Source organism: Lontra canadensis, unplaced genomic scaffold, assembly GCF_010015895.1.
Source record: "Lontra canadensis isolate GAN:19392208 unplaced genomic scaffold, GSC_riverotter_1.0 scaffold100, whole genome shotgun sequence".
Classification (NCBI taxonomy): Eukaryota; Metazoa; Chordata; class Mammalia; order Carnivora; family Mustelidae; genus Lontra; species Lontra canadensis.
In genome coordinates, this window is record NW_022631094.1 from 1,118,774 (window position 1) to 1,262,952 (window position 144,179).

Genomic DNA, 144,179 nt, shown 5'->3' on the forward strand with positions numbered 1-144,179 from the left:
AGACCGACTTGGATAGGCATATTTATTCATTAATAGCATAGAGGTAAATTTTCTTAAGGTAGGCAGAGAAAATGAGAAAAACTTTTCCAAAAGAACAGCAGTAGCCATTTCCAGTATGGTGGTTTGGGACAGATCTCTTCTGTTTTGTTGTTGTTGTTGTTGTTTTTACAGACAGAGATCACAAACAGGCAGAGAGAGTGAGAGAGAGAGGGGAAGCAGGCTTCCTGCTGAGAAGAGAGCCTGATATGGGGCTTGATCCCAGGACCCTGGGACCATGACCTGAGCCTAAGGCAGAGGCTTTAACCCACTGAGCCACCCAGGTGCCCCTGTTTTGTTGTTTTTTTTTGAAGTAGGCTCCACGCCTAGCATGGAGCCTAATGCAGGACTTGAATTCACAATAGTGAAATCCAGACCCGAGTTGATATCAAGATGAAATGCTAGGGGCGCCTGGGTGGCTCAGTGGGTTAAAGCCTCTGCCTTAGGTCATGATCCCAGGGTCCTGGTAGCGAGCCCCGAATCGGACTCTCCGCTCAGCGGGGAGCCTGCTTCCATTCTTCCTCTCTGCCTGCTTGTGGTCTCTGTCTGTCAAATAAATGGATAAAATCTTAAAAAAAAAAAAAAAAGAAAGAAAGAAAGAAAAAAATCATTAAAAAAAAAAGAACGAAATTAAAAAAAAAAAAAAAAACGAAATGCTTAACTGACTGAGCCACCCAGGTGCCTCCCTCCTACTCATTAATCAGTGGTATAGAATAGCAGCATATCTTTCTCTTTCACTACCCTTTAAATGATTGACCTATTAGCAATGTTTTGGAAAAAAAAATCTAAGTACAGTAAACATCAACACTCAATTTGTGAAGGCGATTTGCCTGCTACTAATAACTGTAAAGCGAACCAGTGAATAGAGGCAAATGGGCAAAAGCTGAATGCAAATGAATCTAGATCCAGCTCATGTATTTGAGGTTGGCAGCAGCTCATTTTGCGGGCATCTGTATCAGGTGAGGCGCCACATGTCAAGCAAGAATCAAGACCAGTTTTGCACCCTTGTTCCTTTGGCTCCCTACCAGTCAAAACCAACCAGTATGAACACCCAGTGAGATCATGTTAGCAGATTCAAGCACTGTTTTGATAAAAATCGGAGTCCAGATACAGAGGAGATACACAATTTAAGAGCAGTTAAGTTGTGTGGATAAACGAACACCCATTTTAAAAAAGTTGACTTGGTTTTGCATTTGGAAGAAACGACAAGACCAGCCAATTTTTTAGACAAGTGATTACATTCAGTAACTCAGATCATTCCATTTTAATTTTTTTTAAAAATTTGCTTGCTAGGACAGGGTACTTTCTAAGATAGGTTGAGAAGAACCTCTGTTCTTCACTCTGGGTTGTTTTTATGTCGAACACCCAAAAAGTGCTTCTGGAAATTCCCCCAAGGGACTTTCGTAGTCTTTCTAGGGCACTCTTAAATCTAGACCCATTCCTAACCAACTTTTACTTTTCCCACCAGCCATTCTCTTTTTAGCTTCTCCGGTTTCCAACTTCCTAAATCTTCAACCTCTCCTCTCAAATTAGTCCAATCAAACTTTCCCTTCTTAGACCTCTTCCTTACGTTCGCTCCAGGAAACTCCCCTGAGAATCACGTGGCCAAATTTGTCCTTAATAGCGCTCCGTAATTCTCCTAGTGTTCCACCGCCCTTCCTTACCTCCTGTTAGCTCCGCCCCCCCCCCCCCTCCCCCCCCCCCCCCCCCCCCCGGCCATGTGCCTGCGCCTGCGCATCTACAATTCAGGCGCTTTCCCTTTCCTGGCGACCAATCCACTTCCTGCCTCCGGTCCTTGGACCACTCCTCCCCTCCGCTGGGGACCTCACTTGATATGCTGGTTGTGGCTGCCCTGTTCATTGCCTGTCTGAAAAACTGGCTCCTCTTCTCCGGTGGACAATTTCAATAAGTCTCTATCTGTATCGCACCTGTCTGAGCCTTTGCTCGCGATCCGCCACTTCGGGGTTAAACTAAGGGCATCGATATGCCGGGGGCAGGGAGACCCGGACAGTTTTCGATCAGGCAAGCGCCCGAACAGCTTCTTTCTTTCCTCCTCCCTCCGCCCCGCCCCCACTCGCAGCCCGGCCGCGCTGGTGAGTGGCGGGCGGGAGGGCCGGCGGGCGGAGGGAGGAGGGGGAGCTGAGGGAAGGCGGGCCCTCGGCTGCGAGATAGGTGGGGGGAGGGGAGGGGAGAGCCCGAGCGCTGGAGTTGGTGCTGGGAAACCCGGGGCTAATGTTGACAACAGGCTCGAGGTGAGTCCCGGGGAACCTCCTTCCCCTCCGCTCCAACGATCGGGAGGAAGCGGGGCCGGGGGGCACCGGCCTGGACTCCTACTCCCTGAGGGACCCAAGAGGCGACTCCGCACCCCAGCGCTCCGGGGGCGGCGAGCAGTAGACGGACCGCAGCTCCGGCGTCGTCCTCCTCAGACCCCTCTCCCGGAGACTCCCATCAACGCGGGCGCCCCCGGCCCGGGGCAGACATGAGGGGCAGTCGAGGGGGTGTCTGCCCCACATGCCCGGGCTGGGCCTCGGGGCTAAAGGCGGGCAGCCTGCTGTGGCGGGGTGAAGGTGTTTGGGGGTGTGGAGTAGAGCGAGGGGAGGTTGGGGAAAGCTCTTCGGGAGCCGGGAGGGAAGCGAGGGCGAGGAAGTGGGGAGGGCGCGTTGAGTGGGAGGATGTGGAGTAGGGAGACCAGCCGGAGAGTCTCGGTCTCGGGTGGTGAGGGAGTGTGGGGTGAGAAGTTAGGGTTGGGGCGAGGATGGTCAACGAAGGTGACCGTAGGTACTCGTAAGAAGGAGAGTTGTGGCGGGGAAGCGTGTGTGGTATGGGAATGTGCAGCAGGAGCAGGGGTTTGTGGGAGATACGTGTGGAGGGGAAGGGGTTTTGGTGTTTGGGAAGGGTGGGCATGGGTTATTTGGTTTACTTCTTTTTAGTCCCATAGGCTGAGGGTTCTTTGCTTTGCCTTCGCCTTCATCCCAAAGCTCCTAGTATTTACTCTCATTGGTACTTTTGAACTGAGGAGATCATCACAAGGTATTTGGTTGTCAGGTTGACCAGACAGAGCCAGCTTACGAGTTTGGGGTACACACTGAGCCGGGCCATAAGCTCTCCTGCTCTTTTAGGACTTGTATGTGGTAATGCATCAGACCAAAGTAAAACGATCACTCACCCTTATCGTTTATTGTAGTTTTTAGGTGTTAATAAAAATTGTACAACTCATCAAGAAAACCAGTGTTGAATTCTGGTGAAATTTATAAAAACTTTGAACGAGTCCTTGATATTAAGGACTTTTTTTTATTTTTATTTTTATTTTTTATTTTTTTTTATTATTATTTTTATTTGACAGAGAGAGATCACAAGTAGGCAGAGAGGCAGGCAGAGAGAGTGAGAGGGAAGCAGGCTCCTTGCTGAGCAGAGAGCCCGATACGGGACTCGATCTCAGGACCCTGAGATCATGACCTGAGCCGAAGGCAGCGGCCTAACCCACTGAGCCACCCAGGCGCCCCGATACTAAGGACTTTTTATAAAGCCAGACACTGGGAGATAAAGCCCTTGTGCAGTTAGAGCTTAGGACATTTTGAATAACACAGAATTAAAAGGTGAAACAGCATTGTCTTTCTCTGGACTATTTTCAGAGCAGTCTGATTGTGATTTCATACATGGTCCATATGGTACTTTGCTAGAGGACTATCTCTAAAAGGGAAACACCCTTACTCTGCACTCTGTCCCCTGGTACATACACTCCCTGGGTACCTGTTTTGCTAATAAAGTAGTTTCTACTTTCTTTTGGACATTCAGAGTATGTTTAGAAAACCAAATAAAATATACAGCCCAAAGGCCAGGGCACTACTTGGGGAGCTAGGAAGGTGGTTTTAAAACATGGCTTCCTTTTAAGGACTGGCTGTAATTGAGTTGAGTAATTTGTAAGAACTAAAAAAGATCACTAATATTGATCTTGATTATTTTGAGATGAAATATATTTATAATTTAAGTTTTTACTTGAAAAACATTTTGAAATAGTTCAGTTAAAATATTTGGGTATTTATTAAAGCATGGATTGTCAAAATAATTTAAAGAAATATTAGCATTTCACTAAACACAGTTTAATTGACAGTACAAATGCATACGGATCTAAATTAGGTTGTTGGTATATTTTGTTTGGCTTTTAAAATCTTGAGTCAGGTTATATAGTGGAGAAGAGCACTGGACAGTGAGCCTTGACCCAGCCATTAAACTAGTGTAATCGGGCAGGTCACGCCTCTGCTGCCATGTCAATGTAAAAATTGAGAATTGGAGTAAAGTCTGGTGGTTCTAATTCTAAAAAAAAAAAAAATCTCATCTTCCAATGAACTTTTCAGTGTTCTGTGTGGAAGAATAAACATTGAATGCCTTCTTGATACTACCTTCCATGTTAGTAGATTAAGAATTCTGTAGGAGAGGTAGAAGTACCTCCATTTTATCAATGAATAGACTCAGAAGTAAAGTTTCCCAGTTCCTATAGCTAGCAGGTTGCAGAGTTGGGATGCAGACTTTAAAAGTCTGACTTCAAAGCCTATACTGTTTTCACATGTTGCATTGCTGGTGTTTACATGGGTCTTTACATTTCTGTCACATTTTTTGTTCACTGAAATTTAGTTCAAAGTGTATTTTGGGTATGGATATGCTTTTAATACAAGGATGAAGTAATTCAAAGACGTTATCAGTATGAAGATTTAAGGGTCTTACTGAGAATCTGTTTTTTTATGTTCTAGAGCAGGATCAATTCATGAGTGCCTGCTACAGTTTGATATAGTAGGCACTTAAACATTTATTTATTTTTTTTTTTTAAAGATTTTGTATTTACTTGACAGAGAAATCACAAGTAGGCAGAAAGGCAGGCGGGGGGGTGGGGAAGCAGGCTCCGGAAATCATGACCTGAGCTGAAGGCAGAGGCTTAACCCATTGAGCCACCCAGGCGCCCCTAAACATTTATTGAATGAATAAATACTGTAGAGAGTCACAAAAGTTTAGGAGACTCTGTAAAGCTAATACATGATCCTTTATGAATTTGTTAGATTCCAAGTGAATTTAATGTTTTTATAGAACTTAATATCTAAATTATCGTCATAAATGAAACATTACTTGTAAATTTTTAGGCCATTCTTTTTATTTCCTGTAGTTCTTGTATCATTGAAGTATCGCTTGTTGATAAACTTCACTTCAGAAAATACCAACTCTGTATATAAAGAGTATTATTTTTTTGCGCATGACAAATATCCCTAAGTAAGATTGTATTGTTAACATTAGGAATTATCTTCTCCTGTATGTTTTAGCTAGGGTCTAACAAAAGTTAAAAGTGTTGTAAAAACTGCTTAGCCATTATCAGGGACTTTTTCAATTCAGATGCATAATTCTATGATTTGTCAATATCTGTGATCAAGTCTTCCACCTCACAGTTTGGTACTCGCAAGGTTCTTAATAACTTTAGCTGAGAGTATGGGTTCCAATTCCAGCTCTGTCAGCAGCTGTGGAGGCCTTGGTCAAGTTACTTGGTCAAGTCTCAGTTAACTCATTTATAAAATAGGGAAAATAATACCCACCTCATAAAGATTTTAGTATTAAATGAGATAATGTATGTAAGATGTTTACTGTGTGGTCAGTGAGTGGTAGCTATGAGTATTTTCTTTAAAGTTTGCTTGGTTTAGGGCATGGTTTTTTCACACTAAAGGTGGTTATTTGAAGCTGCTACTCTTCCCAGATGATACAAATGTTAAGACTGCCTTGCCACGCAAGTAAGTAATTATGCTGTTTGGTGTTTTAGTGATTGCTTCAACAGGATTAAGAGCTTTTTTTCTTGAGTTCCACCACTGAGGTTAACTGAAGCCTTTGGGCGTCATTGTTAAAATAAATGCACAGAAGGTAGAATGTAGGGGCGCCTGGGTGGCTCAGTCAGTTAAGTGTCTGCCTTCAGCTCAGGTCATGATCTTAGAGTCCTGGGATCAGGCCCCACAAGAGCTCCCTGCTTCTCCCTCTCCTCCCCACTCATTCCCTCTCTCTCTCTTAAATAAGTAAATAAAATCTTAAAAAGAAAATAAATGCATAGAACGTGGACCTGCAGGAGAGTCAGAGTAAAGGAGAAAAAGGGAAGGGAAGAGGTGGTCAAGAGAAAATAGAGTGTTGCTTGTGCCTCCAAAAATTACTTAAAGGGCTTCTATTGGCCTGGGTTTTTTTCTGTGATAACATCCTATTGGACTGCTGAAATAAATGTATTGTGTTTATAAAATATTTATTATTGCAAATGTTTTGTTTGCTAACCTAGTTTTTATTGCTATAACTTAAAATCTGTGTTTGAAAATGATTAAGAATACTGTGTATATTTTTAGCTCTTAATAAAATTAGGAACTTCAAATAGTTTAATTCTGTATTAAATAGAAAGTATTTTGATTTTCTCATATACAATTTTCAGATGATGTAGGACTTAAAACATGAAGCACTGTCCATAAAAGAAATTACATTAGAACACTAGTTCTAAGTAGAGAAATTTTTTAGGAAAGAAAAATGCTGAATTTTGCTAAGAATTACAGTTTTTTGTCTCCCAGTTTATTTCCATTTAACTGTATAGAGCCTGTACTATCGACCAGTGTTATCCAGTAGAACTTTCTGTGATAATTAAAATGTTGTGTTTCTGCACTGTCTGATGTGGTAGCTGCTAGTCATGTGAAATTGAGCGCTTGAAATATGGGTAGTGACTGAAGAACAAATTCAAACTCTTGATTAATTTTCATGTTAGTAGCCATGTGTGGCTAGTGCACTGCTTTTCAGCTGGTGGTGATTTTGTCCCCAGGCAACATTTGGCAATGTCTGGAGTAGTTTTTGGTTGTCAGAAGTGGGTAGATGACTGCTGGCACCTCCTTAGTAGAGAAGGCAGGGATGCTGCAAACATATAGTGCACAAAATAGTGTCAGTATCCTCCCTTCCCCCACCAAAACTCCCAAAGAATTAGCTTGCCTGAAATGGTAGTAGTGCCAAGCCTGAGAAATCCCGAGCTGGTGGCTACTGTATTGGCAGATGTAGATAGGATATACAGATTTTGTAAACATCATTATGTTTATTTATAGATTAATTTTGACTAGTGCTAATGAAAAGATTAAAAGTCTAGTATAATTTGAGATAGTTGATGGTTTCTGTATTCAAAAGTTTGATAAGGTTAGAATGATAACGTGAAATCTGTCTTCTGTCGTCTATTTTGTTAGTTCATTTATAGGAGGCAAGAGCTTATGTTCCAACTTAAAAACTTCTATTCCATGTTGTGTGAAATATGTCACCAGCATCTCCTAATGGATGTGAAATGTTGGGATTAAAACGGATTGAAAATATTCTCAGATACATACTGAAGTATTTAATTGAATGTTATGTTTTGTAGTTGCTAATGGTTGAATTTGGGCAGTGAGTATATGGAGGTTGCTTATATTGTGCTCTATACTTTTGTTTGTGTTTAATTTTTTCTTAATAAAAAGCAAAAAAATGGGGTACCTGGGCAGCTCAGTGGGTTGAGCCTCTGCCTTCGGCTCAGGTCATGATCTCAGGGTCCTGGGATCGAGCCCCACATTGGGCTCTCTGCTCGGTGGGGAGCCTGGTTTCCCCCATCTCTCTCTGCCTACTTGTGATCTCTGTTGGTCAAAGAAATAAATAAAATCTTTTAAAAAGTAAAAAAATACTTAGATGAGGTGTAACTAATAATGATGGAATGTGGAGTGTGACCAAGAAATTATTTTATCACAGAAATAGTGTTCATTTTGCATGCATTTATTTAATCTTTCACAACAATTTCATTAATATGTTCTGTTTAGAAAACTGTCACATTACTAAAAGTCACTGCATCTACAATAGCACAAAGAATACTGACATTCTTTTACTCTTACAGATTGTTCTGGGTAACATAATGCCAGCTGAGCGTAAAAAGCCAGCAAGTATGGAAGAAAAAGAAACTTTACTAAACAACAAGGAAAAAGACTGCAGTGAAAGGCGGCCAGTGAGTAGCAGGGAGAAACCAAAAGATGAGATCAAGCTTACTGCCAAGAAGGAGGTTATTAAGGTCCCTGAAGATAAAAAGAAGAAACTGGAAGAAGATAAGAGAAAAAAAGAAGACAAGGACCGAAAGAAAAAAGAAGAAGAAAAGGTGAAGGCAGAGGAAGAATTAAAGAAAAAAGAGGAAGAAGAAAAAAAGAAACATGAAGAGGAAGAGAAAAAGAAGCAAGAAGAGCAGGCAAAACGTCAGCAAGAAGAAGAAGCTGCCCAGTTGAAGTAAGAGCAGTTATTTTATTGATATGAAGGAATGGGAAGATTGAAATAGTAGGAAAGCAGTGATTATTTGGATCAGACTTCTGGGTGCACTTCAACGAGAGTATCTTCGGTTACTTGATCTGTTATTTTCAGTGACTAGAGGCATGCTTATGATGCTTTAATAATTTGTATTTTTTTTTTTAAAGATTTTATTTATTTATTTGACAGACAGAGATCACAAGCAGGCAGAGAGGCAGGCAGAGGGAGAGGGGAAAGCAGGCTCCCCGCTGAGCAGAGAGCCCCATGCGGGGCTCAGTCCCACAACCCTGAGATCATGACCTGAGCTGAAGGCAGAGGCTTAATCCACTGAGCCACCCAGGTGCCCCTAATTATTTGTATTAAATAATAGGAATTTTAACATATTTTTTGAGGTGTGGAGTAATCTGGATTGTTTCTGACTTTTTTAAAAGCTTTTTTTTCTGGTTTCTGTCTTATGTTGAAAATCTTCAGTTCTTAATGGGTCTTATTTGCTGAATTCTTAATATGTACCAGGCACTACAAAATATATCAGCACATATCCTAAAGGCAGCCATAATGATCCTCGTTTGAAAGATTAATAAAATGAAGTTTGAGGAGGTTACAGTAAACAGTGGAGTTGCTGGGTTTTTTGAACCTAGGTGACTTTAAAAACTTGTCCCTAAAAAGAATGCCATAATGCTTCCCATTTTTATTTTCATCTAAATCTGTTTTTAGGGATGCCTAACTTAGTTGGTTAAGTGTCTGCCTTTGGCACAGGTCATGGTCCCAGGGTCCTGGGATGGAGCCCCACGTCTGGCTCCCTGCTCAGCAGGGTGTCTGCTTCTCCCTCTGCTTCTCCTCCTGTTCATGCTTGTTGTGCTCATGCACGTGTGTGCTCTTGCTCTCACTCTCTCTCCCTGAAATAAAATCTTTAAAAAAAAATAAAATATATTTTTAACCTTGTAAATCTATATAGGTAGCATAATGACCTGGTGAAAAGCAGTAGTTCTCAGGAAGACTACTAGGATGTAGCATGAGTGACAACTGTTGAGTAGCATGGGCTGTCCCCTTTGTGTGTGTGTGTGTGTGCGTGCGCACAAGTAGGAATTTTCATGGATCTGTGTGTGTGTGTGTGTGCGCAAATAGGAATTTTCATGGATCTCTAGAACAGCTCAACCACCTATTCTCCTACCAAAGTTCTTTAGCCCTTCTATTTTTAGTGAGGTACTGGAGCCTTATGTGTGGAAGGCAGTAGTAGAGGCCAGTTTGGGAATATTCAGAGCCATGATTCTTGAGAGTCTCTTGCTTATAATTTACTTAAAACAAAAACAAAAAAACTTAAAAGGAGCTGTGGACCCATACAGAATGAGGTGGGCACAAAATGAGATTGATGTAAATGTGAGTGTTAACACTGGATTTTAAGGCTCATGAAAAAAAGAATGTAATGTATTTCACTGCTTATTTTATTTTAATTACATGTTAAAATTAAACTATTTTTAATTTATGCTAAAAATGTATTCAAATTAATTATAAAATATTCAGAAGGATATTCATATTCACTGTGACTTTTGCTCTTCCCTCTACGCTAGTATAGAAAGAGCAAAAAAAAAAAAAAAACAAAAAAAAACCCACACACAAAAAAACCCCCAAAAACCCCACAAACGAAAAAAAACAAACCACCAGACTCCCAACTTCTTATTGGGAAAAATCCAGATATGCAAAAAACAGAGTAGAATAACGAACCAGTCCTCCCAACCCCTTCAACCGTCTATCTACCCGGCATCAACAATTATCCCCTTCTTTCTTAGAGTACTTTAAAGCATTATTTTTTCAGTGGTAAATATTTCATTTATGTATCTTAAAGTATTTCTATTGCAGATGAAAATGGACTTACTTAAGGCATATACATGATGAGTTATTCTTTCTTAAAGTGTGCTCTCACTGTTAATCCTTTATTTTGTGTGTAGCTGGGAGACTCCGAGAGATACTCACATGTCCTGTGTTCCCAGTGATGGATGCAACTTCTTGTTAACTTACTGTGGCTTTTAGTTGAAAAGTCATAGAAGGGTAGCTCAGGGATGGTTATCTCTGAAAGGTACAAATCTGTTTTTTAGAAATTTATATTTTAAAGTTACATACTTTGGTATCGCAGTAGCCTCAAAGTCAGATTGTCTGTACCTTCCTGCTCCTGCTCAAGTTATTTTACTACTTTTGCGATTTAAACATGTTCCAGTTTAAAATTTTTTTTTTCAGGATAAACTGTTAGCCTTTTTTAAAATTAAAGGAGTTGTATCTTATAATTATCTTCTGGTTCCTTTTCAGATTTTCTTAATTACACTTGAAATTTAAGACCCAAACTGCGAAAGGTACTTTATTAGAGGTTTAGTTTAGCCTGGAAAATATGGAAAAGTGGTACTTAACATATCAAAACATTTTTAATGCATTTTTTAATAAACATTGTTCTTTAAAATATTCTTAGTGGACATTTTTCTTTTCCCCTATATTCCCAGTGCTTTTATCTGTTTTAGGTCTTATATCTTTCCCAGGCATATTATTTTGTATTTTTCATTTAGTGCTTTGTGTGTTTAATCCATTAATTTTTGTAGCTTTATTGAGGTAGAATTGACAAAAGTATTTTATCCATTTAGTTTGCCAGTTGACAGAATGATGTTGCTCTAGTTATTCAGAATCATCCTATACTGGGTTCTTACCATCCTAAATCATTAATAAAATGTCTTTAGAAGTTGGAAAAGGGATGCCTGGCTGGCTCAGCTGGTATAGCGCGCAGCTTTTGATCTCAGGATTGTGAGTTTGAACCCCATCTGGATGCAGAGATTATTTAAAAACATAATCTTAAAGTCAGGGTACCTGGGTGGCTCAGTCGGTTAAGTGTGTGACTCTTGTTCAGGTCTTGATTTCAGGGTTGTGAGTTGAAAAAAAAAATCGGAAAAAAGGTAGGAAAAGGGCTTTTTGTGTGTTTCGTTTCTTTAGGATGCTGATCCTTATACGATTATGTTTTCATTGTCTTTCACTCTTATGACATTTGTCAGTGATTTTTCAAAATATACAAGGTATTTTATTTACGTGTTTGTTTTTTATGTAGAGAGAAAGAGGAATCCCTTCAGCTTCATCAGGAAGCCTGGGAACGACATCAGTTAAGGAAGGACCTTCGTAGCAAAAACCAAAATGCTCCAGACAACCGACCAGAGGAAAATTTCTTCAGCCGACTAGACTCAAGTTTGAAGAAAAATACTGCTTTTGTCAAGAAACTAAAAACTATTACGGAACAACAGAGAGACTCCTTGTCCCACGATTTTAATGGCCTAAATTTAAGCAAATACATTGCAGAAGCTGTAGCTTCTATTGTGGAAGCAAAGCTAAAAATATCTGATGTGAACTGTGCTGTGCACTTGTGCTCTCTCTTTCACCAGCGTTATGCCGACTTCGCTCCATCACTTCTTCAGGTTTGGAAAAAACATTTTGAAGCGAGGAAAGAGGAGAAAACACCTAACATTACCAAGTTAAGAACTGATTTGCGTTTCATTGCCGAATTGACAATAGTTGGGATTTTCACGGATAAGGAAGGTCTTTCCTTAATCTATGAACAGCTAAAAAATATTATTAATGCTGATCGGGAATCCCATACTCATGTTTCTGTGGTGATTAGTTTTTGTCGACATTGTGGAGATGATATAGCTGGACTTGTGCCGCGGAAAGTGAAGAGTGCTGCAGAGAAGTTTAGTTTGAGTTTTCCTCCTAGTGAGATAATTAGTCCAGAGAAACAACAACCTTTCCAGAATCTTTTAAAAGAATACTTTACATCTTTGACCAAACACCTGAAAAGGGACCACAGGGAGCTTCAGAATACTGAGAGACAAAACAGGTGATTTTCAAATATTTCTCAGAATTGAGAATTTATTTTGGAGCTCATACTTAAAAATTTCCAAAGTCTTCATTCATGCCACTGAAAGAACTTGTGGAAAGGGCTCATTGCAGGTGATTTCTTAACATTTCCAGGAGAATTTCAAAGTCCCAGTCTAAGTACTCATGTTTCAATGGGAGTCTGTGATAGATTTTATTTATAAATTTGAAAGAAACCTGGCAAGTACATGGTGATTTTTACTTTGTGGATGTATTTTCTTCCTGTGACTTAAAAAAAACTCCTTGATGTTGAGGGATAAATTTTCTTTTTCTGTCGCTTTAACTTAACCTGCTGTTATTTTTGTGTGTTTTGTTGTGCCCTCTCTATAATAGTTTTGCTTTCATTGTTTTGTATCCTTCTTATTGATGTCACTGTTGATACTACTACTTCTTAGAAAATGAGTCATTAGAGCAGAAATGAGAAAAAGTACAAGTTAGATGTGAAAAAAAATTTCTTAAATGCTACTATGTAAAGTGCATTTATAGGAGTCTTTCTCCTGGGAACATCCATTTAAAGTTTCAGGGAATAATGTGGAATAATGTATGTGCCTGTGGTAATTAGTGAAGATACCTGATTGAGCAGCCACCTTTGACTGCTGTGTAGCCTCTGTACCTGGAAGGTATCAACAAGTTAGAAGCTGGGAGGCGTCAGCAAGTGAGAAGCTGATGTAGATGGTGGGCAGTAGATCAGTTTTTATGGAGGGTGGATTTGGAGGAGGGCTGAGGAGTACAGAAAGGAGACAATAGCAGTAACATTTGGCTGAGTACTTTGCACCTATTTAAAGTGCATGGTTAAGAGTCTGAAATTGCTGTTTTTCAAGAAGTAGTATGGGAGGGTACACTTTATTTCTGTAAACCTGCAGTTGGGAAGGACGTGCTGGTTTATTCAGAAGGTGATTGACTTAACTAGAAGCGAAGACTGTAGCAGTACAGTTAGGTCTGTGTCAAGATAGGTCCACAGACTGTATGACTAAACCGTGATGGTTGAGGGTCACTCAGGATGGGAGAGTTTAAGATGGCAATGGTGTTCCTCAGGGTTTCTTTAAAAAAAAAAAAAAAGAAAAAAAAAGATCTTTGTTTTGTGCTTTTGAATAGTGAGGTCTGTTTTAAACTTCGAATAGGCAACTTCAGGGTGTATTTATGTAGTCAGTAATGAGTTTAAAAAGAAAATGGTGGCCCTCTAATTCTCACATATTTAAGGTATCTTAATTACAGCTGACACATATTTAAGGTATCTTAATTACAGCTGAAAATGTTTTGTCATTTTCTTAGTCCTTTTTTTTCCCCCCATATGTTCTACCTAATACCTCATGGCTGATTTTATAGTATGCTTTGATTACTTTTTATTGGCTACTTTAGGGATTTTGTGTGTGTGTTTACTTCTGATTGGCCTCAAGGGAGCTTAGAGGGTAGAGTCTACAATGATTTAATCCAATCACCTTACCAGTGCAGGAGTCCATTTTATAGATTATCTGACAGATAAAGTATTCTTTCTTTGAAAGTGCCATTCCAGTGTTGGCACACCTGCTTACTGGGAATTCAAGCGGCAATTTAACTTCCCATAAAATGGTTCCCTTTGATTTAACTTCTGGTAAATCTGGATTTTGATTTCTGGTACAATGAAATAAAGCTGCTTAAAATGGGGGTTCATGAACTGTTTACCTATTTGCAATGAATTAAGTATAGGAACAGACAAAGCATTAAGACATCTTTATAACAGTTTTCCATAGTTCTTACATTGTTACTGTAGTTTATAAAAGCATCTGTAGTGATGAGAAAAACTAATTCCTTTACCATAGGTAGTTTGAGAAACACTGATGTGGGACATGTCTCCTCTTTCATACCCATGATAATAGCTCAAATATTTGCAGACTGCTAGGATGTTTCCCTTTCATTTTCTCAAGGCTAAACACCTCTTGTTCCTTCAGCTTGTTGCATGATTTCTACACGCCGATCCTTAGGACGTTCATTTTGGATGCATTTTTTTCCTGCTGTAACCTCAGATTCCATTGCTTTTTATAGCTGCCTTGTCATTCTTTTGACTGTGAACTTGTATATACCTGAAGATTAATTTCTCAAATGAACCGCTGCCAGACCAGTTCTTCACCTTGAACTAGTGGAAATCATCTCTTAAACCTGAATGCATTTACCTCTTTCAACTTTATTTAGATGTTTTTGGCATATTACTTTATCCTAATGATAATTTTGAATATTGATTATGTTATTATCTGCTGTATATATTATTATGTACTTACATGCTGGTCCCATTCACCTTTCATAAGCAGATCTGTTCTTTTATATTATTCAAGTCGTCATGAAAATTTTGAATGGGATGTAGTGTTAAGAGCATGATTTTGTGGCCTTTACCTAGAAATTTTTACTCATTTAAAGAGAACTGTTAACGGGTGGTTATTAGAGGAGGTTATTTACCTAGTATAAATTGACCTAGCATTGTAGCAGTCATTTTATCATGGGATACTGTCTACTTAGATATAATAATTTGGGAGATGGGAAAATTTTTTTTTTTAAGATTTTATTTATTTGACAGAGAGAGAGTGAGAGTACAAGCCAGGAGACAGAGGAAGAGGGAGAAGCAGGTCCTCTGCTGAGCAGGGAGCCCAGTGTGGGGTTTGATCCCGGGACCCTGGCAAAATGACCTGAGCTGAAGGCAGCTGCTTAACTGACTAAGCCATTCAGGCACCCAGGGAGATGGGAAAATCTTAATCACAGTATAGAAAATAATTGGCATATGGCTTAATAAATAACTCATGCCTTAGGATGGCTTTAAATTGAGCAGCCTCTGTAATGTAGATTTGAATACCCGACTGACCAAGAGAACATGAGGAATGGATTAGTGGAGTCCCTTGGCCTAGTATTAGTACATCACAGTGTACTGTTAAAATGACCAGTTTCCCAAGGTTTCCCCTTCCTGGTCATTACCCAGTAGGTGTTTTGAGATTATTCTACATCATGGGAACAATTGTGGACAATAGTCTACCCAGTAAGGTTTCTTTTAGGCATGGTAATGCTGGAAATCTCAGTGCTGAGCTAGCGGATATTTAAGACTCATGCAGTTAAATTACTTGAAGCCTTTATTCAATATCTTAATAATGACAGTTAAAAAAATGCTTTCTGTTTTCAGTCTGTGAGACCTAAATGCTTTGGGTCATTTTAATTAACTTGGGAGATGGCACTGTTCATAGAGGTTGTGAAGTCTTTGTCTATACTCATTAAAGTCTATACTTAAGAATTCTTTAAGCCAAATTAAAAAAATAGAATAATAAAATCTCTGGTATTTTCTAAGAGACACTAATGAGTGAATGAAGACAGTGACTGGATAAGACCTGTTGAGCCTTAGCTGTTCTTTTCTCGTGTTATGTGGGCTGATACTACAGGTATTAGATCGCTAGTTCTGTTTCAAAGCCCCTATAAGCAAGTAATACAGCTGACCTTAGGATTTGGTGAATTCTAATAAATTTGACCTTGTTAGCTTTTTGTACCTCAAAGAACTTTTAAAATACATTTTGATTAAGTGATTGATCCTGGGGAGTATAATTAATACTTACACATTTGAAAATATCTGGTAACATCTGCCAGTTTAGAGTTAATAGCTTTAACTTGGTAGGTTTTGCTTTTTATAATATTCAGTGCTCTTTTTACTTAAAATGCTTTGTGCTATGAGATATTATCCTCATGGAGGTAATATGACCTACTATTTTTTGGCATTTAATAAAAATTGAAGAAATTATTTAATTTTATTAGATATAATTTAATATGTAACTGTTTCTTGCAGAAGTGAAATCATGAATTCATATATTAAGTCAGTTCTTGCTTGAATAATTTTGAAATGTCTTAATTCCTTTCTTTCTCCCTAACTGGTGGGAATGGTGGCAAAAGTTTCTTTTTTCAGTAGTGGTGAATAGGACCTTCATGATTACATGTTCAGACAGTGCGAAGTGATTTGATTGAAAGTATAGGAGAAAGATAAGTAGAATGTAGGCTTTCCCTGTTGTTAATAAAATCGGAGATTTATTTCATTTATTGCAAATTCATGCAGTATTACTTTGCCAGTGTTAAAACTTAAAAGCACATTAATGTAAAATTAAGTAGTGTTGCTTTTACCTTCCTCTTTCCTTCCAGGTAAGTTGTACCTTGCCTTTATAGGTGGAATGTTTGATAAATTGTATAGCATTTAAGCACTATTAAGATGTTCTTTCACTGTACTTAAGGCTCAACGAGGCTTTAACAATTTTGTAAGTACTCTAAAATTGTTACATCTTTCCTGAAATTCTCTCTCATTCAATGGCTTTGACAGTTATTTAATAAATACTTGATTGAGTAGTTATGCTTATTATGCTATAGTGTCTTTTCATACAGGATTTTAAGACACCCATAACCAAATTTTTTTTTTTTAATTTTATTTATTTATTTGTCAGAGAGCAGGCACAAGCAGGTGGAGTAGCAGGCAGAGGAAGAGGGAAAAGCGGGCTCCCTGCTGAGCAAGGAGTCTGACACAGGGCTCAATCCCAGGACCCCGAAGGCAGTTGCTTAACCAGCTGAGCCACCTAGGCACCCCATAACCAAATTATAAAATGAAACCAAAAGAAAATTTCATTGGCTTGAAAATTTGACTAATTGCTAAAGGAGACAAGTGAAACCTAGTTGTTTTTCATAGTCTGCTTTATGATTATTTTTTTCAAGATTTTGGCCATTTGTTCTGTGTTATTTTGAATGACTGTATTAGCTCAAAGCTAAAATGGATTTTCTGTGTTCTTGCCAAGATTTCTTTTCTTTTTTAATTTGGCTAATACAGATCAAATAATATTTGGCATTGAAGATCTTACCTTTTTCACAGTGGGCTGTGGCATTTTTTTCTCATTAAAATACTGTTGTGCATTGATAAAGTGCATCATGTGTTTGATTTTAATTGACCTTCATAGTACCCTTGAAAGAAATACTTCTGTTTTGAAGGTGATCAGATCTAGGGATTAAAGAGCTGCCCATTGTGATTTATATAGCAAGTGACAGATACAGTTCTTTCATACCTCTTCATACTGTACTTTTCACAATTTCCATATTACTCATCTTCATCTCCATTTAGTACTTGTACTTGATTTTAAAGTGTCTGGTAAACATAGTAGCCTCTCAGTACTTACCAAGTGAGATCCAAACAGAAGAACCCGAAGGAATATAAAATAAACACCCCAGTATGAGAAGGCTTGCCGTTGATATATGCATTTGAGAGACATTCTGATTTCAGTATAGGGTACCAAGTGGGTAATTTTAATTTGGGAGGCAGTATAGTCTAATAGTTGTAAGCATGGACTCTGGAGCCAGTTTCCTTGGGTTCAAATCTTAGATCTGTTATTTACTCAGTTCTGTAATTCTTGGCAAGTTATCTCACATCTCTGTGCTTCAGTTTTCTCTTTGTGAAATGGAATAATAGCAGTCTGCCTCTGAGATAAATGTGAGTGATGCAGTGAATTCACGTGTAAAAGCACTTTTAATAACAGTATCTGGCTCATTGTAAGTATAAATGTGAGTTTATTATTTGTAATATATTGCCTGCTTAATCCTTCAGAAAGACTTGATGAGAATTTCTCTTGTGCCTTTTGATGATTTTGAAAATGTGTATTTTTAAAACAATGCAAAACAACAGTAAACAGTATATAAAATAAAAGAGCAAGAGTGTCAAGCAATAAGAAAGATTTATAAAAGGAAAACAAAACAAAAATATGTCTTTTTTTTTTTTTTTTTTTTTTAATATTTTATTTATTTATTTGAGAGAGACACAGTGAGAGAGAGCATGAGCGAGGAGAAGGTCAGAGAGAGAAGCAGACTCCCCGCGGAGCCGGGAGCCCGATGCGGGACTCGATCCCGGGACTCCGGGGTCATGACCTGAGCCGAAGGCAGTCGTCCAACCAACTGAGCCACCCAGGCGTCCCAAAAATATGTCTTTTAATAGAATTTTTTTGAGGCATTTATGACTTTTCTTATGAGATAGAATGTTCCATTCAAGAATGGACTATTTGATATTTTCTGTCAGCTTTACAGTGTTGAATTAGTAATATAAAAAACACTAGAAATCAAAGATTGATGTACCTTAGGATTGCTTCCAGATAGTGATAACTCATCATCGGGTGAAGGAGGTCTACTATCTTGTATTTTTATTATAATGAATAAGATTTGGAATTAATTTTATTTTCATTGTTTTTTATATCTTTAAAATGCTCCCAGTAACTCCCTATTTTATAGTGATGTCATGAGAGAGAATGTACTCACTTGCAATACATTTAACAGATAATGATTCAGTGAACTCTAATTATAGCACGGATTGGCAAACTCTGGCCCACAGGCCAGATAGACCCACCACTATTTTTTAAAACAGCTGGTGAGCTAAGAATAAGAATGGTTTTAACTTTTTTGGTTGGTTAGAAAAAAAAAAAAGAGGAATATTTTGTGAAATACTAAAATTATATGAGTTCAAATTTCAGTGTCCATAGATAAAGTTTTATTGGAACATAGTCATGCTCATTTGTTTATGTATTATCTATGGCTGCTTTTGTGCCGTATCAGCAGAGTTGAGTAGCTGCAACAAAGAATGTGTGGTCTGTAAAGCCTAAAATACTTATATCTGGACACTTTGCAGAAATAGTTTGCTAACCTCTGATTTATGACCATCTCAAAAAGAATGCCTTCTATTCAACTTTCTGAATATATGTCCTTCTGAAGAGATTGTAATTAAAATGATATGTGATAAATCATATATTCAGCTTGATTTTGCATAGTGATATAGTCCCATGGAATTCTCATAAGAAAATTTGGTGAGATTTATATAAGAGAGTAGGTACTTTGATCAAATGTGCTGCATAATGTTTAGTTCCCTCATATAGGTCTTCTAAAAAAGTTAATCAAACTGAAAATCTTTTCCAGGGGATTTCATAAACATAAAAAACTGCCATGTATGGTACAGTCATTAAAAAATGTTTCATTTTAATTTGATGGGCACTTCTAAATGACTCTAGGGATTTTGAATGTTCAGGTACCTATGATGCATTTATTTCTCTGCTTGAAATTTATAGTCTTACGAGGTGTTGTGTGTTTAGTCTGATGCTTAGTAAATATATTAAATAAATGGTCAAGGAAAATATGTAGGACTAGGTAAATTTTGTGTATGACAGAACTCTTCCAATGCCATTTCATTGATATCTTGTGCTGCTTGCTAAGCTTTTAGTGTAAGATATGATTAGAAAATACATCTACCAAAACCTAAGCTTTTGTCCTGAGGACTGTTCTCGCTAGGTTTGACCTAAGCACATGTAAGTTAAGCAGTTAGGTAAAATAGTACTGTTAAAAAATTTGATCATGGGATTGAGCTTTGGGGGAGTGTGGGAGTTACCTCTGGAGCTTCAGAATTTCTAATTTGTTTTAGGGTGATTGGAAAGGAACTGGAATATGTACAGAGGGAACTATCGTAGAATTAAATCACTCACTGTTAATTGATCGAATGCGAAGTCACAGGCAGATGTTTGAAAATGAGATTGATATTGGAGAAAGTATCAGTCTTTTACGTTGTGATAAAATAGTCATCACTTTATTACTCCTTATATATTATAAATGCTTGGTGAATGTATAACCTAAAACTGCACGTATGTTCTTCAGATTAACTAGAATGTCAGAACTTGTTAGAGAAAGTTCCAGGTTCTTTTATTTTGAGGTGTTTTCCAATTTCAAGTACTGAAATAATTTTGCATCTTAATTGTCAGTAGATGTTTTGAAATCTCTCAGGACTGTTACTATCACTCTGAACATAATCTTACAGTTAATCTTACAGTAAATCTTACAGAATAAACTTAAGTTTTTATTGACTAACATTTTTTCTAATAGTACACTGCAGAACATTTTAGAATAGCCAACTTTTGAGTATTAAACAATTTACTTAATTTTAGTGTCTTTTTTATCTTCAAAAATGATACAACTTCTAATTAAAAGTTTTTTTTTTTTTTAAGATTTTATTTATTTATTTGACAGAGATCACAAGTAGGCAGAGAGGCAGGCAGAGAGAGGAGGAAGCAGGCTCCCTGCAGAGCAGAGAGGCCGATGCGGGGCTCGATCCCAGGACCCTGGGACCATGACCTGAGCCGCGGGCAGAGGCTTTAACCCACTGAGCCACCCAGGCGCTCCTAATTAAAAGTTCTAACAAGCTTCCTCATTCAGAGTAATAGTCATTGCTTTCATGAGTTCAGCATTTTTGAATGTTTTGGGTTTAGAATTCATTCATAAAACTTACTGAAAGAATTTTTTCCTGTAAAATTAGTTTGGAAATCAGTGGTTAAAGAGAGAAACTCTATTCTTGTTCGTTGAATGATACTAATGTACTTTTAAATAGTAAGAAAATGAGTGAAAATTCTTCATTTTGGATTCCTAATAGGCTGGATTTGAAAACAGAAGATTGGATTTAATGAATAGTATCCTATGCATTGATCTACCCTGTGCTTATAATGGGAGCTGATATTCCTAACTTAGAAAATGTTGGCTGGAATGTTACAGCATTTAAACAAAAGTTTATGTGGGTAGAAATCGGGTAAGATAGGAAAATTTGGAAATTGTTCTAGGTAAGCTGGGATGAGTAAATTTAGGCATGGTTTTTCACTTTATTTTCTGTAACTCTTAATAAGATAACATCACCAAAAAACACCTCATTTTCTTCCTTGTTCATAAGAAAACTCAAATGACAAGTAATAAAAAACTTTTGTATATTTTGAAAATGACTTTATTTATATTTATAATTGGCTTTTTGAAACATTGTATTTTCAGTAAGGTTTTACATTTCACATGTTATTATGTATGTACTTAGTCATAAATAGATGCAGGTATAGACATCTCAGCTATCTGTTTATATAGTAAGATTTTTATTTCACTGTTCATTTTGAAAATTTTCAGTAGTTCTATATTTCTGATTATGGGTGGCTTATTAGTGATTTGTTTGTAGAGTGGAAGACTAGTTGTAATCTCTGTTCCTGAGATGGCCTGGCCTGGCTTAAGTGTGTTGCTCCATTAATATTCATTAAATGGATAAATAACCAGTACTTGTACAGTAAACTGAGAATTGGCTGTTTGGGAGATGTGGGCTTTTTCAAAAAATCTTGATTCAAATCATTGTAAAAAAATTTAAGGATACTGATTTTATAACCTGTTGTTTTGAATAGTAACTTTTTTAGGTATGTTAAGTATTTTTGGTTAACTATCTGAAGGGAATATTTTTAACAAAATACTTCTAAAATAATTTTTAATTAGTGGCATTGTCAAATTTTACATTTCTGCAGGCATAGTTAATCACAATCGCCTTTGAAGAATTAATGTTGAAATTTAATTGCTTAGATGAATTTGATTATGCCAGTTTTAATTTTCAGATACATCTTGAAAATGTTAATAAAAATAAATTGAAGAAAATGTGCAAAAAGCTTATGTGATAAAATAAAATTTTATGGAACATTCCCAGTGTAACAATACATGATCGCATGTATTTTGATGAGATTATCAGATTATTTCATCATTTGTTTATAGGCGTATTCTCCATTCTAAAGGGGAGCTAAGTGAAGATAGACATAAACAGTATGAGGAATTTGCTATGTCATATCAGAAGCTGCTGGCAAATTCTCAATCCTTAGCAGACCTCTTGGATGAAAATATGCCAGATCTTCCTCAAGATAAACCAACACCAGAAGGTAAGATAGCCCTAAAAACATTGTGATTTTTCAGTAAGCACTATCACTTGTCTTTACTTTGTCAGGTGTATAGTATTGAAAATTTAAGTTTTAAACATGCCTTTAAAATGTTTTAAATGAAGAAGTACAGTGTTAAGACCTAATAAGGACTTTGAAAAGCTGCTATTTGAAACACTCCTATGAATGGAAAAGGCTTTGCACTCAGAGAACAATAATTAACTCATGATTTTATGATGCAGTCCTTTGGGTTCTTTTATATTAGGTATCTTTGAATTATATCCAACAGGGGCCTCTTTTTTTTTTTTTTTTAAGATTTTATAATAAATAAAAAAAAGAGCAAGCACATTTCAGGGGGTAGGGAGGGAAAGAGCGGGAGGGAGAGGGAGAGGGAAAGAATCTAAGAATCTCAAGCAGACTCTGCTGAGCGTGGAGCAGGTCACTGCACTAGATCCCACAACCCTGAGATCATGACCTGAGCAAAAACCAAGAGTTGGACACTTAACCAGCTGAGCCACCCAGGTGCCTCCAACAGGGGCCTGTCTTAAACCATAGTTGGGGTTATAAAAGGATTCACTTTATTTTTCATAAGGTGGAATGGATTTTTGGGATTCTAATATTTTTTATATTTATTTTTAATCTATTTGTTTTGAATGATACAGTATCTTAAATTGTTATTTAGAATTAAAAGTTACCTTACAGTTTTGTGAGATAAATTATCATTTTGTGAGATGAGTTTTCCATACTATTTCAAAGATGTTTTAAAGTTCCATTTTGATTGTCCTTAGGTTGGTAGGGCTCTTAATACATTAATCTGTCACATCAGCTACTTTATATAATAATTATATTTACATTAGTAGGTGTGTTAATGTGTTACTAATCCTCAAGCTATCTGGCAATCCTGTTCACTTAAGAATTTTAAGAGTAAAGTATTTGTAAGATAGCCTTCTATAATACCAAAAGATATTTTGTATTTTACATCTCAATAAGAAACACATAGTGTATAGTGTGAATGTATTTATTTTATTGAATTTATATATAATCATGTGTATAATGCCTACTAATTTTTATATCCTTTCATCAGTGAACCTCAAAATTTTTGGTTTTTTAAAAGAAGTTCCACTGTGGGCGCCTGGATGGCTCAGTGGGTTAAAGCCTCTGCCTTCGGCTCAGGTCATGATCCCAGGGTCCTGGGATCGAGTCCCGAATCGGGCTCTCTGCTCAGCAGGGAGCCTGCTTCTGTCTCTCTCTGCCTGCCTCTCTGCCTACTTGTGATCTCTATCGGTCAAATAAATAAATAAAATCTTAAAAAAAAGTTCCACTGTATAATTTGTGCTTGTTTTAATCTGGCAGGCTTCTTGGAACTTTTCAGTATATTTATTGCATTTTAGAACCAAAATCTTTGATATTGTTTGGCATTGATTTGGTATTGATTTATTTCTACTGAAATTTAAGGTAGTTTTCTTTCAATGTTAAATGACTTGAGAAGTATTTTTAGGCATTTTCCAGAGGTAACAGGCCAACACAAAATTCTGTCCTCATTTTAAAAGATATTTTAACCAGGTATAGAATTTTAGGGTGACATTTTTTTCTTTGAATACTTTTTTATTATTTATTTATTTATTTTTTTACATATTGTGTATTTTTCCTCTGGCTGCTTTAAAATTTCTTAATTATGATGTGGCTAGGTGTGGTTTTCTTTATTGGATTTCCTGAATCTTTGAGTTTATAATTTTCATCAAATTCGGAGAATCCTGACCCTTTTTTCTTCAAATATATTTTCTGTTACTCCTCCACCTGCTACAGAGATGTAATTATAACTATGTTACGTGGTTTGAAGTTGTCCTTTTTATTCTCTAATACTTTTTTCTCTGTGTTTTGTATTGGATAGTTTCTATTGCTGTGTCTTCAAATTCACTAGTCTTTTATTTTACAGTGTCTGATATACTATTAATCTTTTTAAAAAAGATTTATTTAAGAGGGAGAGAAAGCACAAATGGAAGGGGCAGAGGGGGAGAGGGAGAGAGAATCTCAAGCAGACTCTGTGCTGATCTTGTGCTTGATCTCACAATGCTGAGATCATTACCCAAGCTGAAACCAAGAGTCTGATGATCAACTGTGCCAACTGTGCCACCCAGGTGCTCCATATTATTAATATCAGAGATGTAATTTTTATTTCTAGAAGCTTGTTATATTTTCCATGGTTTCAAACATGCTTAGTCTATCTCCTAGTTTATTGAGTATATGAAATATAGTTAGAATATTTGTTTTAATGTCCTTATCTACTAATTTTATCATATATATCATTTCTGTGTTGGTTTTTAATTAAGTGATTTATCTTCTCTACAGCTCTTGTATTTTTCCTACATTTTGCCTTTTCATCATATTTAAATTGGATAACTGCTGGATAGTTTTGTAGTCATAGAAATATCATTGACCTTCATTCTGGGGCACAGTTAAGCTACTTTGAAACAGTTTTACCCTTTTCAGGTTGGCTTTGTTAGTTGGGATCAGAGCAGCCTTTAGTCTAGGGCTAATTTTCCCTATTACAGAAGCAATATCCTTCTGTACTCTATTTGATTTCCCATGAAGCTTCTATGAAGATTCATAGTAGTTATTTTCCCAATCTCAACAAGTTCCCTCAGACATAGGGGCTGATCAGTATTCTGCTGAACATTCAGGAGGAGACCTCTACTGATCTTTAAGGTCTGTCTCTGTGCTTTTCTTCTCTGCGGCACTCTGTCCTGCAGTATCTGGCCACATGGGCTAGAGTCTGGCCACACTCTCAGCTTCTGTTGTTTTCATCTCACAGAGACTTCTGGGGTCTGCTTTACTTCTCCCTTACTTGGCTATAGCCTGGAAAATCTTATCAGGCAATAAGCTATAGGAGTTAATTGTAGGGCTCAGGTTTTTTGTTTCTTCTCTCTAGGAATCACTTTCCTGTGCTATCTTATATCCTGTTCAAAAGCTTATGTATGTATTGTCTGGTTGGTTTTTTTTAGTTGTTTTAGAACACTGGTACCTCATCTTGGTCTGAAGAGGCCTGAACTTTTAAGTGATCAGAATAAGGTTCCTGCCCTTCTGAAATGAGATTGTATTATATATACTGTTCTGCAACTACTCTCTTTTTTACATTTTATTTTTATTTTTTAAGTTTTTTAAAAATTCCAGTCAGTTAACATATCGTGTAATATTAGTTTCAGGTGTACAGTATAGTGATTCAATACTTCCATAGGGTATATGTATTTTAAGTTTAAATATATAAAGTTAAATATTCTTCCAGAGAAATTTACATGCTACTAGCTATATGAGGAGTTTTTCCTTACGTTCTTACTGTATTGTAGTTCTTGACTTTTATCTTCTGAGTGAGGTTGAACATCTTTTCTTTAAGTTCATTGGCTGTTTTATATATATGTTTGTTTCTCTGTGACATACTTGTTGACATACTTTGAATCCTTTACCCCTGCCTTTTCTTTTTCATCAAATATTTATCTATTTTTAATTAAAGTATAAAAGCACTTTGCATATTTAAGAAATTATTCTTTGTCATATGCATTGCAAACAGTTTCCTGTGATTATCTACTGCTTTTCGACTTCTTAGCATTTTTTTGCTTCTCAGAATTTGATTTTTTCGTAATTTATAATTACTGTGCAAATGCATTTTTCATATATGTAAAATATTCATGGATATTACAGAGTAGAAAGTGAAAGTCTCCTGTCTTATGCATTGTTTTCCAAGCTATCAATGGTTAACAGTTTAATATGCTTCTATCCAGACTTTTTAGTACAAAATACATATGTAAAATACATAATCAGATTTTGATACATAGCTTTCTTGTTAATTTATATAGTATGTTATTTTGTATTAACTTTTCTATTTCAATAACATATTTTTGAGAAATTACTGAATTCAGATAAATATGCTTCATTCTTTTAGTGTCTCATTAATATTACAGAGTGTATAAATGCATTTTGTCAGCCCTTATTGGTAGATATTTAGATTCTGTTCAGTTTTGCTCTGTTACAAACAGTGCTACAGTGAATATCCTTGTAAATCTTATTCACATTTTCTTTTATTTCTTTGGTATAGATTCCTGGAGGGAATCTTACAGGATCAAAGATTATACTTATCTTAAATATTGATAGATACTGGGGCGCCTGGCTGGTTCAGCGCCTGCCTTTAGCTCAGGTCATGATTCCAGAGTCCGGTATTGAGCCCCATGTGAGCCCCGTGTTGGGCTCTGCACAGAGGGGAGCCTGATTCTCCATCTCCCTCTGCTGCTCACCTGCTTGTGCTCTTTATCTGTCAAATAAGTAAATAAAATGTTAAAAATAAAATAAAATAAATATTGAAAGATACTGACAGATGACATCTCCTTAATGCTGTGTTAATTTATACTCTAGATAAGAGAGTGCTTATTTCCCTGTGGTCTTGTCAACATTTGCTTATATCAGTCTTTTAAACATAATCTAATGTGTCGCAGTGATAAATGTTAGTTTTATTTAACGTTATCCTTTTTAGTATTGAGGTTAAGGTTCTTTTCATACGGTCTTTTACTTAACCTGTTCAGGGGCTTTATCCATTTTCTATTGGGATTTTGGTCTTTGGTTGTAGGCCTCTTTATGTTATGAATATTAATTTCTTTGTATGAATATTGCCAGTATTGTCTTCTAGTTTGTCTTCACTTTTGCTTATATTTTTCATTGCACAAAAGTTATAAATTTATCAGTCTTTTATACTATATGGGTTTGGTGCTCTGTGTTTAAATATATGTGCTGTAAGGCATATAAGGAGTGTGCTAGGGAGCCAGTGTTGTGTTGATTTTTGCACTTGGTCTTGTTTTTGCTATGAAATGAATCATTTTCTTACGTTTTTTTTTTTTTTTTAAAGATTTTATGTATTTATTTGAGAGAGAGAGAGAAAGAGCATGAGAAGGGGGAGGGTCTGAGGGAGAAGCAGACTCCCTGCTAAGCAGGGAGTCTGATGTGGGACTCGATCCTGGGACTCCAGGACCATGACCTGAGCTGAAGGTAGTTGCTTAACCAGCTGAGCCCAGGCGTTCCTCTTATGGTTATTTTTAATCTATACGATCATTCTCCTACTTATAGGTCTAGTTAGGAGAGAAGCACAGTGAGAATAGATAAATTCACGAGTGATCTCATGATCATGAAGTTGGATATTAATTTTATTCTTCTGATTTTAAGAAATTATAGTTGTATGTAAAAAGTAGACTCTGTGTGTATGTGTGTGTGTGCATGTACATGTGCAAATATTTACGTGGTTTTCTACCATCTACTGAAATATTTTATTTTTTCTTCTTTCCTTCTGTTCTTTTTCAGTTATTTATCACTTGACACTTTATAGCAACCTGCCTTATACCACAGATTATACCAAAGAATCATACCAAAGCTTAATTAGAAGCTTATGGCTTACTTCTGGGGCACCTGACTGGCACAATTGGCAGAGCATTGACTCTTTTTTTTTTTTTTTTTTTGAGAGGGCGTGCGCGTGCGCACACACATGAGTGGGGTGAGGGCAGAGGCAGAGGGAGAAGCAGACTCCCCACTGAGCAGGGGAGCCTGACACAGGGCTCAATCTCAGGAACCTGAGCTCAAGGCATATACTTAACCCCCAGAGCCACCCAGGCACCCCAGAGAGCATGTGACTCTTGATCTCAGTGTTGTGACTTTGAGCCCCACATTGGGTACAGGGATTGCTTAGAAAAAAATCTTAAATATTTTTTGGTTTACTTAGGAAGATAATAATTGTGATATAAGTGGTACAGAGGGTTTGGAGTCATAAAAAAAAATGCTTTATGGGAGATGTGAATATTTTAGGAATGGCCAGGCTTATGTATTTCTTATATAAGAGAAAAAGCATCTTTCACATATGTTGTCCTCTAGTCTGTCCTGATTTGATATTAAAGATGATTACATGAACAGTCCAGAGTATTTGTTGATTGAAGAAGCTTCTATTAATTGAAACACTCCGGATTCATCAGTTGTAAAATTGAAAATATCTTGTTACATGGTTTTGCATACTATACCTGAAATGGTTTTAATTTCCTCTGGCTTATTTTATTGTAGAGCATGGGCCTGGAATTGATATTTTTACACCTGGTAAGCCTGGAGAATATGACTTGGAAGGTGGTATATGGGAAGATGAAGATGCTCGGAATTTTTATGAGAACCTCATTGATTTGAAAGCTTTTGTTCCAGCCATCTTGTTTAAAGATAATGAGAAAAGTTGTCAGAATAAAGATTCCAACAAAGATGATTCCAAAGGTAAATTCTAGAGGATACATTTTTACATTAAGTGCTGTAAAAATTAATTTTAAATTAATATTTGTAAAAGTATTTTTTTAGTTACTAGTTTTGCAGTATGAACATTGAGTTGTTAGATTAAATAAATGACAGAATAACATGGAATGGAGCATGAAAGGGTGATAGAGGACATAATTTCAACAGTACCAAAACATTTATGTTAATGTGAAATAATTTGAAAATGTTTGTTTATAATGTAATGAGTTCATGTGAGATCTTGGTAAGAGCTGAAATTCTCCCAGTTGGAGAATTTTCCCAGTTAGGAGAAGTGTCAGTTCCATGGTGCTCTTTACCTATAAGACTCTTTCTAGGCCAGATAACCCTAGCTCTTTGTGAAGGAGAGTTAATTTAGAGAAATCACAAGCTTTGAGATCATTAACATGGTGGAAGGTCCTGAATACCAGTCACACCATGTTTTCTAAAGGGAATTCTGCCAAATTAGAGATGGAGGGGAGATGGGAGGGAATGGTGGCAGGGATTTGTAGAGATAGCAGATAATTTTTTTTAAATGTACTTTTGTAATCCGATATATTTATTAGGGAACTCGTGTAAAAAAAATAGCTAGTAATTTTTATTTAATAATCACTTCATGCCAAACATCATCTTAGTACTTTATAAGTAAAACATTGTTTAATTCTCTTAATAATCCTGTGAAGTGCAGCTACTGTTATTGTCCCTGTTTTCAGATGAGGAAACTGGCACGAAAGGGTTGAGTAACTACCCAGGTTTAAGTAACTTAACACAGCTAGTGAGAGGTGGATCTGAAATTTCAGCCTTGTTAATGAATGACTTGGGCCCTAAATTCCTGTGTTAACACTGCTTTTTGAGTTATGTTAAGATTAGTAATTTACGTGCCTTACACTAGAAACTAGAAAGTAATATTCTTTGCTTTTGATGCAGGTATTATAACACATACTTCTAAAACAGTCCATCATTCCTATACCCATGAAATAGTTTCTCTACATTCCTCCCTTCCTCTAACCCCTGGCAAATACCAATTTGCATTCTGTGTCTGTGGATTTATTTTTAGTGTGTCATATAATTGGAGTCACAAAAGTATGATCTCTTGTCTTTTTCTTAGCATCATGTTTTGGAGGTATATTCACATTGTACTTTTGTCAGTACTCCATTCCTATTTATGGTTGAACTATATTTCATTATGTGTGTGTATCACATCAGTTGACTTTGAGCTTTTTATTTTTTTAGTTGAAGTATAGTTGACATGTTATATTAGTTTCAGGTGCACAACATTGTGATTAGACAGTTCTGTATGTTGTATGGTACTCACCACTGTAAGTGTAGTTATCATCTGTCACCATACAAAGCTATTATAATAACTACAGAATGGGAGAAGATACTTGCAAATGCTATCTCTGATAAGGGGTTAATATCCAAAATATATAAAGAACTCCTACAACTCAACACCAAAAAGCCACATAATTTGATTAAAACATGGGCAGAGGATCTGAATATACTTTTTTTGAAGAAGACATATAGATGGCCAATAGACCATGAAAAGATGCTCAACACCACTACTCACCAAGGAAATACAAATCAAAACCACAGTGAGATATCACCTCCCACCAGTCCGAATCACTAGTATCAAAAAGACAAAAAATCAGAGGTGTTGGTGAGAATGTGGAGAAAAAGGGATCTTCATTATTATTGGTGGGAATATAAATTGGTACTACAGATAGAAAACAGTATGGAATTTCCTCAAAAAATTAAAAGTAGAAATATCATACAATCCACTAATTCCACTATTGGGTATTTGGGAGAACAAAAACAGTAATTTGAAAGGATATATGCACCCCTATGTTTATTGTAGCACCATTTACAGTAGTCAGAATGTAGAAGCAAAATAAGTGCCTGTTGATAGATGTGAATGGATAAGAGGATATGGCATATATATAAAATGAAATGTTGGTCATAAGAAAGAATAAAACCTTGGGCGCCTGGTGACTCGGGCAGTTAAGTGTTTGCCTTCCTCTTAGGTCTGCATCTAGACTCCCTGCTCCGCAGGAGGGTCTGCTTCTCCCTTTGCCCCTGCCTGCCCCACTCCTCTGCCCTCCCCAACTTGTGTTTTCTCGCTCACTCTAAAATAAATAAAATCTTTAAAAAAAAATAGAATAAGATCTTATTATTTGCAATAACTTGGATGTTGTTGGATCGACCTAGAGAATATTATTAGGCTAAGTAAAAGAAGTCTGACAAAGACAAATACCATATGATTTCACTTATATGTGGAATCTGAAAAACAAATGAAAAGAAAAAGAAAAAAAAACCAGAAACATATTTATTAATACACCCAACAAACTGGCAGTTGCCAGAGGGGAGGGATGCAGACGGACGGATGAAATAGGTGAAGGGGATTAAGAAATACAAACTTCTATGTTTAACTTTTAGAACTCAAACTGTTTACAGTGGCTGGACCATGTTAACATTCCTACATTTCTCTACATCCTTACCAACACTTGTTGTTTTATGATTTTCTTTTTCCTACAGCCGTCCTAGTGGGTGTAAAGGTGGTATTGTAGTTTTGATTATGTTTTCCTAATGACTAGTGATGTTGCATATGTTTTCATGTGGTTGGTGACCATTTGCATATCTCTTTTTAAGTCCTTTGTCTATTTTTTAACTAAGTCATCTTATTGTTGTAAGAATTTTTAAAATATTCTGGATATTAGACCCTTATCGGATTTGCAGATATTTTTCCCACTCAAAGATTGTCTTTTTACTTTCTTGATAATGTCCTTTGACACACAAACTTTTTTTTTTTAATATTAGACTTCATTTTTTAGAGCTAAAGCTTTAGGTTCACAGCAAAATTAAGCTGAAAGTATACAGTTCCTGTATCCCCCGTCCCTCCACACACACACAGCATTCCCCACTGTCAATATCCCGACCACAGTGGTGCATGTGTTACAGGTAACATGTGTAGTAACATATCACCCAAACACCTAAAGTTTTTAACTGAAAGCTTTTTTTTAAAGGATCAGTTTTGTTTTCCTTTTTCATATATAACATATATTTAAAATGGGGGATAGGATGGTGCTGCATACTAATTGAAAGAAGAGTAATAAAACAATTTCATTTTATGACATTCTTATTTAGAATCTAAGTTCTAAAGCATACTGAATGTGAAATGAAAAACAGGCTATTTTTTAAAATTTTATTTTTATTTAAATTTAGTTAACATAGAATGTATTAATGGTTTCAGAGGTAGAGGTCAGCAATGCATCAGTCTTACATAATACCCAGTGCTCAGTACATTACATATCCTCCTTAATGTCCATCCCCCAGTTACCCCACCCTCCACCCCACTCCCTTCCAGCAACCCTTAGTGTTTCCTATGCTTAAGAGTCTCTTGGGGTTTGTCTCCCGCTCTGATTTCATCTTTTTTTTTTTCTTCTCTTCCCCTATGATCCCGTTTTGTTTCTTAAATTCCACAGTCAGTGAGATTATATGATAGTTGTCTCTCTCTGACTTATTTCGCTTAGCCTAACACCCTCTAGTTCCATCCATGTTGTTGCAAATGGCAAGATCTTTTTATTTTTTGATGGCTGAGTAGTATTCCAAAAATTAGGCTATTTTTGTGTAAACGATAGTTGAGGTCATCCTATGGTAAGAATGCCATAGGATGGTGGTACCATAAAAATATGTGGAACTATATTGTGGTACCATAAAAATACAAAAACCTCTTGGTTTAATCTCAAAGATGTTCTTACCTTAAGATAAATTTTACTTTATATTTTATGGAAAGTAGTGTTGAAATATTTGAAATGTTTCAGGAAGTATAAGGAAAAATATATAAAATGCTAATTTTAGATACCTACTGCTCAGTTTTGTCAGTTAAAGTTTCTCAGAAGGCATTTCCTCATATAGGTACAACTGAAGCCCTGAGGAGTAGTTTCTAAAACATTGTTACCTCAGTATTTCTTTCTGCCATGGTAGGTTTTTCATAGCGTCATTCAAGTTTGACTTACTTGAAGGGTTCTAATATTTGTTTTTCTTTGAGGTAGTGGGATTAGGGTATCAACCTCTCTTGTGAGATAATGTACTGAGGGACATGGACGAGACAAATATGAGCAAGTCTGCAGACTTACAGTCACATTAGTGGGGAGCAGCCTGGGCCTCAAAGAATTAGAATATGAAGGAAAGTAGGAGTGGGGCCATAGGAAAAGTACAAGAACTGTGGCAGTTGAGACAGTGGGGCTGGGGGAACCTGGGTGGCTCAGTCAGTTAAGCTTCTGACTCTTGATTTCAGGTCATGATCTCAGGGTTGTGAGATTGAGCCCTGAGCATGCAGCTCCTTGCTCATAGTGGAGTCAGTTTGGGATTCTCTGTTTTTCTCCCTTGTCTCCTCCCCCCCACCCCCCATACACCATGCACTCTCTCAAATCTTTAAAAAACAAAAACAAACAAAAAAACGCGTGGGGTCAGTAACCATGGTTGGAGATCAGATAAAACTCTGTGGCAGAAATGGACCTTTGTGACAGACCTTTTGAAGCTTAACTTGAATTTTGACAAGAGATACTGGGGTGGACCTTCCAAGTAGAGAGAATGGCATGAAAAAAAAAAAAAGACACAGAAGCTGGAAATTATTTAGTATATTTGGAGAGGAAATAAGGATCAAATAATTCATTCTGCCTTTTTAGAAGGTATAATAAATTTGGAGGGTAGTGAGAAATTCATTTGAACTATCTCACTACAGTCCATGAGTATCATTTATTTGAAGTTTAAGTAACATAGATGCATAGATGTGATTGATACACAGCTTTTTGTTACTGTTTTGTTACTTTCTGTTAAAAGGTTACTCTGTCAGTGGTATAAGATAAATTAGAAATATGGTGTGGACCAGCAAGTCTCTGTTTTAGTAATATAAGAGATCAATCCTGTGAACAGTATTATGAAAGGAGAAGGGGGGATATGGTCTTATGTACAGAAATATACCCAAGAATGAATAGATCAAAATTGGTAACTGACCAAGCAGTTGAACTTATTAAAAGAAAGAAAATGCAATTTTATTTGGTAGAGGTATTCTGTGGATAAAAAATTATAGAACAGTTTCTACTAGTAACTGGTTTGAACTTAAGGCATCTCTCTTTACCTTTCATTCTTACAAGTATGATAGAAATTAATCTTCCCAAACTGCACCAGCCCTGAAATTACCTCAAACCACTAACTTAAATACCTGTGTCCTTATACCTTACCTTCTCAGGTACCCTCACTGCCCCTCTTCTGCCTCTTTTGAGACATCTGGTCCCTTGTTTGGCTTCCTCAGTTTTTAAAAATTTTTAAATTTGTATTTATTTTTTATTTTTTTTGGCCTTCCAGTAGTTTCCACCTGCCTTCACTTACCTTCTTTTCTAGATTGCATGCTGCTAGACATCTTTAATATTTCTCTTACACATTCTTTCTCCTTCTGTCTTTCATTCATACATGCCTGTCAAGTTCAGCCCTGGATGAACTCAGTCATCCACCATATATTGATTTCTGTATCCAAACTGTTGAGTTCTCTTAGAGATGATCATTTAGATAGCTTGATAACTTGATAAATTCATGGTCACCAATCTCAACTGGGTTCTCAACACTGCATGGAAACTTGACCAAATCTCTGTCCTTAGTTCCCTCTCCCACACTCTGTAACACATTTTCATTCTCTCTCTAGTTTTCATTCTGCTTCCCTCCTTAGCAAAAGATGATGTGCAATATCGTACTTCATAGAGAAGATGGAGGCCTTCAGATATAATTCCCTCAACAGTGTACCCCTTCTAATTTATAAATCTGCCTGTCTTAGGGCTTATACAATGTTTCTTCCCTGGGTGATAAGGTAAAATTCTGCAACTTCTGTATAAGGCCAGGTCATCTTCTTGCTCTGAATCTTGTTTCCTCCTTTGTCCTGAACCCTGTTGCAGTCCATTATCCCTTTTTATCTCTTTGATATCAAATTCTCTGTCTCTCTTTCCCTCTCTCTACTGGATCCTTAATCTCAGTATTCAAACATATTCTCATCTTTAAAAAACAAAACAGATCAAAGCAAATTGTGAATACTCTGAAACCTCCTGGGCCTCCATCCTTTGTCGGCTGCTGTCCTGTCTCTTTTATATGTAGTCCTTTTGAAACACGCAGATTGTTCACTGTCTTACTTCCTCATTAGTCTACTTCAGTCTGGCCCAGCCTCACCTCTACGCTGAAACTGTTTTTTGCCAAAATGACCAGTCAAGTTCATGTTGCTGTATCTCATGGGCAGGTTCCAGTCTCTGTCTTATTTGATCTCTCAAACCATTCACACAGTTTACTATTTCCTTTGTGGAGCATTTCCATTCCATGGCTTCTGTGGCACTAACCCTTCTTGTCTTCTCTACTTATCTTCAGTTTCCACTTTCATTGGACCTTTTAAATGTCAGTGTTTTTCAGGGTCCGATAGAAGAGGAAGGGGCAGTCACTATAGTAATCAAGTCTGCTTATTTCAACCTTTTATATGTATCTGAGATTGGTTTTGTTCTTACTGCTTCTATTCTAATCTAAGGAACTATTGTCTTTTAACCTGGGCCACTGTGTGATTCTTCCTCCCTGGCTGCCCTGGATTTGCTCTTGCTGCCTTCTGTACATTCTAAAAATTAATTTTACTCTCCTGTCTTTTAATGGCTTTACATTTATTTGGAAGATAATGTAAACTTGTTAACCTTGTCTCTTGGACCCTGCACAGTTTGGTGTAGGTCTTCCTCTCCAATATCAGATACCACATTACCCTTACTTTTTTCGCCTTTTTAGCATCTGCAGCAGGATAGTCCTCTTGCTTCATGGCCTTCCCTCGTCATGTTTTCTGCTTTTAATCCTCTCTTTACCATATTCCTCTGACTCACTTGTGTATATTAATTTAATTTCCTTGGATAAATTATACATTTCTTGAGAGCAAGAGTCACATTTATGCTTTTTGTGAATGTTCAGTTTAGCATAGTTTTGAATACATAGCTGGTAGTAAATGTTGGTTTTTTTGATAGCCAGACATCAGAGAATACTGGGAAATGAGTATATGCTCCATATGGGCAGGGGTTTTTATCTCATGCAAAGTGGTATCCTTGTCGTTTAGAACAGTAGGTAGCATGTAAGAATTTAAGTGTTAGTTGAATGGAAGGGTAAATGAATGAGAAAACTGTATCCAATAGAGGTAGCAGAACCAATCCATATTAGAGTTTTGATTCTTCCAAATAGGGGATGGGATCATGTATCAGTAAAACATTTCTGCTTTTACTGCAGAAATTATGAGATTAGAGACTCTAAGAGAAGATGAGGCTGAGAAATAGAATTTCAGTGGACACTCTAATTCTACTACTCTTTAAAGCATAAAGTCTTGAACTCAGGCTTTTTTGTTTTTTTCATTTATGAAAATTTTCAAACACAAAAGTAAGGCTAATCCATTGAACATCATGGCAATATTGTTGAAATTGAGTTTACTTCCGCTTTCATTTTTATCCTTTCTGTTGAGCCTCATTACCAACTCCTGGCCATTTTCCTTGGTTTTGTTGCATTTTTTAATTTCCTCTAACCCCTGACATCTGAATTATAAGGATGTTTCCCCAATTGGTCTTTTTGCATCTGGTCTTTCTGATTAATCTTGTGTATTGTTGCTAAGTCAGTTTTCACGTCACCTCACATTTAAATGTTAGCTCCTGCTCATGACCCAACAAAGCTCATACTGTGTAAAAGAGAAAGTCTGAACTTGTCATCATGGAGTTTGAGATCCACCTTAATCTGAGTCCACTTTATCTAATCAACTTTATTTTCCTCTCTTTACCACAGATCCTCATGCCATGTATGTCTCCATCCATCCATCCATCCATCTACCCACCCACCCATTCCTTTGGTTAATAGATGGCTTATAGAATCAAAGAAGTTATGGTCTTTGTTCTCAATGAGTATACTATATTTATAAAATCTGAGAATATTAAATATATACTTAAGTTTATTGCCAGGTATATATGTAGATTCTAAGACAAATGATGCAGGTTTTGTGAATTCTTATCTATTTTTGTGACAGGATTTCAATATGACTTTTAATTCAGAGATAACTGAATCTTTGTTTTCAAATAGAGACAAAAGAACCTAAAGATAATAAGGAAGTATCAAATCCTGATGATTTGGAACTTGAGTTGGAGAATCTAGAAATTAATGATGACACCTTGGAGTTAGAGGGTGGAGATGAAGCTGAGGATCTCACAAAGAAACTTCTTGATGAGCAAGGTGAGTGTTATTTTGCTAACAATTTAATTCTTGATTAATTTTTATACACAGAGCTCCTGCTTTACTCTTTAGTTCTCTATTTTCCTGTTCTTTCCAGGCCATCCCTTTTTTGGAATTTGATTTGGAATAGAAACATAACATGTTCCATGTAATGTGAATACACGCTTTAATGATCATCCAAATTCTCAATATCTTAATAGATATTTCTTCTGCATCTTTACTTGCTAGTTTGTCCTGAATTTATTTTAATTTATGGTATGATCTTTACAGTCTTTTTTTTTTTTTTTTTTCTTTAAGATTTTATTTATTTACTTTGACAGGGATCACAAGTAGGCAGAGAGGCAGGCAGAGAGAGAGAGAAGCAGGCTCCCCGCTGAGCAGAGAGCCCGATGCGGGACTCGATCCCAGGACCCTGAGATCATGACCTGAGCTGAAGGCAGAGGCTTAACCCACTGAGCCACCCAGGCGCCCCTGATCTTTACAGTCTTAACATAAAAGTATTTGAAAGTTATTCTAAAATGGTTGAGAGATAAAAAGACAACTAGTAGATCAGTTTGTTATAATTTTATTTGTTTTTATAATTGAGTAATATTTTATATTTAGTAAAGAAAGTTATATTGTTAATTATTCCCTAAATACTTCCTATTAGGTTTTTTTTTTTTTTTAAGATTTTATTTATTTATTTGACAGAGAGAGATCACAAGTAGACAGAGAGGCAGGCAGAGAGAGAGAGAGAGAGAGGGAAGCAGGCCCCCTGCTGAGCAGAGAGCCCGATGCGGGACTCGATCCCAAGACCCTGAGATCATGACCTGAGCCGAAGGCAGCGGCTTAACCCACTGAGCCACCCAGGCGCCCCCTATTAGGTTTTTTTAATTAGGACTTTTTATTGAAGTACAGTTAACATACAGTATGTTATATTAGGGACAGGTGTACAATATGATTGATGATTCAGTGATTCTGTACATTATCGGTGCTCATCATGATGTCTACTCCTGATCCCCTTTATCTATTTTATCTGCCTGCTCACCTGCCTCCCCCCTGGCAACCACCAATTCTCTGTATTTGAGAGTCTTTTATGTTTGTCTCTTTTTTCTTTGTTCGCTTGTTTTGTTTCTTAAATTCCACATATGAGTGAAATCCTATGTTATTTGTTTTTCTCTGACTTATTTCACTTAGCATTATACTCTTTAGGTCCATCCATGTGTTGCAAATGGCAATATCTCATTCTTTTTATGGCTATTAGTAATATTTCATATATATATATATACCACATCTTTATCCATTTATTAGCTGGGATTTTTTTGTTAGAAGGATACCTTTTGTCGTTATTGCTTACTTCTCTATTGTCTTCATTGTTTCCTACTGCAGATTTTTTTTTTTTTTTTTAAGATTTTATTTATTTATTTGTCAGAGAGGTAGAGTACAGGCAGGCAGAATGGCAGGCAGAGGCAGAGGGAGAAGCAGACTCCCTGCGGAGCAAGGTGCCTGATGTGGGACTCGATCCCAGGGCGCTGGGATCATGACCTGAACCAAAGGCAGCCGGTTAACCGACAGAGCCACCCAGCCATCCCTACTGCAGATTTTCTTTTCTCCATGTCATGAAGGGAGGGTGGGCATGGTTGGAGGCTGCCCTAGGCCCAGGTCCTATCAGCTGTTAACATCAAAGGACAAGAGAGTCTCTGTCAGTGTCTGTACATAAGTATCATGGAAGGATTTGACTAGTGGTTGCCTGAGGCTAAGAGGAAGGCAATATGCTGTGCTGTGTCTGTGCCCTTCCCTATCAGAATCCCATGGGTTGCCTTCAAAGGCAAGCAAGTGATGGGAGGGCTGTTATTACTTGAGGACATGGGGGTTGGATGCTCAGCAGATAAAAATAACAAATTTACTATAAAACTACATGCAATTTATGTTTGAGTTTTTATGTCTAATGCAAAAGTTTGCCTTTTCATATTTGATACCTGAAAGCCTATAGTGTCTTCAGGTTCTGATTCTAGATAATACCCAAATATTAGGGTAATAGCTTCCATTTTTCATAAAAATGTTTTCATAAAAAGGCTTCCATTTTTTCATAAAAACTCCAGATTATCTATTTGCCAAATAACTTAAAATTGAATGTTTCTATTCTTGTCTGTATTGTCTCTTTGTATTTTTTTTAACCTATTTAAAAAATAATTTTATATTAGAACAAGAGGATGAAGAAGCCAGCACTGGATCTCATCTCAAGCTCATAGTAGATGCTTTCCTCCAGCAGTTGCCCAACTGTGTCAACCGAGATCTGATAGACAAGGTATAATTGTCATGGTTTACCTTTATGCAAGCACATAGACCTTGTGGGATAGCTCTAATTAGGAACGCCTGTGGGTTTTGGACAGTTTTAGCCATAGAATGAATTATGTCTTCAAGTGGACTCTTGGGAATCCAAGATAAACAGAAAATTGGAGCCAATTTGTAGATGTTATCTTTTAGTATGAAACTGTGTCTAGAATTGGCTTGATGCTTCTCCCCTTCATATAGGGGAGTTTGAAAAATAGGGTTTTAGACCCAAAATTCTTAACGTATGCTTTGTCAGTTCCTGGAGTCTTCTGAGGCGCTTTCATGAGGTCTGTAAAGTTAAAACTCTTTTTATACCAAAACTAGGGTCCCCCCCCACTAGCCTTGCCTTTTCATTGTTTTTGACATTTGAAAAAGCAACTGGCAATTTAGCATGAGTGGGTGAAAACTGCTAGTAGCCTTTGTATTCTTTGCTGCCATGATTTGCAATTAAAAAGAGAGTGCTACTTTCACTTAAGACTCTCCTTGATGACTGTAAAAATTTATGATTTTATTTCATTCAATCTTTGAATGCACATCCTTTTAATCTGAAAAAATGGGACTTTCATATAAGGCACTTCTGCTTTCTCAAGGTTGTTTTGGGAAAATCCAGTTGTGTGATTGAGTTTCGAGCTGAACTAGTTGCTTTTTTCATAGAATACCATTTTTACTTGAAAGAAGTGATGGACAAACTGTTTACCCAGACTTGGGTATTTAGCAGACAGTTTTCCAACATGAACAAGGTGATCCTGTCACTTCAAGGACAGCAACGAAGTATTTATTACCAATGAAGGAATTAGTTTTTTCAACAAAAGTTAGAATTTTGGGAAACTTAGGTCTACCACGACAAGCTTGATACCTTCCCAGTTGTTTTCTGAAGAGATTAATTGATGAGACTTTCCTGATGAGATTGGCAATGATATTAAATAATGTAATTTTAAATATATAAAATTATGTCTGTGGAAGATCTGCATCACTCAGTGAACCATTGTTCTAAGTGACCACGAGACAGTGTTCACAGAATCTTGCTTGGATGTTAAAGATTCACTCAAAAGTGCAAGTTAGACCAGTGGATTTTAATATAGCATGAAAAATTGATTTATATGGTTTTGGTTCCACATTGCAACTAACTGTTAGGAAACTACCATTTGTCAAGTTTTGGGGTAGTATCAGAGAATATCTACAATTAGTGGAAAGCATACTAAAGTACACATCCCTTTTCTAGCTATGTATATATGTGAAGTTGGATTTTCTTTATTTACTTCATCCTAAAAAACAAAAAAACACATCATGACAGACTGAATGTATAAGTAGATACAAAAATATAGCTGTTATCTAAAAAAGTACCATTTTTGGCACTAAATTTTTTTCATCTTGAAAAGTCTATAGTTATTTCCAAAAACAAGTAACAACTAATAGATTTATTGGTATTTTTGAGTGAAATGATATTTTAAAAGTCTCTCAATTTTAATTTCTAATACAGTAAATGATGATAAATGTAACCCATGTAAACAAAGTTCTTTCAGGTAAAGGGCTTTTAAGACCCAAAGTTTGAAAACTTGCTTTAAGCCTTTTTTTTTTTTTTTTTTGGTCAAAGTATAATATAATATAATCCTTTTTTCCCCATAATGCTCTGACAGTCTCCTGTGGAGAACTACAGAAGTTATTTTTCAGCTTTGAACTCGTTTAGTCCTCCTTCAAATAATTTAGATGTATTTCACTAACTATTCATGTAATCAAGTAGGCTTGAACTGTTTCAAATTGGCTTCTTGGAGTGATTAGGTCATTGTACAGTTTTCAAAAACTTATTAGCAAGTTTGAAATATGAGTGAATATTTCCTCTGCCAAATTTTCATGTATTTATTCATGTGACATAAACAGAGGATGATAGAGAGATACCTTGACACTCCTGCCTCATCCCCATACCCCATGTTGAGTTGTATCATGAAACTTGAAGGTGAGAAGGAACTCATCAGTTTTGTATATAGTAGCATTATTGTAATGAGTCTGCATTGGAAGTTATCCTCTAGTGCCCTGCTCAGTATTAAGAGTTATTGCCAGTAATGACTGTATAGTAAATTCTGAGTTAGCCCTCTGAGGGTCACGTGGGCCACTCCTCCCTATTGGACCCCAGTTTGTTCTTCTGGGGATTGTTCCTCTGGGGAGTTAGCGTCCTCATGAAAGGAATTTCCTCCATATACACTCGCAGATGTCCAAGTGGCTTAAAGAGAAAAGTACTTGGGAAACAGAAAAATCCAAGAATTCTTTGAATTCAGTAATTATGTAACACTATAGAAACCAGAGTGAAGATTTCTTTTAGGTAACTTCTGTGAGTTAAATCATTCGTGGTGATATTTGTTTATTATTTTTTATAAATGTTTATTTCTACATACATTTGATGATCATAAGAATTTATTTTTACTTAATAAAATAAGAAATGATTATTGAACTTTCATTGACCCAAAATGTTTTGAAACGTTTTCAGAATACTGCTTATTGAGTTGCCAATCAGCAGTTGTTCCTCAGACAGGTAGATGCCGCCAGAGAGACTCTTTGCTACCATTTCTCCCAAAAGGACAGGACTGGTTAAATCTAAGAATAATATACATAGGAAACTTTTCTCTTTTTAATTTTCTGAAATTTAATAATTCTAACAACTTTCTACTCATCTTGTCTTTTATTTATTCTATATACTTAGAGTAGTAGAACCCCTACTGTGTGTTAGGCATTGGAATGCTTTAAGGACTCCTCATCTGTGGAGAGTTTTGAATATTATAGTTTTTTTTTCCCACCTAACTGGCCTTTGATTACTGTGCTAGGTGAAGTGATTATTGCTTTTTCTGTCTTTCTAAAATTTATTTAGATAGAATATGCAAAGTATTTATGTATTTTAAAGGACAGAGTTCTAAAGTAATCACTGAAATATATTTTATTTTTCATGTTTTCTAATTTGTAGTGAAACTTAAGCCATTATTGGCCTTTTAAAATGTTTCTTAATATTTTCAAAAATGTTGATTTGAGAGTTTGTGTATGTATGTCTGTATGCGAACTTTTCCAGTGTTAACCTGTTTTATTTTCTGAGTACATGACTTTGGGGTTTCTATTTATTAGGTCCAGAATTTTTCAATGTTGCAAATGGGTGAATTGATTATAGGAAATTTATTGTATTTTCTCCTTTCTCTTTAATTTGCTATGAGAAGTTACTTTAGTTACTTTAATTTTCTATGAGAAGCTTTAATGTTATAAAATGTAAGCTTTAATAACATTGATTATACTCTTTACAAGTAGAAGAAAATTCTAAATTGATTTTTCTGTCTTGACTAATGTTGATGTACAGTTTTGATCTTGGCGAATACTTGGAATGTGTGTTAATGTCCCAGGTTTGAATCTAATCAGTGTTAGTTGTGCCATTCCCTCAAAAGATTTAACCAAATGGGAGATATTTCAGTGCGTTCTGTCAATAGTGGAAGAGTAGAAGTCCTTAGTAGATCTGGAACCTGTGGATCCTTTATGTGCATCTGATAATCAAGAAACTAAGGATTGGGATTATTGATAAAATAATCATTATATTACATGTGAACCTATGGAAGGACAATATTTGAAATCCTCAGAAGTATATTTAAAGGTAGTTTATTCCTTTTAGAAGTGTACCTTCCTTATTTTTCTTAAACCAAATATACTGAAAATCTTTAACATTTTAAAATATATACGCCTATGTTTTAAAAATACCAATTACTCATATTTTTGCTTTCCACTGGCTTCCTAGAACACAAGCCTCTCTCAGCTTTTCTTTTATGCTTAATTGTCAGACATAGTGATGAAATACTGAACGCTTCTTTGTTCTTGATGTATGGAATGGTAGATTGCTGCACTAGATAACAGGTGTGGGTATTTATTGCAATCCTGTGATGTTTTTTCTTTAAGTTGTCGAATGTGACTGTTGACACTAAACTAAAACTTTTTAGTCAATGCTTAGGCACTTATTTTTACATGTTCCTGAGAATAATATATACCTTTCTCTCATTTCTAGTTTATCTCATTTCTAGATTATCCTGATTAGTGGCAATAATTTTCTTGGTTTCTGGTAACTTTTCTTGCTACTTTCTAATTCTGTCAGAATATTTTTCCAGTATTAATGTTGATTTACTTGACTTCAGTAAGCTCAGAGGCATTAATTGCCATTTCATATAAATATTTGCCAAACAATTTGTGGCAGGTCTTCAGTCCACTCAATTGGGTTTCTGTTTGTAACACTAGGTTGCAACTAAAAAGTTCATGAGACATGTATTTTGAGATCTAAAAAGAGAGAAGACTTTAAACTTCAGTGATCTTTTAGTTTGGCATATGCTTACAATGCTAGTGTTCTAAAACTTTTGAAATGTTTAGGAACAAGTGGAAGTCCTTTGTAGCATGCATGGTTTCTGCTTTCATTAGCTAAATTGAAAAAAAAAATTTTTTTTTTTTTTAAGAAAAAATGTTTGCTTTTTCTCTTTTAGGCAGCAATGGATTTTTGCATGAACATGAATACAAAAGCGAATAGGAAGAAGTTGGTACGGGCACTCTTTATAGTTCCCAGACAAAGGTAGGTACTAAAAACTAAAAAGTAATTTGTTAGTGTTTTTACGCTGTAGTGATGATTGTAAGATAAATGTTTTTACTCAGCTATCTCTTTAAAAACATCTCTTGTCAACAGACATTATTATTTTTAGCATATTTTCTGGAACTTTTTTCTCATTGATTTCTGTTCTTTTGTTCATTAGTTTTAGTGGAAATACTTCTTCTGATGCTAATCTGTTATTTGAAGAGCAAATGTTTGAGAATAATAACAACCTAAGAGTAGTAATAATCATTTCTAGAAGCAGTTGTTTTCATTTTTGCCTCTGAGAAGAAAAAAATAACAAAAGGTATATAAGTTTTTTGCAGAGTTTTTATTTTGTATAAGGATCAGACTAATTTAGTGTTTCTAATTTTTGCAGTTGTATTTAAATGAAAAGTTCCATGTTTTTGTAATTATGATAGTTTAGAATCGCAAGTTATATTCGTGATTATGTTGCTAGTAATTTAAGCAGCATATTAGTTGCATAATGCTTTTAGAGAATAATAGTGCTGTAAATTACACTAACTTAATGATCCTGAAATATGGAGGACCACTCAGTCTATTGACCTTACGAACCTGGAGGAGATATTTTTCTGTTTATTCAACAGTGAGTAATTAATTTTGTTCACTGTTATGATGATTACATACCACATAGCTAATGTAGATACTTCCCCAGAAAGTAAGGGTTCTGAGGGATTTCACTAAAGGTTTCTTAAGCAAAGTTTTCATTAGGTCCATTTGTTGGTGGAGGCCCATAATCTGATGATACAAGGTTTCTCAGTGAAACCAAATCGCTACTTCTTTTTCTTTCATACGGGTTTTTGCCTCCTGCCAGCATCATTAGTATGAGCATTTGATTTTTCATCTTAGTGGGATAAGAGAGATGGAATGTATTAATAATTAAGCATTCTCTAGTTGAGAAAGTCATGTACGTGAATATTTTTATAATATACATTTGATTTCATCAAATCTAAGGTGCCATCAGTTATGAAGTGCACCATTATGTAAAACTAAGAAAAAATATTGCCATTATTGTTAAGCCCTTAATTGTGAGACACATCCCACTTTCATGTATTTGTAAGTGGGAAAAAAAGTATGCCTCTCATTGATGAAAGTTCAGATACTTTTTCCTCAGTATCTTGGACTGATTTTTTTCAAGTGGTTCTCTTATACAGTGGAAATTTATTTTCAGATTTTTTTCAACTCTATTTGAATGAAGAAATATGTGTTAACAATTATTTGAACTTAATATAACACAGAATAATCCAAAGTTAGCAAAATAAAAGTCTTTGTTTACAAAAGAAATCATGCAGTGATGTTTAAATAGTTTGCTTACAAAAGAGCATCCTGTCTCCCTCCATCCCTACTCTGTCCTGTTCCACCACACCTTTCCCCTCCTCTGGCGGCCCACCCCCCCAAGAAGGCCCTCAAAAACTGCATATTATTATTTGGTCTTTGCTGGTTGTATCCTTTATAACTCAGTTTATCTGCTTAGCTCATCAAATAGCTGCAAATTAGATGTACTTGGAATCTGCTAGAAATGTAGACTTAAAGGTGGTAGTAAGTGACAATTTATGGTTTGAGAGGAGAGGGAAAAAGTAAAGAGACAAGTGTATAGTACGCTAGAGCCATGAGGAAGAGACCTATATGTAGTCTTATATACCTGAAATGTATAAATTCAGTCCTTTAGGTTTTTTTTTAATAATATACCTGAGTGATCAGAAAAGATTATGTTCTAAAATTTATTTATTAACTAATTCATTAAGAGTCTGCTGTATTCTGTGCTAGGCTAGTGTTAGAGATACAGTGGTAAACAGGACAGATTAGGCTCTTGTATTCACAAAGCTTACACTTTAGAAAAGAAGAAAGACAAAGACTTCTAAGTGCAGTTACCAAGAAGAATCAAAACAGCATGCTTTGAAGTATATAGCAAGTGGAACTGATTGATTTAGTCTGGGGAGTCTGAGAAGGCTGCCTGGAACAAGGGTCATTTAATGTGAGTCTTGAGAAAGGAATTAGCTAGGCAGGGATGGCTGGGGAAGGGGAGTGTAGAGAGAGCATTCTCGTGGAGGCAGCTGAGTATGTGAAAGAGCTTAGAGACGGGAAAAGTGTTGCAAGAAATGCTTTCTTGTTTCCCTGGATGTTGTCCTCTAGACTAAATAAGCTGTAGGGAGGAGGCCATGTTTACTTTTTTATCTCCAGCACTCAGCGTAATATTGGACAGGTAGAAGGTGATAAAATTACATACCATGGTATTTAATGCCTTATCTAATCTAGCCCCCTTTCAGCTTTACACGGGAATTCTATCCACTCTTCTCTTGCAAAATCCTGATTTCTTCAATACCCTTCCCACTCTCTGCTTCCACGCCTCTCTCTTCTAATCTGTCTGGGATAATCTTTATTTTTCCACTGAAAATTTCTGGCTCACCCTTTAAATCTTAGCCCAAGAGCTATCTTTGAACAGCCATCTTCATTGCCATTATGTACATATAGATGCTGTTACAGCACTTTTAACATAACGTCTTTGTATGAAGAATCAGGTGCATTTCCCAATATTGCTTTGCCACCTGTATCCTTACCAAACTGTGTAAAATACAGGCTCTTTAAAAGGGAGTTCTTCCCCAGTGTCCATAACCCATTGGCGAGGGTATGTGCTATGGTGAGTGCTGTGAATTGTGTAAGACTGATGATTCCACAGATCTGTACTCCTGAAGCAAATAATACATTATATGTTAATAAAAAAATAATAAAAAATAAAAGGGTAAGATGTGGAAGGAAAGAAAAGGGAGTTTTGGGGAGTTCTTGCAGCACCTGGCTGGCTCAGTGGTAGAGCATGCAGCCCTTGATCTTGGATTGTAAGTTTGAGCCCCACATTAGGTGTTGAGATTACTTAAAAAATAAAAAAGAGAGTTTTGGATCTTTTTATTTTTTATATTTTCAACATGTATAGTTCTGGTAAGTGCTTGAAAATATTCGATGAATTAATGTTGGTCGTATGCAAATCTAAAATTTCATTTTAAAAAATAAGTGAGGCATTTTTAGGCTCAAAACCCAGAAGTGTCAAACACTGAAAAGTATCCTTTCCATCCTTGTCTCCTTATACCCAGTTTCCACTTTTCCATTTGGAAACCCCTGTCTTGATTCTTATATATCCTTCTAAGTTTCTTTTTCATGTACAAGAAAATGTAATTATAAATTCTTGTATTTCTTGTTTTTTATACAAGGGCAACTTACTGTACCTGTCATTCTGAACATTACTGTTTTCATTAATAATATATCTTGGAGAGCTTTCATATCCATATATAAAGATTTCCCTTGTTCTTTTAAAGCTGCAGTGTTTCTAATTATGGATGTACTATATTTAACCATTTTGGACATTCCAGTCTGCCATTACAGACAACGCTGTGTTTGTACTTCCCTTTTCTTTTTTATCCTATTAAGCATGTCAGCTAGAGGTTTATCCATTTCTGTTTTTCCTACCAAAAAACCAGCTTCCAAATTATAATTTTTTCCACTATTTTACTATTTTTTTTACTCACTATTTTTGGCTTTTGATCTTTACCAATTCCTCCTCTCTTGCTTTCCTTCATTCATTTTGTTACTTTTTTGGCATTTAACATATTGTCTTGAGAATGGTCTTAGCTGTATATTGTAGTTCTGACAAGAGGTGATTTCTATTTTTGTTTTTTAGAAATTCTCCAATTGTAGTTTTAAGTTTCATTTTGTTCCCTAAGGAGGTATCTGAGAGAGGTTTGAAACTTCCAGATAGTGGGACTTTTTTTGTTCTGTTTTCTTGTCTGACTTGGTTAATAATTCATATTTTTACTACATTATGAATAAAAAATACAGCCTAGACTTTTTGGATTTTTTTGAAATTTTCTTTATGGCCTATTATATAGTCAGTCTTTGTGAATATTCCACAAGCATTTTTTTTTTTAAGATTTATTTATTTTTTAAGATTTATTTATTTATTTTAGAGGGAGAGCATGTGGGGGTGCGGTGGGGCAGGACAGAGGGGGAGAATCTTCAAGCAGACTCCGTACTGAGCTATGAACCCAATGCTGGGCTCCATCTCATGACCCATGAGATCATGACCTGAGCCAAAACCAAGAGTTGGACACTTAATTGACTAAGCCACCCAGGTGGGGGACGCCCCTCCCCCCCAAGCATTTTTTTTTAAAAGGTTACGTACTCTGTTTTTATGGTACAGAGTTAGCTGTATTGATCAGGGAAGTTTACAGTATTAAATTAACTTTTATTAAGTTTCTCCATTTTCTTGACTTTTTTTTCTCTACCCAGGGGTTCTGGACTAAGGTGAATTAAGACTGCTGTTGATGTGTGGTGTTTTCCTAATAACTGCTATGATTTCAGCTTTTTGAATGTTACTGTTGTTATTTCGTATGAAGATAAAACTTACACCTCACTGTGGATTGAACCTTTTATCACTATAAAGTGTCATTCTTTGTCTTAATGCTTTTTCGGCCTGATACTACCTTATCTGGTATTAATTTCTTTTTCTCATACGCTTTTGACCTTCTATACTGACCTTCTATATTCAGTATTTCAGAATCACTTTATTTTAGTTAAGTCTCATATATTCTGGAATTGAATTTTACTTTGAGATCTTTTCTGAAAAATATGTTTCTTATCATTAAGTTAGGCTATTTACATTTTTTTTTTTTTTATTAGATCATGAGCTGGAAGTGGAGGTGGGGGGGGGGGAACAAAGGGAGAAGGGAGAGGGATAAGCAGATCCCTGGCTGAGCAGGGAGCCTGACGTGGGGCTCGATCCAGGACCCTGGGATCATGACCTGAGCTGAAGGCAGATGCTCAATGCTTAATGACTGAGCCACCTGGGCACTTACTTTTGATAAGATAGATATGATTGGTCCAAGTTCTGTTATATTATTTGTCTTTTTGGTTTTATTTTTAAAAAGTCTTTCATTATGTAATCTGTATTGTTGTATTTGCCTTACATATGTGGGTATTTGTATTTTCTGATTTGAGGAAAGTTTGCATTTTTATTTTAGTAGTTCCCTTCATAATTGTTGGTTTACTTCATGGTCATTTATTTAGATAATCTTTGTTTTTCCTGCCACAAGTGATGATGAAATTAGCTTGTGTTCTCTTCCTTCCTTCTCCCTCTCCTTACCCACCTGGTGTTGGTCTGTAATGTTACCTTCCTTGACATTTTCCTTTTTCAGTGTTAAGTGTGCTCAGACTTGTGTCATTTGGTTTGTCAGCTTTAGTGTTAATTCTCTTGCAGCGCTACAGGCAGGCAGGCAGCAAACTTACCAGACTTCCCCTTTTCTCTTCTCTTGCGTCCACCCTCCCCGTTTTGTCTCCATGTTGATAACGCATCCTAATTTGTCACTCTAACCCCCTCATTTGTTTTGTCTTAGTTCTACAGTTTAAAATACTCCATGCTCCCGGCCAGCCCTGTTTCTCTGGTTTTCTTAGTTATCTCTTGGTTTGCTGAAGTTCATCTTCTAATAATTTTCTCAAGAAGAGTTCTTGGGAAAAAATACCCCTTGAGCTCTTGTACATTCAGTGATGTGTCTGTGGATTTCTTTCTTGAAGGACAGCTTAGCTAGTTGTAGGATTCATGGCTCATACTTTATCCCTTAAATACCTTATCGGTGTTACCCCAGTGTCATCAGACATTTGGTGTTACTGTGGAGAAGCTGTGGCCAGCCTGCCTTTTTCTTTTTCTCCTGTGTGATTGATTTGGTCATTCATATGGCTGCCCGGAACTCTTTCTCTAGTAAATCCAGTGGAGATCCAGGATGGAGATTCCTCAGCATTGTTGATCATTCTCCGCGCCCTTTCAGTGTTCATATTGAATACTTCAGGGAAGTTTTCCCAATTTTCGTCTTCAAGTATAAATAGATAATTGTTCTGTTCTCTTGTTTTGGTTTTCTTTTTTAGGTACTCCTAAAATCTCCTTTGCTTATTTCCTGCTACCGTATTCTCACTAATCACTTTTTTCAGTGTCTTCTTTTAATCTTCTGCGTCTTAGTGTTCTCAAAGTATGTTCTCCCCTGTGCTCCCTTCCTCATTTCTTGTTTTGGGTTCATTTCGTATTTTTATTATTTTTAAAAGATTTTATTTATTTATTTGATAGAGAGATCACAAGTAGGCAGAGAGGCAGAGAGAGGGAGAAGCAGGCTCCCCACCAAGCAGAGAGCCCGATGCGGAGCTTGATCCCAGGACTCTGAGATCATGACCTGAGCAGAAGGCAGAGGCTCAACCCACTGAACCACCCAGGTGCCCCTCATTTCATATATGTATTTTTTTTTAAAGATTTTATTTATTTGTTTAACAGAGAGAGACACAATGAGAGAGGGAACACAAGCAGGGGGAGTGAGAAAGGGAGAAGCAGGCTTCCTGCTGAGCAGGGAGTCTGATGTGGGGCTCGATCCCAGGACTCTGGGATCATGACCTGAGCTGAAGGCAGATGCACAATGACTGAGGCACCCAGGTGCCCTCTCATTTCATATTTTTAAAATCACAGCAAAACGATCAGAATTTTAATATATTTTGTGGCAATATTTTTTCTGGTAAATTTTGATATGTTTTAAGGAATTTTTCCTTTTCTTCTTCTTCTTTCTTTATTTTTATTTTTGTAAATGCCCAGTGTGGGGCTTGAACTCATGGCCCTGAGACCAAGAATGATCTGAGCCAGCCAGGCACCCCTCTGTATTTTTTAAATAAATTGTGGCTGATAATATTAATAAATAGATTTTGAAAATTTTCCCTGTTTGGATTAGCTCTCTGTTCACTTTTCACTTGTGGCTTATGCTGTAATTTACCTTGCATCAAATCTGGATTGATTTTGGTAGCTCCATTCAAACCTTATGCAACATTGGCGTTTACTCTGAAAAATGAAGTTTACAGACTTCATCTTATATCGTTGCCATTACTTCCAGGATTGTCGTGGCATGAAGGACAGTGTGTGACCTCAGCTCATTCCTGGGTACCTTGGACAAAAAGTTAACGCATTGTTTTCACTCAGCCCAGAGCCTAAGATGACAACAATGACATTTGGAAAATATAGGGAAGCACGTGGAGCACTCGGGTAGCGCTGTTGCCGTTGCTTCAGATACCCTCATAGGGATTTGTTTGAGGCCATTAAATTTTTATTTCTTTAGTACGTTTTCTCACTGAAAACGATAAAAGAGATATTAAGTATGGTTTGGCTGATAGAGGGCAGTCTGTTCAGCAGTGGCGTTTACAAGTAGCATTGATTGTTAACTCTTTACTGGCATTTCCATATTTCATACACATTTCAGATGAGCTGAGTTTTAGAGAAATCTCCAATTTATGTAAAACAGATGTCTCATCTGTCTACTTTTCTAGTGTAAATAGTACTCTCTAGTCTCCTCTAATGATTTCAGTGTTTAGCTAAAACTTGTTTATGTTCCTGAGTGACTTGGAAAGGCAAGGATTCTGTTTATACATCTTTAAAATGGTCTTTACACATCTTTAAAATGTCTCGGACAAGGTTGATGCTTCCTGGTTGACTGCATATTTTTATTGATTGGGATAGCCTTTAATTTTGAAGGGCTTTTGTTGTTGTCCTTAACCCCGAGGCTTCTTTCTACCTTACCTGCGCTCTTTGGGGTTGTCCTGAGGAATATAGCTTGGTCCCTAAGGAGGCCAGAGTAAAAATAATAGTCAAGTGCCATTAAGTCTTCTCTCATTCCATTTTTCGTTCTCTTTTGTTTCCTTATTTCTTCTCTTCCCTTCTCTCATAGGCTCACAAACCCGTCTCCATCTTTTATTTATTTTATTCATTCTGTCTTGAATAAAAGAGATGACTGATCGCCTTTAGGGAGAGTGGGAGGAAGAGGGAACAAAGCAAGTTGGGTCTAGAGTGAGCATGCTAGAATGTTCTCTCGGGTAACCAGTTATTAGTGTATTAGGAGTAGCAGTTATTTGAGCCCTCTGGACTTGGGGACAAACTGGGACACTTTGGGAGAGAGGGCCAAGGAGATTATTTACACGTTTTAGCTCTTGCTCTTATCTGCCCCCACTGTCTGCTGTGTCCACATAGACTCTGTGGGACCCCTTTGATAAGGTGCATCTTTCTTTTTGGGTGGCATTTTCTCTCCCCCACCCTCCCCAAAGGACATGATTCCTTTTGAGCATCTGTGTGGCCAAGATTTTTTACTATGGCCAGGATTCCTTCCTTCATCCAGCCCATCCTGCCTGAGCTGACCAAATAATGTGCTACCAAAATCAGAATAAACTATTTGTTGTTTGAGTGCCTATGGCTGTGAGGTCCCAAAGGTTTTATATATACAGTGGACTCTTGAACAACATGGGGGTTAGGGGCACCAACCTTCTGCACATAAATTAATGTATAACTCTTGACTCCCCCAGAACTTAACTAAGGGCCTACTGTTGACCAGAAGCCTTACTGCTAACATAAACAGTTGATAAACATGTATTTTGTGTGTTACATGTGTTATATACTATATTCTTACAATTAAGTAAGGTAGAGGGAGAAAAAAGGTTATTAAGAAAATCATAAGGGAGGGGCACCTGGGTGGTTCAGTGGGTTAAAGCCTCTGCCTTTGGCTCAGGTCATGATCCCAGGGTCTTGGGATGGAGCATCCGGCTCTCCGCTCAGCAGGGAGCCTGCTTCCTCCTACCCGCCTCTCTCTGCCTGCCTCTCTGCCTACTTGTGATCTCTCTTTCTCTCTTTCTCAAATAAATTAAAAAAAAAAATCACAAGGGAGAGAAAAATAACATTTACAGTGTTGTACTGTATTTATTGGGGAAAAAATATCCATATTTAAGTGGATGTGCACAGTTCAGTCTTGTGTTCAGGGGTCAACTGTATACAGGTTCCCCCACCATCCAAAAGTAGAATGTTCCTTTGAAATCTTTCTTAAGTTGAAATCGTGTAAAGCAGTAATTACCATAAATTTATGTGCAAGTCTTTGAATGTACCCAGACCCTTCCCACCACCAAGAAGAAACCTCTCTTAGACTTTTCTGATAACTTGGGGCACATCTTAGTAACAGAATCCAGAAATAAATCTAGCTAAGGCATGGATGCTCACAGACACAGTTGAAAGCTCTGGCGATTTGATGTCAGTCTGTGGACTGTAGTTCTTGGGGATGGAGCCACTCTGGCTGCTCCCGGTGTGCATCGTCTCTGCAGCTGCCTCGCTGCAAAACTAGCGCTGAACCTGATACTTGCTTTTCACCTTTTTTGTGCAAGTGAAAAATCCTCTCTGGATTTCTTCCAGCTAGCAAAACCAGTATAGCTGTAGGTCTTAAGCAAAAGCAGAGTGGTATAACGTGAACTTTTGAAAGGCAAGGGATCCCTATATGTTTGTAGAGCTACTGTCTGGTAGAGAATTTGGCTGTCTTACATAATCTGTATATTTTAGTTTAGGAAGCACTAAACTAGATAACTCTTAAGGTTCTTTATGGATCTTTTCTTAAAAAAAACTTTATTGAGCTGTAATTCACATACTGTACAATTCACACCTTTGAAGTGATAACGTTCAGTGTTCTAAATATCTCTCTCTCTGATCAAATTTTAAAACATTTTTATCTTGCCCAAAGAAACCTTCTATTAGTAGTCAATCCCATACTTTCTCTGTCCACCTTTTCTCCTGCCCTAAGAAACCACCAGCCTTGGGGTGCCTGGGTGGCTCAGTGGGTTAAGCCTCTGCCTTTGGCTCACGTCATGATCCCAGGATCCTGGGATCGAGCCCCACATCGGGCTTTCTGCTCAGCAGGGAGCCTGTTTCCCCCTCTCTCTCTGCCTGCCTCTCTGCCTACTTGTGATCTCTGTCTGTCAAATAAATAAATAAAATCTTAAAAAAAAGAAAAACCACCAGCCTATGTTTAATTGCTATGGGTTTGTCTATTCTGAGTGTTTCATATAAATAAAATACAACATATGCCCTTTGTACCTAACTTCTTTTATTTAGTATTTTCAAAACTCGTCCATGTTATAGCATGTATTAGAATTTCTTCCTTTTTAAGTCCGAATAATATTCCACGCAACATTTTGTTACTCATTTATCAGATGAGGGACAGTAGGATTGTTTCCACTTTTTAGCTACTAGGAGTAATGTTGACATGACTGCTTGTGTACAGGTTTTTGTGTGGGTATTGTTTTCATTTCTCTCGGTGTATGCCTAGGAGTGAAATTGCTGTGTCCTGTGGTAACTTTTTAACATTTTCAGTAATTGCCAGACTTTTTCACAGTGGCTGCACTATTTTACATTCCCATGAGCCATGCATGAGGGCTCCAATTTCTCAGTATCCTCAAAACACTTGTTATTGTCCCTTTTTTGTTTATAGCCATCCTAGTCTGAAGTGGTATCTTTCTGTGATTTTGATTTACATTTTCCTAATGGTTGATGGTTTTAAGCATGTTTTCATGTGCTTATTGGCATCTGTATGTCTTCTTTGGAGAAATGTCTGTTTAAATCCTTTACCCCCTTTTTAAAATATGTTATTTATTACTGAGTTGTAGGAGTTCTTTATGTGTTCTTTGTATGTGTGTCTTATCAAATATAATTTGCAAGTATCTTCTCCCATTTTGTGAGTTGTCTTTTCACTTTCTTGGTGTCATTTGTAGCATAAAAGTTTTAAAATTTAATGTCCATCTGTATAATTTTTTTAAACCTGTACAGTTTTTAAAGGTCCAGTCTGAAACAGTGTTTTTACTGTTAGTGTGTTTTTCCTTCATTAAATAAATAGTTGGTCAAAAAAAATCTTAGAAGCCTGGCATTTTATCTCAGCCTATTGATGGGCTCCATAGAAATGAAATATACTAGAAATTCCCTTTGATGTTTTATATCATTTTATAGTTAATTTGTAATTTAACTTTAACACTTATAATTGAAATTTTGTACTAAGTATTCACATCTTAGGTATGCCTATGTATCCACCACCTAGATCAAGTTAGAGATTGGGCTTAGTATCTCAGAAAGGCCCTCTCCCCTAAACTGACTTTGAGTGTAAAGTACCTAGAAATGGCTTACTTGTTCATTGTTCTGGTACAGTCGAACCCAGTATTGGTTTTAATGACTTTGAATTTGTATGAATTTCCAAGTTTTTACAGATGGATGATCAGAATCTCTTTAGATTTAGATTAATATAAACTTCAGACAATGAAGTGTTTCCCCTGATTCTTTCAACAGCTTTTCCTTTGTCTTTGAAGCGTGTTAGCATGTTAACCACTTGATGGCGCTGTTGCACTGGGAGCGGAACATTGTGAAAAAGTCTCTAGGGCGTTTGGTTGTTGATTTCAGAGTAACGGACTCCAACCTTTTGTTACCTTTCATATATTTTGAATCATCTGCTTCATTGTTTCAATGAAGAAAATCCTTTGTATTCTTTTGAGTGGTGGCAGTATTCTTTCACATTCCTCCTTTTTCTAGGCATTTTTGAACAAGGTAAAATTAATACCTTCCAACACTTAAATTCTTTACATTTTAAAGAGAAAAAAAAAAGCTGGACATTTCTTTTAGAAAGCTGGTTGATTATGACATAAAAACCTTTAAGAATTTCTTTTCTTTCCCCTCAGTAACAAAATGTGTTTCTGCATTCCTTATTACTTGTAGTTAATGACTGGATGTTTACTAACTTGATGATCATTAACTGCTAGTAAGATACTTAAATGTGTGATTTAAGAGACCTTAAAATGTAAGCAAGGTTTTATTGTTTAAGAAAAAAACGTTCTTTTTCAAATGCTTCACTCATTAACTGTTGGTAAAAATAATCCTCACTCTGAAGACAAAAATTGTTTTCAGAGGGAGGATCTAAGTTTATTTTCTAGTTGACTTGCAGAAAAGTCTAAAAATACATATCTAGCTTAAATTTTAATATAAATTTTACTCTTTAGTTTCATTAAAATATTTTATTTTGTGGTTAATACCTTTAATGTGGTTGGCATAGCATTTAGCACTCCATTCCCTTGCAGCCTTGCATGCGTAGAGGGGTGGAACAGACAGAAAAGCATACTTAAGCTGGATTAACATTGAAAAAATACATAATTTATTACCTTATTTACAACATAAGGGGTTTTATTTTGCGAAGTAACGGATGAACAGTCAAGAAATTGAAGATTTAAATAGGGCAGGGTGGCATTTACTTTCAGCCATCCTTTTAATTGTGACAAGTATCATATATTTATGATAAGAATATTTATTTATTTATTTATGTGTCTTATTTATTTATTTATTTATTTGACACACAGAGAGAGAGAGGGAACACAAGCAGGGGGGAGAGGGAGAAGCAGGCCTCCTGCTGAGCAGGGAGCCTGATGTGGGACTCCATCCCAGGACCTGGGATTGTGACCTGAGCTGAAGGCAGACATTTAATAACTGAGCCACCCAGGAGCTCCAAAAGAGGAATTTTAGAAAAGTGTTAGTTTGGGAAGTACTTGGTGAGCTTTATATGAGTAGAGGATTCTGAGAAAATAGAATATCTAACTTCACTTTCATGTGGCCAGAACAAAACCCAGGATTTCTAACTATCTGGAAGGGCATAAAATAGTTAAGATATTCCAGGGAATCCTTAAACTATTTTTTAAAATCGCTTTGGAAGCTGAAAGCACTTACCTATTTGTTAGTTCACTGATGAGAACCTGAATGGATAGCACAGACTGGTTTCTTCTAGAAAGGTTAACTATCTCTACCTTTCTTTTGGGACTAGGAAAAAGCTTTGATACAGATTGGGTTGATTTTGTAGAAGAAGAAAATAATGAAATAAAGTATAAGTGACTTGTCCAGGAAAAGAAGAAAAAGGAAATGATACAGTTAGGTTAAAATTTTTGTGCTAAGTGGATATAATCTTAAATTGTATTGAAAAATACATTGAGAAAGACAACCAAAATTAAAATTAATTTTAAAAACTCAAGAGCTATTTCTTAAAATCCAAATAGGGAAGCATTTAGAAAATTTAAACAAAAAGAACATTTAAAAGTTTAAGAAATGAGCCCAATGATATGCTAGAAATATTTTTAAAAGCACTTGAAAGAATCACAGCGAAACTGAATTTTTGGGGGGAAAATATATATTTCCAAATTATTTCAAGATAAAGTAGACCAGTGAAGTTATCAGTTAATTTCATCTTAAATAGAGTAAGACTGGATAGTTTTTTTAGTTCTTTCAGTCTTTTATGGAAAAGTGATTTTTCTGCTGTGTTGTTTGTTCTAGAGCATAGAAAAGCAAACTTGCCATTTCCTACCATGAATAAGCAGAATGTAACAAAGAGCAAGGAAGTTTGAAGGATTGGCCAGTCTCACTTTTGAATGTCCATATAAAAATTCCAAGTAAAAAACTAGCAAATCATATTTAATAGTATAATAAATTAAAATCCAGCAGGATCAGAGGATTAATCTTAGGATTAAAAAGATATTTTAAATAGGAAACCTATATATAAAATAAGAAAATATATGATTATCCTATTAAGTACATAAAATATTTGATAAGCTAGCTTTGATAAAATGCAAAACTTGATGAAGTTTAATATTATTTTTATAAAAATCAGATGATCCTTCCTCAGAGTGGTGAAGAGTATTTTTGACTAAAAGCTAACAGTAAACCTGGGGGAGCCTGGGTGGCTCAGTTGGTTAAGTGTCCAACTCTTGGTCTCAGCTCATTTCTCAATCTCAGAAGTTTTAAGTTCGAGCCCTGCATTGATCTCTGCACTGGGCATGGAGTCTGCTTAAAAAAAGAAAATAATTAATAAATAAACCTAATTGTGAGATACCAGTAACATTTATTTATCTAACAAATGTTTACTGAGCACCCACTGTGTTGTTGGCACTGTGTTGAGTACTAGTTAACTGTTTCCCTGGAGTTTACTTATGTTCTGGTGGGGAAGGGTGACAAGATAATAAACATAACAAGTAAGTAGATTATATAATATGTTAGAAAGTGAAAATGTTATTTTAAAAAAATAGTGCTGGGTAGAGGATTGGGGGCATGGGGCCCGGTGGATTTGTGGTTTCGGGGGAGTATTTGGAAGAAGTCTCATTGAGGAGGTGAATTATTAGCCAGATAAGATTTGGCCTTTGTTAGGGTGTAAGTGTAGATATTTGGAGAAAGAGAAAAGCATCTTCCACCTGAAAAAAGAGCCAGTGTGGAGGTTCCGAGGTGAGCTTCCCAGCCATGGGAGGGTTAGCCAGGGCAGCTGAGACTAGAGGTTATAGAAGTACTGTTTGAGAGAGTTAGAACCTGAGTCTCCTCACTCGGAGCACATTCCTCTTTGTTGTCTTCTGACCTCAGCTCTTGTATTCATTTAATGTATTCTTCATTTTTCTGATTAGAAATTGTGGCAATTGTGGGTGGGTAGAACCTAGGCATAGGTATAAGTAGTTTACTTGTATTTGGCGATTGGTTATGAACTGAAACAAAAAAGTATTTGTTGCTCAAGCGGGTTTGAAAAACAAGTGAAAAACCAGATAATATATTCTAACTAAAATGTATTACAATTATATTAAAATACAATATTCCAACCAAAGTTTAAAAATTTATAAAGTAAATTTGCTATTAGTGTGAATCCATCTGTTATGCAAGAAAGTTGAAGGTTCATTTGTCCTAGGCTTGCTTTTTACGCTAATAGACATGAAGAAAATTGCTATTTATTTATGAGAATATATCATGGGAACACTTCATTTTTTATAATATCAAGGAGTAATGTGCCCCACATGTGCGTATTTTCTGTATGACAGGAGCTTAACCTTCAGTTGATAAAACTTCTTATATAATTCAAAGAAACATTTAAAGTAACATTTAACATTAAATATTTTGCATTAGACCTTTATATAATGGATTGAACTTCTCATTGTTTCAGTAAAGAAAGGTGTGATGCCTTTAACAAAATTTACTGAGTCACTAATACAAAGCTACTGTTTTCCTGACTTCTCTCAGCATCTGTTCCCTTATTTCTGAAATGGTAGTTAAAATATCCACCTTATGGGATGGTTATTAGTATCAACAAGTTCAATGAAGTATATTATTAGGTGCCTAGGATAGAGCCTGGCACGTAAGAACGAACTAAATGATAATTTTTATTTATTTATTTTTTAAATTTTTTTTTTTTAAGATTTTATTTATTTATTTGACAGAGAGAGATCACAAGTAGATGGAGAGGCAGGCAGAGAGAGAGAGAGAGAGGGAAACAGGCTCCCCGCTGAGCAGAGAGCCCGATGCGGGACTCGATCCCAGGACCCTGAGATCATGACCTGAGCCGAAGGCAGCGGCTTAACCCACTGAGCCACCCAGGCTCCCCTAAATGATAATTTTTAAAAGAAATTATAATGGTCAAACAGGAATGCAAAGGTTTTTAGGCTCTTAGGTATGAATTTGAGCACTTCTCTCCACCTTTCAGATTAACCTCCGTTCTTTCTTTCTTTGCTGTGTTTCTTCTTCCAACTGAGCCTTAATCTGTCCATGCTTTGAGTTTTCCAGATCTAATCCTAAGCCTTGCATGGTGTGCATACTTTTTCCTCTGATAATGAAACTGTTTTCATCACTATTCTGTAGTGATGTATTCAGGGATAAATGTAGGATTTTTGTGTTTCTGTTCTCCATGGCTGTGGGCTGCTTAGTTTTTTGAGCTTTTGTGTTGAATTTTATTATTTTTAACTTCCTTTCTCACTGTTAGCTCCCTATGACTTGATGTGGTCACCGCAGCTGCTTTTGTTAATTCCTCACTGCTGCTAATCTGCAGCGTCTGCTGAGTATTGCATCATTTGGTAATCGAATTCTATAAAATAATGGCTGTGGCAGGAATGGAAAGTAATTTTAGCTTGTGTATTCATTCTGATTAGTAGTGGCTGCCTGGAGTGCTGGGTTAAGCAGGACTCTGGGGCTGCGTTCAGGTTTGATGAGAAAGTGCTCTAATAATGAAAGGGGGTGGCAACATGAATAACCACATATTTGCCAGTTATTGTCTAAAGTAAGAGAGGATAGGCACCGTGGGTGAATCTGAGTAGCTTCTGGAATGAATAAGATGCAGAAGTTAGTGTGTGGGTTTTGGATAATATTTGGATTTCTAAGATGCCATCTTGGTTATTGGTTACCCTTTCACTTTAGACATTAAAGTTTATAAATAACTTACCTGTGGATAAAAGAAGGAAATAGTTTAAAAGGATTCTGTTTTGCACTATTTAAGTTACCATTAGGTTTGTTTACTTAGTAATTATGTGATCAAAACTTCAGGCCATGTCAAAACTTGATGTTTTCTGCACTTGGTATTTCATATATTATCAAAATTATACAATTTTGTTGTGAAATTGCATATGTGCAGTAAATGCACTGAATAGCAAATGCCAGATTATTAGTAAGCTTTCACAAAGCAGGTTGAATTTCCATATGCTTCATCATGATGGCAATAAATAGGCACGTCTGTACGATTACTAGTTTTTATCATTTAATGTGTGAATATATCTGAGAAAGTTTAAATTTTAAGATTAATTACTTCTGGTATGTCTTTCCTTTTACATATATCACATATAACTTTTGCAGGTTGGATTTGCTACCATTTTATGCAAGATTGGTTGCTACATTGCATCCCTGCATGTCTGATGTAGCAGAGGATCTTTGTTCCATGCTGAGGGGGGATTTCAGATTTCATGTATGTATTTAAGCATTTATTTTGTTATATATGTATACACACATATTTATATACTTATAAGTTGAGTGAGGATTCTTTAAGAATATAATTTTGTACTGGTAAGCATATTTCTGAAATTTGATAGTGGTTAAGAATTCAGAATTAATGGGCTTCTGAGATTTTAAAATGTAATTTTCTCAACAAAGCTTGAAATTGATAAGTAGTATATTCCAGTTTGGAGATGAGCTGTTGCTGCTACCTTGTTTCCTACAGGTACTGCACTTTTTTGCTTTTGTAAATTAAAAACCATTCTCTAAGGTCAAGAGAGCCAGCAGATCTCATTGGTGTTCCCAGAAGAAACATAGGATTGGCTGTGCAAGTCAGGGCACAGTGCCTGGAGGATGCCCGTTGGGGTTTTGGGAGTCCAAATGTCTGGGGTACACGAGGTTGTATAATTTATCTGAGCAGAGAATGGTGTGATAGCCCATGTTTTTATTGATTCTTGCCTTAACAATCTTTATCTTGTATAGCGGTAAGTTCTTAAAGAGTACCCTGGTAAGTACCAGGGACCATTTCCAGACAGCTTCTCTCCCTTTCTGGTTCTAGGAGTCTTAAATTGCCTGTTAGCTGTTCTCCAAATCCATACTACCCATCACCTTATAAGGGGATATAAATAAAACCTTGAAAGGAGTAAAATGGTTCCTTAAACATGACTGAAAGTGAATATTGTAGACTGAAAACGCATGAAATTCAAGTGGTTATATTAGCCAATGGGAAAAAATTGACAAACTTAGCTTTATAGCAAGTTGCTTGTGATGCACATAAATGTTTGCTGTGCCCAGTATGCACTTTATTGCACTCATTATACAGAAATTGGTATTGCCGAGTGCTCAGAGAACAGAAGTAATTCCTGAGAACAGGGATCTCACAACCTAGTTGTGAAGAAAAGGCATAAATACAAAAATGAGAGTGAAATAAACATTTAAACCCTGGATATATTCGATATTATAAGAAATTGCATGTTTAATTGCCAAACGAATTGTTCAGGAGTAAGAACCTTGAGTTCACAGAAGGAAAAAGTCTTCAGTGAAGAGTGGGATGACTTCTAAAGGCCTCTTGCCATAGGAGTTAGTTTATATGAGATTTGTGGTTAAGATTTTTCTGGGGCAGTGTGTTCTGGATTTTCATACGTAGTATTAAGCAAGGACCGGTTTCTGTGTTTTAAAGGCTGTTTGGAAACACTTGAGATCAAGAGAGTTAAATGATTTTGTTTTGTTCTCTTTTAAGAATTCCCAAAGTTTTAATAGGGTAATGTGCACTTTGAACCTCCTGGAAGGGGTCAAAGAACACACTTTGATAAATGCTGCCAGTTCAGGGATTGATGCATCAAGAATTATGATATTCTTTTTGATTTATTTAATCCCATTATGCAAAACAAGAAACTTTTCCTGGCAGACAGTATGACTCTATTATATGAGTCACACATATACCCCTCAACCAAATCCAAAAACAACATACATGCTGGACCAAGCATAATTAATGCTTTTGGTGAGAAATTTAAGATTAAGAATATTCTATTCATGTATCTTTCACTTCCCACCGAAATTGATAATTGAAATTGATAATTGGGGTGAGAGTTGCGGGACTTGAAAGTTTCGTTCCTGATGTAATGCTTTGTTACAACTCAGAGACTTAGCAGAATTCTAGGAGAATACTGTGGGAACCACTGTAGGGGAGAGAAGAGTAACTTGAAGTCACTTGATCAAATAATTTGATCACTTCTGCCTCCTCCAGGATCTATCTTTTCTAACCCTGACATCTGCAGACTTTGCCAGGAACTTGCTTTTTGTCTCTATATGTGCCTAAAGTTTCCCATCCTTAAGTGAAACTAAAATAATAGCAACAAGAAAATGTCTTCAACCTCACCCCCCACTGTCTTTCATTTGCTTTTTGTTTGAGTTGTTTTAGAGTATACTTGTCTCTTCTGCTTCTGACACTTACCCTTTGTTTCGTCATAACACCCTGGCAGAGACCACCAGCATCCTCTTAATTACGTTAAGTTAGTTGATGTCCCTACAGATTCTAAACTGCTGGACTGTTATTTTTTTCCGCCCTTCTGTCTGCCCCACTTGCTAGCATTGTTAACTCTGGTTGAGTTATTAAGTGGGGATAATACTGGTATCTTTTCAGATGGGATTGTTCTTACGTATTACACAAGATAATGGATATAAAGTTCATCACGTAGTGCTCAGACATAGATATTATTACAATAATAATGATCCCTTCTCTCCCACCACACTCTCCTGCTTCTTACTTGACTGCTTTTCTCAATATCTTTTATCAAGAATAAAAATCTTCTCCTTTTTTCCAGCTGAGTCTGTATTTTTCCATTCCCCAGACCTCCTTCTTCACCCTCCTTTTTGACAGAACACATTTTACCTGGGCTTTAGTTGACTTTTATTTCTCAGCAAACTCAAATACATGTCTCTTGCCTGAACCTCTCTCTTGGTGCTTAGAAAGTTCTCATGTAGTTCTAGGTAAATATGTTTATAAAATAAACTCATGAATTCTCAAAAAAAATCTTTAGCCTTCACTTCCTCATATCACCTTTTATTCTGTCTATAAATTTGCAATATTTTTTCTCTAGTCCCTAAGAGAAGTACTTCTGCTTTTGCTCCTTGGACATTCTGGAGCCAGCCTTCACCAAATTCTGTTGGTACTATCTTCTAAAACACTCCTCCAAATCTAGCATCTCCTCTTCATAGCTTGAATTATGAGAATAGTGTTTTACTTAGGCTTCCCTTTCTCTGTCCTCTAATTCCAGCATATTATCACAGTCATACCCTTTGCTTAAGAATCTCACCTGAGAAATAAAACTGGTTAACAGAACTATATGAAATCTCATCTAGTACTCAAAGAAATTCTGGTTAAAACAACAATTAATCTACTAATTTGACCAACAGATTAGTAAAGATAATAGAAATGAGAAACTACATGCACCTGAGGTCAGAATTTGGAGGAGGAATTAGGTAATATGTTTCAAGATTCTTACAGGCATTTATACATTGGACAACTTTGAGAATCTGTCCTAAGTAAGTAATCCTATATACCCAAAAAAGCTTTATTCACATCATGAATTATGGGGAAAAAATGGAAAGTAAGCTAGAAGCCCAACAGTGAATTAAGAAAATGGTCAGGTAGTCGCAGTGCTGAAATGATACAGAGCCATGGAAAGTAATACTTACTAAAAAATTTTCGTAATAGTGCTTCTTTTGGTGGGGAAAAAAAGCAAGCTGTAAACTCTTACACAGAATAAATGTATACTTATGTTAAAATGCTTGGAACGTAAAGAAAGAAAAAAATTACGTATCAATATGTTATGGCTGTCTTTGAATAGTGGGGCAATAAGAAATATTTTTTTCCTTTCTAATTTTCCATGCTCTCCAAATTTTCAGCAGAGCCTACTTTACAGCGAAGGGACAGCTTTTATTTAAATATAAGCATATCAGACTGACCTTTTTTTAAATTTTTTTATTATTTATTTATTTATTTATTTATTTATTAAAGATTTTATTTATTCATTTGACAGACAGAGATCACAAGTAGGCAGAGAGAGGCAGGCAGAGAGAGAGAGGAGGAAGTAGGTTCCCCGCGGAGCAGAGAGCCCGATGTGGGGCTCGATCCCAGGACACTGGGATCATGACCTGAGCCGAAGGCAGAGGCTTTAACCCACTGAGCCACCCAGGCACCCCTCAGACTGACCTTTTTTTTAAAAGATTTTATTTATTTATTTGACAGAGATCGCAAGTAGGCAGAGAGGCAGGCAGAGAGAGAGGGGGAAGCAGGTTCCCTGCTGAGCAGAGAGCCCAATGTGGGACTCGATCCCAGGATCCTGAGATCATGACCTGAACCGAAGGCAGAGCCTTAACCCACTGGGCCACCCAGGTGCCCCTGACTGACATTTTAAAAATTAGCAGTCTTTCAGCTTTTTAAATCAATCTCTCTAGTGGTAAAATAAATTGACCACATATCCCAGTTTGGCATAGTTATATATAAATTGTATATATTTGCAGTTGTATGAAATATTTTATGTAAATTTATAAAATAAAAGTAAATTGAAAAGTGTGAGATCAAAACATAAATAGAAGTTCCAAGACTTTTTTTTCCGACACTCTAGTAGATCAAGAGTCTTACCTACCTTACCCTGGAGATCAGTGGTCCACAGCACAAAATAAAGTTTGAAGGCAAGTTTACTTGTTTATGGACTTAGTGCCTTCTTAGTGTTTAGTGTATAGTAGATTTTCCAAAAAATTAGAATGATTAAATGAATAAAGTTTATGTAGAACAAAATGATCAAATTATAGAGGACGTATCATGTCTATTTGGGTGAAGTTATAGAAGGACCAGTTTGGGGAGGAGGGTCTTCCTAGATAGGCCTCGGAAAGCCTTAATTTTTATATGTTGATGTATCCAAAGAGTTTTTATTAATGCTTAGGAATTTAGTTATTCAGTTGATCTCAGTTTTATCTGTCATTAATAAATGAGTTGTAAGCAACATTTTTGCTACGTAAGATTATGAGTAAAATTCTGTAAGAGACATTGAACTAGAAATATATAGAAAAATTTTTTAAAAGATTTTTTTAAAGTTTATTTATTTGACGCAGAGAGAGGAGAGAGGGAACATAAGCAGGGGGAGTGGGAGAGGGAGAAGCAGGCTTCCTGCTGAGCAGGGAGTCTGATGTGGGGCTTGATCCCAGGACCCCTGGGATTGTGACCTGAGCCGAAGGCAGACACTTAACGACTGAGCCACCCAGGCGCCCCAATATATAGAAAATTTTACATTGTTAGTATTTACTTCCGCAGAAATGTTTGGACATACCTTTTTGATCATAAGGAGTCAACAAATGAGACTAGAAGATAATGAATAGTCAGAATAAGTCAGTCTTTTTTATAAGTTACAGCCTTTTAAACCTTCATTTTTTTCATCTGAAAATGAGGGAATGAGGTAGCACTGATTTTTCATAATTCATTTAAAAATTCTACAATTTTGTCATGTTACTTAGATTGTACCTCCTTACCCTCAATAATATTTAAGAATAATTGTAGATGGTACACTATGTTACTTGTTTTGAAAGTTACAATGCTCCGTAATACCTAAAATTGTATAATGTTCCATAGCAGTTACTAAGAGCTTGTACATACAGAGTCACCCAAAGAGATATTTAAAACCATGTTTGTATACTTCTCAGCCCCACTCCCTCTCAAGATTCAGCATTAGTATATTATTTTTGAGTTGCTTCCTTACACATTTTTTTGTTTCCCTGTTTCTTCAGCTGTAGAAGAAAGACATGCTCAGCATGGGTTCTTTAGAAAATATAAGATAATTTAGAAAGAAGAGGGGAAGCCTCATAATTTCATCACTTTAAAGCAACCCTATTACTTTTTTTATTTTAAGATTTTTATTATTATTTATTTATTTGACAGAGATCACAAGTAGGCAGAGAGAGAGAGAGAGGAGGAGGAAGCAGGCTTCCTGCTGAGGGGAGAGCCCGATGTGGGGCCAGATCCCAGGACCCTGGGATCATGACCTGAGCGGAAGGCAGAGGCTCTAACCCACTGAGCCACCCAGGTGCCCCAAAAGCAAACCTACTAATCTTTTTGTATATTTTCTTTATCTTTTTTTCCTCTGTAGTTTTTTCTGGGGTGGGGGGGGTGATGAATTTATAGTATATAATTTTCCATTCTTTATTTCTCACTGAGAAGCATTTTGCCATCATTTAAAACATCTCTTATACCATTTTGAAGGGGATATAATATTTTGTTCTGTAAACCAGTTGCTTAGAAATCAAATGAAGCATAGCTGTCGTTAATACCACCACTGCCTCTGTCATCATCACCATACTTATTTTTATCTATATTTTACTAGGCGAGCCAGTGGTTGAGGAAATTTGTGTGAATTACCCAAGATTATATACCCCCAGAATGGTGTAGAATGACTGAAAGGGGCTCAGATTTCTGACTATAGATTATTTGCTCTTTTTTGTCCCTGCGATAATCTATAAACATTAAGCGTTTTCATTTATTTGTTCACTCCATAAACAGTTATTTCATGTCCACATAATAGTGATACAAATATACAAAGATGAATAAAATTAGTAGTAGCTAAATATTTATTGAATTTTTCCTAGCGCCAGGCACTGTTGTGTGTGCTTTACATGTATCAGTTGACAACAACTTTGAGGTAGGTTACTTTTATTAGTTCCATTTTAAAGAAGAGGAGATCGAGGCAGAGTTTAAGTAACAGCTGGGATTTAAACCCAGCAAGTCTGGTCCAGAATCCATACTCTTAGTGTATCCTAAGAGTTGATAAAATAAGATAAATCAGGGGTGCCTGGGTGGCTCAGTGCGTTAAGCTAGTTAAGCCTTCAGCTCAGGTCATGATCTCAGGGTCCTGGGATCGAATCCTGCATTGGGCTCTCTGCTCAGCAGGGAGCCTGTCCCCCCAACCCCTGCCTGCCTCTCTGCCCACTTGTGATCTCTGTCTGTCAAATAAAATCTTAAAAAAAAAAAGAAAAAGAAAAAGAAAAAATTATAATTCAGTACGAGGAGCTTTTCATACATAGTACTTAACAAACATTTATTTGTGAAAGGATCTTTATGAAAGCTGTGCTCTTTTCTGAATTGCTAAAACAGTCAAGGTTAAAGTTCTGTAAGTTGAATTCTGTGATTTTATTTTTAATCGATGCAGTTTTATTGATGCTTTAATAAATGCTTATAGTGAGCTTCTAGTTTGCTCTGATGTTTTAAATGAGTAAACTTAGTTTTATTTAAAAATTATCCCTGAAGAGCTAAAAAATCTTAACACCTATTTCTGCTTGCTATAGAAAGTAGGTCCTTAAAAATGAAGATGATAAATTCAATCCAAGTGTTAGCTCCTTGAGTATGTAGGAGTTTAGTATTTATATAAATGACTGTCATTAATCGTCTAGCTGCTGGTGAGGTTGGGCCTTATTTTAAAACCCAGCGCATACTAAGGTAGTGGAATTCTCAAGTAATAGGAAACTGGGATTTTAGTACTGATCTTTCATCAAGTCATTCGAGAGCTTTGTGTTGTTTTGTTGTTAAATTATTAAATCAGATTATAACCTATTGTTCCTTTCTCAGAATGTTGTTACGTGGAACAAATAAGATAGGATAGTAATCTGGAAAAGAAAACACTAAACTGGTTCAAAGCACTACCATTTTGAACAACTGAATAAGACAGTAGAGGATTCTGAAAAAGTACATTAAACTAGTTCGAGACACCACCATGTTATTGTCACTGGTGTTCACATAAAAGATTTTTAGACTGTTTGCTGTTAGTCTGTTTGCTGATGAAATTGTAATCCATTTACATTTATCTTGACTTACGTTTGCTTTGTACTATTATAATAGGATTTTGTTATGCTGAATATTTTTTGAAACATGCGCCCAAGTAAGAAGGCTTATATTTGCAAAGGGTTTGAAATTTGATATACAACCATGACTGATGATGAAAAAAGAATAGGGATTATATCAAAAATTTCACTGTAATGAATTTATGATAGAAAATGCATACTGTAGTTCATAAGTATAATACACTAAGCCTTGCTAATATTTTTGCTTAAGTAAGCTCTTGGTACTTACTATTTTTAAAGCAGCATTTCGTTAAGTGTGTTCCTTACAATATTAGTGAGATGTTAACTCGTAGTTGCTAGCATCTCAAAAGGAGCTTTATGTTGTTAAATAAGTGAATTAAATTAGGTTAAACAGGCTTCTTTATTTGAGAACCTATTTAAGCCCAATAAAGTGTATCATTTCCCAAAATTATTTGACCATGGAACTGTTTGCAAATCATATCCCAGCACTCGTGTTCCACAGAGCTTACGTTGCCTTAACTTAAAGTAATTTGAATAGCAAGAAATTTATGCAGATTTATTTAAAATATTTGGGGTGAATGCAGTCTTATTAAAATTACATTTCTTATCAGAGATTTCAAAATGTTAATTCTCTAAGTTAATGTCTCTTTTCTTTTAATTTGTAGGTACGAAAAAAGGACCAGATCAATATTGAAACAAAGAACAAAACTGTTCGTTTTATTGGAGAATTAACTAAATTTAAGATGTTCACAAAAAATGATACATTACATTGTTTAAAGGTTAGTGCCACATTATTTGAGTTGTTTTAGTAGACAAAGTTTTAGTTATAAATGCTAGAGAAAAATGAAATAAGTAAGGAATATTTGTTTAATACGGAGGACAAGAAAAGAGTGAAAAAGAACTTTAAATAGATGAGCAGAGCCAAAAATAAATAATAGTATGGTAGAAATACAGCTATCACAGTAATTACATGAAATGTAATGGGACAAAATACATGAAGTAAAAGCCTGAAGAATGTAAGACTTTATTAAAACAACACTGTAAAATAAATAAATAAGTAAAACACTGTAGACTGCCTTCAAGAAAGATAAATATGAAGACCAGAAAGGCTAACATAAAAAGGTGGGGGGGAGCATACCGTGGAAGAACTGACTAAAAATCACTTGGTTTGGGGGCGCCTTTATGGTGCAATTGGTTGAGCATCCAACTTTTGGTTTCACCTCAGGTGGTGATCTCAGGGTCATGGGATCGAGCCCCATGCTCAGTACAAAGTCTGACATCCTCTTCCTGTCACTCATGCTTACTTGCTTGCTCACTATCTGAAATAAATAAATCAATCTTAAAAAAGAAAATACACCTGTTTTCATTATCATCAAGCAATTAAGGTACAAAGCATTTATTGTAAATAAAGGACAATTCATAATGATGAAGAGCAGATTTTATTATTTTTTTTTTTAAGATTTTATTTATCCACCCGACAGACAGAGATCACAAGTAGACAGAGAGGCAGGCAGAGAGAGAGAGGGAAGCAGGCTCCCCGCCGAGCAGAGAGCCCGATGCGGGACTCGATCCCAGGACCCTGAGATCATGACCTGAGCCGAAGGCAGCGGCTCAACCCACTGAGCCACCCAGGCGCCCCTGAAGAGCAGATTTTAGCAGGAAACTATTACCTTCCTGAATAAGTATGAATCCAGTAAGGGACCTTCAAAATATATAAAGCAAAAGTCAACAAGGAAAAGAAGTAAACAAATCCACGGTCATGGTGAGAGACTTTGAAACACCTTTCATTAACTGAAAGAAGAGGCAGACGAAATTAGTATGTGTATACAGAACTGAACAATACAGTTAACAACCTGGATCTAATGGGCACTATACCCAGCAGCATCAGAACTTAAAATCTCTTCAGGTGCACGTGGATCATTTACCGTAACTAACAACAACAAAAATCGCAGAAAATTAGAAAAGACTGAAATTACTCGATTATGTTTTCTGTCCACAATGGAATTAAGCTAGAAATTAGTAAGTAATTATATGTGGTAAAGCTGATGCAGCAGAGATGGAATAATTCTAAAGTTTGAATTGATCATGACAGACAATGACAAATTTTGTATCAAATTGATTTCCTTAGGTTGTTAGGTATATTACACAAAGTGGGTCTCATGGATTCAAGTACATTTGGAAAACCCCAAGTTAAGTTTATCAAGTTTCTTTATTGCTTGATTTCTTAAGAGTGTTTAAAATATTAATAGTCATTGTAAATATTTAAGGGGTTAAGTTTCCTAAATCTACTTGGAGCATCTCAGAGGACAGCAGAGTACATTTAGGGAATCTCTGGACAGCATTTCAAAAACGATTGTGAAAGATTTCTCAATGCTGTATTTGAAGGGAATTATACCATGGAACAATTTAAACCGTTAGTGTATTTCTTTATAGTAATTATTACAGATATATAGGAAGGGTATACATTTCTTTGATCTAGAAATTCCATTTCTATATGTTTGCTTTAAGGAAATAATAAATGTACAAATTTATCTACAAGGATATTTGTCCCACAGTTGTTTAAGTAGCAAGAAATCGTAAACAATTTCAATATCCAATAAGTAAGAATTACTTAGGTTTTAGTGTAGTTCATATTATGCAGTAATATGCCTCTTTTAAATCATGCCATAGAAGGATAAATAAGGACACAGCAAAATAGTCATATTAGCTAAAAAAACACCAAGTTATTAAATAATGCGATATGTTTGAATCTGTTTTGGTTTAGAAAATGTGCATAGAGAAAGATTAGGAGGATAAATACTGAAATGCTGTGGTAATGTGTTATGTTTCTAAATTTCATACAGTGTGCCTGTTGTGGTCAGAATTTTACAAGTGAATGTCCCATAAACCAAAAAACAAAAGTGATTTAGAAAATGTTAGTTGTGTTGTATATGTCACAGGTGTTTAAATAAATAGCATCTAATAGTCATTATATACAGAAGGCTTTGATATTAGTTTTCGTGTATTTATCTGAAAGAAAAGACATTAAGTATATTGAAGATTTTATATAAAATTTTTGTGACTGAACACAAGATACTCATCAGTGAAGCTTGTTAAGCCAAAGTAGACTAGCTTTTGTTTTTCATACTTGACATTTCTGAAGTTGTTATACACATTAGATCTGTATTTTCTTTAACAGGATTGAAGTGTTGTCTTTTGTGTTTTCTCATCATCATTGTTGTTACAGATGCTTCTATCAGACTTTTCCCATCACCATATTGAAATGGCATGTACTCTACTAGAAACCTGTGGAAGATTTCTTTTCAGATCACCAGAATCACACCTGAGGACCAGTGTACTTTTGGTAAGGGCTTGAGGATCCTAGCAAGAGCTTGAGATTCTTGATTTACTTCAGGGGTTAGAAATAACTGACCAGTGCCTATGATCATGGTCTGCTATATAAAAAGAAACATTTCTGCCTAAATTAGAATCTCCCATATTTATGTGCTGTAGCCATTCCAGGAGAATTGTAGGAATTTTCCTCACTTGTCTGCCAGTGAGTTCACTGTATGGTAAAGGAGGATTAAGTTCAACCCCAAATACCTTTTGATAAATGATGCAAATGAGCAAGTACTGGTGATATTGTTGTGTTAGAGCCATTTTTTATGGATGTTCTTGAATGTTTAAAGAAGCTGTTGTTTATGTGCCATAAACATATAAATTATAAGTTTAAAAATATAAAATTTCATTTAAAAATTAAAAACTATAAGCTTGAAAAATTAACTTGGGGTAGAAGCTATTTCTTAAGCTACCTAGGATGCTTAAATGGCCATCAGGTTTATTAAGCAATTAAGTTCTTATGCTTATGGATAATATCCATGCATTCCCTTGCAGACTCGGGAGGATGGGAAGTGTGATGGCAGAGGGAATATTGGTGTTAGCGTTAAAAAGAGCTCAGGTTTAGGAATCCCTGGGCATAGACTGTCATTACATTAGTGTTACTGTTATAAAAATCTTGATTATATCATTTTCTTTAGATAACTTAGTTTCTTTAGAATCCAGTTGTGAGCTTGGATACTCTCTGCCAATAATATTTAATATGAAGAAACAGAATTTATTTCTAATAAACAAAAATATTAATGTGGAGGCCATCAAATGGAATTGATTTCCAAATTTTCTGTAGGCTTGTATCACATTAACGACTTAAACGTCATTCCAAGTTCAAATTTTTATCCTAACAAGAAAAAAGCTCTTGTTCTTTTGGCTCAGGCTCTTAAAGTTAAAAGAGACTGTATATATAAAAATGTGATAGAGCTAGCTTTTAATGTCTTGGTTTATTTACAATATTTGAATCCTCTATTTTTGCTAGGAAAAACATTGACTAGTCATGGTGGTATGGGCGATATTGGATTGGCTCAGTGGATCTTTTCCCCTCTTACAGTAAAAGCAACGAGCTTTTATCATTGGTTGACTAGATGTGTTTTGAATCAACACCTCTTGGGTTGATGCTCAGAGCTGTGGACAAGTTTATAAACTTGGGGTGCTTTTAGTTTTCTTGTTTGTAGAGCTGTTTCAGAGCCTAAGGCCTAACACCAAGTAGTCATGGACTAATTTATTCTAAAAACATGATTTTGGTATAATAGTGTGCTAGTACATTCTTAGAAATACCTAGTGATTGTTTTTTTTTTGTTTTTTGTTTTTTTTCCTTTTCTAGTCCTTTATCCTGAAATCCTATCACTGAGAATAGAAATTTGGTTAGGAGTAAACATTAGAATGAAAGTATTTTGATTTAGACATTTTTATTTTAGGAGCAAATGATGAGAAAGAAACAAGCAATGCACCTCGACGCAAGATATGTTACAATGGTGGAGAATGCATATTACTACTGCAACCCACCTCCAGCTGAAAAAACAGTGAAAAAGAAACGTCCTCCTCTCCAGGAATATGTCCGGAAACTTTTGTACAAGGATCTCTCCAAAGTTACCACTGAGAAGGTAAATCCTGTTGAAATCATAAAGTAATAGTCAATTTGAGATTTGCAGTGGTGCTAAGATGATACAATATTCAACAGAATTAATTCTTTTCATTCTAGTGATTGTAGTATTAAGAACAGTGCAGTTGGCTACTAGCCTGTGTACTAAAATATTTCGGTCCAGGACATTTATTTCAATTTCTCCACATCAGCTTGTTTATAAATTGCTTCAGTGTTCGACAAAGTACCAATAAGGAATGTCAGCAGCTTGCATTATTCATATTCTGTAACTGGAGAAATGAAAGCAGAGCTGTTAAAGTTTCAGCAGTGAAGTTTAGGAGAGTTAAGATTAGATCACAAGTTGAATTGTGACTGCTTCTATACAAGTCATCCTAAAGTGAAAGTCATATGATGAACATAAGATACAGGACATATGTTTTGTTTTCCTTTTGTGACTCTTACTCTGAAGTAATTATTCTAATTTTAATTTTGGTACTGTTTATATTTGAAATTACTACTTTGTCTCTGATATTCTGTAATGAAGTTGACTTTTAATATTCTGCTTCAGTACAGGGGATCCTAACCTTGAGTGGGCTTTAGTAGGTCCATGGCCCTCTGAAATTTCATAATTTTGGTCATTTTCCAGAAAAGGTTAAAAAATGCTGACCTGTTTTCATAATTATTGCAGTTACCTTATTAGAAACTTCACTTTCAAGTAGGATATGTTGAACAGAACATTTCATGGTTAACTCTTGAAATTGAAACAACACATTGTAGAACCTTTTTCCTCTTTAGGAAAAAAAAAAAGTGAAACAGATAAGCTGTTGCACAGAGAAAACCTGTGGGGAGAAGAAAAGGTGTGCAGTAATACATGCATTATACACCGGTAATGAGCAATGATCATGTGACTTTGGAAATTGGACTCAACTTTCAGAGAATCACAGATAGTAGTTGTTTCAAACAACAAGCAATTTGAAAGCTATTTTAGAGTTAGCTATAAGTTTAAAAATATAGGTTGCTCTGTGGTTGAGACAACATTAATATTTCCACTGAAGCTGATTTGAGAACATTGAAGTGCTTGAAAGATGGATGGTGGCTACAGCGCCTGAATGGCTCAGTCGGTTAAGCCTCTGCCTTCAGCTCAGGTCATGATCCCGGGGTTCTGGGATCAAGTCCCACGTTGTGCTCCCTGCTCAGTGGGGAGCCTGCTTCTCTTTCTCCCCCTGCCTCTCCCTGCTGCTGCTTCTCTTTCTCTTCTCTCAAATAAATAAAATCTTAAAAAAAAAAAAAAGATGGGTGGTGGCTATCGAGATGAAAAGAGTGCTTTGCAATCTGCTAATAGTATCTTTTTTTTACTTTTTCTTTCTAAAAATGGGAGAAACTTGATTATAGGTAGAGCTCTGCTCACCATTTCATTACCAGTAGAGTTTTTGAAATAGTAATGGCTGACTTTTCTGTCGTACTTACAACGAGTCAGACGGTTCGATGTGCCTCACATATTTTAACTTGTCTAATCCTTAACAATAGACTGGGGAGTAAGTGCTGTTACTATCCCTCTTTACACTTGAGGAAACAGATGCTGTATAATGTTAGTTTTGTATAATGTTGTATCCTCCATATCAAGTGATCTTTTAACCCACTGATCTTGGGTTTATTTATTTATTGGAAATTTTTGATTTACAAAAAGTACCTGAGATTATTTACATTAGTGATATGCAAAAGAAAATACTATTTTTGGTAAACCTTGGGTATGTGTTTGTAGTGACTGGTATTATGGGTATAAACTATTAGCCTGATTGAAGATCTGGAAACTCTAGGAAATTTAGGGGCATCATGAAGAGATGTAAGGCAAACGTGAATAAATTTTGCCAATAATTAAAAGTATTTCACTTTTCCTGTCTCTAAAGTTAAGAAGCTGGTAGAGGATCTCTAAAATATTTTTTATTTCAAAAGTTAAATGACTGCAGAATCAAAATATTTATATTATTGGGTATATTGGAGTATTATGTACTTATCTTAGTAATTGAAACAAAATTCTCTCCGTGTAGGTTTTGAGACAGATGCGAAAGTTGCCCTGGCAGGACCAAGAAGTGAAAGACTATGTTATTTGTTGTATGATAAATATCTGGAATGTGAAATATAATAGTATTCATTGTGTAGCCAACCTCTTAGCAGGACTGGTCCTCTACCAAGAAGATGTTGGAATCCATGTTGTGGATGGAGTTTTAGAAGATATTCGATTAGGAATGGAGGTAATAAGGACTTTCCTTGAAGTCATCAAATTGAAGTTTGTGGAGAATTTAAACAACTTTTAAATCCGATTATTAAAAAGAGTAATTTGGAAACCTTTCTTTCCCCTTGTGATGTCAATATACTGTTTCTTTAAGGTTACTCTTATCTCAGATTTCCTAGTCATCTTTCAGGCTAGTGCCGGAGAGTTTTTTGCTTCTTTTTCTCAAGTTCAGTTAGGCTTATTTTGGAAGAGTATAATAGATTTTAATTATTTCTAGGGCACTAGAACTCAGGTTATAGGAATCTATAAATCTCTTAATTAGGTGAATTGGTAATCTTTTGGTAAGAATTTCTGTATACTGTTTCCTCTTTCTGTTGGCTCATTTCCTTAATTCATGGATTACAGAAAAATAAGTTATGGGGGGACCGATAGGGAGAATTACATCTTAACTGTATCATCAACTTAGTTAATGATAATACTAAATTTTAATATTTAACTTGTTCTTTTTAGTAAAACATTTTAAAGATAGCCATTTCTTAAAAAGGATATGCAGAAGTGATCACTTTACTAGAAAATAAGGAGAGAACCCATTTTTTCCCCTCTGTTTAGTGTTCTTTCAGTATTGGTATTATCAAGTAACAAAGGAGAATTTTACCTCTTATCAATACATTACTGTTCTTTAATGGAAATCTGTGTTTTTTTTCCCTTTAGGTTAACCAGCCTAAATTTAATCAGAGACGTATCAGCAGTGCCAAGTTCTTAGGGGAACTTTATAATTATCGAATGGTGGAATCAGCTGTTATTTTTAGAACTCTTTATTCTTTTACTTCATTTGGTGTTAACCCAGATGGCTCTCCAAGTTCGCTAGATCCTCCTGAACACCTTTTCAGAATTAGACTAGTGTGCACTATTTTGGATACCTGTGGCCAGTACTTTGACAGAGGTTCCAGTAAACGAAAACTTGATTGCTTCCTTGTATACTTTCAGGTATGTAACCTAAATATTCAGTTTCGCATCATTTAATGCGTTGCTTGTGTTACAGAAATATTAGAGAAGAAACACAGCATTCATATATCACATATAAGATGTGTTCATCATTAGATTAGATTTTTTTTTCTTCCTGCAAGGATGTTTTAGAAATTAAACATATATGATGAAAAGAATTCTACTATATAAACACTCTATTTGCATTGTCGCTTTTATGATTAACAATTATCATTGGGGAATTATTTTGGTATGGTTTATAAATTTGGTATAATTTATGGATTATTGTTTTAGTATGATAATTTATGACTTTTTGTACGTCTGATAACATTTTCAACTCATCTGTGTTCTGATTTTACATCTAAAATTCTTGTTTCTAAATGATTTCACTTTTTTCTATCATTTTTGGGAAAATACGCTCTTCTCAACACAGGAAAAAGTATTTGTTCATTCATGGTAAATTCTTGGGTTGTGCTTCTCTATCTTAATATCAGTTAATTATATAAACTTAAAATTTAGACTAAGTATAATATAAATTAAATTCAGAAACAAGTATGGAGACAGTTCTACAACTTTTATAAGGTTGGTGTTCCAAAAGTTAACTTAGGTTTAGGTTTAACTGCTCACTATTGAATTTTCTAGGTGTTACTAAAATAAAGTACCAAAAGCACCATTCAGTTATTTATGATCATTCTAATGTATATAATCTCTTGTTAGTGTTTTCTTCACTTATTTTGGTGAAGAAAATACATTTAAAATTACGACTTTTGAAGTATCAGAAATACATCCACATAGTGGCTGCTGTTAAATGAGGGCAAATGCTCTGGGGGAAGAGCAGATTACTTTGTTCTGTTACCGTACCTATGCAGTAGAGGACACCTTGTTACTCGCTTGTTTTCTGACTTGATAAGAAGAAAATGGGGAGGGAAATTCTACAGATTTGAGAGTCAGATTACCAGTTATATGCAAGGACTGTCTTACGTTGGAGACTGTATCGAAACCAAACGTTTGTGGCAAAATGTCACTTGTAACTCTCAGCATCAAAAGTAAACTCTCTTTCAGAAGAGTGTCCTTATTTGCATTCACTCTGAAATCCCAGACTGAGAGAAAAAAAGCCACTCAGAACTATCCAGGAGCAGAAAGAGACAAAAGTAGTTTTTGAGTAACAAGCAGAAATGTGTAGCAGGATATATACCTAGGAAATTGGGAGTAAGGAGTGAGTGAGGCCTGGGGGATGAGGGCAGTGTGTTCTAGGTCAGAAAATGTACATGTACAGTTAAGTATGGGAAGGCCAGATGGAAAGGACCTTCGCAGTGGTGCTTCTAAACTTTAATGTACATATGTGCCATCTGGAGATACTGTTAAAATGAAGATTGTGATTCATTTGGTCTAGGGTGGGGGCCCAAGAGTCTGCATTTCTAACAAGCTCCCAATTGAAGTCCTCATGTCAGTAGCAAGGACCTAGAACAAATTGGAGAGGAGAAAGCACCCAGAAGAATACCCTTTTATATATAAGCAAATTCTTGGGTTGTGCTTTTTAGTTAAATTTACAAATTACAAAGTAGAAAATAGAATGAAGGAATCAGGCTAGGAGAAGCGAGGGAAGATCTCTGAACAGCACCATATATGACACAGTAGCTGTCCAATAAATGCTTGTGGATTAATGGTTTTTATATGTTTCAAAAACTGTATCTTCAGATACTTTTTTTTTGTATCTTCAGATACTTTAATTGACTTGCTTAAAAATCAAAGCAAGTAGCATAGAGAAAATAATAAAAACGTATCAAAACTATGGCTTTGAATTTGGTTTTATTGTTTTGTAAAATAAATATTTAAACCCTGTTTGGGGTTTGGGAGTGGGGTTTCTGCCTTGTTTTAGTACCTAGAAATTTATTTGATATTTTATTTATGATTTTTCCTTGCCTTTAAAAAGAAGTTTTGATAGTTGTAATAAAAAAAAACTGAAATCACCAAATGGCTTAGAAAGTAGATTAGGGTTATTACTGTTGACCATGAATAAAAATGGTAGGTGTTTTTTACAACTCTTTAGCTTAGTTATTTTAACTAGGTAATATCACAATATAGATTATTATTTTAAAATATTTTTGTTCTTTAATTTTCTATAGCTAACTTATTTTTCATTTGTTATCAGCGTTATGTTTGGTGGAAGAAAAGTTTGGAGGTTTGGACAAAAGACCATCCATTTCCTATTGACATAGATTACATGATCAGTGATACACTAGAACTGCTAAGACCAAAGATCAAACTCTGTAACTCTCTGGAAGAATCCATCAGGCAGGTACACGACTTGGAACGAGAATTCTTAATAAAACTAGGTAAGCAATTAATTACAGAGAGAGAATGAAGATGATGTTTGGCAGATTGTTTCTAGAATTTGCTTTATATTGTTGTTAGTGTTTGCTTTTGTATACTTTCTGTTTTCAATGTTGAGTGTTGTATAATAGTGTTAGGTAAGACCTGGGTGACATACTTCTTGATTTCATTAAATAATCCCAATTTGGAGGAGAATAGTCATGTAAGGAAAGGATAGTGATGGAAAAACACTTCCTGTGAGCCTCTCTTAATTAGTAGAATTTTTACTGCTAAGAGAAAATACTTTTGATGAAAGTATCTCTTACATATACAGTATATATTTTAAACAAGCATTATCTTTTAACATAGTGCAGGCAGACACTGTAGGGGGAGTATCAGAAGTTTTGGAACTACCTTGTGGAATTTCAGACCTTACTTGGGAGAGTAATCTCTATTTCTTAGGACTAGAGAAAATGTGAGAACTATGCTCATAGGACAATTGGTCTGTTTACTTTCTCAACATTCTTCTGAGACTGTTCTTGAAGAAGAGTTAGCTCTTGAACAGCTCCCACAAGGGACTAGGAGCTGACTAACTTTATCAGTGGAAATAACTGGAATGAGATGCAGCCTTACCAATCCGGTTTGCTTGCTAATAGTTCTTAGCATGTTAGCATGTTTTATTGTAGTCATTTCAAAGTGACACATTTTTAGGCTTTAAGCTAATGTTTTATTTCCTGCCAGCACTTGGTACCCATATGTCTGTCATTAGGGGATCCTTAAGCTTCACCATTTATGCTAACTGCATAAATTTACTATGTTGCATATCTAAAGTACTTCCTTTCATGGCAGAAGTATTTGTGACTTTTTTCCTCTAAAACTATTTTTTTCATATTATATCCGGCATTTTAATTTCTTTCTCCAAGGGTCCATCCTCTGGAGAATATGATTGCTGTTATCTATTTGAGCGGTATTTCTAAAGGTGCTACTGATTGTGCAGCTGTTCACTTTTCTACCACTCCACCCAGAAGGGCATATGTGATTCCTTTGTTCTTTGAACTTTATCCCCAGTTAACTACCCTTTTTTTCCTTTTCAGATTTCCAGTTGTATAAAATGATCATTTCAGGCAGAGTACTCACTTCTCTTGATTATTTCATTTACTTCAAATGCTTTTTAAGAAGTTTTTATTTTAAAGATTTTATCTATTTATTTGAGAGAGAGCACGAGAAGGTGGGGGAGGGCTGAAGGAGAGGGAAAAGCAAAATCCCTGCTAAGCAGAGAGCCCAACACAGGGCTCAGTCCCAGGACCCTGAGATTATGACCTGAGATTAAGGGCAGAGGCTTAACAGACTGAGCCACCCAGGCGCCCCTACTTCAGATGCTTTGATATAGTTAAGTCTTAGCCTTGTTTCCCCAAAACTTTTACAGATGGTACATTCTGTGTAGTGAGCATCAGGTAACACTAGTTTGACACCTGGTTTGGTAGCAGTAAAGGGTATGGTGTACTTTATCCTTTTTATAGAGCAAAGGGTTAAGTTAAAGGACCTCAGGCTTCTTTTGAGGGGTCTGTTCTTGTTTAGAATATGGGAAGGAGAACACAGGCCACCATTTGTGATTCAAACTCTAAAGATGATGGCAACTAGAATCAGTATGCTCTCAAGTTGTCCCATTTTCCTCCTGTTTTAGAATCTAAGTATCGGGAAGAAGATGTACAGGAACAGTTTCTATTACTCTATTTCCATATCTTGCCTTTGGTAGTCTTTTTTTGTTTGTTTTCAAGCACTTTGTAAATTCATTATTATTTTAACTTTGTAATAGCCCAGTGCTAAAGAGCTACAAAGTTCCTTTTTATTTTGAAAGTCATTTTTATATTATTCAAAGTAGCACTTGTTTGGAGCACCTGGGTGGCTCCATCATTTAAATGGCTGACTCGATTTTGGCTCAGGTCATACTCTCAGGGTTGTGGGATTGTGCCTCACATCAGGCTCTGCACTCAGCACAGAGTCTGCTTGAGGATTCACTGTCTCTCCCTCTGCTCCACTCACTTTCTCTTTCTCTAAAATAAATAAATACATCTTTTTTTAAAAAAAAAAGTAGTACTTGTTTGTGGCAAAAAATGAGAAAAATACCAAGAAAACAAAAATCATGTTCCATACACAAGAATAATCACGTGTTGACATTTTTTGGTATATGCTCTCCTCCTTTAAAATTTTTTCGTGTTTGCAGTTTCATAGCTAGATTTTTTCTACCTAATATATTATAAAATTTCTTCCTGATATGAAATATTTTTCTAATTCTTAATTGGCTGTATTCCTTTGTATGAATATGCCATAATTTATTTAAACCTATTGCTTGGCACTTAGGTTATTTCCAGTTTTACATTACTATAAATAACATTTTTGTGTGATATTTATGTGTATCTTGGTGTTCTCAGTATAGACTTAGAATTACTGGCTAAAACATTCTGTTTAAATTTAAGAACAAAACCAAAATGGTTATAGGCAATATAATTTAATCTCGTTTTGGAACTTCTAGATTGTATCATTGTATAAGGAACAGAAATGAGGGAAATGGAAGTGAAAAAGAAAGAAGCCACATGAATAAATTATAAAGCCAACAGTGTATTTCACGAATTAGTAATAAAATCAGTAGAACAGAATAAAAGACCTAGAAGCACCCCCCAATTAAATACAAAATAATTTATATATAATGAACTAGGAATCTTAAAAATAGGATAAGGGTAGCAGGTCAGCATTTTGGAGGAAAATTGTTACAGAGCCACATCCTATCAAACTGCAGATGGATTATTGAGTTAAATATTTTTAGGGACACCTGGGTGGCTCAGTTAAGCATCTGCCTTTGACTCAGGTCATGGTCCTGGGATTGAGGTCCCGCATTGGGCTCCTTGCTTGAGTCCTACATTGGGCTCCTTGCTTAGCAGGGATCCTGCTTCTCCCTCTACCTGCTGCTCCCCCTGCTTGTGCTTGCTCTCTTCTCTCTCACTCTCTGACAAAATCTTTTTTTTTTAAACTATTAATTTTTAAAAATAGATCTGATATTCAAATATTTGAAGAGGCGTTAATTTTCCCAAATTCTAAAACAGTAGAAGAAAGCATATACATGGCAACAGATTGGGGTGTTTAAAGCTTTTAGACAGTACAAAAATAAAATCAAAGTGAAAATAGTCTCCATGCCAGGTAAGAGCAAAGGCAAAGTGGTAATAAAATAGAATACCCCGATAGATAAATGAACATGACATAATCACATGGTGTGGGGGGTGGTCGGTGTTTTTATTGAGTACTGTCTGATGCCAGAGTGACACAGGAAGGTAATGTTAGTTATATTTGACAAATCAAAACACTGGGTTAAGCTTCCAAGCCAGAATTCAAAGACTGCTCTCTCTGACATATTAAGTATGGGAGGAAATGCTCAACATCTCTCGTAAGCAGAAAAATGAAATTTAAAGCAGTCTGAATGGAAGTGTTACTACTCTCTCTGTTATGAGCAGGAGAACTGAGGCACCAAGAAGCATTTTATTGTTTGTATTTTGTTAACCCTATATCCTGTGGGTGTACATTTTTATCTCCATTGTTTAAGATTGACAGTGTTCTAGGGATCAACAGCTAGTTATTATACTGTTTAGCAAATGCAAAATATATTTATAAATTGTTTTTGAAAATATCCTGCAATGCAAATGAAAATGTGTTAGAAATAGTATGTATTTTCCTTACAAATTAGACTGTCAAAACAAAGCAACTTCTACATTATAGTTCTTCCCACTATGCATGTTTTAGGTGGATAGAAAAAAGGTGTAAGGACAGCTCATGCTATGTGAGTTTATCAGCACTGATATTTTTTACTCAGAAAGTTTAGATTTAGACAGTTGTGACTAAATTTTTTGACTTTGATAGCTTAAATAACAGTCTAATATTTTGCTCTTAAAGTGCCTATATATAAATAAGTAAATAAAATGTTTCTGTATAAAATCTGTATTTGTGTTTGAAAACTAATAAGTGACAGAAATTTTAAGTTAATGGATTCTCATTCTGAAGTAACAACTTCTTTTCTCAGTATTAATTTTTAAAATTTTAAAACTTCAGTTACCTACCTTACTCACCTTGTACTTAAATGTTTTTGTTACTTCTTGGTTAATTTCTTGAACTTAAGACACTGGAATAATTTTTTACTCCTATTGGATAGGTTATTCAAATTCTTTGGACTTCAGTATTCCTCATAAAATGAAAGAGTTAAATCATTATATGATTGCTAAAGTTTCTCTCTGCTCTAATCATCTAAGAGTCTGAATAAATAATTATTTACTAAACACCTAGTGTGTATTTATCAATATATGGCCTATGATAAGTTTTGGATATATAAAACAATTCTTTGTCTTCAGGGGCCTTATAATCTGATATAACGGTTATGAAATCATTAGGGAAAAAACCCGTTGTAATGGTATGTCCTTAAATGTAAAGTGCTATGAGAAATTCAAGTGCTTTAGGAGCAAGTAGGAAGAGTAATAGATTGAGGTACTCATTGAATTTATGCAGAAAGTATAAAATTTAGACTGAACTTAGGGAATGTACAGGAAGGACTTGAAAGTGTACTTTGAAGGATATTCTCTATTGAGAAGAGTATCAGATGAGCAGGAGTCCAGGATAGTATGATTTGTGACAAAGAGGCCCAGCTATCAGAGAAGGCTCACAAGAGAGCAGCAGAAAGTCAGATCAGATGAGGCATCTTGCAAGTAGAGTGGTTTGGAATTCAAATGTTAATTAAGAATTGACTAGGCCTTGAGCTGTGGAAGCAAATTCAAGCCAGGGTTCTCTGAGGAGGAGAATGCCAATATTGAAGAAAAAAATTAAGCCCTTTGGTGATACAACTTTTCCTCCTTCCCTCAGTCTTAATGTGCTGACATTCAGATTGATAACCAAATGATTTCTCTATGAAGGCAACTTAATTTTATATCTTTGATGTTGGAGGTATTCTAAAATGTCACATGATAAAAAGTGTGGCTGAGGCTTCATCTTACATGGTTAAGGCTGCATTTTATATGCTTATATGGTTAAGGCTGCATTTTATATGTTTTGTGTTCTGAGATGGAGATAAACAGAAGCTGAAAGAAAAAAATATGTATGTTTATATATGCGTATAGATATACTTATATATAATGTGTTAATGCTTTTGTGTTGAAATGAAGGTCTCTGTAGTTTGTAAAATGTTTCTCAAATAATTTTAAATTTTAAATTCTTTAAATTGTATTCTGAGAAAATGGCTGTTAAATTATCTCACTTAAAAATTAAGTGGTATAATATTGAAAATTTACTCCTTTTTATGTTTTTTATTCCACTTTCTCCTCATTTCAAGGCCTAGTAAATGACAAAGATTCAAAAGATTCCATGACAGAAGGAGAAAATCTTGAAGAGGATGAAGAAGAAGAAGAAGGAGGAGCTGAAACAGAAGAACAATCTGGAAATGAAAGTGAAGTAAATGAACCAGAAGAAGAGGTGATGACTTTTGTTTATAGCCAATAGGTACATCTGTACAAGAGTATCTTGATTATTTGAGCCAAAATTTTCTTTAATTTATAAAATAAGATCTCCTCCTTAGTTTTATTATAGGAACTGTAACTAGTAGTATATGTCTGTTATAAAAGCCCTGGAATTAAGGTGTTTGTTTTTTGTTTTATTTTTTTTTTTAAGTAAGAAAATCATAGTATTGACCAGAAGATCATAAGACATTTTTTTAGTAGGAACATTTTTTTGGAGTAGATTTTGCTGCTGCTCTAATTAGATAAACAGAATCTAATAAATTAAACATCCTTAGTAAGTGTGTCATTGAAAAGTGACTCATTTTCCTGTATTTCTCATCTGAAGAGTTGGGATGTATTTTCTCTTTTTAAAAAGTAAACTATAACTTTGAAAGTTGTATAATTTTTCACCATTGTTTACTTTTCCAATTGCAGTTGTAAATATCATACATGATACACGTGTGTTTGCTAAGGAGAAAAACACAGTGTTCAGTTGGCATTGCATGAGCCTCGTCTCCTTCTCAAGACCACTCTTTCCCATGGCTGCTCTCCAAGTATAGGGAAAACATTTTATTTTATTTTTTAAAAGATTTTATTTATTTGAGAGAGTGAGAGTGAGAGCACGAAAGGGGAGAAGGTCAGAGGGAGAAGCAGACTCCCCATGGAGCTGGGAGCCATCCCCGGACTCCATCCCCGGACTCCAAGACCACGATCTGAGCCGAAGGCAGTAGATTAACCAAATGAGCCCCCCAGGTGCTCAGGGAAAACATTTTTAAAGAGAGAAAATAGGTTGATTCATAAGAGCAGTGTGAGATACTCTACAACTTCTGCTGAGAAAGGGCTATAGTGTACTCTTCAGACAAATTGTGCTCTTTTATTCTTCTTGGTCCTCAGCTTGGTCCTTGGCTCCATATGGCCTTTCAGAGTTATTCCTAGCACCAAATAGCCAGAATATTTCCTCCTGAATATCAGCAGTGTAAATTAAAGATAACAGTAAAGATGAAGTAAATGTTCTGCTAAAATTCTAATTTTCTGTAGTATAGCATTTATATAATTTAGCAGTAAGTACAAGATTTAATTTATCATTATAGTAGTAATAATATTTATATTACCATTTCTCATACCATGGTATGAGGTGGGTGAGAAGATAAGGCACAGGTAGTTTAATTTGCCCAAGATCTCACTAAGTGCTGAGCCAGTATTTGAATTCAGACAGTGTGACTTGTGTTCTGCTGCCCCTCCTGCTTTCCTTAGCCAGCTTTTGTGGTCCATTCACTTCCAGATCTCACAGATTATTATGTATAATCGGCATTAGGATAGTGGAATTCTTGTTCAGCATTTCAGTTTCAAAAGTTAATCTAATTTGGGGCACCTGGGTGGCTCAGTGGGTTAGAGCCTCTGCCTTCGGCTCAGGTCATGATCCCAGGGTCCTGGGATCGAGCCCCACATCAGGCTCTCTGCTCAGCGGGGAGCCTGCTTCCTCCTCTCTCTCTCTCTCTCTGCCTGCTTGTGATCTCTGTCTTTCAAATAACTAAATAAAATCTTTAAAAAAAAAAGTTAATCTATTTTATTTTGCCTGAGTAATGTAAAAATAAAGGGTAAGGAGGAAAAGTTTATGCAGTTTAATTTAGTTTAGCTTAATTTTTGAATAGGAAATATTTTTTAAGTGTTAAGAAATGATTACTTTTTTCAAGCAAATTTAACATCTCTTGCAAATTTGATTTTGAATTACAGACTTATGTTTAAAAAAGTTAATACATTTCGGGGCACCTGGGTGACTCATTCCATTGAGTGTCTGCCTGTGGCCCAGGTCATGGTCGTAGGGTGCTGGGATCAAGCTCCACGTTGGTCTCCCTGCTCAGCAGAGAGCCTGCTTCTCCCTCTCCCTCTGCCCATCCCTCTGTCCCAGCTGATGCTCTCTCTCACTCGCTCTCTCTCAAAAAAAAAAAAAAAAAAAGTTAATACATTTGAAAAAAGTAAATGCATTTCTTACATTCCCAAAATATTTCCATTTTAGAAGCACTAAAAATCTCTGTACAGTAAATTATAATACATTCTTTGGATTTTTGGAATTAATTGTTATGTATACTGAAAAGGTTGTGACACATTTAAATAATTCATTTTTTTCTTAGGTATTATTTTTCATTCACATTATTTCTCAGCATAATGAGAAGAAGCTGGATTTAGTGTAGTCTTTTTTTTAAAGTTACAGAACTGAGTGAGACTGAATTTTGTTGTTGGGAATGGAAGAATACACAGATATGGTACAACTGTGTGCTTTTTTGTGTGTGTCCTTGTGCAGAATCACTGAGGTTATTTCTAGTCTTCTGTTTGAAAAGGAAATTTGGCTGATAGAAGAAGAGGTGGGGACATTGACAGGAGAGGATGGGGAGAAGTGTGGGGATCAGAATGTCTACCTCCTCTGCTTAATAAGCAAGTGTGCCCTTGGGCAGGTCAATTAACTTACCCAAGCGTTGTTTTTGTCCTGTATAAAAATGGGGACATGAAAGCTTATCCTGCCTTCTTCAGAATTTAATAGAGCAAACAGATTGAGGTATGTCCGCACACCTTCCAAGCTGAGGTGCTTTATACATCGTAGTGCTTTATAAATTTTAGTGTTCTTGATTTCAACTGCTAACCATGTTAAATTTGAACTACTTATTGACTTTCAGAGTTAGATGGGTATTAAAGAACTACTGTGAGAAATTCAGTCTCAAAATAGTCAGGGAGGAGAAATATATAAAAGGTTCAGGAAGCTCATTCCTTCTGCAGTGCAAGGAAGAATTTCTACAAAGGATCTTTGTGTTACTAGATCAGTGGAAGATCGTGAGATGGGTTTTCAGCTACTGGTGTGCATTAGTTTTCAGCTAATGCCAGCTGACTTTGCTCTGAGTTGTAGGCAGACTACATAAAAGGCTGGAACTTGAGAATAATGAACAATTATACAGAAATTTTTAAATCTTAAGGCATTTAAAATAGAGATCCTTTTCAAAATGTTTTAATCTTCTAATGTTAAATAATTTCAGGAGGGTTCTGATAATGATGATGATGAAGGTGAGGAGGAAGAGGAAGAGAATACCGATTACCTTACAGACTCCAATAAAGAAAATGAAACTGATGAAGAAAATACTGTATGTATGGCTGAAAATTGGCTTTTGAAATCATGCCACATTCTCTTTATTATTTCAGTTTTAGCCACTGAAGTTGTGTTTCTTGTGATTATTGAAAAATATTCCTTTGGAAAATCATTTTCAGTTTGTTTTCCTAAATACTTTACTATATTAACATTTTTTTTTTTTTTAGACATGAAGTAATGTTAACATACTTTACTCACTCATTCTTTGAGTTATGTTGAACCAACTTATCAATACAAAAGACTCTGCCATCCAAAACATGATCTTAAAATTTGTGGTCTGGTTTCTTATTTTGTTTTAATAAGGAGGTAATGATTAAGGGAGGTGGACTTAAGCACGTACCTTGTGTGGAAGATGAGGACTTCATTCAAGCTCTGGATAAAATGATGCTGGAAAATCTTCAGGTATGAATGGTTCCTCTACTCCAGAGTGTCTTCTCACTACAGAATAGTGCGGCACGTTCTGTTCTGGTTGACACAAGGATCTCCACATCTAAACAAACATTTGCCTGCGCTGCAGCTGCTTCCTGACATATACAGCTTGCACTTGCCAGTGCTTCTCGCATCCCACATCCCAATTTGAACATTTTTTTGAGATACACTGGGGGAAATGTAGTAAATATTACACTTAGAGTAATTTCATCGTACCAGTCACTGCCTTTTCTCTCTGAAGTCCTCTCTCTGTTTCTAAGACCTCTTTACTTAGAGTTTGCTTAGGATTCAAACCTTGACAAAGATAAATATTTGGGGAAATTTAATATACCAAATTCTTAAGTTTGATTTAAAATTTGAATAACTTGTTTGTAAATATGTAGAAGAATTTTGGTCATTTGGTGTTTAAAGAAATGTTTAACATATTCTTGACATTAATACACTGGACTTATAAAAAGCTCCATTTCCCAGTAATTTAGATTAATTATGTTTTTCTATAATTAGAGGTCACATCCTGTGGACTGTTTCCTTCCAGCCTCTTTATGGCTGCTGTTAAATCTGTTAGTGATTTGAGGAGAGTCCTTCTGGGATAGGGTATGCGGGCCCCATGCTGTAGGATCATTGGAAAACAAGAAGGGAGAAAGTGAAAATACTAGATACAGAGACAAGTGACCCTAGAGGAGTTTTACTAGGAAGGGAGGAGAAATGGAGAGGTGACTAGAGGTAAAAGGGTTATTTTTGAGATGGAAGGTTTTGTAGTCTTTCTGTGCTGGTGGAGTAATCCTTAGGGAAGAAATACTGGATTTTACTTTTGTGGATGCTACCAAGTCCAAAAGCTCTGATAAAGTACAAATTAGTGCTTTAGGTTTTTAGTCCAGTTTGTTTCTTCCTATGTTATTAAAGCTTCTTCATATATCTAGAAATAGGAAGTCTTAAATTTATCTCATTTAGGAGCATAAGTCATCAGATAATCATACTCCCTTTGAAGAGAGATAATGAACAGTTTATTTCTTTAAAAAAAAAAAAGATTTTTATTCATTTGAGAGAGAGAGATTGAGCACAAGCAGGGGAGAGAGGCAGAGGGAGAAGCAGACTCCCCACTGTATTGGGACCTGATGTGGGGCTCAATCCCAGGACCTGGAGATCATGACCTGAGCTAAAGGCAGATGCCACCCAGGTGCCACAACAATTTATTTCTTAAAAAAACTTTTCCTGGGGCACCTGGATGGCTCAGTGAGTTAGGGCCTCTGCCTTCGGCTCGGGTCATGATCTCAGGGTCCTGGAATCGGAGCCCCGCATCGGGCTCTCTGCTCAGCAGGGAGCCTGCTTCCTCCTCTCTCTCTGCCTGCCTCTCTGCCTACTTGTGATCTCTCTCTGTCAAATAAAATCTTTAAAAAAAAAAGCTTTTCCTATCTTACATAACTTTCCTATCTTACATAAGTCAATAGCTGTTGACTCTTATTCATTTGTTTAAGTATTTATTGAGTATGTCTGTGTGCCTTGCACTATGCAGTGGGCTTTTAGAAAGTAGTAAATAAAAACAGACCTAGTTCCTGCCCTCAGAGACTAAGTTTTATGGGGGAAGATAACATGTTTAACAACTAAACAAATACATAATTTCAAACTGTGCCCAGTGCTGAGGTACTGAAAGAACAGAATGCTTTTGTTAAGATAGGATAATCAAAGATCATGAATTTTAGACAAGACAGGCAGAAATGGAGCCATCTAGGTGAAAAATTGGGAGAATATGGGACAATGTGTCAGAGGTCCTGAGGCAGAAGATGATGTGTAGTGTTTGAAAAACTAAAAGGAAGCCAGTATTACCAGAGCGTAGTCAGGTCTGTGGGGAGGGTGGCCTGGTATGTGAATGGATATTTATGATGGGTTTTCTTTGGATGGCACAGTCGTGTATGAACCAAAGTTTCATATGAAGGTTTAGGCTGGGATAAGACGAAAAGCAAGGACAGTGTCAGGAAGACTGATTAGAAGGCTGGTCATCCTGGTGACAGATGATGATTATCTGTCTAGAATAGTGGCAGGGCACAGGGAATGAAGTCTGGATTCAAAAGCTGTTTAGGAAGAAGAATGAACCGGATTTATTTGGCACTTGATTAGATAGCGGTGGGGTAAAGGAGTCCAGGACAGCACAGGTTTTTTAGCTTAGGCCACTGGCTAGTTATCTCTGGTCAGAAATAAGGAGAAAGTGAGCAAGAGTTCCATTTGGCTATGTTAAGTTTGAGAAGCCTGTGAAATGCCAAAATGGAATTGTCAGATATCAGAAGAGAAACATAAGTGGATTGGTTGTTAGAGCATACTTAAAGATGGAGCGATAAATGAATCACCCACATATAAAGTTTGGAGAGAGGGGGTGCTTGGGTGGCTATCAGTTCAGTGTCCAATTCTTGATCTCAGTTCAGGTCTTGATCTCAGGGTCATGAGTTTGAGCCCCACACTGGACTCCACACTGGGCATGGAACCTACTTTATTATTTATTTATTTATAAAGATTTTATTTATTTATTTGACAGAGAGACCACAAGTAGGCAGAGAGGGGGACAGGGAAGCAGGCTCCCTGCTGAACAGAGAGCCTGATGTGGGGCTCCATCCCAGGATCCTGGGATCATGACCTGAGCCGAAAGGTAGAGGCTTTAGCCCGCTGAGCCACCCAGGCGCCCCTGGAACCTACTTTAAAAAAAAAAAAAAAGTTTGGAGAGAGAGGAGGAGCAGATTCCAGGTTGAGTCCTGAGGAGCCCCTAACATTTAGAAATAGAAAAGCTGATGGAGTCAAGATACAGTCTTTTGATAGGGTCCAATAATCATTGGTTATTGGGAGTTCTTGAAGAAGCAAGCTAGAAGGATGGGAGGATGTGATCAGAGAGGAGGGAAGCTTGAATTCACATTTATGTGTATGTGTTTAGCCTACTGGAGAAAATTTAATCCCAAATTAAGCACTAATTTTCAAACATCGTCAAATACCCAAAGCAAACAGCCACAGGGAGTTTTTTTTCTTTTGATAAAGTTGTCACAGGAAGACGCAGTAGGGTAAAAGATACTGATTCTCCATAAATCAGGTCCTTAGATTTTGTGTAGTCATGATTTGTCCCACTGGAAAGATTGGCAGGGGATGGGAATGATGGATGGGGGGAGGAGGTAGTTGGAGAAGAATAAGGAGATAGAGGCAGAATGAAATTAACAAAATTTTTTTTTTCTTTTAATATTTTATCTGGGGCACCTGGGTGGCTCAGGGGGTTAAAAATATTTTATCTATTTGAGAGAAAGTTTTTTTTTTTAAGATTTTATTTATTAGAGAGAAAGGGCTTGTTTTTAAGATTTAACAAAATTATTCTTAAACATATCTGTAAGAATAAAATAGCTAGGAAACTTCTGGAAAGTAGGGGAAGATACTCTATAAGAAAATAAAACATTTTAAAGACACAATAATTGGCACAGCAGTAAATTAATGAAATAAGAGAGTCCAAAATAGACCTAAAACATGGCAGCTTAGACTGTAAAGATAACATTGCAAATCAGTTGAGGGAAATGGATTATTCAGTTAATGGTCAATAAAAATAAAACTGAATTTCTGTTTTATTTCCACAACAGAATTAATTGCAAATTTATCAGGAATCTCAAAAAATGTTCAGACTATTGAGTACTGCATTAAGACTTCACATTTATTCTTCATACAGTGCTGTCAGATACTGTTAATAGTGCCATGCTGCAGTTAAGGCCATAAGCCTCGTAAGTGGTGTAGTCTGTTCTCAACCACCTTGCTATTTTGCTTTCCATCACAGAATGCCATAAGAAATGACAAACCGGACAGGGGGTGGGGGAAGGGAGGGTGCGTGGCGGGGGTGTGTGTGTGTGTATAATATAAATATGTGTGTGTGTATATATATATATATATATATATATATATATATATATATATATGGTTTATATAATGCAGGGTTAATAGCTGTACTATAGCAGCAGATCCTGCAAGCCAATGAGAAAAAAAAAATGCATGACCTGGGGTCTTTTTGTTGATTGAAAAAATAAGTGAAACCATGCTAAAGCTCACGATAATCAAAAGATAAGCAAATTAAGGGTGCCTGGGTGGCTCAGTTGGTTTAGCATCTACCTTCGGCTCAGGTCATGATCCCAGGGTCCTGTGGTTGAGCCCCACATCGGGCTCCCTGCCCAGCGGAGAGTCTGCTTCTCCCTCTCCGTCTGCCTGTTGCCTCCCCTGCTTGTGCTCTCTCTCTCTCACAAATAAATAAATAAAATCTTTAAAAAAAAAAAGATAAGTAAATTAGGATGAGCCTTTTTATCAGATCACCAGATATTAAGATTTAAAAAGTAATAATACCCATTGTGGTTAAGTGTTGGTAAACATCTGCATTTGGAATGTGTAAATTAGTCCAGCCTTTTTAGAGGGAAATTTAGTAAACCTATCAAATGGGGATGCCATTTGATATAAAAATTTACCCTTACTAATTGTCTCTCAAATGCATGAAGTTAAATACGCAACGATGTCATATTGTAATAGAACAAGAGTCTAGGAGCTCCTGGATGGCTCAGTCGGTTAAGTGGCTGCCTTTGGCTCAGGTCATGATCTTAGGGTTCTGGTATCAGGCGCCGCGTCTGTAGGTTGAGCTTCCTGCTCAGCTGGGAGTGTGCTTCTCCTTCTCCCTCTTCCCCAGCTTGTGTGCATGCTCGCTCGCTCTCAAATAAATAAAATCTTTAAAGAAAAAAAAAAAAAGGAAAGGAAAAAAGTCTAGACTATCAGTAGAGGACCAATTACATAAATAAGGGCATAGCCATGTAATTAGCTCTATATATACTCAACTAGAAAGATGCCCATGGAATCAAAAAGAAGAAAAACGCGTATAGAACAGTATGCACATTTGCACCTTGTAAATTTTTATGTTTATATTAGTATTTTCAAGAAAAATCTGAAAGAACATGCCCCATTGATACTGGTTTTTGTACCTTGGAGCAGGTAGAGGTGGTCGGTCGAGGGAGAGGTTGGTATGGATGGACACACTAGCTGATACATTTCTGTATTTAAATAATTTACAAAGAGAATATGTTAATTTTGTAATTAGAAAATGGTTAATTTATAAATCAAGGGTGATCTAACCTGATCCTTTCAAGTTTTAAGTAAAAAGTCTTTGTAAATCTTACAAACCTGGGAGAACTTCAAATTCTAACAAAGTAGAACTTAGAAATAACAAAATTTTACACCTTATTACCGTTTTATTTGATTTGAAATCTCTTGGAAATAAGGAGCCTATATTAAAAGATCATTTAAATTGTAGTAAAGCAATTTCAAAACCTTCATGGCCTTTTCAGCATTACCTGCTTAGCTTTGAAGAATCATGTTCAGCTCTTTCCTCATTTGTGCTCCTTTCAGCAAATACGGAAAATTGTGTGCAGGTCCCTAAATGCACCATGTTTCATGTCTTTGCTTTGCACCTATTCTTCCCCTTCCTAAATTCCTTCCAAATCCCCCAGACTGCTCTGCTACCATCTGCTTATAAGAAATCATATGAAGCCTTAAAGATATTTTCAAGTGTCCCATTTTTATTGTCTTTTATGAAATCTCAGCATCCACCCACTCCCAACTGGGCTTATATATAGCCACTCTATGCCCAACACAGGTTATATATGACTTGGATGAATTGTAATTAATTGATTTCTCTCTCTTAACAAGTTATGAGCTCTTTGAGGATAGAGACTATATTTTTAGTATTAGTACCTCAAAGCCTAATGCACAGTAAGTCTTCAGTGAAGGTTTGTTTAAATAATTGGTTGATGAATCTGGCGTAAATGTTAAAAACTTGGATGTTAACAAACATAAAGCTAATCTGAACATTAATAGATTTCATTCATTCTTAAACATTAATTGAGCACCTGCTAGAGGACACCAGGGAAAGGGTGTCCAGTGCTGAACCCCACCAGTCTGGTGGAGGATTCTCACAGAGGAGCAGGCACTTGTGACACATGGTAATTATGTAGGAAGATGTGTGGTGTGGCTGTGCATTTCAGGAACAGGTAAAGTTAGGAGAACCTACAACATTGTGTGTTTTGGCCTCAGGGGAGGCTACAGTGATAAACAGGAGCTGGTCACAGAGCTCTGCCAAGCCGGCTCTAAAAGCAGGGGCAGGGGAGGGGCCAACTCCGTTTCAGTTACCTTTCAGAAAGATTACTTTGGCTCCAGTGATTGGTGTGTTTTAGGAACTATGGCACTGAATGAATTGTTCACAATTATGTTTACATATATCCGTGTGTACCTCGGAATACTTATCTTTTTTCATTTCTGTCTTTAAGCAACGAAGTGGCGAATCTGTTAAAGTGCACCAACTAGATGTTGCTATTCCCTTGCATCTCAAAAGCCAGCTGAGGAAAGGGCCTCCACTCGGTGGTGGGGAGGGAGAGGCTGAGTCTGCAGACACAATGCCGTTTGTCATGTTAACAAGAAAAGGCAATAAACAGCAGGTAAGAAACTGTCCTCTGTGCATTCACAATTGATTGTTAGTTATTGAGTTTAACTACTGTTTTGTAGGTTCTAAGTTATCTTTTGCCTATGAGGGGAAAGAGTTGGAAACATTTCAAGTATTCAGAGGTAGAAATAATTTTATTTTTTATATGTGTGGAAGACACATCTGACTTGTAGTGAATGGATATGTTTTAAAAGAAAGGACATTTAAATTCATATATATTTGTTAGAATATATAAATACTTTGACTTACAGGTTTCATAAGTAAGCTCGGTGGGAAAGGAAAGGAGGATGATGACAGATACAGCTCAAGAAAATGTTCAGTTGTTAAGATTTCTCTTGAAGGGGCGCCTGGGTGGCTCAGTGGATTAAAGCCTCTGCCTTCAGCTCAGGTCATGATCCCAGGGTCCATGGATGGAGCCCCGCATTGGCTTTCTGCTCAGCAGGGAGCCTGCTTCCTCCTCTTTCTCTGCCTGCCTCTCTGCCTACTTGTGATCTCTGTCAAATAAATCAATTAAATCTTAAAAAAAAAAAAAAGATTTCTCAAATCATTGTTTTCTGACCTCTTATCCTTCTCCATTCTCCTTATACTGCTTCCTCCTTCTTTCCATTATCTTATAGACAGTCCTCAAAATCATTTCCCTGACTGCTAAACTATTACTTAAGGGATTCATACACTGATTCATTGTTCATCCATCAAATATTTATTGGTTATTGAGCATTTGCTAGATGCCAAATACCAAGTACTGAGGCTCTGGTGATCTATAAGATAAAGTCCCTGCCCTCGTGAGTTCACATCCTGCCAAGGTTGATAGACAAATGTATTTGCAGAGAGTGCAGTGTGCTATGAAGAAAAAAAAAGCTCAGCTCTCAGATACAACTCTAGGATATATCACCCATTACCAATTCTCTAAAAATTTTCTCACATTTTAACATTTCTGAAATCAGGCTGCCTCCTAGCATTGATTGTATCTTGTGATAATTGGCAGCATTTTTTCCTGTTTTAGTGGTGTGTAAAATAATGGAGCATCTTAAAATTAAGGGAACATTAGGTTCTATGAAATACGGTAGCTACCACAACTTACTATAGATAAGTCTATTATAGACTTAGAGACTCTGTAATAAGTCTGTTATAGATAAGTCTAATAACCTGGCTTCTGTATTCATTCAAACAGTCATGTAGCAGGTAATTTGTTGTTTGCTCTGTATGTACCAGGCACTGTCCCAGGTGCAGAATGTACAGCAGTCACCAGAGTCCCTCCTCTGGGCAGGAGGGGGTGGGGGCGTGGGGTGGGGCTGTGGGGGTGTTGAGGAGAGGGGAATTTTCATTCCAGTGCTGGGAGGCAGACAATGAAGAAACACACAAGGTGAGGTTGAGGGAAATCCTATGAAGGAAAATAAAGCAAGATAGAGGCTAGAGAGAGACAGGTGGGGAGAGAGGGAGGGAGCCTACTGTGCTGAAGTGGATGGTCTGCAAGATCTCTAATGAGATGTCATCTGTGACGGAAGGGATAGTCTATTCCCTCCTCACCAGTACAGCCACCAAGAGATGGTGCCCATATTAATTTTTTATCTTTGCTTTTGTCGGGTAATCTTATGTACTCAGAGGATCAGAGTTGTCCAGTATTTTGCTATACTGCAAGTAAATCTTGAGATACAAAACTTGTACACCAATTAGAACCCTGGAAAGGAGGGCCAGAGAAGGCTTCACATCATGTTGTATGTCAGCAGTTAACTTTGGCTCAGGCTCAGAGCACTGCTGTGTCTTCCAAACACTGGCTTCATAATTCTTTTCCAGTCATGGCCTTTCCTCCATCCTGGCCTCTGGGGTTGTTGTGCATTTAGGGGAGCTCTGCCTTCACCCACCCTCAGGCCAGGTTTGAACTCTGGCAATTCCCCCCTACCCCATCCTCCACTCGGTCCCTAGAAAAATAAGGGTTTTTTCTAATCAAGACCCTAAACTTGGTGTTGAATCAAGATCTTTGCAAAACTGCTCTCAGAGCACCTGAAACTGCTAGTTCATCACGGTTCCTAGGATTCTCAAAGCCTAGAGTTTCTGCTTTTCTTTCCTAGGGACTACTACATTCTCTGAGGCTCACTATCCTATTTCAGTCATTACATTTTAGGTCTGCTTCATTCTCTGTTTTCTTTAAAAGCTCTTAGCTCCTCCCCTACCCCATACTAAATTTTCTGGGCCCAAAAGAGAGGGGTTTTGTTTTGTTTTGTTTTACTGTGAAGGGCAGTACTTGGCGACTTCAGTTAGATGTGCCTTGGTTCCCATTCCAGAGCAGCTACTGAACATTTGTATTACTGGCATACTTCTTGAAACATTTTTCTTAATCTTTTTTTTTTTTTAAAGATTTATTTATTTGAGAGAGAGTATGAGCTGAGGGGTGGGGGCAGAGGGACAAGCAGACTCCCCATTGAGTGGGGAGCCCCACCACATGGGGCTCGATCCCAGTATTCTGAGATTGTGACCGGAGCTGAAGTCAGATGCTTAATTGACCGAGCCACCCAGGTGGCCCAAGCCATTTTTCTTATCTAAAAGGGGGCTTAGGAACATCTTTCTGTGAAGATCAAATTGCACAAGATTTAAATCCGTTTTCATCATTTGTCCCTCCGTTTTCATCATTTGTCCCTCCCTTTTTTGAGGCACATGTGGAAATTCCTTTTAATTCATAGATACCATTTGACCTTTTTAGGACATGCAGGCATAAATTAAACCACAGCTAAGAAACTTCTGAGCTTTGAAAAATAAATTATTTTCAGCAGTCCTAAATTCTAAATAGTATCGATGGAAATAAAACTTGTTTATGTTTTAGAAGGAATATTTTTGGTTTAAAGTAGATAGATTATATACTGTATAACCCATATAACTTTATACAAAATGAGGAGTGGAAATTTTTATTTCTTAAAATGTGAAATTTTAATTTTTAAGGAAACATTTTTATTGAACTTTACTAAAAATATATTAGCAAGATGAAGTGAGAGCTCAGAGTACTTGGTTAATAAGTAAATTTTCAACTCATAAACTTTATTTGGAATTTTAGAAAATGTTCAGTTTTAGGAATATTATTTGAAGACACATCACTTGTATTTTGTGGTCTGAAAAAGAAAGTTACTTTGTTCTGATTTTTATTTCTTTATTTAACTTTTGGGTGTTGGCCCTTCTTGTGTAACGGTTTTTCTAGAAATGTGAAATGTTTTGCCTTATAGGAATCTTTAGTTCTTAAGTGAATGATCTCTTTGTGTACCAGATTTCTGCTGAGAAATAACTTTCTTCTGTAGTCATTAGGAAAATAAAAGTAGGTACTGATGAAATGAGTAGTTGAAAAGAGGATAATGCTATTAATAATTTATTTTTCTAGATTTAAATATTTATAAATTAGAATAATGAGATTGAAATAAGATGTTTTGGCTATTAAGATAGAAGTTTTAATAGAACCATTATATAATGTTTTAAAGAACTTTTTTGACTGCTCTAAACAAATGTACGGTATATTTTTTATATATAATCGTAAACCCATTTTTTTGCAGTTAATATTTATAAGGAGTCATCATTTGTTTTATATATCTTTTGACTATAGCAGTTGATACTTGGGGTTATGTGTGTATATTTCAGTTTCAGCTGCAGTTATGAAATAGCTTTAAAATACAGCCTAAGTCACCTTTATTGCAATTATTGCATTCCAGAAAATGTAGTTTAAAAGACTTTCGTCTTTTTGTCATTTAATTTGCTATAAAGTAGTAACTCTCTTTTAAAAATGTTTTGGCAGGGACGCCTGGGTGGCTCAGTTGGTTAAGCAGCTGCCTTCGGCTCAGGTCATGATCCCAGGGTCCTGGGATCGAGTCCCACATCAGGCTCCTTGCTCGGCGCAGAGCCTGCTTCTCCCTCTGCCTCTGCCTGCCATTCTGTCTGCCTGTGCTCGCTCTCTCTCCCTCTCTCTCTGACAAATAAATAAAATCTTTAAAAAAAAAAATGTTTTGGCAGCTTTACAGTAAAGTCATTTGGTGATGGTGGCATCAGGAAATTGGTCTCTTGTGCTCTCTGTATTTATTACTCTCTTTTATATCCTTTTTAAGGATTTCAGAACATTTTCTTTTGTAGAACTTTTCTCAAGTCAGTCTTATAAATGAATAGAAGCCTATATTTTTCATATTTTTTATCAAATCATTATGAAATTTCTTTTATAATGTTTTATTAGTGTGGTAAGTACCATCATTATTCATCTCTTTAGTACTGAATTATGAAGGACAGTTTAAATGTTATTATCAGAAACCCAGAAAGGGGAAAAAAACAGCCACCGTGTTTTCTCTCTGAGTGTGTTAATGTGGTAACAGATAGAAGCATCTTTGAATTGCAGCTTGTGATTTCAAGAAATTATCTGTCTGCCTTTCTTATTGGGCCGCTTTGCCCTGAGTATTTTGTGAAACAGTAGCATGTCACTCTGTGTTTGCATATATCTACACATGTTTAAAACCAGTTTGTAAAGCTTTTAAGGAAAAGCAGCTAGCTGAATAAGTAAGAGCATTGTAATATTAGAGTCTGTAATTTACTTTGAGAAACTCAGATTTTCACCTTTTTTTTTTTTAAAGATTTTATTTATGTATTTGACAGAGATCACAAGTAGGCAGAGAGGCAGGCAGAGAGAAAGGGGAGGAGAGAATAGGTTCTGAGCAGAGAACCCTATGCGGGGATCATGACCTGAGCTGAAGGCAGAGGCTTTAACCCACTGAGCCACCCAGGCGCCCCTCACCTTTCTTTATCCTTATCTGAAATAAGGCATCTTGATACTAGGATCAGAGAGTGACTTAAAATTTAGTTGTGATTCTTGAAACCTAATAGGTATCTTGTATTTCACTGCGACAGTACGCAGCATTGCCCAGATTTCTTACTTATAATAAAAATAAGAAAGTAATTGTGGTGATAACAGTAACAGCTAAAACATACTGAATTCCTACTTTATTTCAGACATTGTTCTTTTATGTATAATTATATCTTTAAAACTAATGTATTTAATTTACATAGCTCTGTCTTTATTGATTTATACTGGCAGGTTAAATTTTATTTAGAGTATTTGTATCTCTGATATATCTGCTAACCAGAGTTCACAATTATTCTGTTAAGAGAAGATTGGAAAATTGCTTTAAGTCATCATTCTGGAAATTGTCCTCATTCTTGTGGTCTTCCTGGAATTTGATATACCTGCTTCTGCTGTCATAATAATTGGGCCCACTTCTGTTTGCAGTGTCTGGATTGTTTTGTTGTTGTTATTTTGTTTTTGTTTTTTACACTTTATTTTTTTAAGGTTTTATTTATTTGAGAGAGAGAATGAGCAAGTAAGAGAGAGAGAGAGAGGACACAAGCAGGGGGAGAGAGTCAAGAAGACTCATCGCTGAGCAGGGAGCCTGATGCTGGGCTCTATCCCAGGATCCCGGGATCATGACCTGAGCTAAAGGCAGATGCTTAACCAACTGAGCCTCCTAGGCACCCCTGTAGTGTCTGTTTTAATCAGCTTTTCTCTACCAGTAGTTTATAGTACCTGGATTTGGGAATGTAGGTGAAACAGAATGCTTTCTTCATGCATAGTGCTGGAAATTTAAAATTTCATTATGAATTAATGCAACATCTCAGTAATTCTGCTTAGGAAGAGTAAATTTATTATGAGGTTTTTGTTTCACCTATTAAATAACATGTAAAGAGTCTGGCAGAAAGGTTACTTAGAGCTGAACTTTTTCATTAACTTATTTTTTGTGCATCTTCTTGATTTGTGAAAAATAAAAGATTTATTAGCAGGAATGATGACCATTTTATTTTAACTTTGTTTCAGTTGTTTTTGTTAGTGGAAATAAGACACAGTTGGGGCAAGTCCCATCTGATACAGACGCATTCCTGATGTAGACTACTACACAGGCCTCAGGACAGTAGACAGAAGTAGTTAAGGTCTTCAGTTTCTACTTGGTGGTTGTCAGTGTCATTCTGCTAAGAAAGTGATGTTTTTAGTTGACTTGTGATTTTATTTTTCTGCAGTTTTGGTTTCAGCTGTATAGTAACTAATGAGGGTGACTATTATTCTGTACTTTATTTTGATGCATTATTAATAGGTAATATTTATGGAGAACCTACTGTGTCCTAGGCACTGTACATATTTATCTTACTTAATTCTTACAGCACCCTAAAAGATAGTCTTGATATCATTTTATAGCTGAGAGAAAGAGTGTTCTTAAGTGATTTGCCGAATTGTACTAATATATAGTAGGCCTGAGCTGTGAACCTCATCTGTTTGACCACAAAAATCCATGGTCTTCTTTGCAGCACTGCCTGGCAAGTGTATATTTCATGAAAGCACTGATTGTAATGTGGAACTGAAAGGAAGTTTGGGGGAGGGGCAGGAAAAACACAGAATCATAATTGTGGATGAAGGAGAAAATGGACTATCGTCAGACCATAAACCGTCCACAGCTAGCAGTTTTTAAAGGAGATGTAGAGGATGTGTAAATGCTTTTTAATTGAAGTATAGTTGACAAGAGGAAGTACTTTTTAAAATGCTATGTTCAGGATCATAAGAACAAGGAAGGGTAATCCCGCCGTTTGTGGAGAGATTTGGGGCCAGGCAGGCGGGGGCGGGAACGAACCAACCATTCACTTTTGCTTTTATCAACAAGGAAGATTTCATCCTGGCAGTTGGTAAGTTGAAGATCGGGTAAAATTAGATAGTGTCGAAAGGGATAATTTATCTACTTTAAATGAGTCTCAGTCTTTAGTTAAAAACCAATTATATCCTCAAAGACTGAAATAACTTCTATAAGTAATTATAGAGCAGTTGTCGTTAAACTTAGAAAGTCTTTCATATTGAGGTAGTAGTCGAAAGGTTCCTAATGGGCAAATAATTTCCTTGTTCAAAGAGCAAGGGAAAAATACATTCTGAAAACTGTACAATCCGGTAAACTTATATCACCTTTTAGCATAATTCTAGATTGAATTTTGAAACAGATGATTTTAGTCATGAGGAAAATGAAAATTAAAACCAAAGTAAAAATACCACTGTATACTCAATAAAATGGCTAAAATTAAAAATTTTAAAAAATTAAGAAGATAGGCCATCCCAAGTATTGGCAGGGGTGTGGAGGAACCAGAACTCTCTTACACTGCTAGTGGAGTGTAAAGTAGTACAAATACTTCGGAAAATATTTTTGTAGTTTCTTAAAAAGTAAAACACACCACAGGGTGCCTAGCTGGCTCAGTTGGTGAAGCATGTGACTCTTGAATTCAGGGTCATGAGTTCAAGCCCCACTTTGGGTATAGAGCTTACTTGAAAAAAATTAAAAAATATACCAGCTAGTCCCAGCTTTTCTTTACTAGCATTTTGTATTTAAGAAAACTGGAGACCTGTGTCCACACAAACATTTGTAAATGTGTTTGTAATAACCCAAAATAGGAAGCCCAGGTGCTGTCAACAAGTAAAGCAGATTGCAGTATGTTCATATAAAGAAGTACTGCTCTTCGATAAAAAGGAACAAACTATTCATGCATGCAGCAACATGGATGCATCTCAGAATAATTGTGGGAATTAAAAGAGGCTGGACAAAATGAAATACATGTTGTATTAGAAAGTTCAAACTAATCAGTAGTGACAGAAATAGCAATTGCCTGGGGTTGGGGTAGAGGAAAAGATGGGTTACAGAGGGACAGAGGAGTCTTTGGAGGTAATGGACATGCTCATTATCTTGACTGCAGTGAGGTTTTCTTGATTGAATGTGTATGTGTTTTTTTCCTTTAAAAGATGGTTTTGAACTCATAAAATAGAAAGGGGTAGTTTCAGAAAGTCTGTCCTTGACCACTAAGAGCACATTAAGTCAAACTAATCTCCTTGGGGAGAATGGGTAAAGTCGGCTAGGCTGGTAGCCAAATGGACTACCTTAAATATATTTGTGTTTTGAAATAGGAGATACTTGGTTATCTACTGTGATAAAAATGAAATGCAGTTAGTTGGGTTTGTAGATGTTTCATACCCCCACTTAATATTTTTTACCTTAGTGTATCTGGCCTGGTGCATTTAGTGTTCTGGGTATTATATTTTAAGAGGAATGTTAACTGACTAAAGTGCGTCATATAAAAGTGAGTATCAAGAGGGGAATCTGAGATAATATGAAGAACCAGATTGTCTGATCAGATTCACATGAGTCAGACTTAAACAGTGTTAAGCTTTACTAATTCAAGGATATAAGCATTCAAAATAGCATAGACTCACCAGAGAGAGGATCCTGAGCACAGGTCTTGATGTCCTTTCTTTCCTCATCAGGCATGCCATTAATCCAGAGTATTTGAGAAGTTCTCTTAACTGAGGTGTGCACATTATCCACAGCAGAGAGAATTTCCTTTTTGTGTTCAGATAGTTATGTAGCTTACTCAACGATTTCCGGGGAGCTCTTAAACTCATAGCTTCTGTCTAGGTTTGTATACATTGCACAATCCTAACTAGAGACATCCTGCTAAAAACAAAAGCATTTCATAGATAAGGACTCTCCTGTAACAGAAAAATAGATCTTACAGGGTAGTTAAGTCTTAACTCTTCTTGTATTCTATCTTTAGAAGTAAGAAGGTGTGTCAATACTAAAGATGGCGTAGATTTGTTTGTGGTATGGTCGGGGAGGCCAGAACTGGTTCCAGAGGATAGAAATAAAAAGGATGCAGGTTACAGCTTGCATAAAAAGCCTTTTTGACAATTACCCATACATAATAAGGTCTTTTTGATGGAAGTTGATACCCTGTTGCTAATTGAGTGTTTCTAAACAATGCAGGCAAGAGGAGCTTCTACTCTTCTTGAGGTTGAACTTGATAATCAGTCTTCCACTTCCTAGCCAACCTGAGTGGGTTTGTCTCTAGAAGATTAAGACTATTAATCTGTTTTATGTTCTTGGATGATACTGTCTTTATTGACTTAGAGGAAAGACATTACTTTTTTCTAAATTTGTTTAATTCTACTTAGCATTTTATTTGAAATCGTTTTTCTTCGATTTTCTCAAGCCATTTGTTATTTCTTTGTTATTTTTTCTCAGTTTAAGATCCTTAATGTACCGATGTCTTCCCAACTTGCTGCAAATCACTGGAACCAGCAACAGGCAGAACAAGAAGAAAGGATGAGAATGAAAAAGCTCACTTTAGATATCAATGAGCGGCAAGAGCAAGAAGATTATCAAGGTAAATAATCCTTTATAAGACAGAAGTGGAAAAGTTTTATGCTTTTGGGGCTTTTTAAATATAGAATATCAGGGTTTTTTACACTCTCTTCCTTTTCATGTCATCTTTGTAAATATTAAACTTAAGAAATTGCTTTTATATTCCATTCTGTCTTCACTTACTTGCAAAATAACAATGTCATTTTCATCATATTCTGCCAGCTCCATAATTCAGGTTAGATTCTGTACTCTTTAGAGCTATGTTTGCATAATTGCCTCATGTTGCCAGTCACCTGTGAGCAATTAATTCAGTACATATTTATTATCTCATTTGTCTGGGAATCCTATCTCGAGGACCCCATGCTTCTTCAGATTTGAAGGTATACTCAAATTAAGATTCTAGTTTTGTGCAGATGTACCCAACATTCTTCAACTAACTGGAACCTCATGTATAGAATCCACGAACCTCATTAGCCAGCCTCTTGGCATTTCTCTGGCACCCAGATTTTAGAGCCATAACATGACTGTTTATTATATAGCACTGTATTGACAGACTGCTTTCTGTGCAAGAGAGATTGTTAAGTAAATAAATATTTGGTTCTCTATCTTCGAATCGTTCTAGAATCTCTTCTGGTAGATACCCAACATTTTTAACAGTCAGTAGTAATGGCTAACATTCAGCAGAAGTGCCTACTACGGGCTGGGCACTGACTTCTGTACTTTTACAAAGCACATAAGCCTCACCACAATTCCAAGAGATAAGTGCTTATTATTACCTGCATTGACATTTAGGGAAATGAACCGGAAGTCTCATAGCTAGTAAGTACCAGAGCTGGGATTTGAACCAATATTGTCTGGCTCCAGATGCTATGTTTGTAGCTATTGAACTAGACTGCTTCTCATACTGTTTTACCGCCTCACACTTATGTAGTGTCCAGATTGACAGTAAGGGGAATATTGGATAGTAAATGCTTAGTGTGTCGCCTCTCTTGGTGTGCTCTTTCAGAACTTCTTAATCATTGTAGTCTGTGTGATGGTTATTTTTCTTTAATCACCTACCTGACAGAACTAAAAAACTTGATCTCCTAGGGTTTTATTTGCTTCATGGAGGGGAGTGCATTTACCACAGTTAACCACTTTTTCTGTTTTGCTCCTGTGTACAGAAATGCTGCAGTCTCTTGCCCAGCGCCCAGCTCCAGCAAACACCAATCGGGAGCGGCGGCCTCGTTACCAACATCCAAAGGGAGCACCTAATGCGGATCTAATCTTTAAGACTGGTGGGAGGTAAGATGGTCTCTCTTTTTTTCCCTCCTTTAGTTACTTGTTTTTCATGATGTCTGTATGAATAAATTAGATAGTTTTAGATTATAATTAATGATAGAGGCCTAATTTTTAGCAACATAGAAAAGTCTTTGAGTTGTAGATATTTGAGAAAAGAAAACATTTATGAAATAATTACAGTTTTTTGGTTTTTTAATTTCAGCCACATTGATCTTGGCTTTCACTCTGTGAGTGGACTTTTTTGGATTCTTTAATTTTTACTTCTGCATTCACAGAGATGACTAGTTATAGATGAGTTTGAGAGAAATCACACTTTTCTGTTAGGATTTTTCAGGCCAGTGTTGGATAATATTTGCAAAAACTCAAAACCTATTTCCTAGACTTTTAAGCCTGCAGGTTGAGTTTGTTTTGAGGTATTTGTTTGTTTTTAATTATAGAATGTCCTGCCGGGATCCATGCCAGTTCTGCTTAAACTTGAGTTGCTTAAAGTGAAATAATTACAATTACATAAGGAATTTCACATAGAAGATTGCCAATAAGACCTTATTCATCTTCTTTTAAGGGAGAAAATTATTTTAAGTTTTTCCGGGATCTGATCTAAGGACCCATACCATTAACTCAATTTTCTGTCTTGTGGTCAGGTTATAATCAAAGATAACATTGGCCATGCTGCTCTTACTGATCTCCTTCAGGGTATTGGTGTTTTAGCCTAAGGACAGACAATAGGCCCAGGATGTCACCTTGCTGTCGGCAGCAGGCAAGGTGGGTATGGGAGGGAGTGTGCTAGGGATAGGGAGCAGAATAGTTAATTACTGTGACAGCAGTGCTGGGGAAGTGTAAGTCTCTGTCTTGTACGCACTCTGTGTTTGTGTGTACCTGGTAACATTTCTCTTTGACCTATATGCCGAGACAGCTCTAGTCAGATTATGGGTTAGCACATTGGTTTGTCATGACAGTTTAGGGCTCTGTTTTTTAACACCTAGTGAGTGTAATGTTTTTAGAAATCCAAGCTAGGACTGATGTACAAATCCATCTAATGAGGTGCAAGATATTAGGTTATTTTTAATTATCCAAGCTTCATTAAAGTCCTTTAGTAAAACCTTTTATTACCACTAAAACGTAGAAGCTAGGTAGTTTTAACAAGCCACGAAAATTTTCGTTTTCTGCGTTTTACATTTTCTTACAGAGCTTTGAATATATATCAGTGTTTTTGATACTGCCTGTTTCTCTTGTCTCCTGGTTGGCAAACAGATCTATTAGAATATTTTTATCTTGATGTTTTCCACCAACTTCACCTTTATGTATTATAGCTTCACATCTCTGAATGGTATGATTTCTATTAATACCTAATCCCTTCTTGAATCACGTAATGCAAGTATAGTGCATTTTCCTAGTTTTTCCCAATTTTTTAAATGTTTGGATGGATTTAAGAATCAGTAACTATGACATTTGATACATATTTGATACTTGCGGTACGATTTGCCCCCCTTAGCTTTCACTCGATCCGCACTTACCATGGGCTCAGTCCTATGCTATGGCAAATTAAGAAGTACAAAAAGACATAGTCTTTATGCTCAAGCTTATAGTCCAGTGGGAAAACTAAGTATAGGTATTTGAAAGAGCTGATTTTGTCCAAGTCATATAATTATTTAAACAGTCATTGAAAGTTTATTAAGTACCAGGCATTTCTTAAGCAATAGGAAAAAAAAATAGGAAAACATGTGTAAATTTATATATGCTGATGTGTAATAGATGAACACAAAGGTATGCCTTTTAGCTACCAGTTATTCAGTTGTTTATCAGAATTCTCTTTGTTAACTTGTGTTTTTGTTCCCTCCCTCCAGCCCCTAGTTAACCAAACTTGGAAGGATTGGCCATGTGCTCTTTCTTCCTCACCTCTCACTGGTCTGGTTGACTGTAGTCTACTACCCCCTCACCCCAGCCCCCAGCCACCTCCCAGTGTTTCATTCTGTTTCTTTCAGGCTGCCTCAGCAGCACTCAGCACGTGGGCCCTCTTTTTCTTGACATACTCTCTTCCCTGGGCTTACGTAGCTGTCCAGTCTTCTGGTCTTTCTTTTCCCTCCTTGACGGCTTCTTCCTGTCTCCTGATTCCTTTTGGGCTTGCCTCTGCCTGGAGACACTCATGTCACTCAGGGACACTCCTATACCCTCCTCTCTTATCCCTGTACTCTCCGTGGGAGGTGTCCTTCCCTCCTGTGGCAAAGTTTCCATCCATAGCTGTGGCTCAGGTCACATGTTTTAGTTTCTGACTGTATGTCTACCTGTCTTCTAAAAAGCCACCTAGGAGGTGTGTCCCTTGCCCCCAGGTCTCTCTCCTCTGTTTTCTGGCTCAGCGAGCAGAGGCACTGCTGGGCCACTTGTCCACACTAGAAAAGGAGGTTTAAGTTTGGACTATTCTCCATATCTAATTAATTAACAGTTCCTTTGATTCTACTATTGAATACCTCTCATACTTGCTTATTTTATTCTACCTCTGTTGCAGACACCCTAGATCAGGCTGCTGTCACTTCTTCTTCTTCTTCCCCTTTTTTTTTTTTTTTAAAGATTTATTTGTTTATTTGACAGAGAGGCAGGCAGGAGAGGCAGGGGGGAAGCAGGCTCCCTGGCGAGCAGAGAGCCTGATGCGGGACTCGATCCCAGGACCCTGAGATCATGACCTGAGCTGAAGGCAGAGGCTTAACCCTCTGAGCCACGCAGGCACCCCGGCTGCTGTCACTTCTTACTGGATTGCTGCCAGCAGCCCCCTGATTACTTCTCAGTCTCCAATATCAACCCCTTCTAATTCATTCTCTTTGCTGTACTCACTTTGTTCTTTCTCAATTTGCCCATCTGCTGTCTGAGTAGGTGAACTCTTCTACTTAAAACTTTTAGTGGCTCCTCATGGCTTGTAGGATAAAGTCCAGACTCCTAAACTTAGTAACCAAGACCCTGAATTATTGGGGGAGGAGGGGGTGGCATTTGTACTTACCTTATTGACTTTATCTCTTTCTCTTCCTCTACTTCCAACCAAGCTGGCCTTTTAAGTCCTTCTAGTTATGTTTTCTGTTTGGAACTTTCTCGTGTTTTCGTCTGGAAATCTCCTGTTCTTCCTTCACATCTTACCTGATAGTCTCAAGTCTGACGTAAGTTGGTGCATATATGCTGCCCTGTATTTCCACAGACTTTGTCCTGTGTAATCACCTACTAACTTGTCTTTATATTCCCCATGAGACTGAAGATTGAGGACAGAAGTGTAGCCTTATCTTGTTTTCTGTTATAAATCCTCCGTGGCTCTTGGGCCTAGCACATAGTAGATGCTCAGTTAATATTTGTTGAATGGACAGAGAAACGTTGAAAAATCTGTATTTAGTAATTTAATAAACTTTTTCCCTAAGCTCTGTCCCCTAGCTCTTTCCTCATTTCCTGATTTTGTGAAAGTCCAATTCTTGAGTTACCATCTCTTCCTGTTTCAAAATCTCTTCTTAAAGTCATAACTCAATAAAAAATGCTGACTTATCCATCATTCTTAAAAATGGCTTTCTGTAAAATATTAAGGTGGTCTTATAATACAGGCACGAGTGAACATGGGAGAAGAACAAGCAGTCATGCAAATATAAGTTTTTGACCAAATGTTCTTTGCCATTTTTTTAAACAAATTTTAAATGAAGAAATGTAGTCATTTGAAGGAACATAACTGGTGGGGTGGAGTCTCCTGGTGGTTTGGCACCTCTTTATTTATTTTCTATTTTTAACACTGGGCCAGACAGTAGAAAGATGTGTATCTAGAGCAGTGGTTCATCAGATCCCTTAGGAAGAATGTGCTGTGAGATGAATTCCTAAACAGAGGAGGGGGAAGAAAACTTGAGTCAAGTCTGAGAAACTGTTTTCAACTTGTCTCTTAACTTGGCTTCCATTTATTTAAAAAAAAAATTAGTTATTAATATTGTCCATGTTATATGGCAGATAAGGAGAAATTCATTTGGACACTAGTTATTAAAGCAGATTTTGATAGGTTCCCAGGCATTAATTATAATGATTTAAAATTTTTCTAATCACAAGTGATCCTTAAAATAGGCTTGAATTAAAATTGCAGCCCTTCTCACTGGGCAGTGATACCCTAACAAAGGATAGGCATTTGCTTATAATGCATTAAAATTGTAATAACGTTCTAATAAAACAGTTAACCAGTGCAGAAAAGGTTATTTTCCACTCTGCCAGTGTTGAAAATACTGTGAAACTTCACATCTTTGGCGAGTATTAGTGCTGATACAGTTTCTGTGCTAAAATTCATATGAATTAAACCAGTGCTCCTTAAACTTTAAAATACATATACATATACTTATATATATATGGTTTTATTTTTTGTTTTTTTGTGTTTTTTGGTTTTTTTTAGAGAGAGTACCCACACGAGCAGGGGTGGGGGTGGGAGAGAGAATCCCAAGTGGGCTCCACATCCAGCTTGGAGCCCAGTGCAGGGCTGATCTCACGGCTCTGAGATCCTGACCTGAGCCAAAATCAAAAGTCAGTCACTCTGCCAACTGAGCCACCCAGGTGCCCCTAAATATGTATTTTAATTTTCGTGGCTTTTATTAAACTGCTAGTTTTCACTCATTTCTAACATCTCTCAGGTGATGTCAAAGCTGCTGAAATACAAATGACACTCCAAGTAGAGTATTATACGTTAGGACTTCTTTTAATCTATCTTAAGGAGATGTGCTTCTTTTTTTTTTTTTTTTTTTTTTTTTTAAGATTTTATTTATTTGCGAGAGAGAGCAAGCGAGTACAAGCAGGGTGAGTCAAGCCCAGAGGGAGAAGCAGACTTCCCACTAAGCAGGGAGCCCGGTGTGGGACTCCGTCCCAGGATCCTGGGATCATGACCTGAGCTGAAGACAGATGCTTAACCAATTAAGTGACTCCAACACCCTGAGATGTGCATTTTGTTATTAGAAATTTTCTTTATGTCCTTATTATAAAATTAAATAAATGATACTTTTGTTTTAAAATAGAGTCCCTTATTGAATAGTTTAATCTAAAAAATATATCGTATTTTTTGAACTCTTAAATTTTTAAATCTCTCAGAATGATTATTTGCCTATAAAGCAGTCAAATGACAATCTATACTATATTCAGGGATATATTTATCTTATCAAAGACTGGGCATTTTGGGGGGCACCTAGGTGGCTCTGCCTTGGGCTCAGGTCATGATCTCAGGGCCTTGGGCTCAGGTCATGATCTCAGGGCCTTGGGATCCAGCCCTGCATCGGGCTCTCTGCTCAGCAGGGAGCCTGCTTCCCTTCCTCCCTCTCTGCCTGCCTCTCTGCCTACTTGATCTCTCTCTGTCAAATAAATAAATAAAGTCTTAAAAAAAAAAAAAGACTCGACATTTTTTCCCATCATTTATTGTATTTATTTAAAATATTCTATTTTAGGGGCGCCTGGGTGGCTCAGTTGGTTGGACGACTGCCTTCCGCTCAGGTCATGATCCTGGAGTCCCGGGATCGAGTCCCGCGTCGGGCTCCCAGCTCCACGGGGAGTCCGCGTCTCTCTCTGACCTTCTCCTTGCTCATGCTCTCTCTCACTGCCTCTCTCTCAAATAAATAAATAAAATCTTTAAAATATTCTATTTTAGACCATTTGACTTGACTTCAGGAGAGACTCTCTCAGGGAATACTTGTGTTACTGACCTGTTCCATTCAGTTCAGTCCAGTTACAGATATATCGCGCTGAAGATACACTTCGCCATATTCGCACCTTATTCTTTGAAATCTGTTTCTTGCTCGTTTAAGCTTCTCTTGTGAGCAGTGAACTGTTGGTGCTTCCAGAGGACGCAGCACCCGCTGGGTGATGGCGGCCAACTCCTTGTCTTGGTGCCAGGCGTCTGCAGGCTTGCCTCCTCCTGACACCTGTGAGGGGGAGTCTGTTCAGGGTCCCCCCTCAGCTCCCACAGCACTGCCGATCCCTGCACCTCCATCTTCACCTGGCATTCCCCCTCTGAGTGATCTGTATCCAAATTTCGCCTCCTTAGAAAGTCACACTGGATTATGGGCCTGTCCTACTCCAGTGTGGCCTCATCTTAACTAATTACATCTGCACTGACCCTTTGCAGATCAGGTTGCATCCTGAGGTCCTGGCATTAGACTTCAACATGCGGATTTGGGGGGTGGGGTGGACACAGTTCAACTATTATACAAACCCTAGGCACTCAGCACCTTAGAAAGTAGTTACAGGCAAGATTCCAGGACCACCTGTCTGATCTCTGTCAGAATTGCTCGTTTTAGTGCCCCTCTGCTCCTGTTGTTTCTTTGTCCAGTAGGAGTTTGTGTGCTCTTTAAGAAGCACCGAATTGCCTGGGACACCTCAGGAAACAGCGGTTGGTGGTGTTGAGGGGGCCTTTTCTTGCCAGAAGTTTGCCCTCAGCGCTAGTTCTTTTTAACGTTACCCTGTTTGTGCCTCCAGGAGACGTTGATCCAGCAGCACGTGTCATTTCATTAGGTCCTGTATCTGATGTTGTGGATAGTGGAGTCCTCCAGCAATTGAATGAGAGCAGTGGACACATCTCAGCATGTCGGTCTAGAGAGTTGCGAATCCAAACCTGGGACAGGCTGGGGCCGTGAGGCGGGAACAGCAGCCTCTGCCAACACCGGAACAAGCCGAAGCTTCCAGATAAGGCGTAAAGGCCTTTTGTAATGGAAATCACGTGAGGGTTACTCTTCTCTTGTGAATGGCGGTCAAGAAATGAGATGGTTAACTTGACTACTGAGCAGTTACACCAAGAAGAGCGTCAACGAGATGACTGAGCCAGAGAAGAAACGGTTGTGATGGTAATGGTATGGGGGAAATGAACTTGAGTTTTAAATTTGATTTGAGTTACAGTGTCTCTGAATTGAATATCCCATGTTGGAAGAAGATACATTTGGGGGCTCCAGGACTGCAGTAGAAAAGTATAGAGCAAGCAGTAAAACCTTCTAGTAAAAACTTACATGCAGGACAACAAAATGATGAAAGATAACCAAATACCAGATAATCCACCAGGAAGGCTTTTGTTTAGGAATTTGTTTCAAGAGGAACAAGGGATGAGGGAGAAAAATCAGTTTTATCCATCAGAGTCAGTAATACAAAATTGCCTACTAGGGTAAAAGAAAAATGTGAAGACTTCTACTACACAAAGAGCAGGAGTTCAGATGGCTTAGAGGAATCTGACACCAGCCCAAGAACAGGGAGAGTTGAGCCCATTGTAAGTATCATAGAAAACAAACAGCGTACCAGTCAGCATGTCACAGAAAATGGACGAAGGACAACAAGGAAAGGGGATCAGAAGATTTTGTTGACCTTCATGGGTTTACAGCCTCTGTCTTTAAAGAAAGTATGGAAACAGTAGAGCTTTTATTTTGCGTTTGTTTTTGTTTTGTTTTGTTTTGTTTTCCCCCCCACTAAATAGAAATGAGGGTTCTTAGTCTGTTTCTGGCAATCTGTTAATTTATTAGGATAGTTGTCTTTCGTTTGCTTTCCGATAGGCATAGTAAATTTAGTTAAAGAGCACATCTGTATGCTACAACTTGATTACATCTTTTTTTTCTAGCTATTTTGCATTTTTTTCTTTTACCATGTTTCAGTTTCTGCATGTAGAATTAAATAAGAACAAAACTTGTAAAGTTGTAACATTTCACATGGAAATGCTGCCCGATCTTCACCAGCTTCAGAAATCTGACCTTTGCCGATGCTGCAATAAAGTGTTGTAATTTAGATTTGCCATGGTTGTGTTTTATTTGGTTTGGGTTTCGGGAATTTTATTAAATGGGTAGATCTTTGTCTTCAGAGGTCATCCTTGTCCTTTCTGAAATAGTCTCAGAGATGGTTTATTAGGCATATCTGTGGTAGTGCTACTCTCCCTCTAGCATTCTGGGTTTGTGTGGTTTTCCTGGGCGCCTGAGTTACCTCACCTGAGGGTCTGTACACAGATTAGCCAGCCCATGGAGACCAGTAGAATAAGCATGTTTAGAATGGGCTTAAAGCTGGTTAGGTGGAAAAGGTTGACATGGTCTCGCCTAGCGTGAGGCAGCATTTCTGGTTTTACCCATGTATGTGCAACAGGATTGACAGATGCCTCTGTGCAACTCAGAAAGGAACTACTCTTTTCAGTTCCTTTCCAGGTGTTCATTTCAAGGCAGCCTTACACAATCCAGAAGACATGATTGTGATCGCTATTTCTAAAATGCATCTGAGAGTCATTAGAATTTGAAAAGAAACAAGCTTTTAATTAAAAAAGGAAGTTTCAAAACTCTGCTTAATTCTATTAATCACATTTTTCTCACCCTCACTGCTATCTTTGTCGTGGTTTGGTATGCCATTACTTGTGCTCCTACGTTGGGGTGAATGGTTTACAATTGTTATTATTGTTACATTCTTTCTGAGTTTTAAATTGTTAGAGGAAGCCAGAGATAATTCAAATGTATATCATACACAAGGCAAAGAATATCTGAAAATCAGTTGTGATAATTCACCTTCAGTCTTTCATCTGGAAAGAATAAGGTCACTAGCAGGTGTCCCATGTTTTGGGAACTGTAAAGAGAGTGGACCAAATAAGGTGGAGTGCAACATTGGTACTTGACTCAGCTTACTGGAACAAAGATAGATTACTGGTGACCAAAAGATCAGTGCTATGTAAGATAGGTTATGTGTTAACCATCAATAAGCTTGCGTCTATTAAAAAGGGGGGAGAGCCTCCTGACTTTTGGGAAACATTGTGGTTCTCATAACTTTGTCAGTCTTCGGGGCCTCTTTTTCCTCTTATGGTCCATTAACGGTAAGCAGATGTTAACAAATCTGATATGAGGCTTTGAGCCCTTGATTCCTTTTGGGAACTAATGAGCCAAAAAGGCCTCTGGGCAGCCTAAAGTTCCCTCCTCAGATGAGTCCCTGGGGTTCGCTGTGGGAGTCGCCCATACCTCGAATGCTCTCCGTAGAGTCATCACCAACATGCCCATGTAAACCTCAGCCAAGAAGAAGGAAGAAGGAAGGACAGTGGTAGCACACACCTGGAAGAGTAGAGAAGAAGCAAGACCAGAAAGCTAACAACCACGTGAGCAAGACACAGACACAGAAAAGATAAGAGAACATGGTGCAGAGCTGTGCCCCGTGGGGTGGTGGTAGTCAAGGAGTGTGTGGGATGTTAGTACTGGAAGAAATAGTCTACAGATGGTAAATCGTTCTGGAAAGTGTGGCCATTTTACCCCACTTAATGCGATGAGGTCAGTCATTGGTGATACCAGAATTTTTGTGAGCAGAACTTTTATAGGAAGGAAATGGGTCCAGAGTGGTGAGGCCAGTAACAAAGAGAGGTAAACCTCAGATGTCCTAATAATCTCCCACTGTAGTATATAATATCTTGATAATACTCATCATGGAAAACCTGACATTTAAAAAAAATACAAAACCTCATAAAAGGCAGAGGTGAAACATTTTGTGCTTCCTTCTGAAATGGTTTTAAGGTTTTTTACATTTATGGATGACCTTCCAGCTATCCAGAAGCCCAGTGTGCTATGTTGTCACAAATGAAAGATACCCAATTTGAATTTGCTTAAACCCACGGGAGACTAAGGATCCTAATGTTTGAAGCCAACACGGGAGTATTATTGGGCTTTGGAAGTAACGAAATGCAGTCCAGATTCACACTGTGCTTTCTGCTCCTCCACTTTGTTCTTCCTCAACTGTCCCAAGTCTCCTCAGGCTGCCTTCACAGAGTACCACAGACTGGGCAGTTTAAACAGCATTTCTCACAGTTATGGAGGTTGGAAGCCCGGGGTCAAGGCGCTAGCGTGGTCAGGTTCTGGTGAGGCCTCTCTCCCTAGCTTGCAGCTGGTGGCCTTCTCATGGTGTCCTCACTCTTCGTCCCTCTCTTCATCCTCCACTTCTTCCTCTTGTAAGGACACCACTCCTATCACATTAGGGCCCCACCCGAGGACCTCATTTAACCTTAGGTACCTCCTTTAGAGGCCCCTTCCAGGTTACAGTTGCCCTGGGGACTGGGAGTTCAACCTAAGAAATTTGGGGGACAAGATTCAGTTCATAGCATTCACTGTAAACTTGGCTGCCAACATCTCCTGAGTCTTCTCTCTCTAGCTACAGAGATGACCTGATGGTCTGCGGCCACATCTGTATGTTGCTCAACTGCAGGCTGTGTTTGGCACAGGTGTCTGACCTTGGGCTAGTGAGCTATGCTCAAGGAGAGGGCCCTGCAGTACCATGGCTGTCCTTGCAGGGGCCTTATCAATTATCCAGGGAAGGGCCAATTCCTGTACTTGCTTTTCCAAAATTGGGTTTCTCTCAGATTTTATTTAAGACTTTATTTATTTGACAGAGAGAGATCACAAGCAGGCAGAGATGCAGGCAGAGAGAGGAGGAAGTAGGCTCCCCGCTGAGCAGAGAGCCTGACATGGGGCTCAATCCCAGGACCCTGGGATCATGACCCAAGCCGAAGGCAGAGGCTTAACCCACTGAGCCACCCAGGCGCCCTCTCTCAGATTTTAAATGTGAGGTTTCCCACACTATCTCTCAAGTTTTTTTTTTTTTAAATAAAGATTTTTTTTTTTTAATTTGACAGATCACAAGTAGGCAGAGAGGCAGGCAGAGAGAGACAGGAGGAGGAGGCAGGCTCCCTGCTGAGCAGAGAGCCCGATGCGGAACTCGATCCCAGGACCCTGAGATCATGACTTGAGCCGAAGGCAGAGGCTTTAACCACTGAACCACCCAGGTGCCCCTCAAGTTTGGTTTTTAAAGAACCCAAGTGTTTTTCTCTATACAACCTCTTGTTATAGCATCCCTTTTACTTTGTGTGGCTGCATCGAGGTGTAGCTGTCCACCTTGCCATCTGATGCTTGTCCTTATTCTTGTTTCAGATGAAAATAAAATGAAGGTGGGATCCATTTAAAACAAATTTTAAAATACCTAACATCCTATAGTAAAATCACATTTTTTACATTTATTGAAAAAGGTTTTTTCTCTTTAACCTTTGGAAATCCGAAGGACACTCAGCTACCTGTTATCTCAATAGATAAGCTTTCTGGAGGAATAACTTAGAAAATTGTTGGATTATTACTCAAATGTTTGTTTCCTTGGATGTCATTCTAATTTTCTAGTTTTTGAGGAAAGTATTTCAAATTCTGTAGAGGGTGTATGTGTGTGTACAAATACTCCTATTTTTATGTCATTCTGGTTCTATGAACTGTTTGCTTTGTGATCTAAGAGGTAAACCTTTTGTAATCTAAGAGCTGGGTTTAATGTGTCTCCCCACCAAGAGCTGTGTGCACCTGTATACACTTGCCATTAGGGGGTACTTGGGTCTGGAACATATTATCAGTAACACCCAAAGGCAAGAAATGCCTGCTATGTTCAGAGGGGCAGTGAAGGCGCCAGGCTGACCCCTGATCGCTCAGTCATTAGTTGTAGATTGAGCACCATCTCTGACACTTCCTTCCTATACGACCTTAGGTAGTTACTAACCTCTAGACCTTGGTTTTCTCATCTGTAAAATGGGGTAACTTTTTAGTGTTGAATGAGGAAATAATGGGATAATGGATATGAGGGTCTTAACATAGTGGCTACTGTGTAGTTAGTGCTCAATGAAGGTTAACTAGTAGGAGTGGTGGCAGTAGTCGTAGTAACTGCAGCTTCTATGTGCCACACGCAGTGTCAGTTGCAAAGTTGACTGACACACTCTTAGCGCTCGAAGAACTCCTAAATCCTTTAGGTGTTCAGACAGTAAATATGAAGTTCAGACATGGGTGGCTAAAATCATACGCATGACCTCCAACAAACTATATACATTATCACCCACAAACAGATGTCTCCCAAAAGCAGTGGGAATGCCACCCTTCAAGTGACTCCGGCCTGGACTAAGCCCTCTTTCCTTGCCAAGTAGAAAAATAACGTCCCATCTCCCCAGAGAATACTGGCCATGTAAATTCAGTCATAAACCTTTTACTTTCTCATTGACTTTTTTCCCTATCTCTAACTTCCTTAATAGCAGAGGGTTGCTGGTTGACTTGACTATTAAGGAAAACTACGTGGTGGTCCTACTTCATATAACTTCAAAAGTAGGGTAGCTTCTGAGTCCTCCTAACATTCCTGAACAAGATAGAACTGGCTGTTGGGTCAGGCCCATGCCCAGTGTTTTCCCAAAGTATATTGTGGATGGGGTCAGACCGACCAAATGCCCTGAGGCTCTTTGGAAGAGATGGGTTCCTTGAAACTCCACAGGCTGGCGATGTCTTCCAGCAGGCAGGATGGGCCAGGAAAATACTTGAGAGTCCTGTTGGGATGCAGGTGGTGTTTTTGCTGGGCTTCTTTGAGAGGGCATTGACAAAGAATGAGAAGTGAAGGGGACAAAACAGGAAGCAGCTTTGAAATGATAAAGTGGAGTTGTTCCTTGGTTTAACCAGTTTGACTCCCCACTGATGTGTGTAGCACCAGGCCATGTGGGGCTTGGCCTTCGAGCCAGTGAGTCCACGCTTGCTATGACTTCTGTGTGCACAGGGGCCATTGATGAAGCCTTGAGAAGATGAGGAATTGTAAGGAATGGCCCAAATGCTTCAGAAATGTATAACCTTGATCAAAGCTGCACTCAGAATGTGTACCCTTCCACATCAATGCAGGACCAACTACTGCAAGGCCCCCCTTCCATGACCCTGGTGTGGCAGAGGGATGCTGGACAGCGCCAGCTGGAATTCCGGTCCTGCCCCTTGTTGGGTAAGTGTCATAACCTAAGCCTCATTTAACTCATTGGGACAATGAGAAATGATGAATTTTCCAAGTTGGTTTTGAAAATTGAATATAAAGTGTTTAATCAACACTTGGTATGTGATAGGCAGGGGTGACGGGGACGTACAAGGCAAAATCCCACTTCTACGGAGCTTACAGTCTAGGAGGGAGAGATGTAATAAAAAATAATAAAAAAAAAAGGTCAGAGAAGCCTCGAGGGATGGCTCCTGTGGTGTGTCTCTCAGGTCTCCTTGGCTGAAGGCCTTGTTCTAGGAGTGCTGCTGGCTGGCAGCCTTCACTCCTTCTAGAACTGCTGACCTATAGGTGTTGCTAGGCGTGCCATGGGGCTGTCCACACATGGAGACTGGTCAGTGCAGGAGTATGAAGGCCCGGCCATCCTCAGCCCAGGTCAGGATAACTCCAGGGCCTTTCCAACGGCAGAGCTCCCCATGGGAGTGTTGTTGGGCTTGCGTCCCAGCTGACTTGCCCTTCTACCCATGCATTCTGCTCACACTTCCACAGAGGTTGATCCCAAGAGTCCTTCCTGATAAACATCTGTCTCTGAACTCCTCCTCAGAGTCTGTTTTCCTGAGACTACACTGTAATGCAGGTACTGTGATGGCTAGGGCACTGTGGTCAGCCGGCTCCTTGAGACTGGGCCCGTAGAGAAGGGGTGCTCCCTGCAAGGAAAGTGGGCTCAGCCAAGATGTGAATGACAAGGACCAGCCCTTGGAGATGAGGGACACACATTCCACAGGAGACTGGAGAAAAAGCAAAGAGCGTGGCACATAGAGGGACTCAGGGAAAAGCCAACAGGAGGCAGGGCCCATACCGGAGAGGATTTTAAAGCCAGAGTGAGAAATTTGGATTTCCTTCTAGATGTGACAACATTGATTTGATCTGATTTTCATGGGTCACTCACTGCTGAGTTGAGCTTAAGAGACTTGTAAGGCAGGAGCCCAGAGGAGAGGATGAGAGACAATGGGGGTGATGGTGGCAAGAAGGATCAGATTTCACACCTATTTCCTGAGGGCTAGCTGGTGGGTTCCATGGAGGAGGGTGGGGGAAAGAACCTGAGCAGTTGGGTGGTGGGGTGCTGCAAGAGACAGTGTCCAGGGGGTGTCATTCCTGGGAAAGGGAGCTACATGGAGGCTCCTGCTTCCTCTGCTCAACTGGTCTGCAGGGCCTGGCCCCACACCTTGTGTTTTCGCAGGCTACCAGTGAAAATGGCTACTGCCAAATGGACCTGGTTTCTGGAGACTTCCTAGTCTGTCAGTGGGTGGGCAAAGGTCTTGACCAGAGAGCTGAGATCACGTAGCCCTGGAAAAGGGAAAGGAGACACCAGGGGCCTCTTCTCCAGAACTGCTCCACATAAAACTTTAAGAGCTCAGGCTCTCCTTGTCCTCTGGGACCTGTGGGCCCCGGCGCTGGGCCTGAGGCTTGGTGAGTGAGGGAAGGCTCCCTGCAGGGCTGTGCAAACCTGTGAGAACAGGGCTGCCTGCAAACTGATCTCTGGCTCTCTGTTCTGTGTGACCTGGATTTTCCTTTCCTTTTAATTTGACTTTTGTTTGTTTGCTTTGCATTGTCTCTGAGAGACTCAGGAGACATAACAGGCAGCCGGGCTGGCGGTGTCGTTGCACACCTGGGTCGGGCCAGAGGTCCTCCAGCCGCAGCCTGCAGGTGTCCCTCTCTGAGGCCAGTGCTCAGCAGCAAAGCCCTGGGCTTCCGAAAGGTTCGGGAACCAGGCAAACCACACCTACCTGGAGCCTTTGTCCTCTCCCTCCCCATCCCTTGCCCACTGCAGTAGGAACCAGGAGAAGGTTCCATTGGACCGGCAGGCACAGCCCTCATGGGAGAAAGGCTTCTGCTTGCTCAGAGCCTGTCAGGAGAGAGGTGGAAGGTGTAAAAGAAGATGTGTGGCTGGCAGAAGTGTTTAGGTTTCTGGTGCCAGTCCTGTGTGACTCTGCCCCCTCCCTAGTCAACCAGTGTTTCTGCCCTTTCAGTTCCTGCTGGCTCCAGCTGGAGAACAAATGTGGAGATCAAATGCACGAGAGGCGGTCAACCCCCTCGCGCTACTGGGGACAAAACCTAAAATATGCACAGGATCCCTAATTCCATTTGACTTTTTAAACTTTTTAGCTGGAAATAATCATAAACCCTGGAGAGATTGCAAAAAACAGTACAGGGTCCTGCAAACGCTTCATCCAGCGGTGGCTTCTTAGATGACAATAGTATGGCATCAAAACCAGGAAACAGACATTAGGTAAATACTGATAGACTACATACTGTCCAGTTCTCACTGGTTTTTATATACACGTTCATATAGGTGGTTCTGTACAATGTGATTCCATGTATAGATTCATGTAACCCCTCCACAATCAAGACACAGTTCCATCGCCACAAAGGAACTCATGAGTTAGCCCTTGTCGCTGGGTAGAGTAGAGTTTGAAGGCCCAACATCTACCATCCCTTGTGTCCGAGGGCAGGAAAAGACGGATGTCCCAGGATGAGCAAGGAGAGCACATTTGCCCTTCCTCCATTTGCTGTTCTATTCAGGCTCTCAGTGAATTGGATGATGCACACTGACCTTGGGAAGGGCCATAGTCTTAACTCAGTTGTCCGATTCAATGACTAATGTCTTCCAGAGACACTCTTCTACACAGACCCAGAAATAATGTTTGCTGGTGATCTGGGCGTCTCTAAGCCCAGTCAAGTTGACACATACAATTAACCATCATGCCTAGAAACTACTAATCTGGCTTTGTCTCTATCATTTTGCCATTTTGAAAATGTTATGTACACTGTGGACATATGTTTCCCTAGAAATCCATCCAAGTTGGTGCATGTGTCAATAGTTTATTTCTTTTTTATTGCCGAGCAGTATCCTGTTGTGTGGGTGTACCAGAGTTTGTCTAACGATTTACCCACTGAAGGACATTTAGACTATTCCCATTTGGGGGCTGTTCTAGATAAAACTGCTATGAATATTTGTGTACAAGTTCTTTTTCTGCTATGGCAAAATATTTTCACAAAGTTTACCATTTTAACCACTTTTAAGTGTACAGCTTCCTATATGTTGAGGTTTTTGTGTGAATCTATCTTTTCATTTCTTTGATTTAGATGTTCGAGAATGCACTTGCTGGATCCTGTGGTAAATGCATATTTGAGCTCATAAGAAATGAGTGATGGTACCAGGAATGTATGAGAGCTCGAGTTTCTCCATGTCATTGCCAGCATCTGATCTCAACCACTGTTCTTTACTTTAGCTACTATTATAGGTATGGAGTGCTATCACCTTAGTTCTAATTTGTACTTCCCCAGAAGCTAATGATGTTAAATATCTTTCTATGTGTCCATTTGCTAATCATTTCTCTTCTTTGGTGAAATGTCTATTCATGCCTTTGGCCTTTCTAATTTGATTATAGGCAGGCTTGCATTGGTGTTTTTACTGCATTTGTGTATTTGAGTTTTGAGAATTTTTTCTATAGATTCTGGATACCAAGCCCAATACATAGTTTTCAAATATTTTCCCCAAACTGTAGCTTGTCTTTCATCTTCCTAATGGAGTTTTCTTGTCAGCAAAAGTTTTTAATTTTGATGAAGTTCAACTTACTTTTTTCCCCCCATAAATTATTTCATGCCCAAGAACTCCAATCTTTGCCCAGCCCTAGTTCTCAAAGATTTTCTGCCACCCTTCCCTCCTAAAATAGCTTTATGGTTTTTACATTTTACATTTAAGTCTGTAATCCATTTTGAGTTTATTTTGGTGTAAGATATGAGATTTAGGGCAAGGATTTTTTTGCTTAAGGATGTTCTGTTACATGTTACAATGAAGAGGCCATCATTCTTCCATTGGATTGCTTTTGCATCTTTGTCAGAAAAAAACAAAAACAAAACAAAAAGCAACCACAGAACATTCTGTGTGGGTCTGTTTTGGTTTCTTTTTTTTGTTCCTTTGATCTCTGTGTCTCTCCCTCTGTGAATACCACACTGTCCCAATTATGATAGCTCTGTAGTAAGCTTCCATATCAGGTAGAATGGTTTCTCCCATTTGATTTTCTTTGTCAAGATTGTTTTAGATCATCTAGTTCCTCTGTCTTTCCATACAAATGTTAGAGTAAGCTTATCTATGTCTATAAAATATTTTGCCGAGATTTTGATAAGAATTGCATAATGATTTTTTAGCTATTATGAAGGAATTATTTTCTTAACTTCATTTTCAGATTGTTCATTGCTCATATCTAAATGCCGTCAATTTTTTTTTTACATTGGTCTTGTATCTTGTGTCATTTTCTGACCCTTTAATTAGCTCTAGTGGTTGTTTTGTGAATTCCTTAGGATTTTCATCATACAGGATTATGTCATTCTGCAAAAACAATTTTACTTGTTGCTTTCCAATCTGAGTGTGTTTTATTTCCCTCTGTTACCTGATTGTGTTGGTTAGAATCTCCAGTACCATAGTCGGTAGAAATGTTGGCTGTGGGCATCCTTGCCTTGCTCTTGATTTTAGAAGGAAGTATTCTATTTTTCCCATGCTGTCTAATGCAGAGAAAACCATGTACTGACTAAAAACTAGCCTCTTGACAAAGGGGGTGGGTGGGTTGGGCAAGAGCATCCGGAAAAGATTCCCAAGATGAGTTGGGAGGATGAGCTCACCGAGGTCAGGAAGTCTGTGAGTTTGTCCTGACTTTCTGAAGCTGGTTGGACTCAGGACCTTCTGAAGAGGTTGGACTCAGGACCACCAATTTTATGTCAGGCTTCACTGTGCTTCCCTAACAAGGTAGATCTCTCCCTCACGCCATACTCATGGAGGAGACAGCCAGAGAGCCTCCAGAGGGGCCTGTGCCATCACAGGGGACAATCTCATTTCCCATCACTCCAGGGGATGGAGCAGAGTTGGGGCTGGGTGGGCAAACTGAGATGCTCCCCACTGTTTCAGGGAAGAAAGCGAGAAGCCAGCCCATGGAACTCTTGTTTTGTGGGTGCTGCCAACAATGGTTGGTTCACCCATGAACCTTCTTCCTGTAGTAGGAAACTGACCTTCATTTGTTCCTTCCTCCAGTAATCCCTGCCCTTACCGAACACATTTGTCCAGCACCGACTAGATACAAGGCATCTTTTGAGACATAGCATGGGGTGAAATAGACTAACAAGGTTGTTATTCACCAGACATTTGTCATTTACAACAGAGACATGAGTCTCAAACACACCTCAGGAGCAATGTGAGCTCTGACAAGGGAGGCATGAAACAACTGTTGTGGTCATTCTGAGAAAGCAAACGACATGTCTGTGTGTTTGTGTGTGTGTGTGTGTGTGTGTGTGTGTGTGTGTGTGTGTGTGTAGAGGGGTGGGTTAGGGTAGGTGGGAGCAGGGGAGTTCCATGTAGAAAGGCACAGGTGAGGCCTTAAAAGATACACAGGATTTTGACAGATAACTGGCAGGAGCGTGGAGTAGATCATCAAATACTTACATGGGTGTGACCCACTTGAGATCTTGTTAAAATGCAGATTCTAATTTGGTAGGGCTTGGAGAGGGCTTGAGAGTTCTGAGAAGCTCCCAGGGGAAGCTGATGCTGCGGGTCAGAGGGTGGCTCTGAGTAGCCAGGATGCAGAGAACATCTGCTATGATTCGGCTAGAGACTAGTGGGAGAGAAGGACAGAAGAACTGCACAAATAGGAAGGGCCAGATTCTAGCCTGAGGAGTTTACACTGTGTTTGGCAGGCAGTGCACAACCTCTTAAAGTATTTGGGTCATGAAGAGAGCCAATTCAGACATTAGGAAGATTGGCCTCTTACTCAACAGAGAGACAGAGCCGGGCAACTAGAGGCAAAGTGATTTTTCTATTCATTATCACCCAACCTTTCAGCCGCCCATCCATCCACCCACCCACTCAGCCACCCATTCACCCATCCATCCACACGCCCACTTACCCATCTATCTTCTGTCTGCCATCCACTTACATTTTTTAGATGCCTATTATGCTCTAGGCCCTGGGGGAGGATGAAGAAGACCCAGGCTTTCCTCCCACAGATCCCAGAGTCTAGAGTGATTAATGAACCCATATTATGTGTGCACGTTCCGCGTGAGCACAGAAGGGGCTGAACCAGGGGCTTCCTGAAGAAAGGGACCCTTGACAACTTTCAAAGAGCAGTGGGAGATACTTCGATAAAGAAGAGTCCAACTAGAGGGCACTGCCTGGGCCAAAGCCAGCCACAGCAGTGTGATGCATGTGGGTTGCTGCTGGACGTTTGGGTTGACAAGGGCTCAAGGGGTAGAGTTGGGTCCCTGGTCACAAACAATAGGGACACACTCGCATGTGCACACGCGCGCGCACACACACACACACACACACACACACACACACACACCGAGTCTCTTCTCTCTCCTCTTTCTGGTCCTCTGTGCCTTCAGCTCCTTGCAGGCTCTGGGTCAAGGGCCCTTTGCCAGTGAAGAGAATGGGGTAGTGTGTGGCGGACCAGTGAAGGATGATCTATATCTGAAAGAATTCTGCAGAAGCAGACATTCCCTGCCAGAGAGGGTATCAGGAACAGATCCCCTGCTAAGAATATTTGGAGAGCCTGTGGGTCGCTGGTTTTCCACCAGGGTTCAGGCCATCTTAATGTCTCTCAAAGGTGAGAGTGGCAGCAGACCTGGCTTAGGTCTCATTCTAACCAAACTCTGCAGCACAGAAGAGCAGATCCACTTAGAGACCCAGGATGACAGAGGGAGAAGAGCCTGCCATGGGCTGCCATGACCAAGTCCCAGGGACATTTAGTTCTCACAGCTCTGGAAGTTGAAGTCCAGATCAAGGTATCAGCAGGGCTGGGCCCTGGGGAGGGCTCTCTCCTTGGCTTGCAGAAGGCCACCTTCTTGCTGTGTCCTCACATGGCCTTTCCTCTGTCATTTACAGGAGAGGGAGTTGGGGAGGAGGGAGAGAGGGAAGGAGCATGCATGCTCTCTGGTCTCTTTTCTTAAAAGGACTCCACCCCTATTGGGTTAGGGCTCCACCTTACACCCTCATTTAACCTTAATTAGAAGCCCTTAGAGCCCTATCTCCATTTTTTAAAATTTAAATTCAATTAATTAACATAGAGTGCATTATTAGTTTCAGAGGTAGAGTTTAGTGATTCATCGGTTGTATGTAATACCCATTACATCATTACATCACCTGCCCTCTTAATGTCCATCACCTACTTACTCCATCCCTCCACCTCCCTTCCCTCCAGCAACCCTCAGTTTATTTCCTATGATTAAAAAAGAGTCTCTTCTGGTTTGTCTTCCTCTCTGATTTCATCTTGTTTTATTTTTTCCTCTCTTCCCCAAGATTCTCTGTTTTGTTTCTTAAATTCCACATGTAAGTGAAATCATTTGATAATTATATTTCTCTGATTGACTTATTTCACTTGGCATAACACCCTCTAGTTCCATCCATGTTGTTGCAAATGGTTAGAGCCCCTTTCTTCAAATGCAGTCCCATTGAGAGTTAGGACCTCAACATAAGAATTTGGGAGGGGATGTAATTCAGTCGATAGCAGCGCCTAAGAGACTGTCTAGTCCAGCCCCCTTATTTTCTGATGAGGAAATTGAAGCTCAGAGAGGTTGAGCAGTTTGCTGAAGGTCACACAGCTAGCTACCTTTGCACCTGGAATCGGAAGCTGGGTCTGACATCTCCCAGACACGTGGCAGAAAGAACAGTGCCTTCTGGCTGATGTGGCTGTGTGTGGCGAGGCCTGCCATAGGCACCTTCACCTTCACTTTCTTTGTTTATGTGAGAGACAAGAGCAGAAGGGAACAGGCCCACCCCGAAACCTAAAGGGTTTAGTTCAGACCTCAGGAAGACTTTCTGTTTGAAAAAGTTGAGTCACCGCCAAGTATGTCCAATGGCAATTATGTGTTTTTTTTTCTTTCCTTCTCAGAAAATGGCAGAAAGTTTGGCAAAGGGCTGGGGTACAGACTTCATAACTGTGAAGATCCTTCTAGACTTAGGTTTCTACACTGAATAGGGAATTATTCCATTGAAACTTCCTGAATCCAAAAGTCTTGCCAGCAGGAAATAGTCACTGAAAAAATTTCCCCAGGCAAACCTTTGGCCCAGCAGCCTGACCTTGGGGGGTGAGGAGCAGGGACCAGGCCTCTGTGGGGCTGTTTACCTTGGTTAGGCAATGCAGATAAGTCTCCCTGTTTGTGTTTGCAGGTGGGGGCCAATGTTTGGGTGGGCAAGGTCAGGTCAGAGCAGGCAGGAGAAGCTGTGGGCAGCTGGCTCCCAGGGTCGGGGGTGGGGGGGGCGCTGTAGGGGCTGGGGGTGGGGAGGCCAGGCAGCTGCAGCCCAGCTGAGAGGCCTCTGCTCCCCTGCAGGTATCCCTCTGTGCTCTGCTGAGCTTCGTCTGTTGTGACGGCCTTAACTCTGAGGTTGCTTCTCTCTCTCTCCTCTGTCTCTCTCTCCCCACCACACACCCTTGGTAGCAAAATTCTGCACTGACCCAGGCCCAAAAGGCTTTTTTTTTTTTTTTTAAATGATGTTTCCATTGAAACATGAATTTTTGCAATCCCCTTAAAGACCCACAAATGCCATCTTCAGGAAAATAGGAACATTCTGAGATCTGTCCAGTTGGGTCATATGAGCCATTGGCGTTCTGAGCAGAATCACTCACATTGGCAGTGGGAGAGCATGGTCTTTGGAGAGACTGCATGAAGGCACAAGAGTGAATCAGCCTATTCTTACCACAGCCTGATTGTGACCTGTGCTCAGTGTTTTCTGGCTCAGTGTAATGAAGCCATTGCCCCCTCTTCAGAAGACCAGGAAAGAAAGGAAGAGGCAGGAAGGACATCTCTGGGTGGCTGCCAACTGCTGAGGTCCCCACCTACCCTCGAGCCTGGGAGGCCACAGCTAACAAATAGCATCCTCTCCTTATAAAGAGATTCTGAAAGACTATACAGAGCACAGATCCCGTTTCTCGGACCCCACCTTTGGGCTGGGACAAAGTCACGCTCTGTGGGATCTGTGGGACCCCATGCCCAGCCCCTCTCCACAACTGGGCTGGATGTTTCCATCCCACCAGGCTGAAGGAGGAAAGGCCCAGCCGGCAGTTTGCTCCATGTCTTACATGCCCCCCTGCCTTGGTGGGCATGCGGAGGTGTGTGGGCAAAAGGGAGGCAGAATGTCCAGTGGCCACAGGACCCAGATTTGGTTCAATCCTGATTTCAAACACTTGGCCCCACTTTCCCTAGAGGTGGCTCTGGGGGAGACTGGTGATTTGGGAAATGTGGTCAGTTCCAGCATTTGGTTTACTAAAAAAATGAGTGCATTTAAGACTCAATGGCCTCTGCCAAGGAAGACAAGATTTCCTGCTGATGTGGCAGAATCTGTTTCCATTCTTAGCACTCGCCTTGTTGACCCGGGGTCAGCGTGAGTCTTTAGGCCCGTCGTCGCCGGCCCCTGCGAGTGTGGGTGTGAGCTGCCGCCTCTAGATCCTGTCCCGTGTGTGACTGAGATCTCAGGGCTGCAGGGGTGGAGAACGTCACCTCCTCTGATGAGCTCTTGAGTGCCCTTGACCAACATCCTACCCAGCTGACAGGATATTTGGACGGTGCCCCTGACCCAGCCGCTTGAGCTCAGATGTGTGGATGCGGCCTCACCACCCTGTTGTATCCCCTGGAGCGATCTCATCCCACACACAGGACGCTGGGTGGGGTAGGACAGCTGGCGTCAGACAACTGGTGTGGTGCCCAGTCTCTTTGGTCACTTGCTGGTCCTGTGGCCTTGGAGCTTGGTCTCTCTAACCTTCAGCTTCCTCATCCTTCAGTAGAAGTTAAAAGGTAAGCTCCTTCACGGGTTCGTCATGAGGAGGCATCCTGGCAATCCACATAGAGCCCTTAGCACGGCACCTGGCACAGAAACACACATGGCCTGTGTGGCCCCCAGGGGCTGTCCATCATGAGCGCTTCCAGTTGAGGGGGGTCAGGACAGAGTCTGAGATGTCTGCTGTAGGAGAACAGCGAGCCAGGGGTCATTTGAATGTGAGAGAGTCCACGGGGCTTCATCAAACTGAGTGCTGGACACTTGGCTTTGAAACAGCCTTACCTCAGATGGGCTTTTTTGGCCCTAATTTACAAACTCAGCTTAAATATGTGAACTCCATGCCGACCCCCTTGAGCACACCGAGGCCCAGGGGCATTCGTAAGACCTGACAGGTCTAAAGTCCTCCTAAGCTGAGAGGGCTCCTGGGGCCCAGTGACTCACTGGACAGGCTGCAGTAACCCAGACGAGTCAGACTCAAAATCCTTCCCAAGACCCCTGAGGAAAGGGTATGCGGCTGGCTGCCAGTAGTGAAGACATTCCAGCAAACTGTCCTCTGGGTTCTGGGGATGGGGTGGGGGTTGGGGGAAGCATGATGTCATTTCTGGCCTGGCCTGTTAATCACCTTCAGGTGGGCCTGGCTAGGCCATTCGGGGCTTCCTCCTCCACAAGGGTGGGGCCCGGGCAGCCCAGGAGCCAAGAGGGAATGAAGAGCTGAATGAGAAGCTGAAAAAGGATCTCCTGAGGAAGCTGCCCAGCTTGATAATTATAGTGGCCTGAACTTCCAACCAGGTCCCAGCCAGGTTCTGCTCTCCCTGGGGCTTCCACACAGCCATCTCTTGGCAAGGAGCCTCAGAATGGAATGTTCTGGGACCAGCAAGTGTGTTACGCATGCTACAAATACCTGGTCCGTGATGTCAGAGGATCAGGACTGACCCAGATGCAGGGAGGTGAAGGCTGACTTTGCTAATCCCAGCTTCCCTCCTCCTTCTCCACCCCTTTGGCTGCCCCTTTGCATCCCTGTCCTCTTTCTTTCTCTCCTCCCCTGACTTGAAAACTTCTCCTCAGGAAAAGTAGACTTTAGACTATAGCATTTAGACTATAGTGTAAATGACTAGCAGCACTCTGCCATCCCCGTCTCCATCTTTTTAACAGGCTTCACATGGCCGTAAGTCTTGGCTTCTGAACCATGAATCTCTGGGGATACCTGGTTTACCCCTGTATGCAAGACGTAAATCCTTTTCTGAAGATTTACAAAATGTTTTGGGCATTAAGGTTAGACTTTTCTATCAGCATAAGCCCGTGTTATCCATTCTGAACCTAACACAGAGCTTAAAGAGAATTCACAACCATGTTCTGGTTTTCTGAGCCTGTGTTTACTTAAAGGCTTGCATGTTTTCAGAAGGGCAAACATGATTGAACTAGCTGTAAAACTGCAAAATTACAGGAGAAAACTTTTAATGAAACCTTGGCAGAAAGCACAGGCTCCAAGGACAGCTGATGCTTAGAGAGCAGCAGGGAGGGGTAGCACCAGACCCTCAAACTGGAGCTGGACAGAGTTGGGAAGCTGTAATCAAGGCCATGAGGAGCAACCCAGGACCCTGTCCTCCTCCTACACCCGCACCCAGCACGCCTTGCATCTTTCCAGGGAGAAAGTCCCCTAGTGTCTAGCTAGCTCGCAGACAAAGCCACAGGGACTGACAGTATCTGCTTCTATTTCCCCATGCTTATATTCACTCTCTGATGACATTTGCTCCCATGGTGCTGTTCTCGAGGCTTTCGGTATCGTAATTAGTAAACGTATGTTGGGAAGAATGAGATTAGTTGCCTTTATGGTGAGGCAGGTGAAAAAATAAGCAAAATGCATTGTTTTGTTAAGGACTCAGTCTATCTCACTTTTCATGGGGGTCTGTTCCTGGAACTGGCATCTTCCTTTGGGGAACCTTCCCCTTTCCTCCTGAGACCCCTGGGTCTCCTGGCGTGCCTCCATCCAGGCACCCCTCAGCTCCCGTGGTCTCCAGGACTGACGGGGAAGATGTTTCCCGAGACTCCAGAAGGCTTCCTGGGCCACTGGTCCCAGCATGCACCCGGGCGCTCTGCCCGCCTGCCTCTGTCCTCTGGTGGTGGTAGCGTTTTGGCGGTCATGGGGGTCATGGGTTGGCCAGAACACAGCACAAAGTGAAGGAAAGCCACACAGATGAACAACACACTTGCAGAACCCCCTCTCCGGATTGAGCACCAGTATGAATGCTCCGTGGGGGAGGAGGGGATAATCATTTTCTTCCTGCTCTTTAGAGAGAAGCCAGACCCAGGAAAGCAGAGAAGGAAACATACACATCGAAAACCTTCTAGAGATGTAAGACATTTTCACCCTGAATGTCCAACTCTGAGTGTAGAAATAGTTTCCTTATTTATGTGCAAGGGGAAACTGAGGTTCACAGAGATTAAGACCTAGGAGTGGCTGATGGTCATCAAAGGCTTACTACAGGCCAGGCACCGATACGTGTTACCCATTTATTACTCACCAACCTGACCACGCACAAAGATCCCCATTTTACATATGGGAAACCAGACCTAGATTCACCAGGTGTCTGACCCATAGTCCCAAGGTAATAAACACTGGAGCCAGGACCAGAGTCTAGAAATTCTGGTTCCAAAGACTATGTATTTCCCCACCACGCTGCACTGCTCTTCAGGTCACAGAGTTGCTAAACACAGGACTCTTGAGTTGCCATGTCTCCATGCTCTGCAGAAGCCATCCCGAATGCCCAGTGTCTGAGGCCAATTGTCACCTCCCTCAGTACACAAGGATGCTCCAAAATGGCTCAGTTGCAAAGAAATGTGGGGATGCAGCTGCCAGCCGCGTGTGCAGCTGGGCCCTCACCCTGTGGTTCTTGGGCATATCTGCCACTGTCACAGGGCACACATCTGGGGGGATGGTGATTTGTTCCCTTTCCCTAGGTGCCGGCAGGGTTGGCTCTGACTCCTGCCCACAGCACAGGCTGCACGGGGGTGCTGCTGGATGAGCTGGAGAAGTCCCCCTTGGCCAAGGGAGGCTTGTTTCTCCTGGGGCAGTGGGGGTGAGGGAGGGGAGGGGAGTTAGGGGATGGGCTGGGGATCACCTCTCCCTGGCCAGATGAAGTCAGGTGAAGTCTTGCCCAGCCCCTTCCCTGATTGATAGAACAGGAGGCCCAAGCTGAGTCCAAAGCAGAAAGCATGTAAACAAGATGAGAGAGAGAGTGTGGAATGTTAGGACAGATTCCTGAGAGAGGCGAGGCACACACACAGGTCTAGTCTGGCTCAGATCCAAGCGTGCATTTCTGAGCAGAGAAAATTGGGTCCAGCTTAGGTCTGAAAGAGTGAGCACTGGAGAAAAAGACTTCTCCATTCTGAGCCGCTAAAATGTATTACCCATGTGGCAGAATTACTAGTCAATGCCCAGTACGCATTTATTACATAGTGCTATATTGCATGGTACTATTATTATTACATAGTACGCAGTACTAGAGTTGCTAGGTTCTTAGCTTTGCCTTTAGCTGTGTGTGACCGTGAGACAAAGTTCTGGCAAATGCAGTGTGCATGGGAGTGAGGTGTGTGCAACTTTGGGGTCATATCCTTAAAAGGAAGTGGTGTGCCCTTGCTTTTTGCCAGGCCACCTTCCTCATGACTGGAATGCAAACTTGATGGCAGGAACTGGAGCAGCGATTTTGGGCCACAAGATGGAAGCACATGTTGGGGATGACAGAGCAGATAGTTAAAGGATCCTGGATCCGGACAGTTGTGCAGCTACTGTACCAGCTCTGCCTGCTCATTTGAACTTTCACAGGACAGAGGTATAGATTTCTGTCTTAAGCCAATATTATTTGGGTCTCTTTGTTACAGCAGGGAAGCTGATGTCCTACTCATGCAGCTCAAAGCTCAGAGAGGCTCCCCAGGTGTCCTTTGAGCGTGATGGTTTTGTCATTTCTCCTGTGTATGGAGCACCATGCCGGAAGGGCTCCACACACACCAGACCTCATATACCTGGTCTCAAAGGGAGCAAATTTTGGAATGAGTTTGTAGGAAGATGGAAGAGAAGACCATACAAGCAGCCTCCTTCCCTGCAAGCCTGTGATCACTTTCAGGCAGGTTGTCCATGCTCTTAGAAAAGTGGGACCAGACCTGGTTGTTTCATTCAAACTGAGGTTATTTTTAGTATTGTTATCATTTCTCTAGAGAGAAAGAGAGAGTACGAGGTGGGGGTGAGAGGCAGCGGGACAGAGAGAATCTCAAGCAGGCTCCACGCACGGTGCAGAGCCTGAGGCGGGGCTCCATCTCAAGACCCTGAGATCATGACCTGAGTGGAAATCAAGAGTTGGAAGTTTAACTGACTCGGCCATCCAGGAGCCCCTCAAACTGAGGTTATTTTGGTGAAAAGAGCTGGTAGAGGAAGAAAAACCCCAAGGGCGGGGGAAGGATTGTGTTCTGGTCTTGACCAGGTTGCCGAGTGGCCCTGGACCAGTTTCTTTATATGTAAAAACAGGAATGACAGCAGCCGCTCTTCACAGGGCCTTGACACCCTGTGTGTCCCTCAGGAGCCTGGGAGCACTCTTTCTATCCAAGTCTATGGCATGTTGCGTTTTTTAAAAGATGACTGCCCCCCCCCCAAAAAAAGACTGCCATCTTTGATTTGATGTCTCAAGGAGTTTGACTTAAAGGGAAAGCCCCTCCACATTTTGATGTAAGGATTTCCAGCCCGGTGCCCCACCTGCATCCCCGGAGCCATCCCACCTGTCACACAGCAGCCACGGGACCTCAGCAACTTCTGTGTTCCATTTTATTTTTTATTTTTCTTTTTTAGATTTTATTTATTTATTTGACAGACAGAGATCACAAGTAGGCAGAGAGGCAGGCAGAGAGAAAGGAGGAAGCAGGCTACCCGCCAAGCAGAGAGACCAATGCGGGACTCGACCCCAGGACCCCGAGATCATGACCCGAGACGAAGGCAGAGGCCCAACCCAATGAGCCATCCAGGTGCCCCCTGTGTTCCATTTTAAATCATGAACATGACATTCCATCTTCTGACTTTGTGGTCTTATGGGGCTTTGTTGGCACAGAGGAGACCATCTCATGGTCAAGGGCCAGAGCAGCGCAGGCAGCCTCCCTGGGTCTCCTGCTGCTTTCCACCGAACCCACGGCCTCACCTTCCAGCTCTTCCCTCCCCTAAAGTACACATCCTTGTCTCCTCTAAAATCAGTGTCTTTTCACGAGTGATCTCTACCTCTCTCCTGGAGAAAGCTTCTCCTGAACTTTTCCACCCAACCCCCTTGCACCCACGGGCCCCTGGCACTTAAATGGGCCACAGAGGCAGCTTCTTTTCTTGAGAGGAACTTAAAGATCGACAGAAGGCCCCCGACCATCTGGGTTTAGCCCTGATTGTCAAGTCCACTCTTAATTCTGTTATGTTTTCCTCTTCTGATTTCATTGTGGAGACTTCCTGACCAGGAAAGGACCCCATGGTGTAATGCAGGGTTGCAGTGGAGGGGCGCCCCTTGAAAAGGTACAGGGGCAACCTGTGCTGTTTTATGTCTGCTGCCATCCCCTCCTTTAGCCCCATTTATGAAACAAGGGTCCAAAGTCTCACTATGCTTCCTGCTCTGACTCAACTATCTCTTCTGTGAAATGGGGGTAATAAAACCCATCCAGGCCCCAGGACAGGGGGCCCGACTAACCAATCTGTTGAGTTCCCTGCCATCCCCGGGAACCATAATTTTATGGAAGACTGACTGATGCATTTCGAAATGACCTCAAACTTTTACAGAAAAGTTGCAAACACGGTATAAATATTTGTCCAGGTCCACGTGGGGATAAACGGCTGACATGGTGCCTTGGTTGCACCTGGATGTTTCGGCGTTGTCATTTCTACACACGAGGACATTCGGCTACATGATCACAAAGCACCCGTCAAATCGGGAGATGTGTCCACTCCATTCCTACCGTCCAGGCATTCTGTCCCCTTCGGATCCCCCCACTGTTCCCAGTAATGGCCTCTGACCAGACGTATCCAGCAGAGAATCATTTGGCTGTGAGCTCTCTTCTGTCCCCTTCCATCCATAAGGGTCTCGTGCGCTTGCCTGGTATCTAGACTTTTAAGCACTGCAGACTCCGTTGTGTGTGGGGTGTCCCTCAGGGATTTGGGTCATCACATTGGATTCAGCGCCACATGGTCTCCCTTTGCTCCATCACACCTGGAACGTTGATTCCCTGATTAGGGTCCGTCTGCCAGGTCCTCATGGGAAGCCGGTTTGCGTTTGTGATTATTCAATATTTTTGTGGGGGAAGCACTTTGAAACCATGGAAATATCCATTTACTCCTCAAATAGAGTTAATTAATTCTAAATATGATTATGATAACTAATTGATATAATTAACTAATTGGCATACATGTGGACTTGTGGTTTCCGAGTCCATCCTGTGGGTTCTGACTCATTATTATTATCATGTGTCTTGATGCTCCAGTTGTCCCCAGTGTGGTCAGCGGGAGCCCATTCCAGATGGCTTCTGTGTCTTTCTGACATGTCCCTGTCATTCTCTGAGCACTTCCGGATTCTCTGGCACAAAAGTACATTTTAGGCTGATCTTTCAGTTTCCTGTCCCAAGCTCTGGAGCAGCCATTCCTCTCAAAAGCCCCAAGTCTTTCCGGGTGACAGCGGATGGTTATAGAGACTCCCCTTGATATAACTTTACTTGGGCTTCTCTGAACTCTGCACTGCTGGGCCCAGTGTGGGCTCCCTCTCTGTCCTTGTGGAATCCACTTTGAGAAAGAACCACACTAAGTCAGTTTATCACCACCCCTCTGGCCCACACCAACCACCCTGGCTGTCTGGTCAAATTCCTCATCCCCAGCCTGAACCCCTTAGCACTCAGCAAGAGTTCTGTGGGGTTGTCGGGCAGGAATGGCCCTCACCCCGACTTCCCTATGTTGGAGTGGGGTCCAGTCTTATCAGTCTCCCCCACCACAGACCCCCGAGTCACCCGCCATCCCATCCTTAATAGGTGTCACAGACCAGTCTCCTTTTAGTGGTATTCAGAAGTTTGTGTCCACGTGCCACGCGTGGCTGTGGATACCGCAGTGTTGTGGGCAGAACACGGGAACCTGCACGCACGAATCTGTGTGCACACACGCTTACAGCCTGTCTATTTCTACTTCTCTTGATGTCGACTGGAAACATCCAACATCTCTGATTCCAACCCAACACCACAGGGTTCCCTCTAGTTTTCTCCTTTCTGTGTGGGTAGCCCTCTTCTCAGACATGGACAAAGCTGGCTCCCACTGTCCTTAACATTTCGATTCCTGCTGTGTGTGACTCACCTGCTGTCACATTGTCCCCTCCTCCACAAGGATACCATCCCCTGACACTCCCTGGCTCTGGGACCCTCTGCTGGACCACCTACACTCAACAGCCCTCTCCCCCCAACACCCCCCACATCCCCCTCTGCCCTGGCCTCCCCTGCAGCGTGGCCCCTCCCCCATGGAGTCTCACCTTCCCCTCCCCACCTCACCTTCCCCTTCCCACGTTCGTGGCTTTTGCCTGTCCTTGTTGTTAGGGAAGGCAGAGGGAGGAAGAGCCTATGAGAACCTTTGATGATGGAATCTTCCAGTCAGCGGTGAAGGTCTCTGAAGCTTAGGAACCAAAGGCAACCTGTGGCAATGTTCACCCAGACCATTCCCCAGAGACTGAGGCTTTCTGACTTGGGTCATCTGTGACCCTGTCTGCATCTCTTAAAAAGAAGAGCCACTGGTGGCAGTCAAGAGAGAACAGAACTTTTTTCCCTTCTGTGCTTCCACATGACCTTCAGGCCACATGAGTGACCTTGGATGGGTTACATTTTAATGATCCCACCAGCTTCGGAGCTGGTCAGAAAATTTTCCACGTGTCCCTCCTGGCAACATGTTCATGCTTTCGGGAAGCAGGCCCTGGTGCCCACAGCTTCCGGTCTGCCTCTCTCTGAGCACCACCAGGGCTCCCAGCCTCCGGCGCTCCCCCCAGCTGAGTTGAGGGGTACGGGCTATTTTGGGATTTCCCTCAGACCCCTTGCAGATTCCCCTCTGAGATGGAGGGAGACAGACAAGGTGCCGGTGGACAGAAGAGACTTCAGGAAGCCTTAGTATAGCTCACTGGGGTCTAACAGCCCCAGAGCTGTAGGGCAGGGCCCATCCACTACGAGGCCAACATCGCTGACAATGCAGGGACCTCCCCCTGCTCAGCCTCTTCCACAGCCTGCGTGATTTGCAGTCACACTTCTGAAGTCTTTGTCTTCAAGAAGGACCCCCCAAATTGTCTAAGCTGTGGGACCCACAACCTGGGCCTACCCTGGGTCTAATGCTACGTGGGATGTGACTCCCAGCTCCTGTGTGTCCCAGAGGGGTGGAAAAGGTCCAGTGATGGGACATCCCCCTCCCACCCCAGCTCCGGGGCATGGGAAAGTGGCCTAGTGTTGCAGTCAAGAGCAACAGCGCCCGGGTTCAAATCTCAGCTCTGACGTTTGACAGCTAGCTGTGGGATTCTGGAAGTCACCCCTCAGGGCTGTACATTCATCTGTGCGTGTGAACTTTATCATCTATCTACCTACTTGCGTACCCGTCCTCTGAAACACACAGACACAGAAGGAGTCCCCGGAAGAGCGCTTAGACGTGTCATCCCTCCGTTCAGCTTTTTATGAAACGCAGCCATGAGAAGTACATGGCCCGCAGCTTGGAGAGCCCTCAGTCTTCCCCTCATTCTTCATGGCCAAAGAATGTTCGTTCACTTCTTTGCCTTATTTATGGAAGGTTTGAAAGACTCATAAAGGTTTCAGGACATTTAGAGTTTGGGAGTGTGGTCCTGGGCGGCTTTGCCAGAGAGCAGCGTGGACTTGCCCTGACACATGGGATCGTGTGCGCAACTCGGCTGCCCGGGAAGCAGAGGGTAACAGCTGGGCTGTGCCGCCTCCCCACTCTTTCCCCCAGGGAAGGGCCTGCTGTCCTCTGTCTTAAAGAGGGAGAAAATGAAAGGACTGGGTTGCTCAGGAAGGATTAGGACATTCAGGGGGGTTGCTGGCTGCAAAAGTGAGGAGGATATGAACCAGTTTTGTGGGGGAAACCCCAATACTAGCCTAAGAGGATACTCTTAACTGGGGGTACTCTTGCTTTGTCCTGGGAGTTTCTTCTTCTTCTTCTTCTTCTTCTTCTTCTTCTTCTTCTTCTTTTTTTAAACGATTTTATTTTTTATTTGCCTGAGAGAGAACACAAGCAGAGAGAGCAGCAGGCAGGGGAAGAAGCGGGCTCCCGCCAAGCAAGGAGCCCGATGCAGGACTTGATGCCAGGACCCCCAGGATCGCTTAACTGACTGAGCCACCCAGGCGCCCCTGTCCTGGGAATTTCAAGCCTCCCGCAGTAGATGGACCACGTAGGGAATTGTGATCCCACTTGCCACCATCCTGCCCACCTCTTCCCTCATTGTCAGGAAGCCAGGTGCTAGACACTGGAATTTCATGTGCGTTTCTTGCTTCTCCCCTGGCCAGCTGTGTGAGGCTACAGTGAGCAATTGACAACACGGCCACTGGTTCTAGATGAGTCCAGCCTGCCTGGGCCCTGGCTGGGCCTTGGAGATCGGCTCCTCCCATAAAGAAACCCTCTCTAGCCACCTGCCTGCCATCCTAGAACCTTCCCTTTCTATCCTGACTTCCCAGAATGCGACCTCCCTGGCCCCCACCACTATTTCCTTTCCTGCTCCTCTTCCCCACTCAGCTACCTGTCCTCCCTGCCCACCAACCAGCCTTTCCTCCCCTCCTCCCATGCATACTGAGATCCTGGGGTCCCAGAAGGGCCACAGCTCTTCACTTAGTAGAGGGAAGATGTATCATTTTTGTCCCAAACCAAGCACTTCTGAAAATAAAAGGGGACTGTGGGACAATGAGCATAGGCAGAGACTGTCCCGGACAAGCTAGGTTAGGTGGTCACCTCTTCCACCTCTAGTCAGTCCAGCCTTCTCTGGCTCAGCTGATGCTCCCACCAACCTGCATTTTCCTTCTTCTTTCTTCTTCTGGAATAAGCCCCATGCTTGCCTCCACTCAGCTCAGGCAGAGCTCCTGCCTCCTCAGACCTGCCTCTGGGTGTCAGCAGTTGCCAGGTTGCCTGGCTAGACAGACTATGAAGTTTTCAGGACCTTTACAGGCCAACTGTTCAATGCAGCCATCACCCCAAATTAAATGATATGAACTCACCATTCAACAAGGCAATAAATACCCTAAATTCATCTCTTCTTAATTACATTGTTATATCCTAGGCTCTTGATATGATTTATGTCCTCTCTCTCTGTCTGGTGGAAATACCCTGGGCAGGCTTCCTGCCGCACTTTGCTTTCTGACTCTGTCTTCAACGATGTCAGCTCTGTAGCTGGGAAGTGGCCACGGTGGGAGTAGTCACACCACTGAAATGGCAAATTCTAGAAACCAGGCCTTGATTTGTGGATTGTCCATACTTCAGAAAGTGACGCAAGAAAGAAAATGTTGGTAATGCAGGTTAAACTCAAAAGCACATTTGGGGTCCCTAGCCATTATGTGATGAATAATACAAAAAAATAGAGGGAACATTTCTCAGCATTTGAAATTTTAACTGATTTAGCAAAGAAGTTGCTGATATTAAAAGAGGTTTCGGCTTAGGGGTGCCTGGGGGGCGCAGCCGGTGAAACCTCCGACTCCATTCGGCTCAGGTTGTGATCTCAGGGTCCTGAGACTGAGCCCCGCATCGGGCTCTATGCTCAGTGTGGGTCTGCTTGGGGTTTGCTCTCCCTCTGCCCCTCCCACTGTTGTCTTTCTCTCTATATAATAGATAATAAATCTTCTTCTAAAAAAATGTTTCGGTTTAATAGATATAATTAGCATGAAAGGGAGAGATAGTTTATGAGCAGACCACACATCAGATTGAAGGACAATAAGTTTCTTGGGGAGAGAGCTGATTGGAATGCAAGGCTGCTTGTCAACCCAGGGCAGAGTGCAAGGGTTTGGCAAAGATCAATGAAGGCATTCTATGAGAATCCATTGGCTATGCACAGTGTAGAATATTGTGTATTTCAGCATTGTTTATAAATTGCATGCTGCGTGTCCTTGACATCAGGAAAGTTCATGATACACACAGGCATACATGACTCTTCTTATGCATGCACCGTGGTCCAATCCTTGGCCAGGCTGGGCTGCATGCCTCATTTTGCTGCTCCCACAATAAACCGTGCAGTCTGGCTCACCCACTGAACTTCTTGAGGACCAGGACATCTCTGTAGCTCTAACACTTAATTCCATGGTACATATTAGGTACCCCTCCCAAAACGTAATTAAGTAATTTCTGGATTTAATAGTTGAGTGAGTGAAGGCGACGCTGTGCACTCTCCATGCATTTTTCTCTTCCTGGGGAGGGACCGCATTCTGGGCCCTCTTACACTGGGGTGTGGCTGTGGGATGTGTGTGCGGTAGGAGGGATGCCAGCCCCTTTTAGACAAGACCTTCCAGAAGCTTCTTCCTTCCCTGCTAAGGGGACCCTGGAGGCCAAGTCTTCTGGATTGGGTAGGACATGATAGAGGAGAGCTGTCTGGCCTACAAGGTGACTGAGTAAAAGAAACTTTTATTTGTTCAGCCTCTAAGATCCTGGGGTTCACTTGTTACCACAGCAGAGCCTAACCTATCCTGACTAATACAGGCAGGTGGACTGGGACCATGTGGACTGGGACCAGGCAGCCGAGATGCAGCAGGTGGCCTGGGACAAGCTTGTATAGCATGTTAGCGGCGGGGCCAGGTCAAGAGCCCGTCTTCATTTTCCCTATGCGGACTGCCCCCCGACATTTTTCCGGAAGTATAGAATAAAGTCTGAATCCAAGGTGGCTTTTGTTCCAAGCCCCATTTCAGAGGATAACTGGTTAGGACCCACTCCTCAGGGTCCTAACTAGCCCAGCAGGCATGCCCACCAAACACCCTCCTTCATCAGAGGATCAACAAGTATGACTGGGGTGTGGGATTCAGTCTCCCATTAACTGTCATTAGCCTGGCTGATGTTTCAGCCACAAGCACCCTCCCTTCTCCCGTCATTTACCGCTTCCCTCCAAGCGTATCCAAACAGATCTGAGACTTGAAGGGAGGGAAAGGCAGTTTTAGAAGTGATACTCTCAGGGTGTAGAACTTGTGTCTGAAAGGCAAACAGAAAAAAAGAGGACCCCCTCCCCAAATATGAGCTAGAGAAGCCTTAGCTCAGTCTCACAAACATTTATGAAGCATGGATTATGTGTCCCGTGGTAGGCTATACTATAGTATAGTATGAATAGTATGGGCTTAATATAGTATAGTTTAACAGGTATAGTGCAATATTAGCATAGTATGTATAGTATATGTATAGCATAGCATAACATTATTGTAGCATAGTATGGTCTTTATGGTATAATGGCATGGTATGGTATAGTACAGTGTATCAGTATATTATTAGTAGTATAGCATATTGTATATTAGTATATTAATATAGTATATTGTGTACGGTATAGTCTAGTATGTATGCTATAGTAGGTATAGTATATATATAGCACAGTATAGCTTAGTGTACTACATAGAGTACAATATGCTATATTATACGTACTATACTATGTTATAGTAATAGTATAGCATAGTAAAGTATGTAAAGTATGATATATGTAGCGTAATCTATAGTAAACTATGCTATATTATACATGCTATACTATGCTATACTATACTATATACAATTTACTATATACTAAAGTATGTATAGTATAATATGTATAACATAGTATGGTATGTATAGCATTAATATAGCATTGTGTAGTATATATGGTATAGTATGTACAAAATGTATATTATTACTATAGCACGGCACGGCATACTACTCTCTCTTTTTTTAAAAAAGATTTTATTTATTTTTTTGAGAGAAGGTGAGAGAAAGCAATAGAGAAGGAGCAAGAGAGAGCACAAGCAGTGAGGGAGGGTCACAGGGAGAGGGAGAAGCAGACTCCACACTGAGCAGGGAGCCCGACGTGGGAATTGATCCCAGGACCTTGAGATCACAACCTGAGCCGGAGGCAGAGGCTTAACCGATTGAGCCACCCAGGTGCCCCGCATAGTACTCTTTTTGTCTTTTTTCCAGTCTCCCCTGAAAGCCTGGCAATTTGTCCTTTCTTTGATTGTAAACCAGCATTCTGGAACCACCTGGCTGAAATCGCAGAGCCCTGAGTGGTGGGGTGATGTGAGGGGGAGCTGACATGTGCCTGACTCTACCTGCCTGCCATGACACCACCGTCAACTTCCTGGGCCCCACCCCTTCTCCCTCCACCTGCATTCCCTCCAGGACTTCTGCTTACCCCTTGCCCTGAAGCACAGTTCTTGGCCTTATGGTTTGTTTCTGTCTCAGCCACTAGGACGTAAGCCCCCAAGGGTCTTGGTCTTATTTTGGGCTCTGTCTCTGTTCTACTGTCTCTCCAGCATCTGGAGAGTGTTCATTGAATGGCAGAGACTGCACCCCTGCCTCACACCATATTTTATGCCAGGACCAGAGGACTGACAGCACCTCAAGTGTGCCCTCCACTCTGGCTGCTTTCGTCCCCGCTTGCCTGTGACCTTTGTACCGGCTGTGCCCTCTGCCTGGGACGCTCTACTCGTCGTAGTCCCATTAACTCCTGCATGCCCTTCAAGTTGGTCTGGCCACCTTCCCCAAGCAGAGCCCTTCCCTGCCCACTGCCCCATCCTCTGTCCCCTAGTCCCCATACTTTCCCTGTCACAATACTGTTCTACCTTCTTGCAGTGACTGTGTTTATTTGCCTGTCTTCTCCCTGGACTGCCAGCTTGGGAGAATGGGACTGTGTGTGCCCTGCTCACCGCACTATCCTTAGCCCCTAGGACGGCACATCATAGGTGCTCAAATACTCAGAGGATGAACCAATGGATGCTGATCACAGCCAACATGTGACCTCTTGGTCCATTCCAGGGAGACCCAGAGATGCAGTGAGGGAGTGTAGGCCTTTTTTCTAGATGAAGTTTCCCAATCATCCTCTCCCCTGTAGCCATCACAGGCAGGCCAAAGATAATGGCCCTTGTCTACTATTTTTTCTATCCCCCCGCATTCCCCTCTCTTTCTCAAATGAGGTTATCTGCTTTCTCAGTGATAAAAATAACATACATTCATTGTAATACTTCTGAGTTAGTCTTATCTTTCAGTGTTCACACACCTATTCTGTGTAAGACCTATTAAATGAGCACCTGCTATGTGCAAGCTGCCATACCCAGCAGTGGGGAGGCACATGGAAGGACATGGTCGCTACCTTCCAGGAGCTAACAAAGTGCCTGATGGTGTTCATTCTGCTGGCAGGGGAAACACAGTTGGAGAACCACTGTCCAACACCACAGCCACTAGCAATTTCCGAAGTTAGGCATATCTGTTATCTTGTTCAGTCTTTCAGAATCTCTCATGTGAGTACATTAAGGGCATGCAGCTGGTGAGCACTGTAGTGGACCCTCAAGCCCAGGTCTTTCTGGAACGCTCACCTCTCTTCATGGCACCAGGGTCACCTGCCATCCCCATTGCCACAGGAGTGCTGAGAAAGCTATGATGGGTCCATTAGGAGGGAGGGGGTGCTGAGTTGCAGAAGAAAATTCCAGGAGGATATTTATTGGAGGGAGGGATGCAGGGTCTAACACTGTGCTCTGGAAGGAGACCTGGCTTGGGTCACAGTGGGCTGAACAACCGTGACTTGATGTAAGAGCTAGTTCAGAGCAAGACAGAGGGAGTGCAACGAGGGAAAGGAACTGGCCCAGGGCCTCCTGACTTGAGGCAGGTGAGACTGGGCCTGGATCACTCCACCTGCTTCCCGGTGGCCCCACCCCGGAGGCTTTGGCTGAAGAGGCACCCCCTCCTTGCATTCTGCCCTAGCACCTCCCTCTGCCAGGACTGGCTGGGAGTGTGCTGTGTAGGGTGGAAAGTCTGACTGCCACAGTCTGGCCAGCCCAGGAGCTCAAAATAAGCATTTCCTTCTGGGCAGTGAGGCGGCCAAGGGGCTCGGACTGGACAATCCCCCAGTGTTCCCTGGAGCCTTCTGGGCTCGAGTCTGGGCTGGGCACTTCCTCATCTGGGAAGAGGCCCTGGGAGGAGGCCCTGGGAGGTGGCTGGAGAGCCCAGCTCTGAGAGGAGCTCTGTGAGTCCCATGGAGAAAGGAAAGGAGACATGGAAACGTGTGAACTTGGAAGAGGGAGTCCTCTGATGTTGTGTATCTAAGCAGGAAGCCAGACCTACCCAGTTCTGGGGAAGGAAAATAAACTCTGGAGACTTATTTTTAGAAAGTTGCAAAATTCTGTTTCTCAGTAGGCAGTGGAATTTAAATCTAAAACTTGTTTCATTGCTGAAGTAACCACCAGACTACATGTAGGAATGGGACCGTGGTGAGAAATGGTATCTGAATGAGGCTGTTAGGCTGGTGCCTGCTCACCCTTCCTGCTGCTAGACTTGCCCATGTCCATTCCAGAAGAGTCTATAGGCATTCTGACACAGACTTAGTGGTGGTAATGACGATGGAAGTGGAGATGGTACGGATGATGGTGATCAAGATAATGGTAATGGTGATGATGGTAGTGATGGTGCTAATGGTGATGGTTGTGATGGTGACAATGGTGGTGGTGATGGTGGTGATGCTGGTGGTAATGGTATTGATGGTGGTGATGGTGATGCTGATGGTGGTAGTGATGATGGTGGTGATGAGGATGATGGTTGTGGTAATGATGATGGTGCTAATGGTGATCGTTGTGATGGTGACAATGGGATGGTGATGGTGGTAATGGTGGTGATACTGATGGTGGTGGTAATGGTGGTAATGATAGTGATGGTGGTGATGATGATTGTGTATGCCAGGCCTATACTTAGCATATGTGATTTTATTCAGTCCCACAACAACCTTATGAGGGGAGTATGGGTCACCCCCATTTTGTCAGGTGAAGAAAGTGAGGCACAGAGAAGTCAAGTCATACGGCCAACAATCATAGGGCTGGGATTCAAAGTCAGGTCAGAGTAGCAACAAAGCCTGCTCTATATGAACACATCACAAGATCTCAGATTAGGAAGGGGTGACACCGAGTACAATTCCTGACACCTTTCTATCCCAGAACGCTTGCACGGTCTCCGCTCACACACCTCCATGGAGATGGGACTCACACTCCCATGAACAGTTCTCTCCCGTTCACTCAGCTCAAAGCCCCTAACGTTTCCTGTCTGGAGCTGAAATCTGCCCCGTGTAATTTCTGTGGCTGCCTCAGATTCCCTGTTCTGACTGCCCTGTGAGCCTCTGGAGGTGGCTCTCATCGCTTCTCAAGTCTTTTTTCTCTGAGGTTTGGTCTTGTCAGTGGCCTCTGCTCCTCATGAAGCCCTTTGGATTTCAGTGTGGAGTCTGGAATCAGGCAGAGTGCACTTAGGGAAAAATATACCTTTGAAGGTAGATCTGATTTCTAGAAATAGCAAGTGATTGTTTGGAATCACTGTGCCTGTGGATGATTCAGCTGAGAAAAAAAAGCTGGTTTAAAGATAAAATTGAGTGATTTTTAAATCTGGCCCAAACTAGCACTGAAAGAAGTTACTCCTAGAAGAAATGTACCAAAACACAGTTGAAACACCAACAACAGGGCATCTGGGTGGCTCAGTCCATTAAGCATCTGTCTTCAGCTCAGGTCATGATCCCAGGGTCCGGGGATGGAGCCCCGTGTGGGGCTCCCTGCTCAGCGGGGAGCCTGCTTCGCCCTCTCCCTCTGCTCTGCCTGCTTGTTCTCTCTCTCTCTCAAATAAATAAATAAAACCTTAAAAATAATTTAAAAAATAAACACCAGCAACAGTCATTATTAGAAGAAATGTAGAGCCTTTCAAGGTGAGGAGATGCCCAGTTCTCTGAGAGCTGGTGCATCCCAATAAAAGGTGGACAAAACTTCAGTGGCACCTACAAATGTTGGCCGACGTGCAATAATTCCTGACACGATCGGGGAAGGACCACCAGTTTGTGGTGCAGTTGTGTCCTAAGTGGAGTTCAGCTAGAGATTTAGGATGGTGAGGCCGCGTCTAGCCCCAGCGGCCTCCGGAGGGGTTCCCACCCAGAGCTGGGTGGCCTCGGGCAGGGGGAGAGGCTGAGGCCGGGTGTGGGCCTCTGCGGGGCCTTGCCCTGCTTTGAGCCCTGTTGCTTGGGGCAGCCGAGTCCCAGACTTTCCACGGAAGCCTGGCTGCCTTTCCAGTACCAACCACAACTTCAAAGGACTGCCAAGGAGCAGCCCGGGCAGTGTCCCCAGTGAACTTGGCTAGCTGGGTGTGCAGTGTGTGCGTGGGAGGCTTGCTCACGGGGGTGTTGGAAACCACGACTGGCAATTCTGGATTCCAGGAGCAAGCCCGGAAGGAGGGATTGGAGGCATGGAGCCAAAGGATCTTCTTTGAACTGGATCCCCTGAGGCAGAGGTCACATGCAGCAGCAGGTTCAAGCAACCCACGCCCCGCGGAGGGGCCCTTCTCAGGCCCGGGAACACAACCCGCTTCCCTCTCCTCTTTCCAGCTCTGTTCTGCCCACTGGAACGCTCTTTCCAACCAAGCCAGACTGTGGAAATGACAGTCCTCACCTGCCTTCCCTTCCTTCCCTAGCGATGACCC

At 39.3% G+C, this 144,179-nt stretch overlaps 1 protein-coding gene across 2 annotated transcripts; it reads left to right on the forward strand.

Annotated features, from left to right (window-relative positions):
• The first annotated feature begins 2,167 nt into the window (after window positions 1-2,167).
• On the forward strand, window positions 2,168-111,695 carry UPF2 (UPF2 regulator of nonsense mediated mRNA decay). 2 transcript variants are annotated; one of them, XM_032837850.1, is made up of 22 exons: window positions 2,168-2,288; window positions 7,937-8,316; window positions 11,417-12,196; window positions 21,802-21,962; window positions 28,047-28,244; window positions 36,381-36,530; window positions 38,714-38,817; window positions 43,337-43,422; window positions 59,948-60,056; window positions 68,098-68,211; window positions 70,659-70,775; window positions 72,220-72,405; window positions 74,432-74,635; window positions 75,328-75,603; window positions 77,753-77,936; window positions 83,279-83,418; window positions 86,468-86,572; window positions 86,881-86,979; window positions 93,321-93,488; window positions 102,550-102,691; window positions 103,833-103,953; window positions 110,407-111,695. In XM_032837850.1, exons 2-22 carry the CDS (start codon window positions 7,955-7,957, stop codon window positions 110,414-110,416), a joined length of 3,816 nt encoding a protein of 1,271 aa, XP_032693741.1. In that variant the 5' UTR covers window positions 2,168-2,288; window positions 7,937-7,954; the 3' UTR covers window positions 110,417-111,695. The 2 variants fall into 2 exon arrangements, with proteins under 2 accessions (XP_032693741.1, XP_032693742.1); XM_032837851.1 differs by lacking the exon at window positions 110,407-111,695 and having other exon boundaries at window positions 103,833-103,957.
• The last annotated feature ends 32,484 nt before the right edge of the window (window positions 111,696-144,179 follow it).

Excerpts from the sequence above, each read along its gene's own strand:
- UPF2 (XM_032837850.1), top strand. The coding sequence starts at position 7,955 with ATGCCAGCTGAGCGTAAAAAGCCAGCAAGTATGGAAGAAAAAGAAACT. Across the intron at positions 21,963-28,046 it reads AGATAAACCAACACCAGAAG|AGCATGGGCCTGGAATTGAT; the intron begins GTAAGATAGCCC and ends ATTTTATTGTAG. Across the intron at positions 60,057-68,097 it reads GGGGGGATTTCAGATTTCAT|GTACGAAAAAAGGACCAGAT; the intron begins GTATGTATTTAA and ends TTTAATTTGTAG.